The 141893-nt window shown below is 51.1% G+C and overlaps 2 protein-coding genes across 4 annotated transcripts; one reads left to right on the forward strand and one right to left on the reverse strand.

The window, feature by feature from the left end:
* The first annotated feature begins 9599 nt into the window (after positions 1-9599).
* On the forward strand, positions 9600-65198 carry NDRG1 (N-myc downstream regulated 1). 2 transcript variants are annotated; one of them, XM_005900742.3, is made up of 16 exons: positions 9600-9738; positions 21691-21771; positions 25659-25694; positions 38824-38929; positions 40634-40754; positions 44390-44452; positions 45195-45255; positions 46664-46750; positions 48991-49047; positions 51790-51893; positions 53908-53964; positions 54782-54833; positions 56176-56223; positions 57346-57381; positions 60071-60122; positions 63290-65198. In XM_005900742.3, exons 2-16 carry the CDS (start codon positions 21709-21711, stop codon positions 63529-63531), a joined length of 1185 nt encoding a protein of 394 aa, XP_005900804.2. In that variant the 5' UTR covers positions 9600-9738; positions 21691-21708; the 3' UTR covers positions 63532-65198. The 2 variants fall into 2 exon arrangements, with proteins under 2 accessions (XP_005900804.2, XP_070238854.1); XM_070382753.1 differs by lacking the exon at positions 25659-25694.
* A 7262-nt stretch (positions 65199-72460) lies between these two features.
* On the reverse strand, positions 72461-104898 carry CCN4 (cellular communication network factor 4). Of its 2 annotated transcripts, XM_070382754.1 has the most exons (5): positions 104566-104898; positions 85302-85581; positions 77944-78204; positions 76315-76508; positions 72461-75264 (listed from the first exon to the last, which is right to left on the reverse strand). In XM_070382754.1, exons 1-5 carry the CDS (start codon positions 104635-104637, stop codon positions 74965-74967), a joined length of 1107 nt encoding a protein of 368 aa, XP_070238855.1. In that variant the 5' UTR covers positions 104638-104898; the 3' UTR covers positions 72461-74964. The 2 variants fall into 2 exon arrangements, with proteins under 2 accessions (XP_070238855.1, XP_070238856.1); XM_070382755.1 differs by lacking the exon at positions 77944-78204 and having other exon boundaries at positions 72463-75264; positions 104566-104896.
* Positions 104899-141893: the final 36995 nt, after the last annotated feature.

The raw sequence follows: 141893 nt of genomic DNA on the forward strand, positions 1-141893 counted from the left end.
ATCAGTTCAGTTCAGTTTCTCAGTTGTGTCTGACTCTTTGCGACCCCATAGACTGCAGCACGCCAGGCTTCCCTATTCATCATTAACTCTTGGAGCTTACTCAAACTCAAGTCCATTGCGTCGGTGATGCCATCCAACCATCTTATCCTCTGTTGTTCCCTTCTCCCTATGATGATTTTAAAATGCTGTCATCAAAATATCTATTTGCAGTTAAATACTATCATACCAGGCTTCCCAGGTGGTGCTAGTAGTAAAGAGCCTGCCTGCCAATGCAAGAGACACAGGAGACGTGGGTCAATCCCTGGGTCGGGAAGATCCCCTGGAGGAGGGCATGGCAACCCACTCCAGTATTCCTGCCTGGAGAAGCCCATGGACAGAGGAGCCTGGTGGGATACAATCCATAGGGTTGCAAAGAGTCAGACATGACTGAAGTGACTCAGCATGCACACACATCATCATACACTTGTAAATATGTATTTACCCACACATACTCATAGTAAAATGGAAGGACACCCACTAAAATCTTAATAGGGATTGTTTCTGCATGGTGGTTTGCTTTCTTAAATTTTCTAAACTTATTTTGTTAGTTGCATGTATGTGTGTATGCATTTAGAGTTTCTTTGAATTTTCTAGTAGTTTTCCACGGGACATTTGTTTCTGAAACACCTTTTGCTTCTATGGGAGTAACATCCATTCTGTAGCTTCCCCAGGTTGTAACAGGCTCAGAATTAAGCCACGGTCCACTGCCGCTGGTGCTCAGGTGCCCGAGGTAGAGTCAGCATCTACCTGCACAAACACGCACTTGGACTTGATATAAACGAGGGCTCGTTTATCCGTTGTGGGCAGACTGAGCAACTCGAGCTCCACCCTTGCTACCACCCAACGCGGCTCTGGGGCTCTGTCCCTTGCTTCCCTGGGAGGCTGGAGGTACTTGGCAGCCACTTTTTCTCCTCTCCAGACACTTCCTGGCTGTCTTCCTCCTTGGACACAATCTATTCAGGTCACCAGCTCCCTGTCCAGCAATCATTCGGCCTGCAGGTCACCAGGGCCACTTTCCCAGGCCGGGGCCACAAGTTAGATGGCTTTGTGGTATCAGTCCGGAACTCAGCTTCCTCATCTGTGAAGTGGGGCTAAAAGCACCCACACTCCCCACAGAACAGGTGCTCTTCCCTCTGATAAGCCAGTGCTCTGGACTTGTAGAAAGAATGTGTGTGCTAAGTCCCTCAGTCATGTCTGACTCTTTATGACCTTATGGAGTACAGCCAGCCAGGCTCCTCTGTCCATGGGATTCTCCAGGCAAGAATACCGGAGTGGGTTGCCAGGCCCTCCCCCAGGGGATCTTCCTGCTCAGGGATGGAACCCGTGTCTCGTACGTCTCCTGCATCGGCAGGCGGGCTCTTTACCACTAGTGCTACCTGGGAAGCCCTGTAGAAAGAATACGAGGTACACACCTGTCCACCTGCTCAGGTTAGCCTGGCTGGGTTTTATTGAAGTAAAGGCTTGTGGGTTTTCCCACTATATCCCTTTGCCTTTTGCTTAGGAACGGGGCAGCTATGCCTTGTCTGCCCTGTACCGTGAAAATAACCTGACTCAGCCTACTCCAGCCCACTCTCCCTGGTACAAGCCTACACCTGTTCCCTGCAGCTCACAAGGGGAATGCCTACACCATATTCCTCCGGACCCACTGCAGAGCACCTTCCTCTTGCACATGATCCGGGTGGTGGTCAAAGGCACATGTTGCTTGAATGCTTGGGTGGAGGGCAAATTTCAGTCCCTGTCCAGAAAGAGTGAGGCACAATGCCTGAAGAATCAGGGCTGTGCTGAGCTGTGCTTTGAGAAGCTCCCAGCAAAGGAGTGAACCTAAAACTCCTTCAGGTTTTTCAGAAAGCATTGTGAGTGGTGAAAATAAAGCAGTAAACACTTGTTCCTAATGGCAATAACACTGGGCCAAACAGGATAATCTGCCACTAGGTCCAGCAATGGTGGGGGGCTGGCTGAGATTTAATTTAACACAAGGAATGCAAAGTCATGTGACATTTCTTCTCTAATCTATCTGGGAAGTAAATTGCATGGTTGCCGCCCCCCAAAAATCCTTTTGCATTTGTTGAACCTGGTCCCAGGTGGCGGTGGTTGGGGGGAGCGGTCAGCAAGGAGCCCCCAGGGGGCTCTGCAACACCTGCTGTAACTTCTCCACCAACTAAGACAATCCTAAGGATCACCCAGGATGCCAGCGAGCATCCTGCCAGTTGTTTGAAGCCTCAGAAGCAAGAAGAGCACATTAAAGTTTAGGAAATGTCAAAGAACCATCCTACCTCCTAAACCTGGATGATGAATGGCCATGTTACTGGACTGAGGTTTGGCTGCTCCTGGCTCAAGAACCCAATCCTGACAGATAAGTGTTGGGTAAAAAGAAAAGATAGCTTGACTGAGAAGCTGGCAATCCTGGGGAGAAGGTGGACGCATGTGCCCTCAAAATCAACTCCCCACTTTCCATATTTTGCTCAGAGATTATACAAGGAAAAGAAGGAAAGGGTTACGTGCCAAGGAGAGGGTTGTGGGTGTGTGATCAGCTCGTGGACATTCTTCTGATTGGTTGGTGGTGAGGTAACCGAGAGTCAACATCATCAACCTTCCAGTTCTGACCTGTCTGGGGTCTACGTGCTTGTGGTCACTTAATGTGTGCCTAGTCGCTCTTTGCAATCCCATGGACTGTAGCCCTCCAGGCTCCTTTGTCCATGGGGATTCTCCAGGCAAGAATACTGGAGTGGTTGCCAAGTCTTCCTCCAGGGCATCTTCCTGACCCAGGAATGCATTGCCTGTGGATTCTTTACCAGCTGAGCTACCAGGGAAGCCTTAGTATAATTAACTTATTCCACCTCATGGGAGTTTTAATATCTGTAAAACAGCTCAAAGAATATGGCTCAGAGTATTATCTATGGCCCTTGAGGAGGAACTAAAGGTCCTTGACTTTGTTTAATGGGTACACTGTTATTTGGTCTTGTTTGATCGCTTTCCTTTGCTTATGCGTTTTCTCACTTCTCTGATTAAATTTAGTCTTTGGTTAAAGTTTTTCTACAGTCAAGAGGCAGGTGGTCGACATGGATGGCGGGGGGTGGGTGTCTGTGCTGGGAAGGCCCATAGGGTCCAGCTCTGTTATAATAGTTTTAAGCCAACTGTCTGTACATAAGTGCAAATCATCTTCCTTCTTTCCTTTCCTTCCTCTTTTCTTCCATTCAATGAGCAAATATTATTTAAGATTTTCCTGTCCTGTGCAAGACAGTCTAGTCCCAACTCAGAGAAGTTGCTGCCCCTTTTTGTAGGAAGCTCTGTCCTCAGAGGTACAAGCAAAACCCAGAGGATAAAGGAGCTAGAATGGGCAGGGCAGACAGGCAGGTTAGGCTGGCAAGTGCAGCTGGAGGCGGTGGTGGAGACAGTCAAGCCAGGAACGTGGGTGGAGCATGAAGGGCCAGCGATTTCAGAATAAGTGATTGCCAAACATACATCGGGCTCCTCAAAGCTCCCATGACCTCTCAGAGAAAATGAGGGAAGTTTCCCAGGGCTCTGTCCTCTTCAGACTAGGAGTTCTCTAACTAAGTGACCTCAAACTAACTGACAGCCTTCGAACTAACACGGAAACAGCCCACCTGGGAACAAAGTCAGCATGGAGTAAACTGATCTGGAAGATACTAAGAGCTGGAGAGGCAGAGATCTGATAACATCAGGCCCTGGATCCAGCCATTCCTGAAGCTAACTCTCTGGATGTTACTGCTATGTGAGCCCGTAAGTACGCCCCACCCCTTTATTGCTTAAGCCATTTGAAATTATGTTTATGCTACATATACACTAAAGATTTCTAACTAATAACAAGAAAGGGAAACACACAAAGCTCTGGGGGCAGGAGGTGGTGACGGCATGCTTATCCATGCCTAGTCTTACGGGTGCCAGTTTCAAACATCCCTTTTCCAGGAGGGCTTTTCTAGAACCTCAAGAGTAGGTGAGATTTTGGGTCACATAGTCTTCTAAGACCCCGGGTCCTTAACAACACTTCTAATAACTCCAATAATATAGTCATGCCATTTTTATCCATTTATCGCTAGCATCTCACATAGTGCCTGATGGATTTTAAATGCTCAATAACTATGTACTGGATTCTTTAAAAAGATGAATCTGGTTGGAGAGGAGCATGAAAGGTTTACTGAAAGAGTTGACGTTTACCGTAGCCTTGCCGGAGGATGACCCAGTCAGGATGGACTGTGCTGGGCTGCAATGACAACCCCCTTCTGGATCCTATTGGTGCGTGGTAACAAGGTCTATTTTTTCCCCTTGTCATATGATGATTTTGGTCAGCTGGGTACTCTGCTCTGAGTTCCCTCCTTCTGGGTTCTGTTGGACGGACCCTCCACCATCTGGGATGGTCCGTGTGGCCGGAGTTGAGAGTGATGGGGATAGGAGATGAATCACCAGCGGGCTGTTAAAGTCCCCATCCGGAAGTGACACAAATCACTTCCCCTCCCGTTTATTGACAGGGCAAGTCATACCCAGGTGCCTGATTTCAGGGGCAGGACGTGGAAAAGCTGACTTGGAGGTGAACGACCTGGTGATATCTCAGCTCTCAGTATCTCCCAGTGCTCAGTTCTGCTCCACACTAGCTTTGTTCTCAGGCAGGTCCTTTCAAGATTAAATCCATGTTTTCCCCAGATGAGTGACAACTCCAGAGAAGGGAATGTGGGAGGGCTTTCTAGAAGGAGAAGACAGCTTGGCCAAAGGTTCAGAGGTGCCGACGTGAGGGTCTGCTCGAGAGGAAGTGGTGAGTAACCCAGTGGTCGAAGGAGGGAGAAAAATGCCTGGACATGCTAGCGGACATCTCTGTTGCCACACTGGGGAGGGGTGGTGAACTTGGCAGGCAGTAAGAGCAATAAAAGGTTTAATTAGGCAGGACCTATGATTTAGGTTATTCAAGATATCAGCCAAGCAAGGGATGACGGAAGTGGGCTGGCTGGTGGAAAGCCTGGCGAGAACTCTCTCCGGAGCATCTGAGAGCAGCTTCATCAGGGTGGCCCTGAGCAGGCCAGTAAGTAGGTCTCTCTGCAAATGCACGAAAAATATTTGGTAAACACATATTAACGAAACCCTGGGTTGAATCCTGTCATCACTCCTTCTCCAAATTAATTTCTAGCCCAGAACCTCAGAATGTGATCTCATTTGGAAATACAGATGCAGATGATTACATTTGCAGATATAATCAGTGAGGTTCAGAGGGGTCATACTGGATTAGGGTGGGCCCTTCAGCCCGTATGACTGGTGTTCCCATGAGGAGAGATACAGAGACAGAGAGAGATACAAGGAAAGAAGGCCCTGCGATGACGGAGGCATAAATCAGAGTGACGCAACCGCAGGCCAGGGAATACCAAGGCTTGCCTGCAAGCACCAGGAGCTGGGAGAGGAGGGCAAGGATTTCACCTTGGAGGCTTCAGAGGGAGGCTGACCCCACTGACTCCTTGATGGCAGATCTCCAGCCTCCAAAACTGAGATAAAATACATTACTGTATTTTAAGCCACTCTTTTGGTGGTAAGTTGTTATAGCACTCCTGACAAACCATTACAAACCAGGAGCAAAGAGAAACTGGTTATTATGGCCAAAAGTTATATAGACCTCTTCATTCCTATTAAAAATGGAAGATTTACTGTGTACCCTGAACCAAAGGCGAACATCCAACCGCCTGTGAAATTGTTTTCCTTTCGCAGATTTTCCCCATTGCTCACAGCTGGACATTACATGTCAAGGATGCTCTCAGAGGACTGGGAAAAGGTTCAGAGGTCCACAGATATGATCCTTCTACTTGGGCTCCCGAAGCAAGCAGAAAGATCCCTTCCTCTCCCCATGAAGTCCAAGCAGGGCTGCAGAAAGAAGGGAGAGTTCAGGAAGAAGCACTTGCCTTTGCTCACTTGTTCAACCACTGTTTACTGGCTTTCTGTATGAATCGGGTACCTTGAAAGATGCCAGGAGAGATGGGATGAGATGATGATGGTCGTGATCATGATGGCTAACATTCTATCAAGGACTTTGTACATGCCAGGCACTGTTCTAGGATGTTTCACAGGTCCTTATGTGACTTCCCTGATGGCTCAGATGGTAAAGCATCTGCCCACAATGCAGGAGACCTGAGTTCGATCCCTAGGTTAGGAAGATCCCCTGAAGAAGGAAATAGCAACCCACTCCAGTACTGTTGCCTTGAAAATCCCATGGATGGAGGAACCTGGTAGGCTACAGTCCATGGGGACATAAAGAGTTGAACACGACTGAGCAACTTCACTTTCTTTCTTTCTTTCTTTTCTTTACGTGTATTAACTGGTATTTCTTAAAATGACCCTAGAAGATAGCTCTGTTATTATGTACAACTTCCCAATGAGGAGGCCGAGGCAGCAAATTACAGAATGTGCCAGGGCCACAAAAGCTGGTGAGATCAGAGATGAGATACAAATGATCTGCAGAGATGAAAGTCCCAGCTTCCCAGGAGGAGGGGCGGGGGTGGGGTGAGGGAGATGGAGAGAGGAGGGGGGAGGGGGGAGAGGGAGAGGGGAGGGAGGAGGGAGGAGGGGAGGGGGGCGAGGAGGTGGTGTGTGGGTGCAAAGAAGACTTGTTTTCCTTAAAGAGCTTTGTAGATTTATTAAGCCAGGACTGACTCCTGAGGAACTTGGTAAATTAAACGCTAAAAGTTAAAGGAAGGGGAGATGAGGAAGTGGAGGATGTGGATGGGCATCTATTTAGAGAAGTTTGGGAGGAAGAGGCTACATAGTAACTGGAGGGGAACTTGGGGTAAGAGATGATTATTAGGATGGGTCATAGATTGTTGTGAATGTGTACTTGTAGATTAGACTGATTGACAAGAGAGGGAGATATGGAGGGGAGCCCAATACTAGAATGAAGGGATGCTAGCTTTTCAGGGACTCTTTTTCACATTAAAAAACATGGAACCGCATCAGGGGACTCACACACCGTGGCCAGAAGGTCCAGCGGCTCCTCTTACCCATCTTCTCCACTCTCATGATGAATGTCAAGACATGTAGGTTAACTGCCCGAGGGACCACAGCACCCATGTGGTGAAATCAAGCATTCTTCCCAAGTACTCTCTCTCAGCCCCAAGTTCCCATGAATCCAAGACAGAGCCTGGGAATGGATGATGCCTCTGGTCCTTCTAGTGAGAACAGTCTATGAAAAAAAAGGTGTCCGTGCTGCTAACTAGAAATTTCCAGGGACATTAGTCCTGAAAATCCAATCTGATTTGGTGATGGATCTGCATCACGTGTGCATTCACTAAGCAAATCTAATTCTGTTGCTGACCAGCGAGAAAGAGAAATAATTTAAACGGTTCAACACAGTTGCACCCACGTTTGGCTCAGAGCTTCTGCTGTCTCAGCTGACCTGGGCTGGGGGACCAGCGGTGCAGGAAGCTCTCAGTGCCCTGGGGCCACTTCACAGGGGGAGCACCTTCTACCCCGGTGCCCATCCAGGGTTGCCCCCGAGTCCTTCCTTCCTACAAGTGGATGCAGGAAAACGGCTTCATCTGGGCACTCAGCGCATTGCAGAAACAGCAAAGTATTGCAGCACTGAAGGAAAAACAGGCTGTATTGGACCCATGAGACGGAGTCTGTGATCCAAACGACACCTCCTTCAGAACTCTTCCGAGCTGCTTTGGACTCTGCAATGATCTCCTTTCACCCTGGTTGGAGAATGCCACAGAAAATGCTACCCACCCACCCCCACCCCATCCCCCACTCCGGAAGAATTCTTCTTTTCTCCTCTCTTTGTCTCTGGTATCTTGTCTCCCTGATCCACTCACATGTTCTCTGCTCATTGTTTTCCAGAAGGCTTGAGTTCCTAAGCACAAGACTCGTCTGCCATTGGACAGAGCCTGCTGCAGGTCTGGACCGCCCTGAGTGCTCCACCCCCCAAGTCGTCCTCAAAGGGGTGGAAGTGGCTTCTTCTGGCAAAGTGCCCTCTCCAGTCCACACGCCAGGGCTCCCATTTTTTATTGAGGAAGTAGTGGCCTACTCCACTTTTGAACTTGAGCCTCTATATCTTTTGCCAGGTAATAAACAGAGCAGCTCAGTAAATGTTGAGAATCGAAATAGGGGAGGTAAGGGGAAATGGATGTGTGTAAGTGGAGTAAAAGAAAGCTGGCCTAATTTTGTTCATTACCATGCCCCCAGTGTATACAACAGAGGCTGAGCAGGTGCTCAATCCAGTTACCCAAGAAATGAGCCCAGCTTAACCTTCTCTTTGGGTGAATGGGGAAACTGAATCTTGGCGCTCCTCAGCTTTTCAGTCCTTTTCCCCAGCAGCTGAATGCAGAACTTGGCTCAAAGCAGTGGCTCAATAAATATTTGTGGAATGACGTAATAGGTAAATACCAGGACTCCTGGAGGCCAGTGGGCTGCACAGAGGAGAACCAGGGCCCTGTCTTGAGCAAAACCTGGGCTGGTGGAGGGAAGAGGTTTACCACCATCAGGCAGAGGGCTGGAGGAGGAGCGCAGATGCAAGCAAACACAAGTCTGGGCAAGGGCCTGGGGACAACGGTAGGGTCTTCCTTCACCCATAAAATAATATTCTCCCGGTGCAGGTGCAGTGAGTCTCACCCGGGTTGCACATTAGAACCATCTGGGAAGCTCTTAAAAGACGCTTGGGCTGCACTCCCTGAGATTCTGATCAAACCGACCTGGGATGGAGCCCTGGCCCGTACCTTCTTAAAAAAAAGTTCCGCGGGGGATATTGATAAGCAGAGCGCGTTGGGAACACGGAGTCACAAACCAGACAGTAGACAAGGCGGCTAAACGCGGAAAGGGTGCTCAGTACAAGTTCTGGGAACCGGGCGAGGAAGGAGCGAGAGCCTTCCTTTCCTGCCAGGGTTCTGGGGGCGGGGAGAAGGACGCAGGGTGGGAAAGGGCAGGTGGGCTTCGAACTAGGGAACCGGGGTTGGGTGAGAGTGCCCAAGGACTGGCTGAGCAAGATGGACGCGATTAAGCGAGAGTCTGGGTTTCAACGTAAAGCTGATGCAACAAGGAAGGGTCATGGGGCGAGAATCGCAGGGAGCAGGTCTCCAATAAGTTAAGGAGGCAGCTTATTCGGGACTTGGGATCTAAGACCCGGAGTCGCTCCTAAGGGAAGTCCAGGCGTGGCGCAAGGGTACTCGGAAGAAGAAACTCTGAGATGGAGACGGGGGCCACTCGGTCACACGGAGACACACGGAAGTCCACACGCACACGCGCGAGCGCGCCCAAGCACACGCACCCGCGCCCAAATGGATCCCCAGTGCACACACGCCCGCTGCACACGTCCAGGCCCCTGCCTTCCGGACGAGGAAAGGGACAGCGCTGCGGAACGGCCGCCGGGACCCGGAGGGCCGCTCCCCGCCTCGCCTCCACGCGGGCTTGCGCAACAGGCGGCGGCTCGGGCTGGCACCCCCGCGCGCTGCCCCAGCAGGGCCAGGCTTGCCCAAGGGAGTGGGAGGAGCTCCCGGGAGGAGGGATCTGCGAGGGAGCCCCGAGGGGGGGGGGGCGAGGCGCGGGGGGCGGGGCCGCGGCGCCTATAAAATCGCCTTCCTCCCGGGCATAAACAAACCTCGCCTGGCTCCCAGCTCCGGCTGTGGAGCGCACTCCTCTCTTTGCCTCTCTCCTCGCTCCCTCTGGGCGCCTGCAGCCTAGCTCCGGGTCCTTTTCGCTTTTCTCCCTCGTCCTTAGGTAAGCCCCACGCCCTCTTCCCGCCAGGAGGGGTGGGATCGGTCGCCTATGGGTGCTCCTGCCTCTGCTGGACCGCCCTTTGTGGCCAGCCCTCCCCTACTCCCGGAGCTGCAAGTGCTCGGTCTCCCGGTGGCCCGTGGGTGAGCGCCAGGAGGGGCTTTGGGGGTGCGAGCACTACTGGAGTGGGGGTGTTTGATTCGGCCTCAAGAGGGAAAAAAAGGTCCGGATTCACCTTTCCCCTAGCTGAGGAAGTGGGATCCTGAGGATCGGGGTAGGGGGTGGAGAGCCCCCAATACCTTGATCGCTGCTTCCCAAGGCCCTCCGGGCTCACACGGGCGCCCCAGGCTGGAGGGCGCGCTGGACGTGGGAGGAGGCGAGACCAGGAGTGTGTGTGTGTTTGAGGGTGGAGGTGGGGTGTGTCCCTGGAGTGGGGTGTCTGGGGAAGGAAGGATTGAGTGCGCCTGTAGAAAGGAGATGGCTAGGGGTGAGCGGCGCTAGGGACGAGGCTCGAGAAGGGGACGTGGGTGTGTCTGCTTCCCAGACTCTGCCCCCAACCAGTGTGTGTCTGAGGGGCGGGGGCCCATTCAGCCTGGAAGTCGGGGTGGAGCACGCTTGTGTGTGTGTGCGCGCGCGCGCGTGTGTGTGTTGGGGAAGGGTCCTAGTGTTCCAGCCCGTGTGACACGCGCGGGAGCGAGGGTTGGCGAGCATTGCTGGGCAGGGTCGCCCCCCGAGGTGGCCCGGGGTGGGCGCTGTGGCGGCGCGTAAGCGGTGGCCTGGACCAGAGGGGTCGTGTGGCATCTGGCAGCTCTGCGCTGGCTGGGGCTTCGAGTGGCGTCATTTTCGCCTCCGCCCACTCTCCCCAGCTTCCCTTCTCTCTCCTGCCCTCCGAGGGGAGGATAACAGCTGGATTTGCTCGGCCCTTCCTGGGAGATCCGCCGCGGTCTCGGATTCAGCCGGGGTCAGGGCGTGTGCACCGTGGTGGGCTCCGGGGGAAACGCGCTGTCACCGCTTGCGTCGCATTAGTGGCTGAAGCTGGGATTTAGTGGCTATTTGCCTTGCTCCGCTCCACCGCCCCCACTCGCCCGCCTGTCGCCTCTGCTGTCAGACATCCCTCTAGGTCTGGGGCAGCACCGACTTGTGGCTTGTGTGGGGGAGGTGCCCGGCAGCTGGTAGGGGAGGCAAACCTAGTTGGGGAGGGCGCGATTGTCTTGTGCCCAGACCATCTCTTCTTCCCAAATGTCCTGGGCACTTGAGTTTGTTTGGTTCCTTTGAGTTACTGGGAAAGATGAAAGATTCAGAGAGAGTTCAGCCAGTGGCCAGGCAGGAGGGCTTTAGCCATCAGCCATACTTCACCTCCTAAAGAACAGAATATCTAAACACAGAGTGTGTTCTTGCCATGAAAAATGCAGTCCCAAGGCAGACCTTCCAGCCCAGCTTCCTCCTGGATAGAAATGCTGGAATCTTGACTGAGTTTCACAAAGGTGAACTGAAATAAGCAAGGTACAGAGAGTGCAACCCACTGCACCTGGCTTCAAGAGGTTCCCCAGCCAGGGCAGAAATGCAGACAAGGGTGCAGACCCCAGCCCTCTGTGGTGGTAACTGTTGGGGTGACTCAGGGTGGGGTCAGGGGAGGAGGGGACACAGGAGTGGTCAGGAAGTGATAGGATACCTTTAAAGGGACAGTGCTCTGGAGTCAGGAGCGAAGCCGGATATCCCCAGACCCGGGACTTGGTAGCTCTGTGGCACTTTGTCTCTCATCATTTTCACTCCTCTCAGAGCGAGAAGGAAGGCCTCGCCTGCTTCGCTTTGGCACCTGGCACCTGGCCCAGGGCCAGGCCTTTGGGAGGAGATCAAATACAGACACTGAATCAACTGAATGGCCCCATTCCTCTGTGATCCCACAGGCAGTTAAATTTTTGGTGATAGCATGTGACTGCGCTTTCCAAGGAGACCTTGGAGAATCTTTTGGGGTCTCTTTTCCTGAGAAGCAAATCCAGGCTTGCTATCTGTTGGTTTAATAATTTGGAGAAATTAAAAATTCACACAAGTTCCTGGTCCAACTTCTGCCCAGTTTACAGATGGAAACTGAGACCCAAAGGCAGGGAATGACTTGCCAAGGAGGAGCCAAGCCTGGAAGTCAGCCTGAGTTTCCCGGCTGTGATGGAAGGTGGTGAACGGGGAATCTCCGTCTTGAGAGATGTATTTTCTGCGGTCAGAAAATGATTTGGATCCTCACTGAGTTTCTGGTGGGGAAACTTTCCAGACAGAATGTGGGTGATTGATGGGTCAGTTGATTTTCAGTCTGAATCAGGAGTTCCTGAGACAGAAGCAGAATCAGCGTAGTGAGAAAGGGCTGCAGCCCTGCTGAGTGGTGGTGGTCCAGATTTGGGCTGCCCAGGCTGGACCCCAGATGTGAACAAAGCCCTCCCTGCCCTGCCCCCCAGACACACACATCCCCTGCCCTCAGCGCACTGAAATCTCCTGGCCTGAGCGGCCTCAGCACAGATGGGGAAGAAAGATCTCATTGTGTTTTTCTGATGGCCTGAAGCTGCAGTTCTTCCTTGGGATCCAGAGAATCCTATCCAAAGCGTGACTCAAAAGGCCCTGTGCTTCAGAAGGGAAGCCAGGATGATGACTCAGCATCTAAGATTCTAGCAGGGAGGGGCCCTGACTCAGGCAGAGGGGGCTGGGAAGGGACAGGACCTTTCTCTCTCTCTGAATCAGCAGCTATATCCCACAGCCCCTCTCATCCTCACGAGAGCTCTCCCTGTGCTGTCTTGGCTCCATTGAATGGATGGGAAAACCAAGGCCAGGAATGTTTAAGGGACTTGCTTGTGGGCTATGTGACTGGAAGTGGGAGGGGCAGGCTGAGAACCCAGAGCATCAGACCTGAAAGCCTTTGTTCTTTTTTCAAAATGACACGTTGGGATGACTGCAAAAAGGCTTGAGTGAGAAGAGCAGAGAGGCCAGCCAGAGCTCTGGCCTCAGTTTCCCCCTCTGAAAAATGAGAGTAACAGATACTGTCTCACCGGGACGTGTAAATATTAATTGAGTTAATCTACGGCAAGAGTTGAGGACAGTACTTGCCCATGAGGCCACGGTGAGGGAACTTGTGGTCAATCATTTCCACCAATGGCATTCTCAAGGCATTGCCTGGGGAAGGCCTGCAAATGCTGGATTCATGTTTTGCTTCTTGAAGTTTTTACAGAAAGCTAGGCTTATGCAGATTGCATAAAAATATAATGGAACTTTGTCTGAAATGCAGATTTCCAGGCCTGGTAGGTCTGGGATGGGCTAGGGATCTGCATTGTTTCAGTGCTTTCTGGGCTGGATTGGGCTAGAGTGTACTGCCAGAGAGGAGGATATTTGCTCCAGAATGATGGCTGGGGGAGAGCAAAAGAAAGAAGGGGGCCACATTCCTCATATCTCCAGGGTCTGGAGTAAATAGCTTTTATTTGGTTAAAGTGCCTTGTGATTTCAAGGCATCTCCTTGTTCCTTTGAGACAGGAGACATCCTTGCTATTTCTCAGATCAGAAGACTGAGGCTTGAGCAGGTCCCTTGCTGGTCCAGAATCAAGTGATGGGGCTCCGTTCCCGGTGGGCCACCGTGGACCATTCCCTGCAGCATTATCCTTTGAGGCTGCCCAGGCCCTCCTCTATCCATCTTTGGAACCTGGACTTGGTTTCTTGGCTTCATTTCAGGAAGCCCTTCCTGACTCCCTGATCTCAGTCTGGGCCCAGCCCTGCCCTTTCTTTCTCTTTAAGTTTGGAGACAGACACAGGCAGGTTGGCCGTCTCTGCTGCGGACCCGGCGGAGGTCAATTCCCTGGACGCTCGCTTGACCCCTGCTGCGCCAGTCCAGGCTTGTTGGAGCAGGGTGTGCGGAGGAGTGTGATCGCCAGTATGCGGACCCCACTGCTCCAGGGCAGACGCCCTGTGAGAAGAGACCTGGCAACCCTGGCAACCCTGGCACCCTGACTTGGCGCTGCCGAATAGACCTGATTACAGAGTGTGGATCCACACACAGGTTTCTCTTCCACCCAGTCCTGATCTTCATACCGTATATTTACCGAAGACCTGCCCACCTGGGCACCGTCTCCAGGCATTTCCAGTCCAGCAGAGGCATTCCTCCAACTGAGGGGCTAGGAAGTGGGACTCCTTAGCAGTCTGGGGGATTCATCTTTTGTTTTATAAATTTTTTTTTTTCCTCCTTAAACCTGTGGAAAGCTCTGTACCTATAAACGATATGCCCATGTACTGCTCTGCTTAAAGAGGTGGATGGGGACCTTTTTTAAGGAAGAACAGGGCTCCATTCTGTTCCCCCATCTCTACCCCCAACTCCACCTATTGGCTTTGAGAAGGTTCTGGGCAGCTCTCTCTGAATGTGAGTGTGAGAGTCATTCCGAAGAGGTAGATAATTCTGAGGACTCTCTTAGCTGGGAACCCTCCCCCTCCTCTGCTCTTCTTGTTAATCATTGAACTTGCCTGCTTTCTCCAGTGAGCCCTCCCTGACTTCCCCCTCCAGGCAGGCCAACTGGGTTGGGTGCCCTTCTTGGATCATTCTGGGTTGTGTCTGCTTAATTACCCTTTTGCCGTAGACCGGAGAGTGCACTTAGTAGGCAATCAGTTAATATTGGTTCAAGTAGTAGTAGCATAGTTGCTTCAGTCGTGTCCAACTCTTTGTGACCCCATAGACGGCAGTCCACCAGGCTCCCCTGTCCCTCGGATTCTCCAGGCAAGAATACTGGAGTGGGTGGCCGCTCCCTTCTCCGGGGAATCTTCCCGACCCAGAGATCGAACTCAGGTCTCCTGCATTGCAGGCAGATTCTATACTGTCTGAGCCACCAGGGAAGCAATGTTGGTCCAAAGGATACCTCCATTTACTAAGGAAATAACCGTGGGCCCTGTTGTGTAGGAAAGATCGGAAGGTCATCCAGAGGGTAAGAGCAGCAAGACCAATTCGGGGAAAGATTCTTTCAGTGTGGCAGTTGTCCCATCTCGGGGACAAAGGGTTGTGTAGGAGGAATCTGCCTCCACGTCCCATGCTAACGCTGGCTCCGTCTGTGTGCTTTCCACACATTATCTCACAGACCTTCCAGTGCTGCTCGTGTTTGTCTTGCAGATTCACAGAAAAAGCCTCTCACCCACCCAGCATCCTCCTTTAGACTTCCGTTATCCTGCGCGTCCCCGCAGACGGTCTGGTCTTCTCTCTGCCAGACAGGTGGCTGGGCTGCCAGACCTCCACGGAGAACCGACAGGAAGGTCCTGGGTCGTGCTGTGGAGCAGCGGGTGGGGTGAGGACCACGTGTGGGCCCCTCCCTCTTCCTGCTATTGTGTCCCAGACTTTCTTGCTAGTTCTGTGCTCTGGCCCAAAACAGAGAAGTTGCCTTTGGTCTCCAGCCTGGTACCCAGGGAATGGATGCAGCTGGGGGGTGCCTTCTCTTTAGTGATTTCTTTTTTAGTCTTTCAATATCAGACAGTCTGTTGGATGCTGCTGAGGTTCAGCCTCCAAGCAGAAGCACCCAGGGCCTCTTGAAGGAATTCTGATTGTCTGATCGTCTTTTTTCATTTTATAGACTTTTGAAAGCCCTGTTTTCTATCTCCCTTCCCCTCAACTGGGGAACTTTCTAGAAGGTCCAGTGAGTCCGGCCATTATTGTTTACTAGGTTGATTACATAAGAAAAACATTGAGAGGCCATCAGCTTCTTCACCCTCCTCGAAGGCTTGGGTTTCAGAAGGTCCAGAAAACATCACGAGAACCCGTGGACTGCCTGGTAGCTTGATTTCAGAATCTCTTTGGCAAAGAAAAGACCAAAGGACATGTCCATAGCAAGGTGCGGGGAGGCAGGGCGTACCCCAAGGCTGCCTTTCTGGAGGTTAATGCAGACGGGACACTGTTCTCTCAAACCTTCTGGAGTTGACTGTACTCGGAGAGGATGTTATGGCGAACATCAGCAGCGTCCATTGATCCCCTGCCCGCCTTTTAAATTTTGTTCTATAAAGAGCCCAGTGTGCTGGAAAAAAACATCGCTTTCACGTGGCTTGGAAACCAGGCGTGTTCTGGAGGGGACAAAATCTGGGCCAGTGGCTGACAGTAACAATCGATGCAAGCTTATCAACAGTTGTTCCTGGTTCCCCTCTCTCTCTGCTTCACTGGAGGACTCTGGGAGGCTGTGATCTGCCTGTCCCTGCCCTGCCCACCTGCACTCACTCCAAAGGATGGAGTCTAGGCCTTTAGGAAGTCACACAGGCCTTGGCGTTTGAGCCTCAGATTACCCACTCGTAAGCTGAGGTGATCCAATCCACATTCTCCCAGGGACCTCCTCCAGGAACAAACAGAATAATGCAATGAAGCTTTTTTCTGAAGTATTGAATATGGCGGATCCCTTCTATGTGTTGTGAAGGGAGAATGTCTAAGATGTGGACTTTGCTCGCAGCCTGGGCCTCTGGTGGTGACTCAAGGGGGCTGTGTATGGTGGAGAGAGAAACACGTGACTCCGCCAGCTGATCCACACAGGAGAAGTCTCTGGGTGTTTCTGTGCTTGACGCCCCCCGCCCCCGCCTCGGAGGGGCTTTAGGGCCCAGCAGAATTTGCCAAAGAGGAAGGGCAAATGCCCCCTCCAGGTGGCTTGTTGGAGGAATGCCAGAGCTGGTGGAGGACTCCAGTCTTAGGGACGAGGAGGAGGTCCCGGCTGGGAGAAGAGGGTCCTCCAGGTTCCCAGGACAGATGACCTGAGCGGAGCCATGCTGCAAGAGGCCCTCATAGCACCCCAGGGGGCACCTCCCTTTTGTCTGCATGTAGCACCTTCCTGCCTGGGCTCCCATCCGTCCTGAGTTTTGGGGACTATGTGATGTGCATAGAGGGCTTCTCAGGTGGCTGAGCAGTAAAGAATCCAGTTGGCAGGAGACACAGGTTCGATCCCTGGGTCAGGAAGATCCTCTGGGGAAGGAAATGGCAACCTGCTCCGGTATTCTTGTCTGGAGAATTCCATGGACAGAGGAGTCTGGCAGGTCACAAAGAGCTGGCATGACTTAGCGACTAAACAAGAACAACGGTGTCTGTAGAACACTTGCCACATATTTTGTAGATGGGAAGCCGAGGCCCAGGGAGGGGATGAATGGCTTGGGAACAGTCATGTGGCGGGAGGGGCAGGTTTCCCACGCGCCAGCTCCTAAACAGTGTTCCCGCTGCTCCATCAGGGCTTGTGAGAATCCCAGGCGCTGTCCGTCCCCTTGCTCTCAGGGTGACTGGCTAACAGCTCTCACGTGGCCTCACGGCCTGAGATGCCTTCGCTCACTGCCTTCCCAGTCCCCGAGGTCACCTTCTTCGCTCCTCTGAGCAAATCTCAGTCTTGGCTTTGCTGGAACCCATGGAGTTCAGCTCATTGCTGACTGGCTCCTGGGTCCGTTGAACTGGAAAGGTATTTGCCTGCGCCGCCCCCCGCCCCACCTGCCCCTGCCCCTTGGGCCTTTGTTACTCATTGACCCGAGTGGTGGCGCATTGGGTCTGATTGCTAGAAACCCATGTGACACCTGCTGGACCTTTTTTCTGTGTCCTCTCCTGGCTGGGCCACTCGGGGACTAAGAATGTTTAAAATACAGACCGTGTCCCCACAGATGGCCCTGGGTCTCTGAGGCAACCAGGGAAGTGCACTGATTAATGAGGCAGTTATTTGCCCGATTCTGTGTGCCATGGTTGCATTGAAGGCCTCCCACTACTCTCTGGGAGCAGGAGTTGTTATGCCCATTTTACAGATGAGCAGACTGAGGCTCAGAGGTTAGATCGCAGAGCCAATCAATGGTAATGTTCAGGTATGACCCTCAGATCTCCCCCCGCCTCCCCACTAACTCCTGGCTGCCTTTCACTTCTGCAATATTGATTTTCTCAGAATTCCTTCTGGGCAGGCAGGTGGGAAAGGAAGAAGTGGTATAAACCAGTCTGGCAGCTGGTGTTGTGACCGGGAGCTCTGCTGTGTGCACTGAGTGGGATTTTGGCAGGAGACCTCATTTCCTGTGTGGAGTGGCTTCCCTCTGTGCTGAGACAGAGCCCACCCTACAGGATGGCATAGGGGGCTGGAGTCAGACACCCAGGCTCCCACCACCCTGCCCGGTGCGGCCTGGCCCCCTTCAGAACTGCCACCTGCAACCCTCCGCCCCTGCAGGGTTGCCTGGGCCTCTGCAGCCCTACGTCCTGCTCTGGGACTTTGCAGGAGGCGGTGGAGAAGGGCAGGCTTGGCATCCGGCGCTTGGCCTCAAACCCAGGGAGAGAGCTTGTTGAGCCCAGTGGGGCTGCAGGTTGGCTGCGGGGGGTGACCCCAGGTGTGGGCACCCTCTCAGTGGAGCCTGAAGGGGACGGGGCAGGGCACCAGCCCTGGCACCCAAACCAGGTCACCTCCTGTCTATGCCTGACTTGTCACATAGTCGGGTCTCACCACAGAGCTGTGATAAGTCCTTTCTTGATCCACTCAGTGTCTGCACATACAACTGCTGTGCAGGAAAACCACCTCCGAGTAAACCTTCCTACTGCACATGTTTCCTGGAACTCAGAAGGGCTCTGAGGGCTGGTCTTGCCTCGTGGGGGGCAGACGATAGGGATGGGGAACACGAGGTGTCCCTGGCTTCATCTAAAACGTGTCAGCTTTCTTCTCAAAAACAGTTTTATATATTGAACTTCCTTATAAGATTTCCTTTAGACCCCCAGCTTCTGAGACAAAAGTTTGCAATGTTTATTGATGGATGCAACAGAGACGGGGTTAAGGGCTGGCCTCAAGGGGCCTAAGTCTGCCGAGATGGACTGAGAGCACCCTAGCTCAGAGAAGGGGGTAGGGGGTGTGGGGGCCCGGGGCTCAAGGTGCACCTTCTACAGCCCGTTTGTGTGGTCTTGGGAATCGCAGGCGGTGACCTGGCTGGAGGTCCTGGCTGAACTCACTTGTCGGGACGTGTCCAGTTACAGTTATGAGCTACAGGCTGCCCCGGGCCTGCGGGAACGGCACCTCCTACCCACCCCCACCCCCCCGGGAACGAGGAGAACCTGGAGTGTTCTCTGCTTTATCTGGTCTCCCTGCAGACTTCAGAGCCCTGGGGTTCTCACTGGCTGCTTGGTCTGGGCCCAGGGCATTTCAGCCGCTTCACTCCTGGGGCCAGATAATTCTGCTGTGGGGGTGCCCTGTGCCCCCGTGGGGTGGTCAGCAGCCTCCCTGGTCTACATCAGCTGGATGCTAGTAGCATCTCCCAGTCGTGCCGATCAAGAATGTCTCCGGACCTTGCCAGATGTGGGGGACAGAAGCACCCTCGTCTGGACAAACACTGTGATAGTCCTCTGTGAGCTCCTTTCTGAGTCTCCCCAGGGCCCTGAGCACATGAAGGGTGGGGCTCCCTGAGGCCTCCTCCAGCTTCCAAAAAAGGAGCAGTTCTCAAATACTGATGTTTAAGGGGGATTCACCAGTTTTCAAGCCACTGTCTCCTGGGGTCTGGGAAGCTGAGTTCTAGGAGGAAAAGAAGGTGTGGGGTAAAGGGATTTCTCCGGGAGCATGTTTGGAAAGCCAGGAAAGCTGGACCTGAACTCTTTCTGGTTCTGAGGGAGGGTGAGAGGGCAGGTGAAGGCTGATCCTCCAGTGGGATCACACTGGAGTCAAGCCAGCCAAGGAGACCTGACCACGCTGGGCTGAGCTGCAGCCTGAAATACACGTGGACCTGTTTTCGAGGCGTTTCACTCCTGTGGTTTACTAAGCCACGTAAGAGCGAATGTAGACAGAAACATGGGTCTCCCAGGTGGTGCAGTGGTAAAGCATCTGCCTGCCACCACGGGAGACGCACGAGATGTAGGTTCGATCTCTGGGTTGGGAAGATCCCCCTGGAGGAGGAAGGGGCAACCCGCTCCTATATTCTTGCCTGGAGAATTCCAGGGACAGGGGAACCTGGCAGGTGACAGTCCATGGGATTGCAGGAGTCGGACACGACTGAGTGATCAGTTGCTGTGAAGCTGCATAAAAGCTGTGCATCTGTCTGTTCATTCTGTCTGTTGTGATGCTAGGGGCTACAGGGAGGGAAGGGAATGAGCCAGGTAGGCTACCTACCTGTCCTGGAGAGCTGGCAGGTGGGGACGGAGGCCCAGGGATAGCCAGAGACCCTGACTTCACCCCTGGGTTCTGAAGGAGCCCCTGTGACAAGCTCTTAGCGTTGCCAGAGCCGTGAGCTTCTGGAATGCTCCCTGGCCTGTGTAGGCGAGGTGTCCCATGGCCAGGGTCTCGGGACCGTGAACACGCTGAGTTAGCAAGGCCGGCAGACCTTGGCTTTTCATGCCTCCTGCCTCCGAGCTGGCAGCCGCCCAGGAATCCTCGCAAATATAAAACCGACTTTGTTTTCGGAATGTTCTGGAGCCTAGACTCCAGAGGCTGCATAAAGGCATTCTTGTGGGGCTGGTTATCTACTGGGGCCCTAGACCAGAGCGTCCCAGGGGATCTGCCCACAGAGCACCACGTGCTGGCGTGGGGGGAACGTGTGGGGCGGCCCCGCTCTGTCGCCCGCTGACCCCTGAGAGGTGTTTTACAAAGAGGGTTCCTCTGGGTTCAGGGAGCTGGGCCCTCAGAGGAGCTGAAATTGAGACGTTCAGAGACCTGTGCTCTCTGTCTGGCTATTACATCTGTGGAGCCATGAAGAGTTTGGGGCGAGGTCCCCACTCTGGAAACCAGCATGTTTTCACCCAATTCCTGATTCAGAATGTCTGGGTCTGTGACCTGGTGGGGGTCCCTGGTCTCCTGTCACTTACTCCTTCACTCCCATCTCTTCAGCTCTGCCTGTAGCACCTACCCCTCCTTCTGAGCTCATTACACCTCACCCCAATACTGGGCATGGGGAGCTTCAGACTCTCAGCTTGACTCTTCACCCCTAAGAAGAAATACTGATGCTTCCAGGTCCCTGATTGAGCCCCCCAGGAGGGAGTGTGCTCAGGACCTGTCACCCCCCAAGCCTTGGTCCCCAGGGAGGTCAGTTACGGTGGCATTTCCACTGCTGGAACTCCACTCCGTCTTGCTCTTGTGGTTCTCCTGCAGCTGGCCCGGCATCAGACCCCGAAGGGCCCCTTCTGGCCCACCCCGATCTCTGCCCCCACCCCGGCCCCCCACCCCTGCTTTCCTGCCCCCGCTCTGGCTCATCAAGTGCTTTGTGCCTTGAAGATCTTTTTTCTTTCACAGTCTTCCCAAATGCTCCGTCCTGTCATCTTGGCTTGAGATAGTCCCTTCTCCTGCCCGCTCCCCCCACCCCACCCTAGCAGGGAGCAGAGTACCCTGCCCAGAGATGAACATGGGGCTGTCTCTGTGGCCGTCCCTCTGTTGGGGATATCTCACTGGTGTGGGGATGAAGAGGAGGGAGCTAATGCCATGCCTCCCCATGGCCGGCCTCCGGGACCTTCTGTCCCCTTTTGCTTGTCAAGCTGGGGCTGTCTGACTTCAGGATGTGGCAGCGACGTGGGTCTCCTTCTAAAGTGCAGAGAAAAACATCCGTCCTTGGTGTGGTGGGTGGGCCTGGCCTGGGTGTCAGGGCCTGGTTTTTGAGTGCCGTGGTGGTTAGGTGGCTAAGTTGTGTCTACCTCTCGTGACCCCATGGACTGTAGCCTTGTCAGGCTCTTCTATCCGTGGGATTCTCAGGCAAGAATACTGGAGTGGGTTGCCATTTCCTCCTCCAGGGGATCTTCCTGACCCAGGGATTGAACTTGAGTCTTCCACATTGCAGGCAAAGTCTTTACCGACTGAGCTGTCCAAAAGCCTCAGTTTCCTGTCCCAGGAAACAGACTTCCCTCCATCCCCAGGGGCAAGACTGGGTCGGGGTGGTGGGCGGGAGGTAGAAACTGCTGGTCTGGGGAGTGAAGGCTTCCTCCCTGGCCTCAGTTTTGCTTCTGTCTGGAAACACCTAGCAGCCGGAATTGCTGACCCCCTGGCCTCTGTCTCTGTGCAGGCACGTGACATCAAGGACATGTCTCGGGAGTTGCAGGACGTGGACCTCGCCGAGGTGAAGCCTTTGGTGGAGAAAGGGGAGGTAAGTGGAGAAGCCCTGGATACACCCCCTCCCATCCCCACTCGTATATGGACATATGTGTGTGCACAGTAGGAACACACATCCATGCACACATGTGTGCATACACATGCACACATACGCATATGTCCACTGCTTCCTGGTTTCCACAGGTCACCTTGTCCTGTTGCAAAAGGCCAGGAGGTTCTAGTTCAGGCCCCAGCTTGGCTGGCAAGGGCTAAGGTGCCTCGCCCACCTCTGGCCTTTCTGTCCTCACCAATCTCATTGGTAATGAGAGGGGCACTGGACCAGAGTTCCTCCAAGCACCTCCACCTTCAACATCCTGTGGTTCTAAACCTGCCCCTGAAGCCCGTTGCCCAGCGGCTCTGCCCCACCTCAGTGGGTGAGGGACCAGACTGCCTGGGTTCAGGTCCTGCCTGCGACACTCTGCTGCTCCGTGACCACTGGCGAATCCTTCAACCTCTTCATGCTCCAGGTCCCCAACTTTAAAAACCAGTGACCCTAGGACTAGTGTCATGGGGCCAGGGTGAGGATGGAGGGGGTTAATTCACGTGGAGCAGTTTGAAGGGGACCAGCTGTGCTTGTGTTCTCGTGTTGCTGCAATTATCACCTTCTTTTTTTGGCCAAACCTTTCAAGTCAACAAGACCTCCTTGTTGGAAGCAGACTCCCCTGCCGTATAGCCTAGCCTGGCATGATCCGTCCTGGACTGGCTGTGGATGGATGTGAGAAACCTTTTCGTTTTCATGGTCGACACTGTATTTTTAAACCATGTTCACATCCCAGTTCTCACTGAGTTTTGTGACTGCCTGTGCTGAGACACCTTTTGTAAAATGTAAAGCTTGGGTTCAAAAGTGGGGTTACTTTGAGGTCAACTAAATGCTTTCCAGAGTAATAATTAACATACACCAGCCCCGCCCTGCATGTGGGTTTCTGGACTAATCATACTTCATAGGTTATTTCCTGCTAAATTAAAGGATAAAGCTATGGCTGATCAGACACTAGGTTCTGTGATTGTTCCCATTTTACAGACGAGGAAGCTGAGTTTCCGGGAGGTTAATTTGTCCTTCTTTGTCGGTCACATGGTTACAAAGTGTGGGGCGTGGAGCCAAACTCAGGCCAACTACCACTGGCAAATGGACTTATTCATTTAATTCCTTTATGACTCTGCACGTGGCTGCTCTGTCTTAGGTCCATTATTTCGTGGACTTTTCTTTTTTTAGCTTTTTATTTTGTATTAGGGTATAGCTGATTAACAATGTTGTAATAGTTTCAGGCCAACAGCGAAGAAACTCAGTCACACATTTCCATGTATCCATTCTCCCCCAAACTGCCCTCCAATCCAGGCGGCCACATACCATTGAGCAGAGTTGTATTATACAGGCCTTGTTGGTTATCCATTTTAAATATAGCAGTGTGTGTATATCATGGACTTTTCTTAATGAAGGTGAGACGCATCTTTCTATTTTCCATTATATAGATAATGGAAACTCATTTTGATGGGAAGAGAATTTCCCAAGGTCGATTGGATAGGATTAGAAGCCAGACCAGGGGAAGCTGCAGAATCCTCGATATCATTCCCACATGAGGGGTCTGCAGACGTCTTCTGTAAAGGATGAGTTGGAAGGTGTCCTAGGCTTTGAAGACCCATGGTCTCTGTTGTAACTACTCAGTTTTACAGTTACAGCCTGGAAGCTGCCCTAGGCAGTATGGAAGCCAATGGGCTTACTGTGTTCTAATAAAACTTTATTTACAAAAAGAAGGTGGAGGAAGGTAGAGGCCCATAGTTGGCCAACTCCAATACTGTTCACTATGTATGTATGCTTCAAATCCATTTCCTCTTCTGACTGCATCTTTGACACAGTCTTGAAAAAAAAGAAAAAAAGAAACAGAAAAACTCCCAGGTGATGCAAATACATATTAGCATCTTTTGAAAATAATTTTGTTTATTTATTTGATTTATTTTTGGCTGTGCTAGTTCGCTGCTGCTGCCTGGGCTTTTCTCGAGTTGCGGTGCGGGCTTCTCACTGCGGTGGCTTCTCTCGTTGCAGAGCAGGGGCTCTCGGGCACATGGTTTCAGTAGCTGTGGCTCCCGGGCTCTAGAGCACAGGCTCAGTAGTTGGGGTGACGGGCTTAGCAGCTCTGAGGCGTGTGGGGCCCTCCAGGACCAGGGATCTAACCTGTATCACCTGCACGGGCAGATGGAGTCTTTACCACTGAGCCATCAGGGAAGCCCCATATTAACATATTCTTATCCCTCCCGCTTTGAAAAACCACATGCAATAGTATACCACATTTGCTTTGTTTGCTTAATCACCTATGTCGGAGACCTTTCCAACACCAGTCCATAGGGTACTTGCTTCTGTCTTTCCAGCGTCTCAGTCCTCCACCACGTTTGTTTGACCAGGGCCCTGTATGTGGACCCCTGGGGCCACGTTACTGTTCCCAGCAGAGCTGCAGGTATTCATAGACTCTTTGGATCCTGCATGTTCATCGTTTCATACACGTGCAGGTCTTAGATAAATTCCCCAAGTGGCATCGCTGAGTCCAGGGGTACATGCATGTTTACACACCGCGTTTATACGTTTTTAGGCGGCCTAGTGCTGCCCTTGGAAAATTTTATTTCTGAAATAAACATCTAGGAGGTTATTAACTCCAAGTTACATGTCAGTCTGTCTCTAAGTAGATACTGGCCTTTTCTTTCCAGGTTTAAATGGAAGTAAGCCCTTCATTTCCTTAGACTGACTGAGCAAAGTGTCTTTAATTAGGTTTGCTGATGTCCATCCTCAATCTGAATGACAGCTGCACTCTTGTTAACATTGTGAAGGTTAGGGTTGTACAAAGCAGCTTTTCTACTCTCTCCTGTCAATACACACGCACACATACGCACACATACACAAAGTATGTTGGCCGCCATTTGCTTCCACTTGAATTTATCACACTCCCTCTGTTCTTAACCCCAGCCCCAGGAGATTTGAAGCTATTTATATATATATATATATTTTTTTTTTTTTTTTTAATTGGAAGAAAATTGCTTTACAATGCTGTGTTGGTTTCTGCCATACAACAATGCAAATCAGTCATAATCATACATATATCATCTCCTTCTTGAGTCTCATGCCCACCCCCCCTTACTTTAATCTCCTTCAGCAGTTGGGTGTTACAATTTTAACTCCCAGCCCCTGGCTGTTCAAAGGGGTCCCCTTCCCCTTTCCAGCACCTCTCTTTCCTTTTGCTCTGCTGAGCTGTCTTCTTGCGTGGTGGGTGGTGGTGGATCCAGCTGGGCTCAGCTTTCAGGAGGTGTTTGAACTCCATCCTGAGCTGGGAGGAAAGGGTGCCAGCATTGGCCGAGGGCGATTCCAGCCCCAACTTTGACCTGTACTTTCACTGCCACCCGGGGGATGAGAGCCCTTTTCCCATCTTCCTGGGCCAGGCCTGCCACTAACTCTGGTGAAAGGTGGAATTTGAGCTGGACAGTCAGGATTGTTGGATGGCGGGGAATGCTCTGCTCTCCTCCCATGAGAGGTATTTTAATCCAGATGGTGGGCTGCCATGGAAGAGATGTAAAGACAGTGACACGATCAAGTTCGAGCTTTAAAAGTGTAGCACATGGGTGGAGACAGAGACCAGTTTATAGGCAGTTGTGGTTAGCTTAGACCTTCAGATCTTTTTTACCAAGGTGCTAGTCAAAGAGGAATCCATCTACTGTGTCTCCTTTTTAGTTGGACTGCTATTCTTTGAGATAAACAGTCTCTCTGGAAAGAAATAGGCTCCACAAAGGACCTAGGGTTGATATGATAGACTCAGGGCATGGGGAGGTCTGTGTGTTCGGACATTACTTCTCTGCCCTGGGAAAGTGATGAAACTGACCATCTCTCTTGTCTCTCCATAGACCATCACCGGCCTCCTGCAGGAGTTTGATGTTCAGGCAAGTAGAAGATGTGGCTTCCCTTCTCCCTCGCCTTTTCTGTCTTCTCCTTTCCCCTTTCTTCCATGGGTTAGATCCGTGTTCAGACGTTAGGGCTAAGGGGAGAGATGGAAGCCGATTCCCTGCACTCAGCTCCTTCTCCCCAGAGAGAAGTGGGTTTGAGTTCTGACCAAGGAAGCAGGAGCCAGTTAGCCTCTGTGAAAGCCGGACAGAGATCCAGCAGCCCCTTTGACCCTGCAGAACTGGGCAGAGCTGGGAGGCATGTGCCCAGGAAATGGCAAGACGTTGGGTGGGCTTGGGACCCTGTGATGCGAGGGGATAGGGGAAGCAAAGGTTTGATGTTCTTGGCTCCACATGGGAAAGTGAAACCAGCTTCTCTGTGGTCTTCCGGCTTCCTCTTTGCTCCAGTTTGGCATCGGAGCAAGATTGGGGGGGTGCCTCTGGAGGTTTGTCCAGGAACAGGCTTTCAGGAGAGGGGATTGACCTCTTTTGGCTGAGGGGTGGGTCAGAATCTCAGGGAATGTGAGTCTTGGACTCCTTATTCCAAAGCTGTGTGGGCCCCCACACTGTGCCGGGCCCTGGGGGTGGGGCCAGAAGCCTGAGCACATCCAGGTCACGTGGGCTTCCCGGAGAAGACAGGGCCTCATACAGGCCGGGCGTAGGCTGGCATGCTCACCTGGCCCTCTGCTTGCCCATCACATGGGTACCCCGGCTTCCGCCCCATCCTGAGTCCTGCAACTCCATCATACCGTTCACCTCCTTCCTCCCCACAAAGAGCAACTGGTCCTCCTGAATCTTGTATTTCAGTGATTGGCCTGCCATCCATCAGAGGCTGTGTATCTTGGCATTGTCTTTGGAAGGAAGGGGAAAGAGGGAGTGGGGTTGGAAACACTGGCTGGTGTGAAGTCAGGGAGGTGAATGCAAAGAGCACAGGCAAGGTGCATGGGCTTTAGTGTGTTTACAGGTCATCCTGGCTGTTCCTGAAGCCCACCCTGACCCCGGGCCCCGGGAAACCCTGGGGAATCCGAGGTGTTGGTTTCTGTTCAGCCATTTGTCCTCTGAGGTCAACACATCCCACTGTGTTATATTGCCCGTTCAGAACACACCAATTGCACTATCATTGTGCACCAGGCCCTGACACCCAGGCAGACGTGGCCCCTGATCTCCGCAGGCACACCCCACTGAACCCCAATAGCTTTAGACAGCCCGGGTCACTGTCTTCATTCTTCAAGTTTAGGAAGCTGAGGCTCAGAGGTTAGGTGTGCCTGGTCCGTGGTGGCACAGCTAGTACTGTGCTCTTTGCAGTTTGACCGTGAAACCTGCTTTCACAGCCTCCTGGTAGCATCTGTGTCAGGGCCGTGAGCAGGAGGCCTGAGCAACGGTTAGCAGCCACCATGTCCATTTACTTCAGAGGGGCACCGGCTTGGCTTGAAGGGGGCTCCGTGAGCTGGCAGGGAAGCTCCCTGCCCGAGGGAGGTCCTTGCAGCCTGGGGCCCTCGAGCCTCTCTCGCTGTCAACGGGTGTCTGGGGCAGGCCACAGGGACAGCTTGGGCCGGGACAGGTCGTTTCCACCCTAGGAGTTTGTGGTTAAAAGCAGCTGAGTCTAGAGACACCCTCGCATCCTTCAGGAGCGCCTCCCTGACTCGTCAGCCTGGGTTTACAGCATCGCTGCTGTCCCAGCCTCTCGGTACCCCTGCAGTGGATGCGCCCAGACCAGGGCTGGCATCTCCCCATGTTATAAATGAAGAAACTGAGCCACCCAGACAGTGAGACTCGCCACGGTCAGGCTGCAGCTGAGACATCGTGGCATCCTGAACGAAAGCATCTTTCCCCCTACCCTTTCTGAGTCAGGTCAACCGGATTTAATTCTAGCTGACATTTTCAAGGTATGTGCCTTTGAGCAAGTTACTCAGAACTTCTGAGCTTGTTACCCGCCATCTGTAACGCAACCGTAAGAATGGATGCTTTTGAGTACTAACTGTGTGCCAGGCAATGGCACCCCACTCCAGTACTCTTGCCTGGAAAATCCCATGGACCGAGGAGCCTGGTAGGCTGCAGTCCATGGGGTCACTAAGAGTCGGACACGACTGAGCGACTTCACTTTCACTTTTCACTTTGATGCATTGGAGAAGGAAATGGCAACCCACTCCAGTGTTCTTGCCTGGAGAATCCCAGGGACGGGGGAGCCTGGTGGGCTGCCGTCTGTGGAGTCGCACAGAGTCGGACACGACTGACGCGACTTAGCAGCAGCAGCAGCAGTGTGCCAGGCACTGTTCTAAGCACCCTGCCCTTATTTAATCAAATATGTTCACTTACTCTTCATAAGAGCCCTGGTCGGGGCAGGGGGGTTCTGCTATCGTCTTATTACAGATGAGCAGTGCCTTCAAGTCACACAGCCAAGGAGGCCCCCCGGATTTCATGTTCCCCTCTCTCCTGGATGTAACTCAGACTCCAGTGCTGTTCAGGGCTGTGTTTACTGCTCAGGAAGCAGAGGCCACGCTCTCTGCAAGAATGCAGGTTACAGGCACGGATGGATGTGTGGAGGTGATCATTAGACTCTGAAGTCTGGGGACCTCCTGAGCCACCAGCTCCCTCCAGCACAGGTCCCTGGGGAATAGGAGGAAACGTTATCAGACCTCCAGGCACACTTTCTCCTCTGGGGTCGTTGCAGGTGGGAACGTCAGCCGGGTGGTCTTGGCTGAATCTGCAGCCCCTCTAGAGCTGGAAGCCAGGCCACCTGGTGGGCTCAGCCCACCTTTTGTGCAGAGGAACAGAGAGTGGGCCCTGGGATGGGTGGGGCTGCTCCCTAGGGTCTGAGACTTGAGCCAGGAGTGGAGGCTGTGAGTAACTCAGGCCCTGGGACAAAGGCTAGTCACCCACCCCCACCATCACCCGCTGTGTCTGGTTCCTCTTCCCACTGTGACTCAGACTATCAGCTCCCTGCCCTTCTAGGCCATCAGAGGGTGGGGACCCTGAACCCCTCACTTCACTGGCTGCTTCAGCACCCAGTACACAGACCTTGGTCCTCAAGGAGCGGAGGGACATGGCCTCCTGTTATGCTCTTTATTGGGCTGGTTTAAGAAGAGAATCGGGGCTGGGAAGTCACTTGGCAGAGGTCCCCCTGCAGTGAGAGGGAGGTGGCCCCAGACCCCGGGCCTTCTCTCTCCCAGCTTTGAGAGCCTCCTGTTCTGCATCACCTGATGCCGCTGGCTTAGCGATGCTTCCTGTGAGCCGGGCCCTCTGCTAAGGGCTCCCCAGCCAGTATCTCACTTAACACCTCCACACTAGCATAAGCAGAAGTGCCATTATCCCCATCACTCAGATGGGGAAACTGAGGCTGGAGGGTGGGACTGGGCATCACTCCCAAATCTGTCTAAGCAGAGAGGGAGCTTGTGCTCTTACTGTGTGGTCCACAGGCCGAGGTCTCTGTCTGTCCCATCCCCAGGCCAGAGCTCCGTCCACTGGTCTCTGTCTCAGGACACTGGGCATGTGGGGGCACCGGGGACAGTGGGAGGTAGATAGACTGCCTCCAGGCGTCCCGGGTTTAGCTCATCCAGACCCTCCTTCTACAGCGGGAGAAACTGAAGGACAGAGAGAGGGGAATCGCTTGTGCAGTGCTGTGCGGTGGGGGAGCTAACAGGGATGACATCGGATCCTTGTCTGGCCATTTCCCACCATTGTGAAGATAGGGTCCCAGGGTGGAAGGACTGGAAAGACGCAACAGCTACGGCAGCTGTGGCCCTGGTTATCTGGTGGGCTCCAAGGGCCGTGGGGCTGGAGCGGCAGTCCCAGGATCTGGCTGATCATTCCGGGCTGGGCTGGGCGGGGCCCTGGGCAGGGAGACGAGTCTACTTTCTCTGTCACTGAAATGTCAGCCCTTGTCCCTGTCCCCGTCTTCCGCAGGAAGCAGCCATCAGGTCTGTGGTTTTGCCTTCCTGCAGCAGCCTTGTAATGTCCGTCTCCCCCAGGGTTGAGGCCACAGAGTCACCCAGACTCAGCGTATTCAAGAGCCAGGTTTGCCCGTTCCTGGCTGCCTGGCCCAGAGCAAGATGCTTCACCTCCCTTAGGCCTCAGTTTCCCCATCTGCCACATGGGGACCTCCAGCTTGTATAGAGGAACCTGGCGTGATGTTTCCCAGTCAGTGTTGGCCCAATAACACACCCGGTTTTTCCAACTGTTTTTTGTGTTGAAATACATATGTAACGTAGGGGTTCTCTGATGGCTTAGCTGCAAAGACTCCTCCTATAATACAGGAGATGCAGGAGACACGTGGTCGGGACAATCCCCTGGAGGAGGAAATGGCAACCCATCCAGTATTCTTGCCTGGAAAATCCCATGGACTTTGGCTATGCTGGGTCTTAGTTGCAGCATGCAAACTCCTAGTTGTGACACGGGGTCTAGTTCCCCGATCAGGTATCAAGCCCAGGCCCCCTGTATTGGGAGCGTGGAGTGTGGAGTCTTAGCCCCTGAACCACCAGGGAAGTCCCCAGAACTCTTTCCATCTCGCAAAACTGTAACTCTGTCCCCATGAAATACTAATTCCCCATTCCCCTCCCTGCATCCTCTGACAGCCAGCATTCTGCTTCCTGTTTCTAGGAGTTTAACTGCTCTCAGTACCTCACATAAGTGGCATCATGCAGGATTAGCTTGTTTCACTTAACGTAACATCCTCATGTTTCGTCTGCACTGTAGCCAGTGTCAGCACACCATCCCTTTTTAAGCCTGAGTACTACTGCTCTGTTTTATGTCCAGGCTGCATCTTGCTTATCCTTTTATCCACCAGTGGACATTTGGGCTGCTTCCATCCTTTGGGTGTCGTGATTAGTGCTGCTGGGAACACAGATGTCCAGCATCCATTCGTGACTCTGCTTTCAGTTTTGCATACATACCCAAAAGTGAAATTATTGGGTCCTCTGGTCATTGTGTTTGCTGTTCAGTCGCTAAGTGGTGTCTGACTCATTGCGACCCCATGGAGTGCAGCACGCCAGGCTTCCCTGTCCTTCACTATCTCCTGGAGTTTGCTCAAACGCAGGTCCATTGAGTCAGTGATGTCATCCAACCATCTCATCCTCTGTCGACACCTTCCCCTCCTGCCCTCAGTCTTTCCCAGCATCGGGGTCTTTTCCAGTGAGTCGGCTCTTTGCATCAGATGGTCAAAATATTGGAGCTTCAGTTTCAGCATCAGTCTTTTCAATGAATATTTAGGGTTGATTTCCTTTAGGAGGGACTGGTTTGATCTCTTTGCGGGCCATAGATTTCTAAAATTTTGGTCATGGGAGGAACCTCGAAGACGTAGTTTGTCTGTTCCCCATGAAGATAATTCGTTGCTTTTGTGTCACTTGTGACCGTTTACAGAGCTCTGCCACTTGCTTCTGCCCCTGGCACAGGTGGGAGGCACAGCAGAGAACAAGGGTGGGGCCCACCCGTCTGCACCGGTGGACCTGAGGGTGGCTAGGGAAGGGTGTGGGGGGTTCTACATCCTCTGGACATCAGCAGAGTGAGGACCTGAATACCGCAGAGGACGAAAGCCTGGGCAAGGGGCCGGGGAGGCAGGATGAGGGTCATCAGCCTGGGCCGAGCCCTCCCACTGGATCCCAGAGCTCTCCTGGGAGCTGGAGGCATTTTTCCGACTGTGCTTGCCTTTGTCCCTTTCACAAACGCCTGCTTTGTGCCTGGCATCGTCTTCGGTGCTGGGGATACAGGGGCGAGTGTGACAGGCAGTGACCCCATTTCCAGGGAAGTCAGTTCTAAAGGAGTATATTGCTCAGCACCGTTCTGAGTGAGCTGCCCGTTTGGCGTTCCTGCTGCTCACCACGAATCCTGTCTGCCTCTGACAGATGGACAGCCTGAGTGCACAGAGATTCAGTCACTTGCCTGAGGTCACGGTGTAGGGGGATTGGGGATAAAGCTGGGATTGCAGCCATTCCTCCTGAGTCCTTAGAAGCCGAGGTGGGGTGGAGTGGGGCACCTGTGATCCATTGAGCAAGATGACAAATTGGGCTACCGTCGGGGCTTGGAGGACAATGGCGCAGGCTGCCGTGATGGGGTGAGGACTTTGGCTGAGGGGTCGGGAAGGGCTTTTGGAGCAGGTGACACTGGACTGAGACCTGAGGGAAATGTGGACTCCATGACAGAAGAGTAGGGACCGATCACCTATTCAAAGGTGACAGCACATGCAGAGGGCCCCCTGGCTCGGATTCTGAGTCTTCTTGCTGTAAGCTGCTGATAGACTCCACCTTACCGATTTGTTGTTTAGTCGCTGAGTTGTGTCCGACTCTGCGACTCCATGGACTGAAGCCCACCAAGTCCCTCCGTCCATGGGATTCTCCAGGCAAGAATGCTGGAGTGAGTTGCCATTTCCTTCTCCAGGGGATCTTCCCGACCCGGGGACTGAACCTGTGTCTCCTGCATTGGCAGGCAGATTCTTTACCACTGGGCCACCAGGGAAGCCCACCTTACCAATGAACCACAATATTTGAGCTAAATCTGAGTACCAAGTGACGCTTTGTCAAGGTTGCTTCCGAAAAGATCTTTGGATAAAACTATATTCATTTGGATTTGGCTCCTGGATCCGGTTGACTCACAATGTTTATGAAGGTTTCCCACAGATTTCCAGCAGTCTCTAAAACCGTGGGTGTGAGTCACTTCTGAAGGGCATCCTTTAGAAGATTCATCATACTGTAAAGGCTGATGTTCTCTGGGTCCTGACGGGTTACGGCTCACAGCGCCAGGAGCAGAGACTGACAGCATCTTGCTCAAGGGTAGCTGATGGGCGTCCCAGCCTGGGGACTCGCCTGCACACCCTGACCTCAGATTCACATGGGCGCTCCTGCCTACGGTGGGCTTCAGCTTCTCTGATGAGCCAGGCCAGGCCCAGGCCTTCCCAGGTTCTTTTGTTGGAGTCTTTTGAGACTTGCACCCTCATGCCTGCCTGACAGATGAGGAAACCGAGGCTTTCCCATGGCCAAGAGCTGTGAAGGGGCCCCACTGAACCCAGCTCTGCCCCAGATCGACTCTGTCAACCAGGACATATACTGCAGGACTAACCCCCAGAATGGCCAATCTACGTTTTATGGACTAGGTTCCAGTTTACCTTTGCAATTTTTTTATCAGAAAAGATCTGGCCAGGTAGCTAATCCAAACAGTGCTCCTGTGGGTTTATGTTTAAACCCTGGACAGGGACCTGATGTAAGGGCTGGAGCATCGATGTGCCTTAACGGCAGTCCACTTTTACATGTTCATTTAGTTGGTCCTTAAGGCTCATGGAATAGAGTCCCTTCTGGGCAGTTCTTGGCGGTTGAGTTGAAGGAGGCTGCTCTTCTTCACTGTGAGTGTCCCAAAGCAGCCAGTGTTATTTTTCGAGGAATATTTGGTGCTTCAGCATTTTAGCCAAATGGGGGCCGACTCGTTTCCTTTCCCAAAGTGGTCAAGAACTTTGTGTGTGTGTGTGTGTGTGCACAAATCAAAATACATACAGTTAGCCCAAAGGTCCTCAGTAAGAAATAGCCTCATGGCTGCTGTCTCAGGAGACGGCTTAGCCTCCAGAGCTGATGGCATCTGGGCCTTATCTCATCCTGGCTGATGTCACCTGAAATGGGCAGTTTGTTCTGGCCTGGGTACTGTTTTAGGGCAGGTCGATGGGTGCCCGGCCAGGCATGTGATATTCTGCCAGCAGTTCTTGAGATCCTGCTCTGTCCTTCACTTGGAGGGGCTTTGATGCCCTCAGAGCGTGGAGCTGGGTGGGCTGCTGGCCTGGGGTGCTGGGGCTGCAGGAAGGAAGTGGTTTGATCTGGCTCTGCAGAGATGGGTCTGGCATCAGCCTAAGCAGTAGTGTTTGCAAATTTGATGAGTGGGGAAAGTGGAAGTACTTTGAGTTCTGGTTTATTTTCTTTGGCTAGAATTCTAGAATCCGGGACTATCGGAGCTGGCAGATGCTTACTGATCCAGCCCTGCCCCTTCTGCTGCAGGTGGGGAGGCTTTGTGGAAAGCCCCTGAGGCGGGGTATTGTGTCCATCCATTGTCTCAGGGCTTTCTTGCTAAGGTGGGAAGTGACCTTTGCTTTGCAGGTAAGAGACCAGAGTGGAGATGTTAAGAAACTGGTCAGAGGGTACTACTGCGATAGTCTTAAAGGTGGTCCCTCTGTCTATTTGGGCGCTATAAGAGCTGATGTCTTGAGCACTAGCTGTATGTCACACACTGTGCTGACCTCTTTTCCTGCATCATCTCACTTAACCCTCAAAACAATCCTTTACAAGAGGTATTGTTGGCATCCTTGTTGAAGGGACAAGGTCAGAGAGGGTGTAAGGGATTTGCCTAGGGTCACACAATGATAAGCTAGACGGCAAAGCCTGACTCAGTCCCTCGAGCTGGTGGGGGCGGCAGATCTCAGCTCACTGCTCGTAGCTCCCCCCGCCCAGGGGCTGGGTCACTTCCTTTGGCCCCTCTTGGTGGATTTGCTCTTTCTAATTCCTTCCACCTGGATCTTTAGTTATTTGGATGGTTTGATTTGATGTGGTTTCCATGGGAATCTGTGTTTGTGTGCTCACCAGGGATCTCCGGGCAATGAGCTGATGTTACCCGCAGGGCCTGGGGGTGGAGGGGATGGAGGGGGCTGGGCAGGAGGGGTGGGGGCTGGAGGGTCTCCTGGGGTCCCTCTCCTGCTCTGGAGCTCCCAGTCTGGTGGAGCTGGGCCTGCCGGGGTGGGGAGGGGGTCTGATTCCCGCCTGTAGAGGAGTTGATTTCCGCCCCCCCATCTCTTGAAAGCAGATCAACTCACAGGGAAAATGGAAACGGTGACCTTTTACGAATGTCTTTCTTTGCACACAATTGCTTCTTGTTTTCCTGCCCCCTGACTGAAGGTGGGCAGAACTCAGAGGCTTGGAAATCCTCAACCCACCGTTTTCCGTCCCCGCCTGCCCCCAGCCTCACTTCCGAGGAAGCCGCTGAGACAGAGCGTGACAGATGGCAGTGGCACGCATCTGGGTCAGCGCCAAGTGAGGCTTAACCCCTCTGCCCTCCTCCCAGGTTTCCTGGGAACACTGTCCTGGTGGAGGGGTCAGGAACGCCTCGCCTGCAGCAGCCTCGTGGTGGGGCTCCTATCGGCTCGCCAGGTCTGTCCAGTCCAGGCCATCAGACTGACCTCGTGTACACGCCCATCTCCTGGTCCTGAGGAATAAATAGGTGTCCTGGACAGAGCGGGTGCGGGGCAGCTCTGCCTCTGCTAGCCCTGTATCTTCAGCCCATCGCCTGACCTCCTAGGGGCTCAGTCTTCTAATCTGTAACAATGGGGGCAGAAGCACTGTCCCCGAGGTGTCATGACTGTCGCACTCTGTCACTGCTTCAGACTCAGCATGCATGCCTCCTATTTTTTTTTTAAAGATGTATTAGGATCTTTTTTTTTTTTTTTAGTGACTACATAAGCTATATTTTTTTATTAATTTGTTTCTAACTTCTGCATATTGGGGAGAGTAGGAGAGCAACAGAGCAATAAATCAGTTTTAAAAAATCTGCTGTGATGCTGTTAACGGAACACAGGTTAGGCACCCTGTGTTCGGCTGCTTGCCATTCAAAAGCCAATCCTTGAGATACAAGGGTTGGTTGAAAAGGAAAGGTTGCTTTATTCAGGAGTCCAGCAATCTGGAGAGAAGGCACACTCATGTCCAAGAACCAACTCCAAGGATTCTGTTTGAATATAAACGTTTTTGAAAAGAGATGTATTAGAATCTTTTTTGTTTTATGTATCATTGGCTGGATGGCATCACCAATTCGATGGACGTGAGTTTGAGCACATTCCAGGAGTTGGTGATGGACAGGGAAGCCTGGCGTGCTGCAGTCCATGGGGTAGCAAAGATTCGGACACGACTGAGTGGCTGAACTGAACTGATCCTATGTTTTTGGTTGCACTAGGTCTTCATTGCTGCACGCAGGCTTTCTCCAGTTGAGGCAGGCAGGGGCTGCTCTTCCTTGTAGGCTTCTGTAGTTTTGGCACACGGGCTTCTCTGCCCCCTGGCATGTGGGATCCTCTGAGACTAAGGGTCAAATGCTCGTCCCTTGCTTTGGCAGGCAGATTCTTATCCACTGGACCATCAGGGAAGTCCCTCGGGCCTCCCTGTGCTCCATGGATGGCCCTCCTTCCCCTCTTCCTCTTTCTGTAATCCAAGAGAGGCTGTCCTCCTTGGAGACTTGGACTGAATTCCCAGGCCGTCGCCCTTTCACCCACTGCAGATCATTTCCTGACTGTAACTTCTTGACTGTTTCTCGATGTGATGACAACATTGAGGAAAGCTGAGTAATGGAGGGAGCATGACCTCTGTGAGATCTCCTCTTCTAGATGTCCCAGTGGGCCAGAAATCAAGACTTAGAGGCCCAGGGGTCTGTCCAGAATCTTCACTCAATGACCTGCAGCTGTGTACCTTTGGGTGCCAGGCTTCAGCCCCTGGGACTGGCATTTGTCCTCTGTGAAATGGCTGTCCTAGGAGCACAGGGTCCAGACCTGGCTTTTTAGAGCTTTCCCAGAAGCAGATGGTGTCCTTCTGTGCAAAAACGATTGTGTCTTCTACAACGCACCCCTCCTGTCAGTCTTCATAACTCACGTGCTCCTTACCCAATGGGCAGGGCGAGATCAGTGGCTCAGCCAGGCCCACCCTTCCCCACTGTGCGCCCAGGCAGGGGACTGGGAAGATGGGGGAAGGGTACCTTATTTCACAAAAAGATGATGGTGGGGCCAGCCCTTGGCATTTTCTCCTGAGCCTCTGTTCTCATGATCTGGCTTTCTCACCTCAACAAGCCTTGACTTAATGCTGCACCATATGAGCCCCAAACCAGCTTTCTTTGCCTGTTGTTCCCAAGGGTGCCCTCCATCTGCAGGCCGTGCCTTGATGGAGGCTTGCTAGACTGAGGGGAGGGGCAGCCCAGTGCGCCAGCTGACTTGGAGCCTGGGTAAGTGTGTCATCCTCTTAGAGTCCAGCGTGCTCAGCGTCTCCCCAGCGCCTGCTGAGCAGGCGGATTATGGAGGGAGGTGGCAGCAGCAGAACTCAGAGCTCTCCTAGATCATTCAGCCAGTTGACTTAAACCCTGGGAGCTGGTCTTTGTAGCTTGACAGTAATTGTCTCTGGAGAGGCAACTGGAACAGCTAGCCTGCAGAGAGACATTGCAATGTCCAGTCCCTACCACGGTTTTAGTCTTAGGAGCATCTCCATAAGCAGATGGGTTTGTTCTTGACTTTGGTTTACGGCTGAGGGAAGGAATTCTCAGAGAAGTCTGGTAACTTGGCCAGGGTCGCAGGGTGAGTGTAGCATTGGAATTAGTATCATCGAACACACAGTACCCTAAAGAGGGTAAAGTTTGACATTTGTGCCGACCCAGAAGGACTAGTACAGCAGACCATAAATGTCACCCGTCTCAGACTTCTTCCAGCTTCCTGCTCTGTCATCCTGAGCATGGAGCTTTTGTCCTTATGCTCATAAGATCACTGCTGAATCCCCAAGCATCACATCTGTGTTCCAAGTAGTAGGCAGGTAGATGGGTGAAAGGAGAAACTCAAAAGGCCAAGTCTCTTTAAAAAAAATTTCTCCTCAAAGCTCCAGAAACTTCTGCTGACATTTCAGCCAGAACTGAATCTTCTGACCACCTTTGGCTACAGTTCAGTTCAGTTTAGTCGCTCAGTCATGCCCAACTCTTTGGGACCCCATGGACTACAGCACATCAGGCTTCCCTGTCCTTCACTAGCTCCTGGAGTTTGCTCAAACCCATGTCCATTGAGTCGGTGATTCCATCTAACCATCTCATCCTCTGTCTCCCTCTTCTCCTCCTGCCCTTTCCAAGCATCAGTCTTTCCCAGCATCAGGGTCTTTTCCAGTGAGTCAACTGTTCGCATCAGGTGGTCAAAGTATTGGAACTTCAGATTCAGCATCAGTCCTTCCAATGAATACTCAGGGTTGATTTCCTTTAGAATTGACTGGGTTGACCTCCTTTGCATAAATCTCTAAGCACCTTCTCCAGGCCAGACCCTGTGGAGGGCAGAGTCACCCTTTCTCCCTGGAAGTCTGCAGGCCGTTTGGGGAGGTGGCTAAGAAGCAGATACATGCCACTGGAAAAGATGCGACAAGGAAGAGGACATTAACTCCTCTGCCCTGAGTCCTGTCCAGGACAGCCCTCTCTCACCTGGCTCTGTTTCCCTGTCCAAGGTTATCTCCTCTGCTGAGGAACCCAGGGTGGGTGGCTGCCTCCTGTCTTACAGATGGATCTCCAGTGTCTCAGAGGGCTTGGGAAAAGGCCGAGCTTGGGTTTGAACCCTGATGCCCCAAGCCAGTGGGGACACTGCCCGGCCTGGCCTATTTTTAGAGGGCGCCATGTGGGTCAGCTGAAGAGACAATGGAGAATGCAGCCCCCACAATGAACCATTGTTCCCATGGTGGCTTTAGAGCCAGGGCTGGGCCCGGCAGATGACCTGTGGCCCCCACTGGGGGCCGGACCATACTGCATCCTCTGTGGATTTTTCCAGCGCTTGTAATGCAGGCACTTAGAGGAAGAGAGGGCTGGGGAAATGAGGGACTCATTTTTGGGGGGGCATAAGGCTGGGACCCCTGTGCTGAGGGCAGGCCTGGGTACTAGGAGGGAGCCTGGTACACCCAGTACCATCCCCTGTAAAGCACTCACCCTCCCCAGGAGGCTCTATTATACTTCCCATTTCATGGAAGCAAGGTACAGCCCAGGAGATGCTTCAGGTGTCTTCAAAGAGGAAGCCTTGTGAGACCTTGCATCACTCAGACAGAGATGGATGGAGAAGGGAGAGAGTTTTTGTTAAAAGCACAGATAATGAGCTTTTCTGCTGTCAAGGTGGAACCTGAGAATTGGGGTGTATTTCTTTATTTTTGAGTCAAGGTCTTCAGATTGGCAACCACTGACCGCAAGGGATGGGATGGGTGGGTTTCCGTGGTCACCCCCAGTCCATCTCTGCTTCTGTGAGTGATTTCTGTAGCCAGAGAGACCTGCCACTCAAAGCCCAGGACCAAATGAGAAGCTTCTGCAAACCGCAGTGGCACGCGCTGGGTGTCTGCAGGCAGTAATTACAGCCACACCATGGCTTCACGTCCCACGTGACAGGCCCGTCTGTCTATTCTCTCCCCAGGAGCAGGACATTGAGACTTTGCATGGCTCCATTCACGTCACGCTGTGTGGGACCCCCAAGGGGAACCGGCCCGTCATCCTGACCTACCACGACATTGGGATGAACCGTAAGTTCTGAGGAGTTCTGGGTGAGCCAGTTCCCCCCAGGGCTGGGGGACACAGTCAGCTAGGAAGGGCGGCTGCGGGGGCGTCCAGATCTTTCTCTTTTGCTGGGACTTCCTGGAGCTGTTCTGGGAAGAACTCTCACTATGGGTGGTGCTAGTGACAAAGAACCCACCTGCCAACGCAGGAGACCAAGGAGATGCAGGTTCCATCCGTGGGTTGGGAAGATTCCCTGGAGCAGGAAATAGCAACCCTCTCCAGTATTCTTGCCTGGAGAATCTCACGGACAGAGGAGCCTGACGGACTATAGTCCACGGGGTCGCACAGAGTTGGACACGACTGAAGCAACTTAACATGCAGGGGACTTCCTGGAGATGTTCTGGGAAGAATTCTTGCTACAGACTGGACAAGCCTGGAGTGCACTGCCCAGGGCCTGGAGAGGCTGGGAGCTCAGGAGCCCTCTGCCATCAGCATGTGTGACAGGGACTGCTTTTAATGAAAGCATGCTGTAGATTTTCGTATTTTCACAGGATTGTGTAACCACCAACACAATCCGTTTTAGAGCAGTTTTGAAAAGTGAAGTGAAAGCGTTAGTTGCTCAGTCATGTCTGACTCTTTGCGACCTCCTGGACTATCCCCTCTGTCCATGGAATTCTTCAAGCGAGGATCCTGGAGTGGGTAGCCATTCTCTTCTCCAGGGGATCTTCCCGACTCAGGGATTGAACTCGGGACTCCTGCATTGCAAGTTCTTACCGTCTGAGCCCCCAGGGAAGCCTGTCCTTTTACCTGTCACCCAATCTCCCATGCCCTCCAACCCCTGGCCTCCACTTAGTCTGCCTTCTGTCCCTAAGATCTGCCTACTTTGGACGTTTTTTTATCAGTGGAATCACACAAAATGTGGGCTTCCTGTCTGGCTTTTTCTGATTCGTCCACACTGTACCATGTATTAGTACTCTGTTCTCTGAATGAGACCCCGAGGTGTGGACCCAGCACAGATGACTTATCTGTTCCCAGCTGTTGGACATTTGCCCTGCTCCCTCGTTTGGACTATTGTGCATATGCTGCTGCTGTGAATGTTTAGACTGTGGATTCTTATGATTACCAGGAAGTGTTACCAAAGGTGGGCTTTTTACTGATGGAGGGGGCCCGAAATAAGATCAACTTAACATTACAGTTTCAGAAAGCAGAAATGGTACTGTGATGATTAGGAAGGAACTTATAGGCCTTCCTAGTCTAGTGTGTGTTGCAGGCTGGGTGTTTGCTCAATTCTTGATCAGCAGACTGCCTGACTGACATTTTTTTTGCCACAGCTTCTTAAGACCCTGAGGCTAGGAGTGATGTCAGTCACGGAAAACTGATTTTGTCCTTCACTCTCATTCCTTTTATCAATCTCATCTTTTCCGACATGTCTTCCCATAGCCATAACCATCTGTACCAGATCCCATGCTAGGTCCCTTTTTTAAAATTGTATTTATTGGCTCCACTGGGTCTTCATTGCTCTGTGCAGGCTTTCTCTAGTTGCAGAGAGCGGGGCTACTCTTCACTGTGGTGCGGGCTTCTAGCCTTTTATCAGCAGAGGACAGTGCGAAATAAAAGGTGACCATTCTTGAACGTTCCTTCTGTCTGCCGTGTAGGCGTGAAACAGAATGGACGCAGACTTCATTCCCTCCTAACTTCTTCCTCTGCTCTCTCGCCTGCCTCTTCTCCAGACAAAACCTGCTACAACCCTCTCTTCAACTCCGAGGACATGCAGGAGATCACCCAGCACTTTGCCGTCTGCCACGTGGATGCCCCCGGCCAGCAGGACGGCGCTGCGTCCTTCCCCACGGGGTAAGAGCAGGGAGCCTTGGGCCCCGGAAGAGGGGCAGGAAAGCCGTGCAGGGTGGAAACAGGCAGTGGGGGGAGGCCTTGGCTGGGTTTTAACTTTTTTCTTTTTTATTGTAATAAAATGTATATAACTTACATTTACCATGTTTAGCCATTTTTCAGTGTGTTAAGTACATTGACACTGTGGTGCAGCCATCACCACCATCATCTCCAGGACTTTTTTATGAGCCTAAACTGAAGCCCCACAAGCGTCATACACTAACTCCCCATCCCCTACCCCTCTGGACACCCTGTCCCTGGCCTCACAGCAGCCCGTTTAGGCTGACTTTTTAATAGGTGTTTGTGATCTAGACAGGACTGAAGTGAGAGAGGTTCTTGACAAGATGAAATGGTTAGCAGAAAGATCTAGAAAGTTGGGCAGAAAAAGAGCGTTGTTGGAAGTAATATTGATGAAATACGTCCTGTGACCAGGCTTAATCATCTTTATTTGCAAATGTTATTTGCATTTAATCCTTATATAACCAGTGCTGGTAGCGCCATTCTCTAGATGGAGAAACTGAGGTATGGAGAGGTTGACTGCCTTGCTCAAGGCTGTGCGACTAGTTTAACCGGAGGAGGGGGGTGATCGGGTTTGAGCCCAGTCTGCTGAATCTAAGGCTCATCCCCTCTTGGGAACATCAGGCTACCTTGTTCGTGGTTGTCTACACTTCCTGCTCCCCCGTGGTGTGCGACTGGCATGGCCTTTCAGTTCTGGCTGTGAGACTGAGGCCAGGCTTAATGAATGTACTGGACAGTCAGGGTCACACAGGAGAGGCAGAATCCTGCCATGGTGTGATCAAACCAACGTGGGAGCAGGTTCTTGGGTTTAAAGTCTCCCAGAAGAGGCCTTCTTGGTCTCCACAAAGAGATCTCCTTTTTTGGTTACTATTCTGAATTATCCTTTTTTTTCTTTCCTTTTTTTTTTTTACTGAAACAATTTGTTGGAGTATAGTTGATTTGCAGGACTTCCCAGGTGGCACAGTGTTAAAGAATCCGCCTGCCAATGCAAGAGATGCTAGAGACGCAGGTTGGATCCCTGGTTCGGCAAGATCCCCTGGAGAAGGAAGTGGCAGCCCACTCCAGTATTCTTGCCTGGGAAATCCCATGGATGTAGAAGCCTGGTGGGCTATAGTCCATGGGGTCTCAAAGCGTCAGAAACGAGTGAGCACCTAAGCATAGACGATTTACGGTATTGTGTTGGGGCTTCCCTGGTAGCTTAGATGGTAAAGATTCTGTCTGTATTGCAGGAGACCCGAGTTCGATTCCTGGGTTGGAAAGATCCCCTGGAGAAGGGAATGGCTACCCACTCCAGTATTCTCGCCTGGAGAATCCCATGGCCAGAGGAGCCTGGTGGGCTACAGTCCATGTGGCCGCAGAGAGTCGGACACGACTGAGCGACTTAGTGTACAGCACAGTGATTCAGTTATACATCTGCATATGTTCATAGTATTTCAGATTATTCTATTTTATTGTAAACTATGTATTTTGTATCGAGGTATAGCCGATCAACAATGTCGTGATAGTTTCAGGTGGACAGTGAAGAGACTTGGCCATACATATACACGTATCCACCGATTTATCCTAAATCATTAATCTTTCTCAGAGAGGAAGGGAAGGGACACCCAGAGATACAACATACAGGTTATAAACTTCTTAATACAGCCGCAGATGAAGACAGAGGTCTGTCAGCATATCTTTCCTTAGCCAGATTAAAAGAGTTAGGGTGACCCGGTGGGTCTTAGCTCCCGATAGGGACATTTTAAAAATATTCTGAAACCTTGACTCCACTCCCAGGAATTTTTATTCAGTTGACCTAGAGGTTAAGGTGCTGGGTCTTTGTTCCCCAAAGTCACCATGCAATTCCAGCCTTTGGCTTGGTGGGGGGCGGGGTGGGTCTGGCTTCCGTCTGCCTCCTGTGGTTGGGGGTCTCCTCGGCCCTCCAGAGTGCATGCCCTTCATCCCGAAGCTGAGTTGGCAAAGCAGGGATGCCGGGGAAGCCCTGGCTGGTCCTCCTGCCTCTGGAGTCAGCTTCCTGCATGTGGGGGCCTCCTGAGTAAGTGTGGGCATGCAGCTCTCGGGAGGCAGAACCAGCCTAGAAATGGGAGATAATCGGAAGGAGAACCTGGGTTCAGCGTGACGTGGTGGGCAAGGTTGCTGCTGTTCAAGAGGAAGGAGCCAGGCAAGGAAGCAGCTCCATGTGGGACCGGGGGTTGGACCACTCATGTCCCCGTTGGAAAGGTGGGCACAGTGAGAGCAAGAGACCCCTTCCAGGCCCTGCTAAGGAGCTGGTGATGGGAGCCTCTGTTGCTTCCTGCATCTAGCAAGGGGGACGGCCTCGCCCTGAAGTCAGACCCAGGCAGCTGGCAGACTCCCTGCTATTGTTGTTGCTCAGTCCTAACTCTTTGGGACCCCGAGGACTGCAGCACGCCAGGCTTCCCTGTCCTCCACTGTCTCCCGGAGTTTGCGCAAACTCGTGTCCATCGAGTCGGTGATGCTGTCCAACCATCTCGTCTTCTGTCGCCCCCTTCTCCTCCTGCCCTCAGTTTTTCCCAGCATCAGGGTCTTTTCCAGTGAGTCGGCTCTTTGTGTCAGGTGGAGCAGGCTCCCTAACCTCCCCAGTGTGAGCCCTTACACCGTCGCGCTCTAGCATACCTGCTGTCATGGGCCAGTCTGGAACAGAAGGGAGCTCCTCCAGCCCTCTGTTAGCAAAATTTGTGGTCCCAGAGGATGTGTGAATCGAGGCATCTCTGTGCCTTAAACTCCCCCAGGTCTCCTTTCTTGAAGCTGAATTAGGCCACTGTGTCCACCCCAGCAGGGTGGTGTGTGTTCTCCACCTTGTGTCCCAGGCATGTCTTGGGGAGAGAAGTTAAGAGGGGGTTTCCATAAGATCAGGAACCCTTCCTGGCAGGGCTGCCAGGGGACCTCCTTTGAAATCCTCAGAGCTCAAAGTCCCTGTTCATCTATAAAACCAAGTCACTTTTCTCTTAGCCTCAGTGATATTTATAATCTTTATATGAGGGAAATCATAGCAACCTTAGAGATTTGTTGTAAAAATTAAATGAGCTTATGTGCTGTGCTCAGCCATTCAGTCCTGTCTGACTCTTTGCGACCCCATTGACTGTAGCCCACCAGGCTCCTCTGCCCATGGAATTTTCTAGGCAAGAATACTGGAGCAGGTTGCCCTTTTCCTACTCCAGGGGTCTTCCTGACTCAGGGATCAAACCTGCATCTCTTACGTCTCCTGCATTGGCAGGCGGAATTCTTTAGCACTGAGCCACCTGGGAAGCCCAAATGAGTTTATAATGCTCATCTAATGCTCGGTGTGGGGCCTGGGACATAGAAAGCAGTTTGTAAAGGGCCACTTTACAAAGTCAAGGGTGTGGGGGGATTAGGATGGAGAGCATCCTTGCTCAGAGGAACAGGCTGATACACTGTGGGGGTGCCTGGAATAAGGGCCACGGAGGGACTAGACCGAGGAGTCCGGGGCACGAGGCAGGTTGTCACACCGTCCCTGCCCTTCAAACGTGTTCCAGTTTGCACTGTTTATTTCTGCCGGGGTCCGAGCTCTCGCTAACCGCCTCTGTGTGCCCTCTCCCAAGGTACATGTATCCCTCCATGGACCAGTTGGCTGAAATGCTCCCCGGAGTCCTGCAGCAGTTTGGGTAAGAGCTTGCAGAGAAAGGTGACCTCTAGCTTCTGTCTCTCCTGGCGCCTTGGTCTGGCCCCACCCCTGAAATCTAGGTGAATGTTTAAAGATAGGGAAGAAATCAGCTTGTCACACTCTGCAGACAGTGTATTTCTCAGTCTCTTTACTCCGGTGTGCTGCTTGCAAGTCGAGCTGTTCTTGAGTGGATCCACCCCATGATGGCAGCCACTCAACCCACCCTTTCCCCACCTCTCTTCTCTTATTGCCTTTTCTTTCCCATGGGATGTTCTGGAACGGGCTACCTGAGCCCTCCATGTCTCCCTCCAGGCCCTTATTTCTTCAGTGCTCATTTCCTTCTTCCTTGAGCCTTTCATGTAATGATAACACCTCAGAGTTGTTGCCCAGTTCAACTTGCCTTCCAAATTTTAGAATCCAAAATACAGCTGAAGGGCGGGAAGAGGAAGTTCAGGGACTAGGCCTTCCCATAAGTGGCCATCGGGCGCTGTCCGAGCCTGGCCGCCGTCAGGAGCAGAGTGAGGGGAGAGGAGTCTTCCCGAGGTCGTGGTCTTCTGTGAGGGCACAGAGCGCGTGGCATCGCAGTTCCTCCAGGGCATGTAAGGCAGCATGCTGCCAGCCACCCCCAGGGATGCCCAGGACAGACGCTGGGGGAGACGGGGCTCCTCAGGGCAGGGGGCGAGGGCTGCAGGGCCTCGCAAGGCTCCCCCGCCTGGGATATGAATTTTTATTTCTGCTTCCAGGCTGAAGAGCATCATTGGAATGGGAACTGGAGCAGGTGCCTACATACTCACTCGCTTTGCTGTGAGTCTTTTTGTTTTTTGTTTTAACTTTTTATTTTGTATTGGAATATAGTGTGTTAGTTGCTCGGTCATGCGTGACTCTTTGCAATATCATGGACTATAGCCCTGCCAGGCTCCTCTGTCCAGGGATTTTCCGGGCAAGAATATTGCAGTGGGTAGCCATCCCCTTCTCCAGGGGAACTTCCCATATTGCAGGCAGATTCTTTACCATCTGAGCCACTCGGGAAGTCCCTATTGGAGTATAGCCGATTAACAATGCTGTAATAGTTTCAGATGAACAGCGAAGGGACTCAGCCATACATACGCATGTATCCATTCTCCCCCAAACTCCCCTCCCGTCCAGGCTGCCATATAATGTTGAGCAGAGTTCCATATGCTGTGCAGTAGGTCCTTGTTGGTTAAAAAGAAACATTTTTTAAAAATATGTTTTAAATCAAATTAATTCAAGATTAAGGCAGAAAATTGGAAAAACCACAAATAAAAAAATCACAAAAGGGAAAAAGAAATGAACCATAATTGCATTTCCCAAGGGAGAACCACAGTTCACATGGGGCTATGTGGTCCAGAGTTCTGTATGCCCGGGGCACGTGAGGGCTGTGCCCCCAGGCACACAGCAGTGGCCCTTTCCCCTTCATTGAAATGCCGCACTAGACAGATGCTTTTATCGTCGTCCTGATCATGACCAGGGCCTCACATCACTGAGTGTTCTGTTGTGGCCCTTCTTTGTGATAGCTGCACAGTTTTTGTAGTCAGGAAAGTCTTGGACCCTGACTGATGCTTAACTAATCAGAGATGCGCGTGTTAGCCTGATGAATGTCACTGACATTACTCGGGGTCCATCTCAGGGGCTCTCAGGTCCTTTGTATCCTGACCAGACATTGTATTCAACCATATGTAATCTGACGGCCTATTATTTGCCGGACTTTCTAGAGGTTAGGAATGCTAGCATGAATACAAAATGGTTTGGCTGTCTAGGCTCTGAGCCCACAAAATATAGTCTCAACTCTATCTTAGATTTCTGTCTCTGAGAAGTAAGAGGATTCTTACTGATTCCTGGAGAGCCGATTACCTTGTCTGATTTATGATGTCCGTGGTATGATGTACCCATTTCACAGCTGGGGAAGCTGAGGGGCAGCGGGGTGAAGTGACTTGTCCCAGGCAGGTCTGCCAAGTGTGTGTGCTTCTGCTCTTCCTATGGTTTCCTCTTTGTACTCTCTCAGAAGTCCCACGTAGTGTCTACTATGCTGGAACCTCAGTTTTGGAAGTTGGGGGGCATATCCAGAGCATCAGCCTGCTCTGGGGGTCCACACGGACCCTCTCGGACTTTTCTCTGTCTTCAGTTTGACTTTAAAGTTCACAGTCTCTCCTGTGGCCGGGTTGTCTCTCTCACCTCGTGCCTTGAATTGCAGCTCAACAACCCCGAGATGGTGGAGGGCCTTGTGCTCATCAACGTGAACCCGTGTGCGGAAGGCTGGATGGACTGGGCCGCCTCCAAGGTGAGCCTGGGGGCCTGGGTCAGCCGGGGCTATCCCAATCTGCAGAGGGGCAGGCGTGCCCGACTCTGCCTGGAGGGCAGACTGCAAGGAACCTCTCCTTGCACCCCCTTCCACTATCCCCAGCAAAGAAGGCTGCTTTCCTCTGCTTGGCTTTGAATAGTGAACATGATCTCAGCCATGCGCCATTCGGATTTCAACAAGTCACTACTGTCCAAGTCAGTGATACCAGTGGGATGTGGGTCTCCAGCCAGCTTTGATAAGGAGAGCCTGGGTTAAGATGTAGCTACTGAGGACGTAGCATATGTTGGGTTTATATCAAGATGCTGAGACTAAAAAGACGAACAAGACAAAAGACAAATGCCTGTCACCCCAGTCCCCTACATAGGATTAATTAAAAAATATATATGTTTGGTACTGATTTTATGCCACTTAGTTTTATGCCGATAATAATTAGCTAACATGTGTTGAGTATTTATCAGGTTCTCTTTCTACGCTCCGTGGCTATGTCTGCATGACCTCATTCAATCCTCCGTTAGCCCAGGAGTGGGGATTGTTATGACCATCTTATGGAGGAGGAAACTGAGGGTCGCAGGGTTAGAATGTTGTCCAGGGTTGCACAGAGCCGGGCAGTGAGAGATCTGGGGCTGAACAGGACCCCTTGGACTCTGGGGTCCTTGGATCACCCCCGAGCTGGGCTCACCGCGGGCTCCACCTCCATCAGCAGGTGCCAGGTGCCCGCCTGGACCCAAGCTCCACAGGGCAGGAAACGCAAAGAGAACAGGGCACATCCCTGCCCGGGGAAGGGCCCTCGCTGTCTCGGGAAGCTTGGCTCTGGCTGGGTTCCTTGTTTATCTTTAAAAAATTATTATTGTTTTTTTTCATAAAGGCCCCCAGTATTTGCCAAGGAGAAAGGGAAACTGTTCCAATGGAAACAGGACAAAGCCTTTCAAGCCGGGGTTATCCTGGCTTCTCATTTGGAAAGTGTGTTTTTGCCAAGGTTGGGGTGGCTGTCGGGGGCAGGGAGTGTGAAGGGGTCGTGCCCCTCCGCACACCTCCCACCCCACCCTGGCCACTCTGATATTTCATTTCTTCTGGAACATTCTGCCAGGACACGGGAGCCCTTTCCTCCCGCCGGCATGATATTCAGGAGCGGAACACACTCCCTGTTTTTTATTTTGTTTTCCAGCAAAGGGAGTGACATTGCAGTGGGCTGGTTTGGCTTCTTGGTAGCTGTCCTGTGCCAGATGTGGGGCTGGGCCGCTGACCATTGGCTGATGTGGGCCTGAGCGCTTTTTGTGGGTTTTACTGTTTGCACTGTCTCTTTCCTTCTCAGCTGCAGCCCTGGTGGAAGACCTGTCTCTCGGGGGTCTAGTGTGTGTCAGACACTAGCAGTTGCCTTGTGTAGCCCTCGCCTTGGCCTTATGACTCTGAGCTTCCCGGCACCCTGGTTATGATCAGAGATCTGAGGTCCAGCGGCTCTGTGACACGCCCCCAAACCCAGGGTCACGCAGCTAGGAGAACACCCAGGTCTAGAGCTTCTCTCCCCTTCCGGTCCCTGCCTGACACTGAAGTTGGTCAACACACATTTATGGAGCTCCTACTGTATACTTAGCATTTATACCTAGCTGTATATACAGCTCCATAAATGCTGTATACCCAGCATTTATGGAGCACCTACTGTATGCCTAGCACTTACGGAGTTCTTGTTATGTGCCTAGCATTTATGGAACTCCAGCTTTGTCAGTGGGAGCAGGTAGAGAAGAGAAGGTCACAGTATTCAGAGAGAGGAAACTAGCTTGAGAGGGAAAAATCTGGGGGATGACATAGAAAGGATAGTTGGGCATAAACAGATCCTGTTATATAGACTAGCAACTCAATGTGTGTTTGGAAGCAACAGACAACACCCTACCCCACACCCCCCGCCACCCCTTGCCGAGGACTTGGTGAGCTGTGGCCTGGTGAAAGCTGGGAAAATGTGAGATCTTTGTTCAGACACATTTCTGCCCATCTCCTGTGCCCCGGGCTCTGAGAATAAGGAACGGATGGAGGGCCAGGCCACGTCTGCCAGGGCTCCAGGCCCCGTAGGTAACTGGAGACACCTTCCATCATGGGGTGACTCCAGACTTGGATGCGGGGGAGCCCATGCCACTGCTCCGCCCCAGGGCAGTGGGGTTTGCTGACCCTGTCTGTCTGCTGCACAAATGCCTGCGATCTAATCCCGCCTGCTTCTGTCCTCCCAGATCTCCGGATGGACCCAAGCCCTTCCAGACATGGTGGTGTCGCACCTCTTCGGGAAGGTGAGCGTGTGACCTGGCGTTCTGTTGTTCATTCGTGTGCTGCCCCGACAGAGGGCACGGAGCGAGGGGGCGACCCCCCGACCCTCCCCAAACAGCGAGTCGTGACTCATTCACAATCGTCAAGTCATTCCTTCTCTCTCACTCTCCCTTCAACAGAAGTCTTTTTAAACAGCTTTATTGAAGTACAGCACATATTGAAAGTATAAAATGTGAGATTTTGGCATTCGTATACACCGGTAAGAACCATCACTGAAGCCCAGGTGACTAATGACACAGCTTTCCCCCAGGACTTCCCCGGGGCAGCCTGGCCCTCCTTCTCTCGGTCCTCCTCTAACCCTCTTTGGGTCGCTGCAGATTCGCCGCAGTTCCCTAGAGTTTTATGTAAACAGCATCACACAGTATGGGCTTCTTAATTTTCCAATCTGGCTCCTTTCAGTCCACATAATTATTTTGCGATCCATCTGTGTTGATGGGCATATTGAGAGTTCATCCCTTTGTCGTGCTGAGTGGTGTTCCGTGGTGTGGATAGACCAGAGGTTGCTTCTCCATTCACCGATTGAGGGACTTTGGGTTCTTTTCAGTTCTGGGCTATGACAAAGCTAACAGCATGCACATCTATGGACTGTGTCAGCCTCAGTCCTAAGGGCCTCTGTGATTCCTGTGAGAAAGACTTTTTATTCCCAGTTATGTATGTATACATATTACCTGCCCCCCTCCCCCACCCGTGGTGGATGAGGAAAATGAGACCAGAGAGGTTGAGTGACCTGTGTGAGGTCTCACAGCCAGCGAGAGGGGCTGAGATTGGAGCCCATGAGTCTGGGCCCAGTGTGGGTTCCTGTAACTAATGCAGGACGCTGGCCACCTGTGCCTCCGCTGGTACCTGGCACTCAGATGGGCTGCTGTGTAGGTGCCCCCACTGAGGCTGGTCTGAGCCAAGCCCCTGGTGACACGGGAGTGGTGCGTGGTTCTGCCCTGTCCCCCGGCCAGCGTGGTCCCTGACTCTGGCTTTGTTCCTCCTGCTGAGGGAGAGGGCCGGATGTGGGTCTGAAGTGCCCCTCGATGCCCGTCCAGCCTGGTGATGTGTTCTGTTCCCTGTGTGTGGCCTACACACCACTGCCTGCTCCGAGGCTGGAGAGTGTGACCTTAGACACCCGGGGAGGCAGATGCTTGCTGAGTTGCTGCAGTGTGCGTCGTATTGCTCCTCGTGTTCGTTGGTGTGGCTGCTGTAGCAAAGCACCACAAGCTGGGTATCTTAAAACAACAGACATACATTCTCTCTCACTTCTGAGGCCAGGAGTCTGAAATCAAGTGTCAGCCGGGCCACAGTCCTCCAATGGGACTAGGGGAAGGTCCTTCCTGCTTCTTCCGGCTTCCGGTGGCTTCAGCATCAATTGGCCGGTGGTCCCTCACACTCCAGTCTCTGCCTCCATCTTTGCATGGCTTTCTCTGTATCTGTTTCAAATCTCCCTTTCTCTTACAAGGACACTGGTTCTAAATCTCTGGATTTAGAACCTACCAGGATAATGCAAGATGACCTCATCTCTGGATCCTTAACTTAATTACATTTGCAAAGACCTTCATTTCCAAATAAGTTAACTTCACAAGGTCCCGGAATGTGATGTGAACACATCACTGGGACAACCTTTCAAGCCGCCAAAGTCCTCTTTTTTTATGTTTCAGTTTCCATTACATTTTCTCCACCCTGAGTGTATAACGTGCACCTCGTAGGAATACAGGAAAGATCAGAGCCACTGTCTGTATTTTCTTGGAAGGGGGGTGTCAAGTATAGAGTGAGAACTTTGCCTAACTGTACCTGAAATTACTTGGGGTGTCTGTGCCCCCAACCCACTGCAGTTGTTTTGATCTGTAACCCCAGCACAATTCCTCAGACTGTGACTTTCTTTTTTCTGGGAGAACAGCTGGTTGGTCCCTGTTGCTTCAGTAATCGTGGACTGTCTTGACACAGCTCTGGGCTGACACTGGCCCCTCTTTGCTCCCTCCCACTCTTGATCTGGTTGTCGTCAATTACATCGGGCCCTTTCATGAAATTGCAGCATCCTCTGTTGTACAGATGAGAAACAGAACAGGCTCATAACTTGTTTGCCTCAAATCACATTCAGAAAGGAACCAGGGAGAGAGAAGGCTGAGGCCGGCCTTCTGCAAAGGTCGGTTGGCCCTCCTGGGAATCAAGATTGAGCTTCTTTCTGGCAATTTCCCATTGCATGGGTTAGTTTTGTTTTGCAAACATGAAAAACTTCTTTTCATCTCTTCCATTAAAAAGAAAATAATGGTAATTGCTAAAGTCGCGTCGGTGTTTACAATGGGCTTCCTAGACTGCCCAGCCTTTATTAAATCCTACAATTTGATGAAGTAGGTGATGTCACTCCCACTTTTTTTTTTTTTTTTTTTTTTTAAAGGAAACTGAGGCTCAGAGAGGTAAAACACTTGTACAAGTTCAGACCCAGGAGGACTGAGTTCAGATCAGAACTCCCAAAATCTGAGCCCAGAAAGGCATGCTTGCCCCTCCAGCTTTGTGATCGCTCTCCTTGCAGTTGATATTCAGACATCAGTCTGCTTCTGGGTACAGCTTCTACTTTCCCAAAGCTTCCCTCCGGCCCATAGCAGGCCTATGGATTAGGCTTTACCGTCTTCACTTTGTACCTGAATAAGAGGAAGAATGGCGAGGGTAGTGACCAGCCAGTGCCATAGTTCCCACAATGACATTGTCCTCTCTCTACGCAGGAGGAAATGCAGAATAACGTGGAGGTGGTCCACGCCTACCGACACCACGTCATGAACGACATGAACCCTGGCAACTTGCAGCTGTTCATCAACGCCTACAACAGGTACCTGTGCTGTTCAGCCACACGATGGCCGCTTTCGCAGGTCCGGAACTAAGATGGGGCAGGGAGGGGAGAACATAAAGGTAATTTAAGATGCAGCCCTGGAGCAAATAAATGAACAGAACAAGGGTGCCCAGGAAGGGCCCTGGGAAGTCAGGTGCCTCCCGGAGTTTTGAGTATTGATCCTTTGCAAGGGGGCTTCCCAGGTGGCACACTGGTAAAGAATCCATCTTGCCCATGCAGGAGACACAGAAGACACAGGTTCGATCCCTAGGTTGGGACAATCCCCTGGAGTAGGAAATAGCAGCCCACTCCAGTATTCTTGCCTGGAGAATCCCATGAATAAAGGAGCCCGGCCTGCTACAGTCCATGGGGTTGCAAAGAGCAGACACGACTGAGTGAGCACACATGTACTTTGCAAGGAGCTTAACTCCACTCCAGATCACCAGGGGTGCAAGCTCGAGTGGGAACAGTCACATGGCAAATGGTCTGCACATGGATTTACGTATGTGCCTGTGCCGAGGCTGACCCTAAGAAGGACCAGAGGTGGGGAGAGCTGAGAGGGACGTGGAGAGGAATCCAGAAAGGCTACTGGGAGGTAAGGGACTCATTCCAAGGGTAGGGAGCAGCTGAGCCTGGCTTTTAGCAAGGGTGCAGCCCTCTCAAGCATACCTGGCTGACAGTCTGGGGCTCAGCTAGGGAAGGGGACAGCTCGGGGCCACTGATGTCGGCCAGGGGTTCTAGAATCCCCAAGGAACTCAGTCTGCCATTCCACAGAGGGGTCAAGGATGACCTGGGCTCTGTGTCTCCTCACATGTTAAGAACTCAACTTCTCGAAGGGCATTCATGTCCCTTCCCGCCTACCTTCCTCCCAGCCTCTTAGTGATGGAGGGACAGGTAATACTCGCAGTGAGTAGCTGAAGACACGGAGGCTGAGCACCCATTCATTCAGCAAACACTAGCGAGGACTGGAGTGGGCAGACTTTTGACTGGGCGGTGGGCACTGAGGAGACCAGCAGTAGCTCCTGCAACCCCACACGCTTCAGGAAAGAACTGATGCCTCCTAAACTCCATGATGAGGGTGCCCTCACCATCATTTCCTGCTGGGGAAGCGAAGGCACAGAGAGGTTCAGCACCCTGCCCAAGGTCACACAACTGGCAAGCAGAGGAGCCTGATTTGAGTCCAGAACTGGCTCCAAGCTGACTGCTGGGAAAGGGTGTCTCATGCTGGGAGGTGCCAGGCAGGGAGAGGCTGGTGGCCATACGTACAGTGAGAAACCATGCTGCTGCTGCTAAGTCACTTCAGTCGTGTCCGACTCTGTGCGATCCCATAGACAGCAGCCCATCAGGCTCCCCTGTCCCTGGTATTCTTCAGGCAAGAACACTGGAGTGGGTTGCCATTTCCTTCTCCAATGCATAAAAGTGAGAAGTGAAAGTAAAGTCACTCAGTCGTGTCCGACTCTTCTCGACCCCATGGACTGCAGCCTACCAGGCTCCTCTGTCCATGGGATTTTCCAGGCAAGAGTACTGGAGTGGGGTGCCATTGCCTTCTCTGTGAGAAACCATAGGAGGGTTTAAAAGGAGGGAGTGAAAGGATCAGGTCTGAGTTCTGAAGAGATGGTTTGGTTACTATGTAGAGGACTCCGAGTTAGGTGTGAGAGTAAGACTCAGACTAAAAGAAGAGCCTGGACAGCATTTGGGAGGTGAAGGCTGTGGCTTGGGGGACAGGTGGGAATGAGGAAGCCTCCACAGAAGGATGTGATTTGTGCATAAAAGGAAAAAAACAAAACAGAGGACAATAAGGTGGAGTCCACAGGAAATGTATGAGTCCTGCTGTCCCTGAAGCCACTTCGGTGGACCCAGAGGGGCTGGGGTGGGACCCCACACAGCTTGGGATGTGGGTGGCTGTTTGCCAGAGTGGCCAGCGCAGGACTGCGGGGTTGCCTGGGCGGAAGGGGGCTTCCTCCCACGGAGGGCATGCTGTTATATGGTGCGTGTGTTTGTTGTTTGTCTGCAGCCGGCGGGACCTGGAGATCGAGCGGCCGATGCCTGGAGCCCACACGGTCACCCTGCAGTGAGTTGCCCTCCCCCCTGCGCTGTCTCTTCAGCTTTGCTGGCCAGTGCCGGCAGCATCTTAGCCCTGAGCTTGGCAGGACAGCCTGCCTGCTGCTAGGACAGCCCAGTGGGCAAGACCTGGGTGGATTCTAGCCATGGATTGGGCATGACCCAGTCTCACTCATCTCTCTTTGCAAGAGTTTGGTTTGTAGGGTGTCCCGAGATCTAGGGTTGGGGGGACCTCAGATCTCAAACAAGGCATGCTAATAACCACACCCGACAGAATTTATGAAACACCTACTCTATGCCCAACTGTTTGAGGCTTTGCTTCACAGAGCCTGGAGACAAATAAGGCAAAGGACCCACCTTGAAGTGCTTTATAAAACTAGAAGGAAAAGACAGTCGTGGGTATAACCAACTGGATTCTACCTTTAATGACTATGTCTTATTATAGTTCCTTACATGAACCATATGATTTGACACCTGAATTTGGCACATGTAATTTCCTTAATTAGGTGTGTCCTTTTTGTCTCTGTTTTTGATGACTGGCAAAGTCCTACTCATCCTTCCTTGAGGAGTACTTGAAAATAAAATATCAGGGCATAGAAGGTCTCTGGCTGAAATTCATACTAGGGTGTAAATGACTACTTACCCGTTTTTCCTAAGAATAAAGCAGAGGGTGGAGAAAGAAGATAGTAAAAGAGCGAAGAGTACAGGGGAAAACAACATAATTTTTTTTTTTTTTTTAAGGATTCTGGTCCCAGCCTGGCAGGTCTGGGAGCATGAGAACCTTTAAATGAACCTTGTGTTAACTCCCCGTCTCTCCCTGCCCCCAGGTGTCCTGCTCTGTTGGTGGTTGGGGACAGTTCTCCTGCTGTGGACGCTGTGGTATGTAGAAATCACCAGTAGCTTCTGTGCTTAAAATCGATGGTCCAGATCTGGTTGACTTTGTATGAAGTCTCCCTGCCCACCCTCTGCCCCTCCTCTGCTCCCATCAGAGCAAGTGACGTCTTCTAGATGCCGTACTGGACTTTGGGCAGAGGGCCCAGCCACCAGCCTCCTTCCCTGGTGACTGCCAGCCCTAGTTCCTTGGCAGTGGGCCTTCTAACTCGTCTCCCAGGCCCCCTCACCTGCCGAGCTGCCTCCCACTGGCTTGTTTCTATGGGCATGTTGCCACTTGAATTCCTGGCCAGGAGACTCTGCCCATTTGGGAGTCAGGTGGCACTTTCAGACCTGGTTGGAGCCTTATCATCTGACAGGGCAGAGAGGGACCTGGGAGCAGAGCTTAGGAAAGGCTTAGGAAAGGCTCAGTTCACCCCTTAATTCCCACCTGTGATGTTGTAAGGGTAAAACAAGGATTCTGTCTTTCCAACATCACTATAGCTGGGGACATGGGAGGCTTAGGGGCTATTGGGAAAAGTCTAGAATTGTGATGTGCTTTGAGAGGTGAGCTAGTGCAGGGTCTGCACATGTTCATTTAGTAAAGACCTGGGGTATCCAAATGAACCATGCAATCTAGTCCACTGGAAATGGCAGCCCACTCCAGTATTCTTGCCCGGAGAACTCCATGAACAGAGGGGCCTGGAGGGCTATAGTCCATGGGGTTGCAAAGAATCAGACACGACGAGCAACTAACACTTAACCTTAAGTCCACTGGACATAATCGTAGGATGTATCAATAAAGATACATAGGTTACATTAAGAGAGGTGATAATTCTACTTTAGGCACTCTGGACATCCCAAGTGAGGATTTTTCCCACTTCTGGATGCACTTGTAAGAGGGTCACTGAGAAATTGAAGAAAGAAACCAGTTTGGTGGATGTGGTTTCATGCGAAGAATAGTTGTCAGGACTGGGGATGTTGAATCTGAAGAGTCATTGGCAGCAGCTGGTTAAAGAAGCCCGTTCATTTAGTGACTGTTTCTGTAGCACCTTCTACAGTTTAGCTAATCTTCATCACAACCCTTCGAAAAAGATACTATCTTTATTTTATTGATGAGGAAACTGAGGCTCAGAGAGGTTAAGTAACTTGTCCAAGAGCACACAGCTCATGGTAGCAGGGCTAGAATTTAAAGCCATCTATTTAATGCCACAGCTTGTGTTTTTTCTTCCATGCCAGTAGGAATATTGGAATTTCTGATGATGGTAGCAGAGTGGCAGGGAGGGGGTAAAGTTTATGACTTTGGCTCCAGGTAGGAAATTAGAAATGTCTTCTCCCTCTTCCCATCCAGGTGGAGTGCAACTCAAAACTGGACCCAACGAAGACCACTCTCCTCAAGGTACAGGGAAAACGATGGGGGGTTGCATTTATTCTTTCTTAGAAACACCAAAAATTTTGTGCAGATTTGAGTTGTGCCTGATTATAGTATAACTGGTGGTCAGAAACCACAGAAATGATGACTGTCTGTTCACAAACACCTACTGAGTGCTGGCTGGCAACCCAAGACTGCAAAGATGAAGGGATCTATGTATGGGACTCCAGGAGCTTATGGGCTGCTGGCCATTGTGCTCTGGAGAGGGATGGACAGGAATTGTGTGGGCAGGGCCTGATTCTAGAAAGACTCTGCCCACTGTACCACTGTACCACCCAGGAGCCCATCATGGGCCCCTGGAGCTCAATTCCCTTGTCTTGTCACTACATCCTCATTAGGCTGAGGGCCTCCCTGGGTTAGCTGACCTTGACCTTGAGCCTGGACTGTAGGCTGGCCACAGCCTCACTCACTCTCACTGGAAGAGACCTTCCAGCTCTGTTTCCCTATCCTCATCCCATCCGCATTTCCCTCCCCAAGTGCTCCAGAGCCCTAGGCTTTGGATAAATCTTCACGTGTGCCTGAAATGGCCTTAAGCAGCGATGGCTTTGGATGTGGCTTTTTAATAGGACCTTCAGAAGCGACAACATTTACCGAGGATGGCCAACCAGGAGCCTCATCAGACCTGAAGGCTTGAATGTTGCATTTTCATTCCGAGGGATCTTTAAAGAAATCATGTGTATGGGGCCTTGTGCAGTGAATGCTTTCTGGTCAGACAGACCCGACTTGGGACTTTACAAGTTCTTCCAATTCCCTCTGGCCCAGTTTCTGCCTCTAAAGTGGGACAGCCATCCCTTCCAGGGTTCTTGAGGGGCAGAGCGAAATCACCTACAGGGCCTAGCACAGCGCCTGGCCTGTCAGGAGCTGCCAGTAATGGTGCGAGAAGGCAGAGTTCAATGCCGACATGGTTAATAATCAAAGCAGCCTAGCCGAGTGACGTGGGGGTTTCCCCACCCATAACCTGCCCGGGTCCCCTCACAGGGCGGGACCCGGGTAGGGCAGCAGGCAGAGTGGATGCCCACTTGCAGCCAGGCCCGAGTCGGCATGCCCTCCACCGAGGCCTTGCACTAACCGGTTTCCCTGTCTCCCCAGATGGCAGATTGCGGTGGCCTCCCGCAGATCTCTCAGGTGAGTCACACCTGTCTCCACTCTCCACGTGGAGGGCAGGGGTCTCTGGGACCTGTTACCCCTCGCTGCCTGCTCCCCCCTGCCCCCACACCGTGACGTCTGAGGACATGTTGTAGACCTGTTACCGTTTGTAAAAGTGCTTGCGCGTCAGGACGTGTCAGATCCTCCTGCAGGAGCCTCTGTGGAGTGGATGACACTGGGTTCAAGGCAGGAAGGGATTTGCTGAGTGGACATAGCTTGGCAGTCATGAACCAGAATCTAGGTGTGCCTGACCCCGAAGACCAAAGGCCATAGCCATGGGCTCCCAGAGCCCAAGGGCAGAGCAGGGAGCACAGAGAGGAGATGGGCCAAAGTGTGTGTGTGTGCCTATGTGTGTGTGCACATGTGTATGTGTGTGTGTGTTCATCCACACGTGTATATGTATGTGTGTGTCTATGTGCACCCACATGTATATATGTATGTGTCTCTGTGCATGCATGTGTCCATATGTATGTGTGTACACACACATGTGTATGTGTGTGCATGCATGTGCGTATATGTATGTGCCTGTGGGTGCATGCATATGTGTATGTGTGTGCGTGCACATGTGTATATGTATGTGTGCACACACGTGTATAAGTGTGTGTGTGTGTGTGTGCATGTGTGTGTGCATGTATGTGTGCATGTGTGTGTCTCTGTGTGCACGCAGCAGTAATCAGGCACAAATGGCCTCGGTGGCTCTCTTAGCCTCCATCTCCAGTGTCCCTCTCTGTTTCTACTGGCAAAGAACAAAGTATTTTCACATTCATATCTGCTGTTGAGTTTTGCCTGTTTAATAGCTGGGAGTAGCCAGAGAAGGATGGGATGGTTCAGTTTCAGCAGGAACAGATGGGTGCCCAGCCAAGCCTGCTTAGATGTAAATAAGAGTTAATAGTTGCACACTATTTTATGATGGGCTGTTTATCCACACTGCCTGCTCAACACCCTGCTGAGACAGTGCAACTTAAATTGGCTGAAGAGAAGGGGCACCATTATTCTTTCCTCTCCCCCTCCTTTATTCCTTTCTCTATTTGAAATGAGAAGACTCTAACCCTAGCCGTAATTAAAGCATGTTTTATTTTATTTTGGTGTGAGATCATGGTTCCCCAACCAGGGATCAAACTGTGGCCCCTTCAGTGGAAGAGCAGAGTCCTAACCACTGGGCCGCCAGGGAGGTCCCAAACACATTTGAAATGTCATGGCAGGAGCTAAACTAGCCCAGCCCCGCAAGAGGGCAGCCCAACAAGAACCAATGGCTCTTTAATCCTGCCTTCTCCTGCCCTTGCAAGTTGGGTGTGTTTACAAAGGGCATTCCCATCCTTCATTCCATTCAATCCCTGCAATAAGCTTTAGAGAGAGGAAGAATGTGCCTTCTACCGCAGCCACAGAAGGGGAATTGAAGCTATCAGATGGCAGAGATTGCCTATGGGCATGCAGGGGAGCTGAGTTTGGGCCGAGATCTCATTTCCAAGCCCGTCATCTTGTTTTGTTTGCCATGTTGAACACAGGTGCCCTTGGCTTTCCGCAGCTCCAGCTTGCAACTCTCGTTCTTATCTTATTGTCCCGTGACTCCTAGAGGGCACTTTTAGCACAGACTCTTCTTTAAATATCATCTGGCTCTTTGAGAACAGTGGCAGGAGTTGGTGGAGGTGGACAAGGCCACTCTGATGATGGCTCACCAGTGAAGTGAAAGGGTGTGAGAATAGACATTACATTTGAGAGATGGAATTAATTAGCCTTCAGATATGACCTTTACCCAAACATTCACCTCCTGGTTTAGATTAAACTTTGAGAGTAATTGGTCAAACTGGGTATGTTTGCAGCATTCCCAGCTCATTTTATTTAAAGTAGCCCAGTTGATAAGAGATGTGTCTGTTCATCCATCTATCCATCCATCCATCCTCTCATCCTATCCATCTTTCTTTCCATTTTCCTTTCCTTTCATCCTTGCATCCTTCCTTCTTTAAGACCATCCATCCTTCTTTTATTCATCTATCCATCTTCCTTCCTTCTTTCTATCCACCTTTTTTCATTTTCATCTATCCATGTATCCACCATCCTTTCATCCAGCCAGCCACCAGTCTGCCTGCTACTGGGGTGAGAGTAAGCTGCTACGGGATTTGGAAAACCCTGGGTTAATGTGCAGGCCCACTAATTAACCAGAAGACCTTGGATGGATTGTTACCTTTCCAAATCTGTTCAGCTATGAAATGTATATGAAGACGGTACTAACCTCGAAAAGTCATTGTTGGGAGAAGATGAGAGAGTGCTGCAAAGCCCTTAGCACAGTGAGTGGCCGTTACATTCTAGACGCTGAGCTGGGCGCATCAATTTATCCAGTGATATATTCTTCACAGAAATCCTCAGTTGCAGGTGTAGCACTCTGCCCATATTATATAGGTGAGAAAGCTGGCTCAGACCGGTCATGTAACTTGACTAAATTTCTCCAGCTGTGTAGTGAACGTGAACGTTCTTCCTGGTCAAAGCTAAGTTGGTTCTCCATAATCATCCCGTTCTTTGCTTTCCTCTTGTATTTTTGTCCTGTCAACACGTGGTGTTTCTGTCTTTTGCCAAGCTCTTTAATGAAGGGGACCACAGGCCTGGCTCCCAGCGGCCCTGAGTGATCCGGACCTCCGGTGACTGACTGCACTTTCGCTCTTTTCTCTTGCAGCCGGCCAAGCTAGCCGAGGCCTTCAAGTACTTCGTGCAGGGCATGGGATACAGTGAGTATGGCTTTTCCCAGCAGGGGGTGGGCCGAGGGGCAGTGGTGGGAACTGGAAACGGATTGGGCCGAGGATTCTGTGTCACCGTGGGCAGCTTTAGCTTTTCGCATGCCAGGCATGTCAGGGAAGAAGTACTTAGGTGTGTGGAGGGTGGGCCGCAGTACAGAGCTTCCAGTGTCTCCTCATACCCTAGTGGCTCATTCTCCCCCCGTTGTTGAACAGAAGCTGTTTCACACCAGGGAATGTTTTAAGGTGTGGGTGAGGACTAGCCCTCTGAGAACCAAGAAGACAACAGCCCATGAAACCATGAAAATCTTTTTAATTTTGATTACATGTTTCCCTAAGAGACTTGTCGTGAGGATGGTAATGCTGGTCATGGTGGTGGTGGTGCTGGTGACGTGAGGATGGATGAAAGTGAAGTCGCTCAGTCGTGTCCGACTCTTTGTGACCCCATAGACTGTACCCTAACAGGCTCCTCTGTCCATGGGATTTTCCAGGCAATAGTACTAGAGTGGATTGCCATTTCCTTCTCCAGGGGATCTTCCCAACCCAGGGCTCGAACCCAGGTCTCCCGCATTGTAGACAGACGCTTTACCAGCTGAGCCACAAGGGAAGCCTGAGGATGGACGGTGGCAATAATAATGATGGTGGTGGTGGTGATGGTGCTGGAAGCGATGATGATGGTGGTGGCATGAGGATGGTGCTGGGTGAGATAGTGGTGGTGGTGGTGATGGTGGTGGTGGTGATGAAAAATCATTAAGTCCTTTTTTTTTCTCATTTAATGATCACAATAATCCTAGGAGATACTCTTATCCTCATTTTACAAATGATGAAACTGAGGCTTTGAGAAATTAAGCAAGAAGCAGATTGGGGATCTGTGAAAGTTCTTCAAAAACTGCAAATCTCCGAGCAAATGGGTGATAAAGTCACTTATATTCAAGGCAGAGCATGTCTGCTAAATCGTTAGATTTGAGAATTGAAGGATAAATAGCAGCACAACTAAAGAACCTGCAGCCTCTTTGCAGTATGGCTCCAGTTTGCTCACAGACACACACAGCCCCTTTTCAGCAACGCAGTCCCGAGGCCGGGACAGCCAGCCCTAAGTCCAGCCACACTCCGGGCAGCAGCCAGCGTCGGCAGATGTTGGCATGTCAGCCACAGCTTCAGCCCTCATGTGGCTGGTTTTGCTCTCTCTCGCTCTGCTGCCTGGATTTCTAATTCGAGTGCCCATCTTAATTAAGAAGTCTGAATGTCTAGTCACTTCCTTTTTTTTTTTCTTTATTTTCCTGAGGCTTAAACTGTTTGCTCATTTAAAATAGTAATGTTATGTTTGGTCTACTGACCGCAGTCTTCAGATTGGCCTCAGCCACATTTAGTTTCTAGCACAGCTGAGAGCAGCAAGCCTGATTTTCATGCTCCATGCAGGAGTCGTGTCCCAAAGAACCCTCTTCCAACAGAAAACATCTGTCTGTGGGTCTCTGCCCCTCTGGGAAAGTGTGCAGCAAAGGCAGTAACTTGAGAAGGGCTTTGTTTACCTTGCAGGCGTGAATTGTAACTCTTCGTCTTGAACCTGCCATGGGTTTGGATTTCTGCTTTGAAAGTGCATTCTGGAGAGAAAGGAAGTGGGAGGCCGGCCTTGTTTGCCCCCACCCACTATGTTGGCTTCTATTTCCAGAAAGCAGCCTGCAGATCATAGGGAAAGACAACAGAAAGAGCTAGAGGCGTCCTCCAAAGATGAGGAAAGGAATCGTTTATTTCCCGAGTGCCTGCTCACAGCCCTGGGCCAGTGTGACAAGCCCTTAGCATCCATGACTCCATGCTAGGGTTACCAGAGCCCTGCAGGGTCAGTAAGACTGCACATGTGGGATCAAGGAACAGGGGGGCTCAGAGAAAGTATGTGAGCAACAGGTGTGGGATTGACCTGATTTTTTCCTGGATTCAGGAGCTAGCTCTTTAAGAAGATTCAGTATGCAAGGATGAATTCTGTTTGTCAGTATCTGTGGTGGAAAGCCAACACATATGCCCACTGAGCCAATAACATAACCCCTCCATGCATTTGTACTTATCACTGCCTCAGTGTGTGGCGTCTTTTATTCAATGTGATCTTGACAAAGAGGCTTCAATCGGCTGATGGAGTAGCTTCCTAGGGTGGCCATAACAAATCTCCACACACTGCATGGCTTAAAACAACGAAATTTATTCTCTCACAGTACTACAGTTTTAGAGGCTAGAAGTCCAAAACCGAGATGTAGGCAGGGTCACGCTCCCTGTATGGATTCTCAGAAGAATTCTTCTTTCCCTCGTTCCAGCTTCTGGTGCTTGCCAGCAGCCCTTGGCTTGTGGCTGCATCACTCTGACCTCTGCCCTGTCTTTACACGGCTGCTCCCTGAGTGTGCATCTGTCTCCTTTTAGGAGGAAACCAGCCATTGCATTAGCGCTCACTCTAACCAAGGATGAACTCATCTAGATAGATCTGTGAAGACCCTATTTCCAAATAAGGTTATAGTCAGAGATTCTGGTGCTCGTGAACTTGGGAGGGTGCTCTTCAACCCAGTACAGGTGGAGTTCTTCATCCCACCGTCTCAGCCACCTGCCATGTTTAAGGGCATTTTAAGTCCTTCGGAATGGACGGTGCCATTAAGAGTTCCTGGGAGCTCACAGGTTGCCCGCAAGAAGAGGTGACAGCTGACCACTCTGTGTGGCCTCGGTTTCCAGCCTGTGGCGTGCAGGGATTAGCTGGGCCGACTATGAACATCCTCCTGACTCTAGAAACTGTTGACATCACAGGGTGGTGGGCATGCATTCAGGTGCTGATAGCCAGGGGTCCATGGTAGTATTCTGATTTTACACGTGGGGCAGGGGTTTCAGAGAGGGACGCTCCTCGAGTCCCACAGCTGGTAAGCGAGTAGCAGACAGCTGCGATCGAGACTCAGCTGGTGGGTTCATGCCAGGGTGGGACCCATCAGTCCTCACCCAGCCTGAGCCTGGCTCTTCACCTCTTCGAGTGGGCACAGAAATGACGGGGAGCCCAGTGTCTGGATGGCCTTGAAGACGAACAGGAGCAAAGGTTCCACGGGCAGGCAGGGCACACGGCAGGCTGCGTTGCCGAGGTGCGAGTGTCTCCAGCCTTTGCCCACTCCCTCACCGGCTCTCTCCTCTCTCTCCAGTGCCCTCCGCCAGCATGACCCGCTTGATGAGGTCTCGCACAGCGTCAGGCTCCAGCGTCACGTCCCTGGAGGGTGCCCGCAGCCGCTCGCACACCAGCGAGGGCACTCGCAGCCGCTCGCACACCAGCGAGGGCACTCGCAGCCGCTCGCACACCAGCGAGGGCACGCGGCTGGACATCATCCCCAACTCTGGCGGCCCCGGGAGCAGCGCCGGGCCCAACTCCACGGAGGTGTCCTGCTAGGCGGCCTCGGGGCCGGCCGGCCGCCCCTGGACTCTGGGACCGATCGCTGTAGCTGCCCCTCCTCCGGCCCCCCTCCCCACCCCTGCCTGCCAACCGCACGTTAACTCGTAACTCGGTATTAATCCAAAGCTTATTTTGTACAAGTGAGCTCTGGTGACGACACGGTGAGATTGGGTGTTTGTGGGGTCGCCCTTTCTGGTGAGGGTAGGGTGGGGTGGACCGGAGGGAAAGGTGCACCTCAGTGCCCCCCTCCTCCCCCCGAACGAGGGGCTGGGAGGCCACCTTCCTACCCTCCTTTGGAGACGCCAAACTGCCAGAAACCAGCACAGAGTAAACACTCGATCTATCCAAGGCTAGCCTGGCCGGAGCATCCTGGCGCAAAGGGACACCTTGTTGGAAGCCCGGCCCGCCTACTTCCTGTTTCCTCTCCAACTAAAGAAAAAACAGACCCAGATTCTGGAAACCAAGCCCTTTCTGATTGGGGAGGGGGAGGGCAGGGAGTGGTGGGGAGCTATTTAAAAAAAAAAAAAAGCCAAACGGGAAGCAGGGAGAGAGGTGGAATTGACGTGGAGGCTCCGAAGTATTTGGAAAAAGCAAATCTCCATAGTTAACTTGAAGTAATAGGTTTTTTTTTTTTTAACGTTTGTGCATATATACACTTTTTATGATTGACGCCCAGAAGCCTGTTTTCCTGGCATTTTTTAATGGACAAGAGTAAGGGACAAAATCTTCCAGTTTTTCAAAGAAACGGTCTTGGCAGGCATTTGGTATTTGTGTGTTTAAAGCTTTGAATCAGCTGCCTGCCTCCCCCTCCATCGCCCCTACTTCCCACCCCTAATACATGAACGAGTGGTTATTTCATTCATGGGGAAGAGTGTGTAGATTTGTAGTTGTTTTCTCTGAAGTGGAGAGAAAGATTGCAAACAGCTGGGGCTGGCTGTGCTGTGTCTCCAGGCAGCAGCACTGGGGCAGGGGCGTTGGGGTGGGGTGGTATTTTTGGTGATTAGACGTAAGGAATTCCTTGTGGTTGTGATGGAATCCAGTGCAGTTGTGATTTCAGTCGATCCCATCTGGTTCCCAGGAATCGTGTGTGATAAATCCTGCTTCCAATCTTTGACAATGTGGGGGTGAATCTGAACTTGACTGCCAAAGGTTTCTGACCTGGTGACCTTCCAGAATCTTCAGCTAGGGGGTGGGATTCACATGGGGAGTGGTGGCCCAGAAGATGTACAGAGTCTGAAACATGTATTCCATGGGATTTCCTTCTCTCTCCTGCCTTCCCCTCTTCGCTGCCCCTCTAACTTCTCCCTGAGCAGGGTGGCACCACTGACATTTCTGGGCAATGTCAACGTAGCTGTTGAGTTCCTGTACTACTTACTGCCTTTCAGTCTCATTTTGGCTAACCATGGATCTTCGTATAGCAAGTTTTGATCAGAATGAATGGAAGAAAGTGCATCAACCACCGGGGCCTAGTGGTTACTGGGAGGAAGTAGTCAAGCCTTCTAGGTAGCTTGGGGGATTATGACTCAGTTTACCTGTCACCTACCACCTGGGAGGCAGAAATGGCTGAATCAGAACAAGAAGCTGTTATGTACAAGTCTTTCCAGAAGAGTTTCTTAATGAGATATTTGTATTTATTTCCAGACCAATAAATTTGTAACTTTGCAGTGGCTTGTGTCTTTTTCCCCCACCTGAGAGATCATGCATTGAGATGGGCCTTTCCTTACCTGGGGCTTCCTGCCCACATGCCTCTCACCTTTGGAATTCTTCAGAGCATCACTGTCCAATAAAAATACAATGCGAACCACTGATGTAACTTCAAATCTTCAAGTAGTCACATTAAAAAAGGTAGAAAGAGACAAGTGAAATGAATTTTAATAATACATGAAAGCCAGCATATCCAAAATATTAACATTTTAACATAGAATCAATATAACAGTTATCGAGGTGCCTTGCATTCTTTTCTTCCTACTGAGAAATCCAGGGTGTATTTTCACATCACATTCATTCATGTCTGTGCTCAGTTGTGTTCAACTCTTTGAGACCCCATGGACTGTAGCCCACCAGGTTCCTCTGTCCATGGGATTTCCCAGGCAATACTGGAGTGGGTTGCTATTTCCTCTTCCAGGGGATTTTCCGCACCCAGGGATCAAACCCATGTCTCCTGCAGCTCCTGCTTTGTATCTCTGAGCCCCTGGGAAACTCATTTTACATCACAGTACATCTCAATTCAGACCAGCCCCATTTCAGGCACTTTAGTGGCCAGATAACACAGTGACAAAGGAATCAAGCTTTTCAACCTATAATTAAGAAGGAAACTTTTTTTTTTTTTTTAATAGGAAAGTGTGTGAAAAGACCACCCAGTGATAAGCCTGTAATGCTTCTTGCACTTGTATTTAAAAATGTTAACAGGTTTCACTACAATCTTCTATTTTTATTTAAGATTAGTTTAAAATTTATACCACAAAGGATTTCCCTGGCGGTCCAGTGGTCAATGCTCTGCACTTTCCAAGGCAGGGGGCATGAGTTCAATCCCTGATCAGGGAACTAAGATCCCACAAGCTGTGCAGTGTGGCCAGAAAGTAAAAAGTTTTAAACAATTAGCAAACAGTTGCAAAGATAGTACAGAGTTTCCATATATTCCACCCCTAGGTCCCCCTATTATTAACATCACTTGTCACTACGATTCATTGGTCACCACTAACAAATCAACACTGATCTATTACTATTAACTAAACTCCATACTTTCTTGGGATTTCACCATTTTCCCCCATTGTCTGTTTTCATCCTGCCTCCTTTGTTCCCTCTGGTCTGTACGAATTTCTCAGACTTTCCTTGTTTTTGATGACCTTGGCAGTTTTGAGAAGCCCTGGTGGAGCATTTTGCACAACGACGCTCGATTGAGGTTTGTGTGCATGGTGTTCTCACGGTTCATTTGGGGTTCTGAGTTTTGGAAATGAAGAATGCAGACACTCGGTGGCATCCTCATCGCCTTGTGCTGTCAGTCAACGTGATTTAACAGGGATGAGGTTGACCTTGGTCACCTGGCCAAGGTCATGTTTGCTAGGTGTCTCCTATATCAAATCACTTTTTCTGCTTTTCCATACTTGTTCTTTGGAAGCAAGTTACTAAATGCAGCCCACACTTAACACCCTCCTCTTAAATAGCTAGCATGCTGTTTATCTATACTGGCTTTTCTTCATATCCTTGAAGAGTTTCTCAGCATTTGTAATAAGCTGTCAACACTTTTGCAGTCTGCGTCATCATGCAGCAAGTGAGTGGGCAGAGAAGGCGGGGAGGGTGACCGTGTGTGCTGCACATGTCAGAGAGGGAGGCAGGAAGAGCTTTAATGCATACAATAAATCCAGCAAATGACATTGCAGGAGACACTGCTTACACTTCGAAGTGTAATTCTCCAAATGTTCTAACTGTGACAACATCATGCGTTTCTTTATTGATAAGTGAAATAGCCATGTGGAGGTAGGTCTCAATATAATTTCAAGGTAGACTGAAGCGATTTAGCAGCAACAGCAGCAGCAGCAATGAACATAAAACATCTTAAGAAAATGGCCACAATTGCGATAAGAAAAATACATGTGATTTCAACTGCAGTGTTAAGGTTTATGGACCACATTTAAGTAGGAAGAAATGCTAAATTGCAATTAGAGATGAGATGGTTAGATAGCATCGCCGACTCAATGGACATGAACTTGAGCAAACCCCAGGAGAGAGTGAAGGACAGGGAAGCCTGGCGTGCTGCAGTCACTGGAGTTGCAGAGAGCTGGACACAACTGAATGACTGAACAATGACAATGACAAAAGCAAAGATCCATTTCTTCCTCATCCAAGCACACGACCCCTGAATGTAATCCACGGATCCTTGGTCCAAGGACCTCTAGCTTAAGGGCCCTGCTTTAGACACAGGAGGAGAAGCACACAGGCTCATTCTTTTTCTGCATTCACAGTAAATGCCTTTTCTGTGTCGGGTCCTGTGTGAGAGACAGGAACAAAGGAAATTCAGGCAAGAAGAGTCAGCAGGAAATCACCATCTCAGTGGGCGCATACGCCGCACAGGGCCCCCTAGACCTCCCACGATCAGCTCCTGGGAGCTCAGGCTTCCGTCGTCAAGAGAAGTGAATGCTTGCAGGTGTTTGCATGTATCGGATGCTATTTAGAGATGGTTTGCCAGCTGGGGACCTATTTCTGTTCTAGCTGCTTGTTTTGGTTTTGATTCCCGGACCCTTGGGTTTCAGCAGCAGCTGGAAGACCAAGTGTACACCAAGACCAACCACATGCAGGCTCTGTATGGGATAACACAGGCCTCCATCTGCCCCTTCCTCCTTCCCCTTCTTTGATACAACCTTACTACTGGTCATTGGCTGGGTCCCTGCCATACTGTGCTCAGTCGTGTCCAACTCTGCGACCCCATGGACTGTAGTCCACCAGGCTCCTCTATCCATAAGATTCTCCAGGTCAGAATACCAGAGTGGGTTGCCATTTCCTCCTCCAGGGCATCTCCCCAACCCAGGGATGGAACCCATGTCTCTTGCATCTCCTTCGTTGGCAGGTGGATTCTTTACTATTAGTGCCACTTGGGAGGCCCTAGATGTAGCCTAAATCCATGTTGGGCTTCTCAGGCTGCATGAAAACTCAACTGTGTCCCACATGGAATCCAAGGGCAGAAGGGGGAAGTTTGGCTTTCTGAGTTGAAGATGGGATTGGTGAGGAGATAAGCCTCCTGCTTTCTAAGATCAGATTTCCCTGTGTCTCTAAAGCATAAAACCATGGTCCTAACCCAAAGGCTACTTGACCTTCTGGTTCTGGGACCCAGAACTAATCAGGTCTTTGTGTCTTTTAACGAGAAGAATGGGATCAGCCTGATTCAGATGTCTATTTGCTGTCCAATCAACTATGGACATAATAGCATCTCGAGATAATTGCCACTACTGTGATAAGAAAAATACAGATGATTTCAACTGGAGAGGTTAGGGTCTGTGGACCACTTTTGCTATGCTATGCTCAGTTGTGTCCGACTCTTTATGATCCCAAGGACTATAGCCACCCAGGCTCCTCTGTCCATGGGATTCCCCAGGCAAGAATACTGGAGTGGGTTGCCATTTCCTTCTCCAGGGGATCTTCCACACCCAGGGATTGAACCTGTGTTTCTTGTGTCTCCTGCATTCACTGGTGGATTCTTTACCACTAGCACCAACTGGGAGGCCCACCTTTGGGTCAGAGGAAATACTATGTTCACACACAGCTGCTGACACAACCTCACTACTGGTCATTGGCTGGGTCCCTGCTGCACTGTGCTCAGTCGTGTCCAACTCTGCAACCCATGGACTGTAGTCCATCAGGCTCCTCTGTCCATAAGATTCTCCAGGCCAGAATACGGGACTGGGTTGCCATTTCCTCCTCCAGGGCATCTTCCTAGCCCAGGGATCGAACTGGGTCACTGCTCTGTGCGGTTAGAGGTTAGTTCATGATACTCCAGCCCCTACCCAACGTACACACGTAGGGATTCCTAGTAATGGACGTGGTTGTAGCAGGTGAATTGCTATGTCTTTTGAAATTAAATCCATCGACAGGCAAACTCACTGTTGAAGAAAAGGCCCTTCCTCATTCCTGCTCTGAAAAATTTCCTGAATGCCCCGCCCTCTGCAGAAAGCACCGACCATGTGAGTTCATGATACGGACAGCCTGCAGAGATGGTATCACTAATAACAGTCATATTTAGCATATTTTATGGTTTCTTTTCCCCTTTTTATCTTTATCTGTGAGGTTGAGTTATCCTTACTTCACAGATAAAAAGCTCACAGAGATGAAATGGCTTCTGCAGCCATTTCTAAAATGGACTATATCACTCTCACCTTTGAAAACAGTTGGCTGAGCACATAACTCACACAACCACCTGTTGGCATCCTCAGATTATAGAACATGGATTAGTTCCTGGGGCTAACAACGTGGAGGACCTTATCGCTTTTATTGCCTGTGGGGACTTTTGTGCACCCGTTAATTAATCCCATCCAGGCAGTGAACTGCTTCTACCGTTTTATCTGGTTCTTAATTCTGTCTCCTTTGCTGGCAGGGTGATATGGTTCTCATTGCTATCAATAAGCCAGCCTTTAGCAGCTTCCTCTTCCTCTTTATGCAAACTTCCTTACACTTCATTTCACTCCCCTGGTTCCCAAGGCACCCGGCAATAGATCTCTAGAAAAGTTGTGTCCGACTCTTTGTGACAGTCCCATGGACTATAGCCTACCAGGCTCCTCCGTCCATGAAATTTTCCAGGCAAGAGTACTGGAGTGTGTTGCCATTTCCTTCTCCAGGGGATCTTCCCGAACCAGGGATCGAATCCGTGTGTCCCGCATTGCAGGCAAATGCTTTACCATCTGAGCCACCAGGGAAGCCCAGTAGATCTCTATCCATCCATCAACCCATGCTCCCCAATCCCTGATATGTGCTAGGCTTAGAAGATGCAGTCATGGTCCCAGACCTCCAGGTACCCACAGGATGCGTGCATGCTAAGTGGCTTCAGTCGTGTCCGACTCTTTGGCACCCCATGGACTGTAGCTCCTCTGTCCGTGGGATTCTTCAGGCAAGAATACTAAAGTGGGTTGCCATTCCCTTCTCCAGGGGATATTCCAGACCCAGGATATTCCAAATCCGAGTTTCCTGTAGTTTCCTACAGGTCCTGCATTGTAGGCAGACTGTTTACCACTGAGTCACGGGGAAGCCCACCCACAGGGTACTTGGGAATATAAAAAGACATTGAATAAATGAGTAAGTGAATGAATGCCAAATGTTCATTTTATATTTACATGAGATGTTTTCCAGTCTCAACACATTTGCCCCCCTGGTCTTTTCTGTATACCAGAATTCCCATTTCTCAGTGCATTTTCAAACTTTAAGCCATTTTTATTGTCATGTATAAAATATCTGGGACCCTAATGTCCACCATCTGCACATTTACTGGGAGTGTTCAATGTTCCATCATTGCCTCATAATAACTGAAAATACAGGAAAACTCACCCAGTCCACTAAGTCACTTTGGTGATGATTTATTGCTTCAAGGCAAAAAGCTACAAACAGGGAATTTGAGCAATGAAAACTCTTCCTCTTCATATTGGATAAACATGTTCCGTGCGACACAAATCATGAGAAAAATGAGGAATGCTGAAAAACATGACAGATTGCCCAAGTGCTGTTTTCCCTCTATGGGGAAATTCTAAGACATTTCTTCATATGTATTTTTCAGTCACTTACAAAAATGGCAGTGTGTGTGTGTGTGTGTGTGTGTGTTTAGTCATTCAGTTGTGTCTGATTCTTTGTGACCCCATGGATTGTAGCCCACCAGGCTCCTCTGTCCGTGGGATTCTCCAGACAAGAATACTGGAGTAGGTTGCCATTCCCTTCTTCGGGAGATCTTCCTGACCCAGGGATCAAAACAGGGTTTTCTGCATTGCAGGCAGATTCTTTAATGTCTGAGCCACCAGGAAAGCCTGAAAATGGCAGTCGAAATACTTAAATATTAAGTCATAGTTTGAAAACAGATATACATACACGCACACACACACACATATGTATACAATGCAGAAATACACAGCAGGCCATTCTGACCATTCAGGACTCCCAGCTGGGCAGAGTTATTACTTCAGTTACTTTGGGTCAAGATAAGTCTTTAAAAATCAGTGACCTAATTTAATGTAATAGTCACAGATTGCATTACTTCCCCGCAATTTGTAGGGATACACAGTATTTAAATGTTAATGAGAGCCTAGATAATCATATCGTTTGAATCTACTTTCTTTGATCACTCTCTGAATCATTTTCAAAGTTAATGTTGCAGCTGTTGTCAGTAAGCCGTTGTCTTGTGCCTTTTGGTTTGCAGGGGTGGGTGGGGGCAGGCTAATTGGGCTTAGCATCAGGAGAGATGGCCCAGGAGTGAGACTAACCTTGGTCGGCAGGTCATTAGCTGTGAAGACACTGAGCAAATACTATCTAAGGGCCTCAGCTCTATCTCTAAAATGGGAAATGATGATACTGCCACAGCTCATAGGCTTGCTCTGAGGATTAAATTAGGTATGCAGTAAAGCACCTAGCCTAAAGCCTGGGAAGTGCTTACCAAATGCTTATGCTAAGGGTTAGCATGCATTAGTGACATGGTAAATTCAGGTCTCCTTTTTCTCACTCATCTTTGCATGCAAGAGATATTCACTCTAAGCACTTATGTGAATTTCTCCACCAAAGTTTGACTATTCTTTTGTTTACCTTTCCTTGATCCCAGGACATGGGGTTACAAGGGTCTGGAGAAGTGGACACTCCAACAGGCCTCATTCAGGCTCTGCCTGGAGGCCTCCCCAAAATCAAGTTGTTGTTGCTGTCCAGTCGCTCAGTCTTGTCTGACTCTTTGCATCTCTGACCCCATGGACTGCAGCACGCCAGGCTTCCCTGTCCTTCACCATCTCCCAGAGCAAGGCAGAGCGGAATAAGCAGAGATCTGGGTTTCAACTTTTGAGGGCTGATTCCCCAGACTCTTTGAGTCCCAGACTTTCCATTTATAAAATGAGAAAGAGATGCTTGCTCAAAATTGCTGCCATGATTAGTTAGATAATTCAAAAGTTAGCAGAGGGCTTGGCACCAATTAAGCATTCAATAAAGAAATGTTTTTTTCATCTGGTAACTTTTATTGGAACAGGTTGCACCATGGCTCTGTCTCCTTGCCCATGACTTCAAAACACGAAACTGAGACTTCCTCTTTGGGGCCTGCACAGGACAGATTCATTTCTCAAACCAGGGCATTCTGGCCACCCCATCCCACCCATCCCGGGGATGAAAGCCCCAAGTCCCTCATCCAGGCCTTCTATGATCTTGGAAGCCAAGTTCACGTTCCTGAATTGGGAAGCAAATTCAGTAAGAATCTAGTTCTTGGGTGTCTGCTAAATTTCAAAAGGGGTGAGCCCTCACCTGCCCTTGGAAGCTGTGGGTGGCAGGTGATTTCACTCTACAAAAATCCAACATGATCCATGTGGACTTACAGGAAAGATTATTCGTGGAGTAAATTCTCTTCCCTGGTGGTTCAGTGGTAAAGAATCTGCCTGCCAATGCAGGAACCGTGGGTTCGATCCCTGGGTTGGGAAGATCCCCTGGAGAAGGAAATGGCAATCCACTCCAGTATTCTTGCATGGAAAATCCCATGGACAGAGGAGCCTGGTGGGCTACAGTCCATGGGGGCTGAAAAAGAGTCAGACACGAATGAACACCCGAACAACAAAATTCTCTTCACAAAAGAACTCTCGGGCTTTTTTTTCTTTCAATGAACACGTGCCTTTCTTTTGATATTAAATGTCTCTTTTTCTATGGCATTTCAGATTTGGCTGATAAAAATTAGATTGTCATGTACCTTTGGAAGAAAGAGATCTTCTGAACACATGTAGGGACACGTACACAATTTCTTTTATTCATCAAATACACATTGAGCACCACTGTATGCCTTGCACCAGGCATTCAGGAGGTCACAGTAAAGAGGACACATTTTCAATCCCTTTCCCCTGTCTAGGAATCCCTCTGCTCACTATTCAGAATTCCCTCATGAAAAAGGCACCGTCCTTCAGTCTGCAGCATCAGGTAACGAAATCATCTTCAAATACACAGTGAGAGCTGGTTCTGATTTGAAGGAGGGAATGATCTAGAGGGGAGTCGTGGATTTCGGTTTATCCTAGATTTTGTCTGATGCTCAGACATCTAAATAATCTGAAAGTAAGATACACTCTTCTCTTGGGAAAGAAGCTGGAGAGACAGTAATAAGAACCAAAAATGACAGGGAGAAGTCGCTTATCCTGACGTGTTTTCCTGCTCTGATGCCCTTGGAAGCTCTAAAAGTTGAGGGAAAATACGGGTTACAGAGTCAATCCAGCTTGGATTTGCATCCTGACTACCCCACTGACCCGCTGGGTGACTTCGGTCAAGCTCCCTTACCTCACTGAGCTTCCATTTCACATTTGTAAGAACAGAAATAATCACGGGCACTTCTCAACACGACCTCCCAGTTTCCATGAGCTAGTGTAACGGTGCACATAAAGCGCTGAGAACAATGTCTGACATGTAGAAGGTACTAAATAAAAGAAATGTAGCAGTAAATATTTATACTTTACTAATTAAATAAATAATAGCCTCATTTCCATTAATAACAACTTTCTCTTCCTTTTAGCATCAAACCCTTTTGGCTTTTCATCCCTGTTAAATATACTTCTGTTTTGAAACAACTGGTAAACTTCTGTCTTTGTACCAGAACTGAGCTTTATGGATCAGTAGACCCACAGTCTGCGAAATGGGTCCCTGAGGCAGAAAGACACATGCCCTGGGCCCAGGGACTCTTGCCACCCCAGGGTGACACAGACTGGACCCACTTCTTGGTTTGTGAATCCACTTCTTGTTTTGACTCACACTCAACCTGGACCCAAGGTTCCCTCAGAGCAGAAGGCTATCACAGGACACCACTCTGAGGAGTCAGAGATGTCATCCGAGGGGACCCACCAAGTCCTACAAGCCCCCAGCATGCAGATGGTCAGGTGTGAGGAGGAGGCTGGCTGACTGCCCAGTGCCCTGTCCTGTCCGGGAGCAGCAGATTCAGTGCAGGGCTCAATCGCTCCTTCTGAAAATAAACTGACCATGCTCTAACCTTGGTGACCAGGGACTTCTCCCAGGAACAAGAGGAAGTTTATCAGCTTGCATTTCTCACTGGGATGAACCCAATGTACACCCTTCAAAGTGCAGGGGTGAAGAGAAACTTAACTGAAATGGGTGAACAGAAACTTAACTGCAACAATGCCTGGATTCATGGACACAACTGTCCATCCAAAAACCGAAACCAAACAACCATTCACCTCATTTAGCAAATATTCGGTGACCGTGGTAGGCACAGGTCTTTAGAATGAGAGAGAGCTTTGGTATGCAGTGGTCAAAACTGCTAATTAGGGTCCTTCTTGGCAGGGCCCGAAGAATGGACCAGTCCACTGTCCTAAATCCCCTCTATCCTTCTGAATGGGCCCAGAGAGTCTGGTGGTTTGGTATCTAAAGAAGGAATTAGTGATACCGAAGATCTAGCTGATTCTGTTCCTTGGGACTTGGATCCAGCAGGACTTCCAGTGACTCAGACAGGCCGGATTGGGCTCGGGTATTGTCCAGAGCCGGGCACTTTCTTTGGAGTGTATGTGGGCCACTGCCAAGGAGAAGACCCACTGTCTGGGCCTGAGTGTGCCATGATGGGTGCTTTTGATGGGCAGAGACAGGACAAGGGGTCATGGGCCTGGGCCTGGATCTGGGTCATTGGAAACGAGTGGGAAGTGGACAAAAGAAGGCTCAGTTGGGGCCTCAGAAGGCTGGCTGCTTTACAAGCACTGGGTCAGCCTCGAGCCCAGGTTCTGTGGCTGCTTAATTGGCAATCTCTGAGAAGTCAGGGTAGGAGTCCAAGTCGGCAAAAATATCGTTGGGATTCCGACAGCTCAGATTGCAGAAGCAAGCGTTAATCCACAGGGCCTGGCGGGAGAAGCCGGGCCCATCGGGACACTGGAAGGAGATGCTGATGGTCTTGGACTTGTAGGGGATACAGCACCGGCTGTCGGTGCACACCCCGCAGTACTTGGGCCGGTAGGTGCGTGCACTGGTGCAGCCGGCCAGCGTGAAGTTCACGGGCGCTTCTGGCTGGTACACGGCCAGACACTTCTTCCCTTCCTGCGGGAAAGGAGGTTTCAGTTGAGATGCTCAGAGGATCAACAGTTTCAGCTCCAAGCCCTCAATTCTTCCCTTTTCACTCGCCATGCACCCCATCTTACTTTCGGATCTGCAGCATCTTCAAACTAGGAAGGATCACCCCAAAGACAAACAGACCCAGCTGTATTATGCAAGAGGAAACCGAGGGCACAAAGGGACTGCCTTGCCACGGGGCAGCTCTCTCAACCTGCAATTTCCCTTCTTTCCTGCCTCTGCCTTGCCAATGCCCAGGTCAGTTTCTCCAACACAGGATGACTTTGTGGGCTCCTTCAGCCTGCCGAGCGCCCCCTGCTGGTTAGGGGTAGAGCCATCATGGCCTTCAAGACTGGACTCATTTAACCCTAAACTCCTCCTCCTCCGCCTCCCATAGACTCTCACACATACTTTTCATGCAACTTATTCAATTGGACTGGCATTATTTAAAGGGAGCTCTGTGGGGATATGGGCCACTCAAGGGCGAGGCTCTTTCTGCATCCCTACAGTCTAGTTTTCTGCCTGGTACATGGCTCTTGTTTAGTTGCTAAGTTGATTCTGATTCTTTTGAGACCCCCATGGACTGTAGCCCGCCGGACTCCTCTGCCCATGCAATTTCTCAAGCAAGAATACTGCAGTGGGTCTCCATTTCCTTCTCCAGGAGATCTTTCCGACCAAGGGATCGAACCCATGTCTCCTGCATTGGCGGGTGGGTTCTTTACCACTGAGCCACCAGGGAAGCCCCAGTAGGCATGTACTAAACTCGTTGAATGAATGGCTGTTCTGGTCAACTATGTACCAGCACCCTGCCTGAAATGAGGGTAGAACAGATCCAGGCAATGTTTGGGCCTGAAGCTTATACAGTCTGATAGCTATCTGCAGTGAAAGTCACTCAGTCATGTCCAACTCTTTTCGACCTCATGGGCTATACAGTCCATGGGATTCTCCAGGCCAGAATACTGGAGTGGGTAACCTATCCCTTCTCCAGGGGATCTTCCTGACCCTAGACGCCTGCCCCTCCCTGGGAGGCGGACCCACCTTGATGTGTGGCTGGAGGTCCACGTCACACGGCCGCAGGTTGCAGAGGCGGCTCTCCTGCTCAGGCCAGCAGTGGGTGTTGACATTGGAGATTCGGGTGGAGACCCCCAGGCCGCAGCTGGTGGAACAGGGGCTCCAGGGGCTGGTGTACGCAATGCAGTTCTTGTGCCACGGCTCTATCTCATCCGTGTTCCCTGCGGATGGGGACCAGGTACCTGGTGATTTCCCAGTCTCCATCAGCCCCCCAATCCCTGCCGTCACAACCCTAAGGGCTGGGGTCCCTGAACCTCGGCGAGTGGGCAGTCCCTCTGCTTGGAGGTCAAGTTGGCTTCTAACTAGCACGGGTCCCCAGTGAGAAGAGAACTTGTCATGAGTTCCTCATACTTCTCCAGAGTGAGGACCATCTTTAGAGAGAGGTGACCTGAGTCCAATCCCTGCTCGACCACCTACAGGCTGTGTGATTCTAGACAACTTACTCTGGGCCTCAGGCTCTTCTCTGGAACAATAACATCTGCCCTGCGGGGCTGGTATGGCAATAAAAGGGTCCAGATATTGACCAAGTACGCATCAGGCATCTGCAAGGTGCTGGGAATAAAAGGGTAAAAGACACCGGTCCTGCCCCTGCAGAGATGACATTATCTGGGGAAGGTCAAGGGAAGTGCCTGCCCCAGTACTAGAACTTCATCTGCGTGATGCTCAGGGCATCGTGGCTAAGGGGACACGCAGGCTTCAGGGGCAAATTGTCTGAGTTCAGCTCTTAGCGCCGCCCCTTAGCATCTGGATAGCTTCCAATAAACTGGCTCCCACCTCCAAGTCCCAGGCTCCCCACCTGTAAGTGGGGTTGACAACAGCACCTCCCTGCCTCCTGTCCCTGGTTATGGATAGAAAATACAGGTTCAGGCACGTGACAGGGCTCAAAAGCTGTCCCCGTCCTTAGTAAGCCCTCGGGAAGTGGGAACTGAACCCCAACCCTTGGCTGGTTCTTTCAATGGATGTATCCTGGCAAGCAGAACACGGCGAGTGCTCCTAAGTGTCTAAGAAATGGAGTGAGCTGAGAAAGGGAGTGAGCTGAGAGGTGGAGACAGGTGAAGAGCCAGGGAGACCAAGGAGCCATCTCACAGAGGGATGGAGCAAGATACACAAGAAAAGGACTTGTGTATTTTTATCAGGAAGCCGGTCCTTCCTGATAACACACAAGCCCAGAAGCCAGAGAGGGGAGCCTGCACGGAGAGACAGCAGGTGCGCCGGGGAGATGGATTTACGAATGCAGGGATGAATGAGTGAGAGAAGAGGATGCTGGGAGACAGGAGACAGCAGAGGCCTTTGAGGACGGACGGACTGAAGAGAGGAGGCGGGATGGGAGGGAGGCGGCGGTGGGGAAGGATTTGCCGAGGAGGATAAAAGGCTTTGGTTTCTAGGTCACCCACTCGGCAGGCGCTCTGCTTGTGCTCGGTCAGGCGGCGGTCACTGGGCCACACACACTGACGCGGTGGGCAGGCCGCCGCCGCCCCCGGCCCGACCCGGTGGCTCTGTTCTAGGAGGCCCGCTGGGGACCGACTGAGCTCGCCATCCCCTCCTCCGCGGGCTGGAGCGGCCCTCCCCGCGCCCCGCGCCCGTGCCCGCACCCACCGGAGGTGCCCGTGTGGCGCGGCGCCGTCTTGCGGGGCCTCCTGGCGTCGTCTTCGCACACCCACTGCTCGCAGCAGCGCCCGGGCAAGCTCACCCGCTGGGGCCGGCGGCACCAGAGGCGCGGGGGCCGCGCGCGGAGGCACAGCGGCGTGCAGCCCACCGCGCCGCCCACGCACGTGCAGTTGTACTTGCAGTTGGGCTGGAAGGACTGGCCGTTGTTGTAGCGCACGCCGTCCAACACGCAGCCCACGCCAACCACCTCTGCGGACACAGGCGCAGAGGGTCAGGCCGGCCGAGGGGCTGGGCGGACCCGCAGGGCAGCCCCCTGCCGCTGCATCACGCGCCCCCGCACCCCACCCCGCACCCCACCCCCCGGGGTCCCCATCGTGGAGAAGGGCCTGGCCCGCTGCTCTGGCCAGTTTGGTGGGACCTGAGCGGAGGGTGTGGCAGCCCATTTAACCTGCGCAGAAACACCCGGTGCTGTCTGGAGGGCTGGACAGAGGGTGGGAGGCTACAGCCTGGCCAGGACTGGGACCCCAGGCAGATAGCCCGGTGTCCTGTCCCAGCAAGTGGCACAAAGCCTGGTCCTGACAGTTATCCACCTCGAGGGTCACAGTTTGTGAGAGGAGGCCGAGGCGATGGGAAACCCGTCACAACACTTTGGAAGAGACTGGGTTCATTCAATGCCTGTTTGTGGAGTGTGGTAGGTGGTGGGGATTTAGTAGTGAAGGAAGGAGACAAAAGCCTCGCCCTCAATGAACTTGTGCTTGTGTGCTTAGTCACTCAGTCGGATCCGACTCTTTGGGACCCTATAGACTGCAGCCCGCCAGGCTCCTCTGTCCATGGGGATTCTCCAGGCAAGAATACTGGAGTGGATTGCCATGCCCTCCTCCAGGGAATCATCCCAATCCAGGAACTGAACCCAGGTCTCCCGCATTAATGGCAACCCACTCCAGTATTCCTGCCTGGAAAATCCCATGGACAAAGGAGCCTGGTCGGCTACAGTCCATGGGGTCGCAAAGAGTCCACACTGAGCGACTTCACTTTCACTTTTCACTTTCATGCATTAGAGAAGGAAATGGCAACCCACTCCAGTGTTCTTGCCTGGAGAATCCCAGGGACGGGCGAGCCTGGTGGGCTGCTGTCTATGGGGTCGCACAGAGTCGGACACGACTGAAGCGACTTAGCAGCAGCAGCAGCAGCAGAGCGTTGATGGGGACATGAAAGCAGGGAGTTGGGAGAGGGAGGGGCAAGGTTGCAGATTTAAACAAGGTGGGTAGCCAGGGCCTCAGAGAGGTGATAATGTTTCAGCAAAGATAGAAAGGAGGCAGGGAGCTGAGCTGCCCAGGTGTTGGGAGAGAAGCCTTCTAGGCAGCCGGGAAGGCCTGGGGTGGGAAAGGGGAGGGAAGGGAGGGACAAGGGCCGGAGGCAGGAGAGAGAGGGCTTCCCCGGAGGCTCAGAGGAAAACGCAAAGCTCTTAGAGCCTGGAACTCCGGTTGATACACAGTATGTGCTCAGTGAGTAATGATGAATCAGTGATATGAATTATGCTTCACAAAAACCTTGATGGTGCTGAGTTGAGGACAGACCGACGGGGTTTGGAAAGAGTCAGAAGGTCATGCTGGGGAGTCCAGATAGGAGGCGGTGGTGCTTGGACCAGAGATGGGCAGCCAGGAGGAGAAGGGCCCGCTTCTGGGTCTATTTGGAGGGACTCGCTGACAGGTGGGATGTGAGGATGAGAGGAGAATCAGGAAGGACTCCTAGTTCTATGTCCCAAGCCCTGGAAGGAGGGGGATGCTCTGTCCTCAGAAGAGCAAGGTTGGGGTGGGTGGCCTCAAGCTCTTCCCTAGACTCGAGATGCCTGGTTGACTTCAGAGTGGAGCCAGTTCTGCAAGCTTGGAGCTCCAAGAAAGATGTGGGGATACTGGGCTCTGACCAGCATCCCAGCCTTCCATGTCAGTCCCATTCTGAGGACGGTGTCTAGAAGTGCAGACAGAGATGCCAGGGCAGCCAGGGTGCTCACCCCAGGAGGGCTGGTCTGCCAGTAGTTCCAGTGTATCTCCTGGATTCACCTGAAGCTGAACCATCACCACCATCATCATGGTGTATCTCACAGGAGGGAAGGTTCTTGGTCACCCGACCCGCTTTGTGTTAGGCTTCCTTGCATTGCTGACTTCATCCCAGAAGGAAAAGGGACCATGTCATCACCTGCAATTTCACCTGCTGCACACCTGCGTCTCAGTGAGGTTGAGTCACACACCTGAAGAGACAGCGCTCGGCTCAGCGGAGCGGAGGGGACAGGATCACAGCCTGTGGGGATGCTGGGGTGACTGCTGGCTTTCCTGGGAGGTGATTGATCTGGGGGAGGAGGGACGGGCAGGAAGGGCGCTAACACTGCCCGTCCCATCTGGAGCCAGGCACCATCTGATAAGTAACCTCACGCAGTCTCACGGTGACTGTCCTAGAAGAGCTTTGTTTTCTTTCTTTGGCAGAGGGGGAGCTGGGTGGGTGAGGGGAACAGTGATTCGTCTGCTCAAGGCCCCCCAGCTGGTGTCTGATGAGGCTGCACCCCCCCAAGCTCTGACTCCACTGTCCATTTCCTTCCATCGGATACCAGTAAAGGAGGGGAAATAGGAAAGCAAAACAGTGAGTGAATCACCTAGTGAATCACTCGTCTTTTGTTCTGAGTCAGCCTGGCCTCGCCCTCTCACTCCAGGGACAGAGTGCACTCGTGTGTGTTGGTGGATGGGAGATGGAGTGCTGAAGGCAGTCTCTGCCCCTGGGTGTGGGAACTTTGGGTGGCAAGGGCACTGCTGGGTGCTGGGAGCCTTTGCACAGTGGTTCTCATTGCCAGCAGCACAATGGCACTACCCAGGGGGGCTCTTTAAAATCATGATGCCCACACCACACCCCAGTACCTGGGGGTGGACCTGGGCTTCGGTATTTTTACTTTTTTATTTTTTGGCCTTGGTAGCTCCGCAGGTGAATCCAGTTTGCAGCCAAGATTGGGACCATTTGCCTCCGGAAGTTGTTCACAGTCTCCTGGGAGGTTTGGGAGGTGGGGGCAAAGATGGATGGTGGATGGCAGCGATGGCCCTACCAGCGGACTCTGGCACCCCTTCCTATTCGGTTTCTTTACAGCTGATTGAAGGACCAGCTTCTGATCAGGTGGGGAAGCTGGCTGAGCCTCCTTCACCATTCAGACTTTCGGGTCCATTCAGGCATGACCTGGTGGGCTTTCCTCTTATTGAGGGACTTCTGGGAATTCAAGTCGCCTTGCTGTGCCACCCAGACCTTTACTCTTCTCGCTCCACCCCTGGTCAGCTTCCTGGGAGCAAGGACAGTGGGCCATGCCTTGTTGTAACCCCATTGATGTACCGTCACTAACCTGTGTTCATTATGGGTGAATGAATCAGTGGGTAGAGGGATGGAAATCAGGTGGGGTTAGCCCTACTCTGTATTGGGCTTCTCCCATGCATCAAGTACTTGACATCCAAACCACCCAAAGAGGTAGGCATTATTCATTGCATTTTCCTTGATGAGGAAACTGACATTTAAAAAGGTTAAGCAGTTTCCCTAAACCCATTGTGTTGGTTGATTATGTTGCTGAGGTTTGAACTTAGGTTGTCTAGCTTCAAACACCATGTGTGGATTTTCTGTTCCTTTACTCATCAGAGGAGGGAGTCAGAGCTTGAAACGAGCCCTGCCCCCCCAAACTCTGAGGATAACCCTAGACAAAGCTAAGGGGACGTTTACAAAGGAAATTTGAAGCAATATTCAAGAGCAACTGATCACATTTTAGGCTCCTGTGAAATTCTTTGTTTAGCCTCAGCCATCATACAGAGTTGATTCGATCAAGCTCCTTAAGTGACGTGCCCATGATCACGTAGCCAGCAAGTGGCAGAGCCAGGATTCAAAACCCCAAGCCTGTCTGCCTGTACATGTCATGATCGTTCCAGCAAACCACACTGCCCTCAATCCTGACCCAGTTGCACTGAATGCAGACTCATATTTGCACAACCAAAATAGCCAAACAGTTTAATTCGGAGGTCACTCTCTGCCCACAGATGTATTTAGCTTGGCTCATGGAGTGTGTTTTAAAAATGTTTTGAATGCGTTGCCAGAATTACAAATCATACATGAACCTGGATTTTGTTTTCTGGATTCTCTTGAAAGGTGAGTAGGCTAGACCAGATCAGGCTCCCTTTTCTGCCTGACCTCAGTGGCTAAAGGTTACGTGCATTAGTCTGCCGTAGTCCCCACCATGCCCTCTTTGAGTCGTTTACGGCACTCTTGCAATTTGGTTTTTACTGCCTTGTCCTGGCCTAATTACAAGCACATCGCTAAGGACAGATTTAGCCTGTCCTGGGGAATGTCCATTGGTTGTTGGCCATCTGCTAACAGATTTTTCTATGTAAATAACCTCTTCTTTCTTTTTCCCCTCTGGCCCCCAAATATCTCCTTCTCTATAGCTCTCAGACCCTGGACTATTTTCTTTACTGCATTAGGGTTCCATGAATTTAGACACTATGGCAGTATTTCTGAGAAGATGTTCCATAGAACATGGGGGAATCGTATGTGTGTGTGTCTGTGTGTATATGGTGTGCAGGTGGGTGATTGGGTAAAAATCTGCCTGGAAAAAAGTATTCACTGTGCAAACAAGTTTAAAAAGTCTTCCTATGATAGCTCTGTTTTTGGAATTTCACAATGGATGTGGACATTTGACACCTCTGAAAAAGTCTGTCCCCTTGTTGAACCTTATTTATTCCAAGGTCTGTAGACCTCTGTGACTGGAGAACCCTTGGCCCGTGCCATATTTATTACAGTATCCTGAAATCCACCGTCTGCTTTCCAAATGCAAGGAAAGAAGCTACACGGAGACTCATGATGAGGGGAACCGAGAGGCTATGTTGAGTGAAGAGGTGACATATAAGGAGGTAGGGGAGTGGAGTAGAGCGAGGTGATTTTCCTGGTCCTGGGTGGTAGAGACAGGCAGGAGAGGCACTTGTGGGTCTGCAGAGTCTATGGGTCCATGAGAGAATGTCTATAAAATTGTGGTGCCTGGCATGTGGTGAGGTGTCAGTGCAACTTTAGAGACTCATATAGTCACAATGAGTTGCCTTGAAGGACAGCTGTAAAGACGGAAAGAAAGGAAACAGTCCCGTAGAAGTGGAGGGGACTCTGGTGCAAGAGGGCTCAGCCTGGTCTCCTCACCTGGGTACAGGGAGAGAGTATGTGAGCGACTGTACACTGTGGCCGTCAGTCTCAGAGCCGAGTATGAGCGTCACCCAGGGAGCTTGTTGAAGGTTGTCGATTCCCACCCCCACTGCCAAAGAACTGGAGTGAGTGGGGTGGGGCTCAGAAAAACATTTTTAACCAACATGTCAGATGATTCTATGCAGATGGAATCTGCAAGCTCTCTTTGAACACGCTAGTTTGTGGGGCTAATAAGTCTCTGTAAAAGGGGGCAACATGGAAAGATGGGAGAATCAGTGATGGTTACTTGGAACGCAAGATGACTTGATATGAAGGTTGAAGCAGGAATTAATGTCAAAAGAGCAGAAGGAGCTCATAGATTAACCATAAATCCATAAGTATCTTGACTTGAAATTATATGTATAATCCTCATCAATGACACTTCAGGAAATATAATGAGTTAGCTGAAGATACGGAGAAGGCAATGGCACCCCACTCCAGTACTCTTGTCTGGAAAATCCCATGGATGGAGGAGCCTGGTAGGCTTCAGTCCACGGGATCGCTAAAAGTCGGACACAACTGAGCGGCTTCACTTTCACTTTTCACTTTCATCCATTGGAGAAGGAAATGGCAACCCACTCCAGTGTTCTTGCCTGGAGAATCCCATGGACGGAGAAGCCTAGTGGGCTGCAGTCCATGGGGTCGCACAGAGTCCGACACAACTGAAGCAACTTAGCAGCAGCAGCAGCAGCAGTAGCTGAAGATAAGACAGTCTGCTGTGTGTGAACACGCAGAGTCATGGGCATGAGGAAAGCTTGATTCAGCCTTAAGGGAAGGAGTTCTTGAGTTTATGAGGCTTTGTGTAAATTTTCAGAAGTTAAGCTGCTGCCATGATGCCTATTTGGGCTTCCCTGGTGGCTCAGACAGTAAAGAATCTGCCTGAATGCAGGAGACCGGGTCCAATCCCTGGGTTGGGAAGATCCCCTGGAGAAGGGAATGGCTACCCACTCCAGTATTCTGGTATGGAGAATTCCGTGGAGTGTATAGTCCATGGGGTCTCAAAGAGCTGGACATGATTGAGCGACGTTCACATCACTTCCTGATGCCAGTTTACCTCTTTTCATCATACTGATCATGTATATTGAATAAACGCTCATATGATTCAAGATCATATGACTCAAGGCCAGCCCAGATAGAAGCAGGAGACCAGAAAGCCTCAGAAAGGGGGTCTCTGGGAACAACAAAGGAAATGATATTACCCTTTGAGGAGCAAACAAATAACAAAAAGCAATAGCCTCTCCCCCAGCATGGGGCTATTATAAAGACCAAGAGCAAGTAGAAACTCCAGGAAAAACAAAAAACTTCATAATAAAGGAAATCCAATCAAGTTTACTACCTCATGCTTCAGCAAAAACCATTTACATCGTCCTAATATTGTACATAGTGGTCAAATAGTGGTTTATAATAAAAAATGTGACAATGATATTGGAAGCTGCGGGAGGCGGTGTCAGGCAGTATTAAGGAGCTAAGTCATCAGCTATCATATAGGATCATGCACAGTTATAGATTGTGCACAGTTGGTATTTTAAGCTGATCAAGATATAACGGAAGAGATGCATTGAATAGTTGCAATTACCAGAAGAAAGGGCCAAAAAGTTAAAAGTGACTGTAGTGAACTAAAGGAACGTGGGTGGGTGGTAGGAAGAGATGGTTTCAGGCTGCTGCTTTTTGTTCTTTCAAGGTTACTGAATGTTTTAATACCAGATTATGTTCATTGACAATGTTACTAAAATATCTGGAACCCCGCAGGGTCCTGGTGCCTCTGGGAGGTCACGGGAGGCCTGCAAAGAGTTCTACCACGAGGAGAACAGAACCAGGCTTAGGTCTCTCCTGGTGGATCCTTCTTCCCTGGACTCGTCCATGGATGGAGGCCAGAGAAGACAAGGTCCAGATGCAAGAGGAATGCTGCGTCCCTCCCTGCTCAGCCTCTGGCCCATCATCATGGACTGGGGTCGGGGGGAGTGGGTTTGGGTACCTCCTGCAGAACCAAGCCTGGCCAGAGGAAGGGCTATGGATGGCGGGGGTGCTGCGGGCCAGAGCTGGGGGCTGGGGCTGGCCGATGGTGGGCGGGGCTGGCCGATGGTGGGCGGGGTCTCACTTACGTGCACACACGCCTACTGCGTACCTCGGGTGGTCCCCGCTGTAGTCGCAGTAGAGGCCGCGGTGGGGGTCGCAGACCGCAGCCTCTGTGCAGTTGTCCCCCAGCTGCTGGGCACACATCTTGCAGCACTCGCAGCCATCCGTGATGAGGCTGACGCCCAGCGGGCAGCGTGGCGGGGCCGCTGGGCACTCGCACGGCCACTTGCAGAACTGGGGGCGTGAGGAGGTGTCCTCCAGCGGGGCCGGGGTGGGGCCCATGGCTGTGGGAGCTGGAGGGAGGGCCTGCGGGGGAGAGAAGATGTAAAGGAGGCTGCCCGGAAGAGGGGTCCCAGGCCAAAGGCTGGCGGTCGCCTCCCCATCTTCACGGGGTTCCAAAGGTTTACGTCACATTCCATTTCTCTGCCGTGCTTTGGGTGGCCAGACACCTCCTGTCTCCTCACTAGCATGGAGGAGCTGGCATTAGCACACGTGAAGCCAGCTGCCCGAATTCCCCTGCTTGGGCGTGCTGGGTCAGGCTCCGTGTCAGCTCTCTGAGCCCATGGGTGTCTCCTTCCCCTCTGATCATCCCGCTACCTGGGAGGTCAGTGAGTCGGCCTCCTTTGCAGATGAGAGAGCTGCGGCTTTGAGAAAATGCCTTCTGATGAGTCACGCTGTGGGTGCAGCCCCAAAACCCGACTCTCTCTCCACCCCATTGCCCTTTTCTTTATGTCCTAAGGATCCACCCTCTCTGTGCTAAGGGTCCTTAAGAGCTGACTCATATATTTTTTTTAAATTGAAGTATAGTTGATTTACACTGTTGGATTAGTTTCACGTATATTCAGTTACATATATTAACCATATTCATTATACAAATGTGTGTACTGTGTACACAGTTACACACAGTGATTCACATTAGGAGGTTGGTTGGTTGGTTGGTTGATCAGAGGCTAAGTCATGTCTGACTCTTTGCCACCACTTGGACTGTAGCCCGCCAGGCTCCTCTGTCCACAGGATTTCCCAGGCAAGAATACTGGAGTGGGTTGTCTTTTTCCTTCTCCAGGGGATCTTCCTGACCCAAGATCGAACCTTTGTCTTCTCCATTGGCAGGCAGAGTCTTCACTGCTGAACCTGCAGGAAAGCCCTTTATACATAGTCTGTATGTGTTAATCCCAAACTCCTAATTTATCCCTCCCTCTTTCCCTTTGGTAACGGTGAATTTGTTTTCTATGCCTGTGGGTCTATTTGTTTTGTTAATAAGTTCATTTGTATCTTATTTACAGCTTCCACATACAGACGACATGCATATGTACAGCCAGGATTCGGCCAGCCGACCTGTCATCCTATTATTATCATTATTAATTCCTTTCCCCTCTGAGCACCGGGAAGGGGCTGCAGGGGGCGGCGGTGGCAGCGGGTGTCCAGCCTCGTGGTTCCTGCTGCTGGCCCGCTGTGCCCCCGTGGGGAGAGGACTGATCCTGTGTCCAGTGCCAGCCCTGTAGAGAGGGGTCTGATTTTGTGCTCAGTGTGGTGGACACCCACTCCACTTCTCTCCACCCATGCTCCTTCCCAGAGCCCCATTCCCATCCACGGGCAATATATTCATCTATATCCTGGCAGATATGATGGACAAGACAACAAGCGCATGGGGAATGGGAGATAAGCCCCAAAGAGCATTTCTGTACTGCAGATGAGGCTGATGGAAAGGGAGGCGGCTCTGGGGCCATTATTACCAGCTTCAAACTGCCTGTATCTCAGAGATCCAGTCACCTGCCCAGCCCCTCCATCCTGGCCCCTCACTCTTTACCCTGGAGGAAACCTTGGCCCAGAGAGGAGGAGAATTGCCTGAGGATGGAGAGTGAGGACTGTAGGCACCTCCCAGCCATTTCCCCACCCCCAGGCTGGTGGTCCCTGCTGGAGAGGCTCCTGTCTGGGGCTTCTCAGCAGTGACTCCTGAATTCTGAGGTTAGCAGAGGTGGGGGGCCCCACAGACCGTCCCCTCCATCCTGAACCAGAGGAACCCTGCTCTGTGGGTTTAAAGATCTGCATTTTCATTCTTTGAACAAAACAGATGCTGAGCTATTTAGACAGCTTCTTTTCTCTCTTCCTGGAGAGGAAAAGAAAGAAAAAGAAAGTGAAGTCGCTCAGTCGTGTCTGACTCTTTGCGACCCCATGGATTGTAGCCTGCCAGGATTCTCCATCCTTGGGATTTTTCAGGCAAGAGCACTGGAGTGGGTTGCCATTTCCTTCTCCTGGAGAGGAAACCGAGACCCAAAGAGGCAGAGGGTGTCCAAGATGACATGCCCACGTCATGGCTTAGATACCAGTGACTCTCCCAGCTCTCATCTCTGCACCCTTGACCTCTGCCCACTCTTTCAGTCACTCAGTGAACATTTGCTGAGCTAGTTCACCGTCTTGCTTCTGTTTTAAGCATTTGAAGATGAACTTAAGCATCTCCTGTGGTACGGGACCATGGCTTATGGGAGAGATAGACGATAGAGGTGATTTATTACAACATGAGGCTGCATGGAGAGTGGGGGCACCAGGGCAGTCCCAGGAGCCCTCCAACCACCAGCGCAGGAAGCTCTCTGCTGAGGTGAGTGGTCCACATCCCTGCGCCCTTGGCTGTAAGAACCAGAGGCCAGAAGAGGTGGTGCAGATTGAAGGGCTGGATTAGTTGGGCTCTGGGTTCTAAGTTTGGCACCAGACAAGTGCGGTAAATGTCGATTTGAAAAAGGGCCTTTGAAAGTCAAAAACGTAAACCTTGATTTGAGGTTTTTGTCACCTCTATGCTTGGATTCAAGTGCTGGCAGGGGACAGATTGCTCTGGGGTTGGCAGTGCTGGTCTGTTTTCATCTGGAAGTCATTTGGTTTGCTTACACTTGTTTGCTTTTCCTCAAAAAACACATGGCAGAGCAAAACATCACACCCGTAAATCAATGAACCCACACACACAGGCACGCACTCACACCCTCCTCTTTCTGGCTCCATGGAGAGAGACTTGTCCTAGTCAGATTGTGACACCGGAGGCCTGGAGATTTATGAGAACCGCCCCCCGCCCATCCCCCGCCTCCGGGCCATCTCTGACAGCTCCTAGACCCTAGAGACCTATTCTTGGCACAGCAAACAAAAAAAAGCCCTCTCCTCCAGAAGGCTTGCGTGCCTTTTCCAGGTTGCTTTAGAAGTAGTGCTTCCTTCACCGGAATGTAAGCTTGTAAAGGGCAGTATCTGCGCCTTACTTCTATCTGTGGGCCTGAAACACGGTGCATGACCCATAGCAGGGCGGTGGAAGTGTCACCTGGTGGGATGGGGGATTGTTGACTCCAAAGGACTTTGGTACCAGTTCCTTGACTTTTCAGGACCTACCATCTTGGAGCCTTTTCTTTTCCAAGTTCGAGTGTCAAGAAGACAGCATGGGATCCAAAACAGTCAGAAGAGGGTTCCCTCTGTGTAGTTTTGACCTTCCTATAGTTCCTGACCTTCCTGAGCCTCGACATCCTTGTCTGTGAAATGGCCACAATAATGCCCACTTGGGGGAATTGTCGGGAGGGTGGGGGCATTGTGTACACAGAAGCACTGTGTGTGCAGATACTCAAAAGCAAGACTTTTGCACTTGCACTGCCATGCTTGTGCACACCTCCCTCACCCACAAGGCCCATCGCAGGGCCTGGGGGTCTGCACCCTTTGAGCTGAACTGGGATGGGTCCACAGGGTCACCACCCATCCTGCTGTTTCCATACCAAGTTACAGCTCCCCAGAAGGAAGCCTGCTTTTCAGTTGTGGCCGGGAGCCCCAAGGCACAGAGCTTCTCAAGGGAAGCCCCAGTGGAAACCCCTCTTTGGAGGAGTGAAGCAGGTGAGGGCGGCCTTGGGACGCTGGAGGGAAAGGGGCGGGATCCTCTGAGCCAAGCCCTTGCAGTTGGCGCCATCTAGTGGTAGGAAAGCTCCCAGCCCTAGGAGGTCCTTGATGAGAGCTGTGGGTGGGAGGGCTTTTAAAGGCAAGGCCTGAGGTCTCCTGGGATAGGTGCATGACCCTCTGAATCCTGACCGCCTTGTCTAGCACCCACATCCCAGGGAAGGTGAGTGCACACACACACACACACACACACACACACGCACGCACGCACATCAGCCATCTTGAGTGCCCAAGAGGTAATTGCACGTCCACCTGCCCTTGGCCTTGGCACAGGGACCATTGTAAGCTCACTGCTGTGTGCGGCCTACGTCATTTTTTTCTAACAGCAGAAGCTAAGGGTGAAAAAAGGGAAGGATAACAACCAGACAGCGAGGAGAGTATCTATCGTCCGGGGAGGCCGGAGAGAGTCAAGAACAGCCTTGGCTACTTCCAAACCGCAGCTGTTCACATGCAAGTCTCTTTTACGACGTGCTTCTGGAGGCAGACTCCCTGAGGATGCCACTGTGTTTATGGGGAAGACGGGGTGGGGCTGTGCCCTGATGCTGCCCAGGCCAGGCACCCAGGGCTCAGGCCCCTGCCTGGTTCTGTCCGCTCAGCCGCCGCCTCCATCAGCAGTGACCTCAGGGCAGCGCCTCTAACAGTCACTTCCTGGGGTGGCTCCCAAGCATTGCCACCTGTCAGAACCATCCAGGAGCTTTAATAAACACTGGTGCCTGGCCACCATCCCCAGGCAGCCAGACTGAGGCAGGATCCCGGGCAGGATCCTGGACCTTGAATATGGCCAAGGGTGAGAACCGCTGACCTCAGGACCTTGTAAGATACAGGTGCCTGGAGTCCACTTGGAATCCTCAGCTTCAACTCTTCTCTGCTGGGCCCGGAATCCGTAATTCATCCTGCGTCCCTGGTGATTCTTGTGGGAATGGGAACCGTGTCTTAGAGAACTGGGCCAGGGGAGTGTAAGGCGGGGGGAGGTTCTAGGCCATTTTCCTTTCCTAATGCGTGGCTTTTCTAGAACTGCACTTACATGCCTACCCTGCTGGCTGCTTGATCAGCCTGGACACAAAACAGCCCAGGCCGGCCCGCAGAACACATGCCATTCTGTGGTTTCATGGGGTGGCACCGGGCTCCGTGAGCGGGCCTCGTGTAGTTAACTGAGAATGGTTTACTTTGCTTTTCATGCTTTGTGAGAAGGACTGAAAAGCAACAACAACAACAAAAATAAAATTTTAAAAATGACTAGCTCCCCATGGTAAGCTAAATATCTGCTGAGGACTGAATGTTATGCTGCCCACAGATCCGTATGTTGGCATTCTAACCGCTCTAAAGGTGGTCTTAGCGTGTGTACGTGTGCGCTCAGTCATGTCCAGCTCTTTGCAACCCTATGGACTGTAGGCAACCAGATTCTTCAGTCCATGGGTTTCTCCAGGCAAGAATACTGGAGTGGGTTGCCATTTCCTCCTCCAGAGAATCTTCCTGACCCAGGGGCTGACCCTGCATCTTCTGCATTGGCAGCTGGGTTCTTTACCATTTGAGCCACAAGGTGGAGCCTCTGGGGGTGATTGGATCATGTGGGTGGACCCCCTCATGGATTAGTGCCCTTTTGAAAGGGACCCCAGAGAGCTCCCTCATCCCTTCCACCACGTGAGGACACAGCAAAAAGATGCCAGCTATGAAAAGGGGCCTCATTAGAATGTGACCATGCCGGCCTTGACTGTGGATTTCGAGCCTCCAGAGCTGTGGGCAGCAAGACTGGAAGCCGCCCAGCGTGTGTGGTGTTTTCCTCCAGCAGCCCAGGTGGACCGAGACCGTGCCCGATACTGCACCCTCTGGACAAGGAGGGCACTCAGTGGGCAGGTTCAAAGCAATCCATTCAATCATAGTTACTGGACAAACTTAAGCAGATTAAATTTAAGAAGGGAAAAACTAGAAGAATGTTCAATCAAAGACCCCATAGGAAACCCTGTGTGTATAATTTGGGGGTGATGTTTAGAAGTGGGCAGTGACTGAATTTTCTGATGTTCTCCAACTCCCTAAAAATAGATTCAGGAACATGTAAATCTATCCTTTGACTTTTACCAACAGTTTCACTTCATTTTTACAAAAGTGGGTGGTGATGGGAATGGTAGCAGCGAGTAGGAGGCTGGTGGTGGTGGGGTGCCGCCCAGGAGACCTTAATCATCCCGATAGATGAGGGAGCTGAACCCCACCGTCCTTGGAAGGTGTGTGCAGTTCATCGATGAGTGGGGCCCTGGGACCAGGAGGTAAGGGAGGGGCGTCTGCAGTGAGTGAACCCATTTCCCGAGGCTGTGTGACCTGGGTCTGGGCTCGCCCTCTCTGAGCGTCTGTGTACACGTGTGTAAAGCAGTGATGATAACAACATCCTCCAGCGGCCCTAACGAGCAGTTATAGCCTTTCCCCTATTTCACAGAGGAGGAAACTGAGGCCCATGGTGTTGAAGTAACTTGCTCAGGGTTTTGAAGCTGGGAAAGTGTCCCCAGAATATCCCTCCAGGTGACTTGTCACCAGGCTGCCCTACTCCCTCATTCATTCACATTTGTATTCAGTCATTCATTCCTCCACCCTCCCATCACACGCTATGCACTAAGCACCTCCTGCATGGCTGGGCTGGTATTCAGATGGACGCATGGTGGTCCTTACCCCATGGCAATCACAGTACAGACACATTTATAAGATTGCAACATAGGGTGGTGAGAGCTGCAATGCACTTGAGCCCAGGTTGCCAGGGATCCCCTAAAAAATATATGGGAGACTCTTGTGGAGTTTTCAGGGACAGGATGCCGTTTCTTAATGCCTGAGTGCCCAGCACTGCTCCTGGCACACCCCGGGCAAGCACTCCATGAACAGAATAGTCCAGAGCTTAGCTTGCCCACTTGTGGGCAGCCACACCCAGATACTCCACCAGGGGGCAGGGTTGAGATAGGAATGGCCTGAGCCGGCCCCAGCTGGGCCCTGGGGGCTTTAAGGAAAGGGTTCCCTATTTGGAAGCAGTTTCTGCTCATTCCTTCACTGATAAGAGAGGTCTGGGGGCAGTGGGAGGACGTGGACACAGGCCTGGGCCCAGAGCTGGGGGCACGCTGTGGTCTGCCCTTCCTGACGCTCTTATATCTTTGATGTAAGTAACAGGCAGCTACCACATGGGTTGGTGGACACATTTTCTGAGCTCCTCCTCCTCTGAGTGTACCCCTCGGCATCTGTACCCGGGGCCTGGGTGGGGATGCCCTGCAGGGGAGCCTCTGTCTTGAGCAGCTCTTAGCTCAGCCCCTGCAGGACACCTGGCCTGAATGTTCAGAGGACCCAGCCCTGCTGAGTCTTCCATGCTCACGCCCACACCGTCGGCAGGATCTCCAGGGACCTGGAGACCCAGGCACTGACTCAGCGCTGGCCAGGCTGCCCGTCGTGGCTGATGGAAGGTTTGTTGAGATTTTCTGCTAATTGGTTTTATCAACATGCAGTCTTGTGAGCTTCTGGTTGGGAAAGTAGCCTTTATATGGAGAAGATAGAAGCGGCAAGAAGCCAGAGTTCTTTCCAAACGATAAACCCTCAGGCATTCTTTCATTTATCAAATATATGTAAAGCATCTCCGGAGTTCTCAGTACAAAGTCCAGGGGAGCAGCCAGCCTCCCGAGGAGCCAGGAGCATGAACAAGGCAACTGCCTTACAAAGCAAAGGACCAGACACCAGCCCCCTGGGACAGCCCCCCCACAGCATTTTTGCAACCGAGTAGAATGGATTCTACACTTTTAAAAAGTTGTAAAAAACAAAAAGGAATATTCCACGGACAGCCTATAGTCCACAAAGCTTAGAATTTTTACTATCTGGTCTTTTTAAGGAATGATCACTTCCCCGGTGGTCCAGTGGTTGAGAATCTGCTTGCCAATACACGGGACACTGGTTCAATTCCTGGTCCGGGAAGATCCCACATGCTGTGGAGCAACTAAACCCGTGCGTCACAACTACTGAAGCCCACGTGCCCTGGGGCCTGTGCTCTGCAACAAGAGAAGCCAACACAGTGAGGAGCCCACGTACGGCCGCAGAGAGTAGCCCCTGCTCACCCCAACTAGAGAAAGCCAGCACGCAGCAACAAAGACCCCGCACAACCAATAAACTGATAAATAAAAAAGGAAACGGTCACTAACTTCTGCTATGTAGTGACAGAGCTATAAGTAAGCTAAAACCCTGACAGAGTGCATAGCAAGTGACGGGCATCTCTATCAGGGTTGCATATAATCAAAGTGTTCATTCTGTCAGAGGTGTGTTCAAACATTTACACATTTGGGAGAATAATAGAATGAATCTCACATACCTACCTCTGCTTCAATAATTATCAACCCTCCGTAATCTTGTTTCCTGTTACTCCTACCTACACACATACTTTCTCATTCTTGAGGATTTCAAGGCAAGTCTCAGACCTCATGATTTTACCCGAAATTCCTCAGAGAGTGTCTCTAAAATATGGAGAGTTTAAAAAAAATACCAGTTTTCATACCAATACAGTTGGTCACAATTTCATAATTTTCTCTGTAGTGAATACTTAGTCCACAATCAAACTTCACTATCTCAAAGCTTCAAAAAACAATCAGATGGTTTCTTTGAATCAAGAGCAAAATGGTCTACACGGTCTGCATTTTGCCTTTTGTGCCTCTTCTAATGAGTTTCTGCTCTAAGTCATCTAATCCTCGTGCCAGCCCTGAGTCATCTCCCCCAGTTTACAGATGAGTAAACTGAGCCACAGAAAGGTCAGATCATTTGCCCAAGGCCACACACAAACGGCAGAGTTGGGATTTGAGCCCAGTATCAGTCTCTTAAGGCATCACACTCAGGAGCCCCACTGTGGGTTTTCTCAGCAGAGTCTAGCAGGGGCTGCAAGAGCTGGATGAGGAGGGAAGGGGTGGGGCTGTGGAAGCAGGGAGGACTTCCTGGAGGAGGAACCATTTGCTCTGCATCTTTAAAGGATGAGTGAGAATAGACCGGAAAGGCAGAGAGAGGGTCCAAGCGGAGGAATGGCAAGAGCAGGGAGCGAGCAGGAGCTGCAGCATGGCATGGTGCAGGAGTGACCAGAGGTCACCGTTGCCAGGGCTTAGGGTCCAAGGACACAGAGAAGGCAGACAAGGGCCACAGCAAGATGACCTGAGGGCCATGCTGGGGTGTGTGAACCTGCTGGGGGAAGATGGGGACTTTTCCTGAGTCAGTCAATCCATCCCCAATGCCAGGCGATGACCGGAACAACCGTGCGAGGGCTGCTGGTGGTCCCTGTTTGAGAGACGGGGAAACTGATGTCCACCAAGCTTAGAGACACAGCCAGAAAATAACACACTTAGCTCTGACTGTGGGCCTCGTCCTCCTCCTATGAACTCCAAGGGACCCTTTCTAGCCCAATTTCCAGTTCATTCGATTCACTGGGAGGACCGGAGAGCGGTCATCCCAGGCTTGGCTGTGATGGTAGCCATGGGCCGGCCAGGGAAGGGACCAGCCCTGGAGCAACAGCCAGGACAGACACGGGCGGGAGAAGTTGCCTGCATTGAATTCAGGCCTGTTCCGCTTAATATAAGGGAGGAGGCACCAGTTGTCCGGTAGAACAGAGGTGACCATCTTCAGCTCCTGCGGCCAGACCTGCAGTGGGGGTCCCTGGGTTCCAGTCCCCAGATCTGCAGTGGGGGTCCCTGGGTTCCAGCCCCCAGATCTGCAGTGGGGGTCCCTGGGTTCCAGCCCCCAGATCTGCAGTGGGGGTCCCTGGGTTCCAGTCCCAAGATCTGCAGTGGGGGTCCCTGGGTTCCAGCCCCCAGATCTGCAGTGGGGGTCCCTGGGTTCCAGCCCCCAGATCTGCAGTGGGGGTCCCTGGGTTCCAGCCCCAGATCTGCAGTGGGGGTCCCTGGGTTCCAGCCCCCAGATCCGGAGTAGGGGTTCCTGGGTTCCAGCCCCCAGATCTGCAGTGGGGGTCCCTGGGTTCCAGCCCCCAGATCTGGAGTGGGGGTCTCTGGGTTCCAGCCCCCAGATCTGCAGTGGGGGTCCCTGGGTTCCAGTCCCCAGATCTGGAGTGGGGGTCTCTGGGTTCCAGCCCCCATGCTTAGACTGGCTCCAGGTGAGCCGCTTGCTCCCCGACAAGGCAGGCTGGGGTGAGGCAACCTCTCTGGCGCCATCCAGCTCTGATGTTGCCGGCTCGCTAAGCTGGCCTCAGATAAGGTCTCCCCTCCCTCCACGGCTGGAGCCCAAGCCCTCCCTCTTCCTCCTCCTGGATGGGGCCCTGACTCAGGCAGGGAGCACAGGACATGAGCAAGGGGCTGGCCCACAGGACCCCCTGGGGAGGGGTGACACCCCCCCACACACCCGGCCCTGCGTGGGGAGCTCAGGTGTGTTCTTGAAGCCTGGATTGCAGGGAGGTAATTAAACTGTGCCTCAGTTTCCAGCTCAGTAAAGTGGGGATGATACAGGATCCTGCCAGTGACTCCGATGCCTGTGGTCCTCAGCGCACCATGAGGGCCCCACGAGGGCTGGCGCTTTGATCCTTTCAGAGCTGAAGTTCGCATGTGTCAGGACACGGCTACTTGGAGTATGGGGCCAGAAACAGGTGGTGCGTGCATGTGTGTGTGTGCGTGTGTGTGTGTGTGTCTGTGTTGGGGGAGGCAGATTTGAACACCAAAGGCAGCAGTAGGAAGGACAGATAGACAGATAGACAGCTACCCCCCAACCCCCCACCATCCACGCAGCACCCACCCACAAGCTTCTGCGGTCCAGGAGCTCAGAAAAGCTGAGAAGGCCACATTTGCAACCCTAAGTACCCCCATAGTCACTCTCTCATCGCGACCCCCAAGCTCCTTTCCGACGCACGCTCAGCACCCGGCCTGCGGTCTGCATCTGTCACTAGGGCTCCGCAAGTGGGACTCTCAGGTCCCTTGAGTGGATGAGAAGCTGAGGCCTGGCAGGGAGCGGGGAGCTGGCCTTTAGCCCCCCTGGCTGTGCGCTGCCACCGTCCCTGGGCCCCCACTGCATCCTGCTGAGGGCGCGGGCAGAGCGGCTTTCTTGACTCCACTTTCAGAGAAAGAGATCGAGGCTCAGAGACCAAACCCCGAGCCTGGACTAGAGCGGAGTCTTCTGACTCCTCGTTCTGGGCTCAGGCAGCAAGCCTGTGGTTGCAGCTCACTCGGTCAGTCCTCTCAGCAACCAGCTCCAGGCTTCTTTGTCAGAGTCCCTCCTTCCCCCTCCTAAGCCTCCACTTAGAAAGGCCGGTGCGGCTCCGCTCTCCCCTCCACCCTACCCAGCCACCCAGGTTGGCTTCTGGTTCTGTTTATTAATTCATCCATGCATTGGGCACCTATACCGAGTGTTACAGTGACAGCAAGCTGGGTAGAGACAGTGCCAGGTCCCCAAGTGCCAGCACAGCTGGGGGCAGGCACAGCACGTGCCAAGGCCCTGGGGTTTGTCTTGCAGGAGGACAGGGTGTCAGGAAGGCAGCTCACAGGAGAGGCAGGGCCGGCTGAGAGTGCCAGCTGAGTGGTGTGTTTCTTCCCCCCTGAGTGAGAACAAGGACTGTGAGGGCCCACGGTGGGATGCCAGCTGCTCTAGCTGGCGGGGGAGGCCAAAGGAAGCTTCTCAGAGGGGTACGGTTACAAAGACATTGTTCCACGATTCGAGAAGGTGGGGAAGGCATTTCAGGCAGAAGGGACAGCAAGGGCAAGTACACAGAGGTGGAACACTCGAGTGTTTGGGAGGATGGCCCTCGAAGTTGGAAAGAAGGTGAAGGAGGGCGGTCCCAGAGGGTGAGGCTGGAAACCACAGTTAGGCTCGTCTCAGAGGAGGCAGTACAGCGACGTTCATGGAGCGCCGTCTGCTCCAGGCTCTGTACTCAGCATGACCCATTAAGAGGTGGATGTCCTGGGGTCATGGATGAGGAAACTGAGGCTCAGAAAGCTCGAGGTGATCTGTCTGAATTCAAACTCTGTGGTTGACTCCACCTCATTCCAAGAGCAAAATCCATTCTCTTACCGCCAAGCTTCGTGTGTGGACTTGCACTTGTGGTCCAGTGGGAATCCTGTGAGGTGTTGGGACAGAGGGCTCAGCCAAACCAGGGTCCAGCTCCTCCTGGCAGCAGGGAGGAGTGGGGAGCTGGAGGTACTGGGTGGGGAGGTTAGGGTGGAAAACGGCCCCAGGTTTCTGATGGTAGGGGTGCAGATGGAGGCATTACTCATGGAGATGGGGACGCAGGTGGGACCAGGCTCTTCAATGGTATTTACAAGGATGCTTCTCAAGCTTGCAAGACCTCAAGGATCGAGTGTGGTGAAAAATGTTAATACTCCGGAGTTCTGGGCACCTGCACAGCCCGCTTGGCAGTGCCAGGGGAGCTGGCACTGGTCTTTGCTGTAGCATCTGGGGATCCTAAGGACCAGGCCTGACCAGGTACCACTGAGATGGTGGGACCCTGGGAGATTCAGCTGGTGGTACGTTTTCCAGTTTTATGAAACCAGGGGGTACACTCTGAGGGTCAAAAGAGGAGACTTGGGCCAAAGGGAGAATATCTGGGGACACCTTGAAGGGAGGACACACATGTAGAGGGACATCCCGGAACCTCGACTTTTGGGGTGCCAGGCCAGCAATGCTCCTAATGGAGGGGCAGTGGCAGGAGTCCCCCCTAAGAATCACAGCAATGAGCCCCGCTTCTGGCCCCCCGTGAATGAGTGTGGCCCTAGGACGGGGTCGTGGCTCCAGCTGGAAGCAAGTTTGGGGTCAAGTCCAACCTCCTCATTTTCAGTATTAGCAAATGAGCACCACGAGGGTGAGTGGCTTGTCTAAAGTGACAGAGATGACTAGATGACCGACTCCTGGACAAGTCCATCCTTCTTCAAGAGCAGGATCCAAATTCCAGTGCTCTCAGGATGCTCCCTTCCCCCTCAGACCAGCTCCTCCCTTCTCCCACCCAGCTCTGGGCAAGATCAGGGCACATGGCCTTTCTCTGCACCCTGAGACTCAACACAGGTTCTGGGATGGGGAGAGGGAGGGAGGGCCCCTCCCTTCCTGTCCTTCGGGCCCGGAATCTCTTTCCTTCTCTCCCACTCTCATCCCCACCAAGGCTGAGCAGAGTCATGGTCCGTGCCCCAAGCCTGGACTTGCCTCCTGATTAGGGGGACAGGGTGAGCAGATTTTATCACCTCCCCTGGAATGCCCATCACTCACATCCGAGAGGCCCTGTTCCTTCTCTGCTTCTGTCTCTCTTCCCCGACCCTTGCCCCCCAGGTTGGAAGAAGGAGGAGGAGAGCTGGCAGATTATCAGGAAGTCAAGGCTGGAGGAGAGACCAGAGTCTCTCAATTCAATGGTTTTAGAAACGATGTGTGCATAAGAATTATCAAGGTGTCAATTCATGTACGCTGGTGAGGGTGGGGAGGTCTCCTCAGGGATTCAGGCTCTGGGGCCCCAGAACTGATTTTTTCTCTCTCTCTTTCTTACTCTGAGCTAAAAGTCTGTCTCCAACACATGAGCCATCCTTGATGGTGGGGACTGAGCTGACAGAGTCTGATCACTTCTCTAGACACAGGATGGGGCTGGGCACAGAGCAGGCCTGTTAGCATCCATGGAACAAGTGAATGGACGAGCTAAGGAAATCTCAGTCATTGTCAACCTGACTCAGGGTTGGAAGATGCAAATCTCAAACCATCATCATCCTAATCACTGCCATCGTGTTACCATCGCCATCAGCAGCAGCACCATCAGCATCACCATCATCATTATCACCATCAGCAGCACCATCAGCACCATCAGCATCATCATTACCGCCACCAGCAGCAGCACCATCACTGTCATCATTACTACCACCAGGAGCATCAGCAGCACCATCAGCATCATCATTACCACCACCAGCAGCACCATCGGCATCACTGTCATCATTACCACCACCATCAGCACCATCAGCACCATCAGCATCATCATTACCACCACCAGCAGCAGCACCATCACCGTCATCATTACCGCCACCAGCAGCACCATCGGCATCACCATCATTACCACCGCCATCAGCACCATCGGCATCATCACCATCATCATTACCACCACCAGCAGCACCATCAGCATCATCACCATCATCATTACCACCACCAGCAGCACCATCAGGACCATCAGCATCATCACTGTCATTATTACCACCATCACCAGCAGCATCACCATCATCATTACCACCACCATCAGCACCATCAGCAGCATCACCATTATCATTACCGTCACCAGCAGCACCAGCAGCACCATCGGCATCATCACCGTCGTCATCATATTTTCTTCTCCTATCTGATAACCCAGAAGTCTTCCTTGACTCCCTATACATGTACTGAGAAGCTGGCCAGGACTTGGAACCCTCGCGATCTTCCAAAGATCAGCTCAGCAGTGAACCCAGCACTGTCCACCAATTGCTCTGCCCCTCTTCTTGCCCACCTGGTACTGAGCCTGGGGTCTTGATAAACCTCTGATCACTCGTTCGGATTGGCGCGCTTGTCTGCAGCCAGTGCTTCCACTCAAGATGGGATGCCCCTCCCCTGCTGTTTGGAAGGAGGGTCACTTCCTACTCCCCCGTGGCTGTGGTGGGTCTTCGTGTGCTTTACCTCTCTTTCACTCTTTAATCATGCCAAGAGGGTTAGTACCCAAGAAGCAAGTACTAATGTTATGCCTTTTTTATAGATGAGGAAACTAGCTCAGAGAGGCTAGGTTACTCATCTGAGGATGCACAGCTTGGAAGGAGGGGAGCTCAGTATTTCCCCCTCCCCACTATAACCTTTCTATGTACTCTTGTGCCTTTTCAGGCCAACTCAGTCTAGTCAAACATAATGTGAGTTCCAGATGGAACTGTATATTTTCCAGCAGTCATACCAAAAAGCAAAGGTGAAATTTATTTTAATAATATACTTCATTTGGCCCAATATATTAACAGTATTATCATTATTATCAACATCATTATCAGTATTATCAACATGGTATCAATAGAAAAAATCATCATGAGAATTTTGCAGTCTTATATTCACACTGTGGATTTTACTCTTACAGCTCAGTTGGGGCCAGCCACATTTCAGGGGCTCAAGGACCTCATGTGGAAGTGGCTACTGGCTGGACGATGTAATGAGCCTGATCTAGACTGTCATGAGCCCGCCTTGTAGCTGTGTGGTTTTCAAGTGAGTTGATGTATGTAGATGCTTGGGATTGGGTGCCTAGAACACAGTGAGTGCTGGGTCAGTGTAAGCTCTCGTCATCATTCATGTTTCTGAGACATGGGAGGTGTTGAATGACTGACCGACGCACTGAAGCCCTGCCCCAAACATCCGCAGTTGCAGGGTTCTCTTGAGAGCATTCTTAGCCTGCTTTACTTCCCGGGTTGCGGTTGGCATCCTTCCCGTCTCCTCCCCGGATCCCACCCTGGGCCATGGCTGGCTCACCTCCCCGCCCCCACATGTAACCTACGGGGTGTGTAGCAGCCCCTCCCCACGTTCAGAGAGATGGCAAAGGTTCCTGAGAGGAATTCCAGGGTTTCTGTTTGTACAGACAGCCTCCTGGCGTTTGGCTGCTTTGCTGGCATGGGGCAGGGGCCTTTCCTGAAACCTGGGGAAGGGAGGGGAGGGGAGTCCGCAGATGGCCTGGGGGTGCTGCTCAGCCTGAGGTCAGGATCTGGTCTCCCACGGAGCCCTGTTCTCATGCCCAGTCCAGAGAGCGAGCCCTGGCCAAGGGCCGTGCCCAGGTGGAAAGTGTCTGTCCCAGCCATGCTCTTGCCAGCATCCTGGGCCAGCGTCCAGCAGGAGGGGCTCAGAGCCGGGAGCAGAGCGTCCAAATTGCCGGAAGGGGCTCTGGGCAGGGAGCTGGTGGGTGTGGGGCCTGGGGTGGGGTTTGAAATGCTAGCTCAGGTCCCTGCTATAGACAGGGGATATAAAGAAGGCATCTCGCTGATGCTCCTGTAATCTTTTAGAAGGGAATGTGCCACTTATCCGGAGCCACATTATCCTGTAGTCGATTCCAGAGGCTGAGAGTGGGTTTGTGTTTCACACCCAGCTCAAGCATCCTCACGCCATGGGGATCTATACCTTCAGACAAGCCACAGTCACTTACACACATGCACACACACACACACACACACACATGCACTTGTACCCCTGTGCACACCCACACACATTTCTATGGGAGAAGAGACATGAGTCTCAGCCTTACACAGACTATCAGAGACCTCACATGTGCCCCAGAATTTATTAGCACAGCATTTGTGTTCAATCCCTGGGTCGGGAAGATCTCCTGGAGAAGGAAATGGCAACCCACTCCAGTCTTCTTGCCTGGAAAATCCCATGGACGGAGGAACCTGGTAGGCTATAGGTTCCATGGGGTCGCAGAGTCAGACATGACTGAGCAACTTCACTTTCTTTGTGTACTGGTCATGTGCCACTGATACACTTTCCTCGATCAGCTCTGTGTTCACTCCTCGGCCCCAGGGAGCTTGTGAGGGGCTTGGGTTGTCAGCCCCGATTAACAAGAGAAGACGCGGAGGTCCAAGTGGTTAAGGGACCAGCCAGTGGAGGACCTGTACCCAGCCTCGCTCTCCTGGACGGCATCACCCCTGTTGCCTCTCGTTCCCATGGAGAGGCTGTTCCTTGCCTCTCCAGCCTAATAGGCTCGGTAGGGGTGGGGACCCTGTGCTTCTCACGTCTGCACAAGGACACAGGCCAGGGAGGCAGGAGGCTGCCCTGCTGAGAGCTGACCTAGGTTCAAATGTCAGTCCCACTGATTGCTAGCTGTGTGACCTTGGGCAAGTTACTGAACCTCTCTGAGCTTGAGTTTTTAATCTACAAAGAAGGATGATTATATCTGCTTAACAGTGTTGCTATGAGAATTTAGGAGATGCTTAATAAAGACTCATAAGAGAGTAGACTGGAAACATATAACTACCATACAAAACAGATAGCCAGTGGGGATTTGCTGTATGACTCAGGGAACTCAAACTGGGGCTCTATGACAACCTAGAGGGGTGGGATGGGGTGGGAGGTGGGAGGGAGGTTCAAGAGGGAGGGGAGATGTGTATACCAATGGCTGATTCATGTTGATGTACAGCAGAAACCAACACAATATTGTAAAGCAATTATCCTCAAATTAAAGATAATTAAATTTTTAAAAATATCATTTGGATGAACTGAGGAAGGTCTTATGTATATAAATAGATAGCATTTGATGCAGGAACGCCCCCCACCCCCAACAATGTAAGCCGTTTCTCTTAGCACATGGGAAGTCCTCGATACATGTAGAAGGGGGAATAAAAAAAGCAAAGAGATGGAGAAACAAGGCCTGCCTGTGGATCACCTTTATCATATGTTACATTCCCGAACATACTTGGCTGTGTTTCTGAGCTCTCCGCCCTGTCCAGCTCCTGGATTTATCTCTTCCTGTGCTGGCTTCTTCCTCCTTCAATTACAGAACTTTGATAATGTTTTACTCTCTGATGTGAAGCTTCCTTGGCAGTTCTCACTGACTTTTTTTCTTCCATATAAACATTTATCATCATTTTTTTTTTTAAACACCCCCAGGACCCTGAGTGGACTCACAGTGCCCTTATATGTGAGCTTGGGGAAGATGAGCATGGCTGGAACCTGGCTCTAAAGCAAAGTGCAGGTTGACAGTATGCGTCTCCCAGCCCTCTCTGGGGGCATTAAGGCTCTGTCTGGGGAGCTCCTGAATCACACAGCAGTGTTAGGGGATTACCGTGGGTCCCCAGAGAAGGTCCCGGTCAGGAGGAGAGGAGAGGTACCCCGTCTCCTCTCGGAAGCCTTCCCTCAATCCTGCTGTTGGATTCCCAGCTCCTGTGCTGCACGTCCCCTCAGCTGAGCCTGTGGACCTGTAGCCCCTCTTTCCCAGGGGAGAAAGTACCTCCCTTCTGAGGAGGTGCTCGGTGTTCCCATGTACTTGGACACCCCTCCCCACAACATCTCTCTCTCCTCCTCCTCACTCAGACCTCGCTACCATACCCCTCTCACCTCTTCTCCATCCACCCCCTGTCCTCCCAGACACAGCAGCTCTGAAATAAAGGCTGCTCACCTCCTGGTTGCTCGGGTCTGCAGGAAAGAGTGGCATTTGGCAAAAAAAATCTAAGTTTGAATGCTTCCACTTACTGATGGTAAGACCCTGGGCAAGTCCCCGGCTTGCACTTGTCTCTATTTCTTTCATTCATAAAATGGAATTAATATCCTTTTTATTTGGTTCAGCACCAATTAGTAGGCGAGAGCCACACAAGGCAGGGAGGATTCAACAGCGAGTCACCAGCTCTACCTGCCCACATCATGCACTCTACCGTGCTTGGAGGAACACCCATCTCCCAGCAACTGGCCCATGGTCAGCTCTGAGCCTCAGATCTGGTTGAATCAGAACCTGTGTCTTTGAGCCCACGGGCAAGTAGCTTACCCCCTCCAGCCTCAGTTTCCTCATCTGGAAATGGGGCACATCAAATCCCAAGAAAGCTGTCTGTGGGAGTGGGTAATGAACTCCCTCCCGCCGTCCTCCACCAGCCTCTTGGCCTCACTCCTGGCAGCAGGCCCTGGCCCGGGCCGTGGGCTCTTGGATTCAGAAGCTCTTTGCAGCTGCCCACCTCCTGCCCGCCCTGTGCCTGCTCCCGCCCGAGCCCGCTGCCTGGCTCCGTGCTGCCACGTGTCTCGCTCCCTGGCTTCTCGGAGGTGCAGACCTTCCTCCCTTCCCCTCGGTGTGCCCCAGGATGGAGGTGGGAGACACAGAACGCTCCAGGTCCCCCTGAACCAGCGGGTATCTTCTATAGGACCCAAACGTGCATGCTTCATAAACTGTAGAGAGCTGTGCAAGCCCAAGGCGGTTGTGGTTGGAGAATCCTCACGAGTCCTGTGGCACAAGTGAGCGCTTTTGTTGAAAGCTGGCCTTTTCCTTCCAACTTTCCTTGGTCTTTTCCACCCCCTCTTGTAGTATCTCCAACACTTGGAGACTCATTTTCCAAACCCAAAGGCTAGAAGTCTAACAACAATCTTCCTCACTTTACGCTGCTCAGAGAGAGTGAGTGACTAGCCCGAGGTCACACAGCGAGTCTGGGCAGACCTCTGCTTGGAGTCCAGGCCCCCTGACTACCATTTCCTCCGAGTACCCCCTTTCTACTGCATTTCAGGTGGGAAATAAAGGGCATAGAAGTCCTGTTTGGTTTGATTCCCGAGGTACTGGCCGTGATCCCCGTCCTGCCAGGACCAGCTGTCCCCAGCAGCCCAACTCCTCACCCTGGGGCTCACCCTGGCTCCTCAGCGGACACTTCCCTGCCCGCCCCCCAACATTGCAGCCCTTCTCATCCCGCCCACCCGCACAGCAGGGCCGGTGGGGACAGTGCCCCTCGGGGCAGGACTCACCGTGGCCAAGGTGCTGCCCGCTGCTGCTGCTGCTGCCACTGCCACCAGCGTCCAGGGCAGTAACCACCTCATGCCTGGAGGTCGGTGGCCAAGGCATCTACGGAGTAGCCCAGAGGATCCCGCCACTTCTCGGGGGAGTTGGACCGAGACTGACCTGGCCCATCAGAAGTGCCAGATACGCCTCTTCCCGCAGCCCTCGGGGGGTTTTATTAAAGCAAGATCTGACGTCAGGGTTAAGGACAAACCCTGCATTTTCCTCTGAAAAACTTTTCCTGTCTCTTTCTTTTTTTTTTTCTTTCTTCCCTCTGTCCCCACCTCCAACCCAAGCTTGGCCAGCCTCCCCGGCTCTGACAGCTCTTAAAGGGAAAGTTACAGGGCTGTGATTTCACACCGGGGGTGGTAAAACCTCACAGAAGGAACCGGGGTCATCCTCCCTGGGCATTTCTCAAAGGTGGGGAGGGGGAGCCAGTGGAGGGTACCAGGTGGAGGCGGAGATCCAGTTTCAGGGCCTGGCTCTGGCAGGGGCTTTGAAAGCACTCCCAGTGGAGAAAATCAACTCCCTCCCATTCCCTCCGGCTGCTCCTACTTCTGGTTTGCATTTGTCATCTTTCACTCCTCTCTCTCTCTGGCTGCAAGAAAAGAGGATGGCTTTAGTCCACTGAGCTCGAAATGGTAGGAATTCACAAATGAGCTCAGAACTGGAGCCCATGATACCATCATTACCCCCTCTACAAATTAAAGCCCTGGTTTCAATTTGTGGGCATTCCCTCCCCTACTCTTAGCCTGAAGTCTTGGGTACTGGCGGGCTACAGTTCATGGGGTCGCAAAGGGTCAGACATGACTGAGCGACTAACACACACACACCCTTGGGTACTGGGGCTGTCTCCTGCATCTGGGTGCTTGTTGTCCCTGGTGGGTTGGGGGTGCCTGGCCGTTATGCTCTGCAGCACACTTGCCACACCGGTAAGGGGGTCTCCTTTGGAGCCTGGTCTGCCCTCGTCCAGCCCCCTCACCCGCACGGGGACCTTAGCCACAGATTCCTGTTGGTTGGTTACTGACCACCCTTCTCAGAGCCACCAGAGCGAACCTTGGCGAACAGAACTAAGGCGATGGCATTCTCCCGGTCCCAGCCTCCCTAAGCCTGCCCATTGACTTAGCATGGAATTCCCAGTCCTGGCATGGCCTCTGGGCCAGCTGCCTCCCTGACCTCTTTTTTTCTCTTGCCTCTCCCACCTCTGCACTGCACTCAGCCTCGGTGGACCCCGTGCTGCTCGTCTCATTCCCCAGCAAACTCCCATCCCTGCACCTCAGTGGAAGCCCTCTCCCCTGCGGTTTTCATAACACTCATGCCATGTCTTCCCTTTCCCTGTAACTTAAACAAGGGGATGCTGAACCACGTGTGGCTGCTTGGAAGCGGTAGCAGGTTTGTGTCTGTGGAGGGAGTTTATGACCATGTCTATGGTCATAAGGTAAGAGGTGGCTCTGATGATTTCTCCATTCACTGACCTAAGGGTGGGCCTCTTTATCCGATTCCGGCCAATGAAACAGAAAGAGAAAGTTGTGGGGTACTCCTAGAAAGGATTTCATTCCTCAGGAGGTGGAACAAACTTCTCTACCCATTGTTTTTTCCCAAGTTCAAAGGTGATGGCTGGAGTTGCAGCAACCATTTTGTGCATACAAGGCACAAGCTGGAGGATGAAAAGATAACGTGCTGAGGACAGTAGGAGAGAAAGAGGGAGAGAGCCTGGGTCCTTGGAACCAAAGCTGGACCTTCAACTTCCCATGTATGGATTAGAGATTAAGAGTAATTTGTTCCTTGAGCCAGATGCATCCTAACTAACATATGGGATTCATGGAAATCATGTATATAACGTGGCAGTGAAGATATCTGTCACATAGAAACTATCCAATAAGTGTCAGTTCTCATTTTGTTCTCATGAACATACCTGATGCTCTTAGAAATGAATTCTCTGAGGCAAGCACTGCACAAAATTGTGATTAAAGGAGTCACCACAAGGTGGATGGTATTACCGTTCTATGCTATGAGGAAGGGGAAATGGGAACTCAGAGACGCCAGGCCCTAAATTAGTGGCAGGCGGGAGGTTGGAGCCAAAGTCTTTGAACCCTGACAACAACCGAACACTTCCAAGCGGGCTTGACCTGCCAAAATCCCTCAGTGTTCTGTACTTAGATGAAGCTGAACCCAGAGAACGCCAGAGTGGCCTTCAGGAAATCCGATTGCAACAAGCATTTGTAACAGATAGACCGACTCATAAGGCTTCCCTGGCTGCTCAGATGGTAAAGTGTCCACCTGCAATGAAGGAGACTCGGGTTCGATCCCTGGGTTGGGAACATCCCCTGGAGAAGGAAATGACAACCCACTCCAGTATTCTTGCCTGGAGAATCCCACAGACAGTCCATGGGGTTTCAAAAAGTCGAACACAACTGAGCGACTAATACTTTCACCCCAAATCGTGATCGAAATACTGGCCCCTTGTGCCTGCTGGTGAAGCCAGGACAGTTCAGCTGGCCCCACTGGCGGCTGCCATTCTTCAATGCCAAGGAAACCTGGAGTGAGGTGACATGGTGTCCCGGGCAGGGCAGCAGGTTAGGAGGAGAAACACCTGGGGCACCACCACAGCTCTGCGGCTCGCTGGTGAGCCTTGGACAGCCAGCAGTCCCTCTGTGCTTCAGTTTGCCTGCTTGAAGGAATAGGATCATATTAGTGCCTACCCAAGTGATCACTAGGAGGTCAGAAGCAGACAACTCAGTGCATCCCAGCATTTGTGGATGGAGGAGCCGGGATGGGACACAGCCCAGGCTGGTCTGATTGAGCGGTGGCCTTATGTCCATTCTGTGTCAGGGGTTAGGCGTCTTGGCAGACCTCATGATGCAGCCCAGGGTCAGGGTGTGTGGGGTCGGTCAGCCTTGGTGAGTGGGGGTCCAGGGTCAGGCATTTCCTGCTTGTGAGTTTGGAAATCTCTAAGTGACTAGCCGGTGGTGCCAGAAATAGTAGCTGCATTTATGGAGCATCTATCGTGTTCCTGCAGACCTTTGCCATCCATCGAATCCTTGTCTCAGGATTCTTATGCCCATATTACAGATGAGAAAATGGAGGCATAGAAAGACAAGATTACTTCCTCCAGTCATCAGGCTTCTGCATGGCAAAATTGTCATCAGAACTTAGACCTCTGTGCTGTGCTTAGTTGCTCAGTCGTGTCTGACTCTTTGTGACCCCATGGGCTGTCTGCCAGGCTCCTCTGTCCATGGGGATTCTCCAGGCAAGAATACTGGAGTGGGTTGCCATGCCCTCCTTCAGGGGATCTTCCCAACCCAGGGATCGAACCTAGGTCTCCCACATTACAGGCAGATTCTTTACTGTCTGAGCTACCAAGGAAGCCCAGACCTGTGTGGCCCCAAACAATTTTACTTTCAATAGACCAAGTTGCTTCATGGCGGGAACAAATAAGTGAATAAATGCAGGAAGCATGCAGTAGATGGATAGATGAATGGGCAGGTGGGTGAATGACTGAATGTGTGGGAAGATGATTCTACTATTTGGAATAGTGTATTTACCAGGTCTCCCCAGAATGGGCTCCACATCTGTAGTCTTCCACAGCTCCCTTCTCTGCCCACTCCACCTGACTCCAGCTTCATCCCCCACCGGCTTCCTCCACTGCCCTGGCCCAGGCTTGTTTGTTTAGCTACTGACTGTCTCCCTCCTGGACAGTGAGGTCCACAGGTGAGGCCAGGTCCTTGTCTGTCTGCTTCTCTGGGCCGCAGCCCGGCAACCCGCAGAACTCAGCCCGTGTTAGAGGCAGACTTCAAGTGAAGGGTCAGAGCAGTGAAGGACACAGATGGATGAAGTGGTGACAGGATGGCTAGATTGAGGAAAGAAGGGAGGAAGGAAGGAAGGAAGACAAGCCTGGAGGGAAAGACCAATATATTCACTTGACTTTTGGTCACCTGATGCGAAGAAGTGACTCATTTGAAAAGACCCTGATGCTGGGCAAGATTGAAGGGGGAGGAGAAGGGGATGACAGAGGATCAGATGGTTGGATGGCATCACTAACTCGATGGACATGAGTTTGAGCAAGCTCCAGGAGTTGGTGTTGGACAAGGAAGCCTGGCTTGCTGCAGTCCATGGGGTTGCAAAGAGTCAGACACAACTGAGCAACTGAACTGACTGCTTGGCTGACTGACCGACTCAGGCTAAAGTCTGTTCCTTAAGTCCCTGGAGGAAAGTGTAGCCCATGGTAGGTCTTCAGAACCCATTTGTGGAAAGAGGAAGCTCAGGAGTGAAGGGGAGACAGGGCTGAGCTGTGTCTGGCGGGCCCTAGTTGACAGCAGGAATGTGTTGGTGGGGCTGGATGAGGAACTGCACCTCCCAGGCGGAGGGCCCAGGGCCACCGCACGGGGTTATTTACCTCCACTGTCTGTAATTCCTTTCCTCCTGCATGGCACAGGGTTCATGGCCCACTGCCAAGGCCGCACAGGGCCCCTCTGAACCAGCATTTCCCTGCTCGCTCCCCTCATCCCTACATCTCACCCCTCTCCCCACCTCCTAACAGCAGGATCCCTGAGCAACGTGTATGTGCTGTGCTTAGTCCCTCAGTCGTGTCCAACTCTTGCAACCCCATAGACTGTAGCCTGCCAGGTTCCTCTGTCCATGGGATTCTCCAGGCAAGAAAACTGGAGTAGGCTGCCACTACCTTCTCCGGGGGATCTTTCCCTACCTAGGAATCAAACCCAGGTCTCCTGCATTGCAGGCAGACTCTACCTACTGAGCTACGAGGGAGGCCCCAGTGTGTATGTAAGGATCCCTATAAAGTGTGGAGTGGCGGTCAACTTAATTATCGCATGTTGAGCACTAAGGATGGGCTAAGCTCTTTTCTGAGAACCTCACAGGTCTGTGCTCATCTCTTTCCCTCTACATGGAGGAAATCAAAGAGCTACAGGGCCAGCCGGAGATGACCCAGCCGGTAAGCAGCAGAGAGCAGATTCACGGCGGACAGTGGACCCGGGTGAGTTTGCCCCACAGGTAAAGGGCAGGATGCCCCAGGCCCATCCTCTCTCCATTCCCCGGGTCCGTTCCAGTTCTCCAACCTCTCCAGCTCCCTTTCCAGAGTGTGCTTTCCACCTGCTGCCCTGGTTTCCCCAGCACTCAGCCTTCGGGTCCTGCCTCATCCCACCCTCCCAGCGAGGGGCCGTCTTGAGACCCTGACTCTCCACCTTCCAGGCCTGGTGGGGCCTTCTCCGGGACTCAGGCCTCACACAAGCTGGTACCATCACCGTGTGGTTCAGTACCGCCGGCACAGGCCTGGGTCGGTCTCCTGTCCCTGTCACACATCTGTTGTGCGACCTTGGAGAAGCCCCTTCACCTTTCTGTGTGCTGACTTCCTCCTCCTTAAAACAGGGATGAAGGAAGTACTGATCCCTGTGAATTGCTCCCAGCACAGAGTAAGTGTTGTGGAAGGATGTATTAGACACGCTTAGCGCACAGTAGATGCTCAGTAAAACCCCTCGTCCATGATGACAAGGAGTAAATTCTTCCTTGGTCTTTGGACTGGGAGTGCTCGGGGCAGGGTCTGGACAGGGGCATTTCTGGACCCTTATCCTGACCCGATACATGGCAGGCACTCAGGCCATGTGCGGAGGAGGATGGGGGACCTCAGGAGGGGAGGACGGAGGACCACAGAGGGGGAGAGGGGGAGACTCCATCCCTGAGGAGGCCCTGCCTCCACGCCCGCCCCTCCCGGCCCAAGGTCCCTGCACCCAGCTGTCTGTGAGTTCTCCTTCAGTCTGAGCACAGCTTCTCAGTGGTTCCTCCAACAGACCTCCCAGAGCCGCTGTAAATAAATTCCAAAGACGGGCTGGTGGAGGGGGCTTAAAAACAGAGGCCTGCTGAGAGCATTCTGACGCCAGACAGTAAGGCCTCCTTGACCAGAGCCAGATGCCCAGAGCATTCCAGCGACTCCCGGGCCAGGCACCCAGAGGCCCTGGACCTGCTCACAGCTTATTTGTCTGTCATTTGTTTGTCCCTCGAATGTGCACGGCGCCCACCCAGAACGGGGGCACTGTGCCAGTTCCCGGGGCTATTCAGACGCACACCACACCTCCCACTCCCCGGCGGGGTGGCAGAGGTCTTGTGCTGAACCAAACCAGCTGCTTCAGAAAGCAAAGGCGGGGAGGGTGACTGGTCAGCTCTGCCCCCTGGTCCCTGTGATGCTGGCTGGCTGGCGCATGTGGGGTTCTGCCTTTCTCCCGGGGCCCCGATGAAGGGTGACCCTGGGCTCCAGGTCTGCTTAGAGGCCAACACAGCAAGGTAACTGTCCCTCCTGCCCCAGCCTAAATAGCTAGGTTGGCTCTGGGCAGTCCCCAGCCAGCTCCCCTGAGGTTTCTCATTTCTGGAACCGTGGCTGACTTGGGCAGAAACTCACCTCTAGTGCCAGCCGTGGTTGCAGGTGGGGGCCCCTTGGGAAGGTGGACAAGGGCTTTGGGATCAGGCAGGCCCATGTCAAACACTCACTCTGTTACACATCAGTTGGGAGATCTTGGGGAAGCCACTTCACCTCTACAAGCGTCAGTTTTCCTATCTGGAAAATGGGGTGATGATAATAGCTATCCCCTACGGCTTTGATAGAGATGAAATTGGTTCTCAGAGTGTGGTAGATGAGGAATAAATTCTTAATATTCATCACAGACGCTCTTCCCACGTCCCCTGCCCGGGTCACCTGGGTCCCTCCCCTCCAGCTGTGAGTCTCCTGTCCCGAGGAGGTCTGAGGCTGAGACACAGCATCCTCTCTTCTTCTTTGTCCTGCCTCCTCCAGTAAACTCTCCCAGTCGTCCCAGTTTTTAGGGTGAGTGTTTCTGCTGGTCTCTTTGATGAAACTGATTGGGGGTGTGTGCAGAGGAGGAAAGAGAAATAAAACCAGCACCGCCTTGGCCTCCCTGGCTCCCTCCCTCCCTGGCCTGAAGCCCCTGAAGCACCCCGGGGCTTCTTCCCTAAAGGGGAGGCAAGGTTAGGCCCTGGAGACCCCTTCGGGCTAGATGCAAACGTGTCCTGAACTCTTCCTCCTGGAGACCCCCTCCAGCCCCAGTCCTGCAAAACCTCTGGACGTCTCCAGGCTTCCGGCCTGCCCCATGGCTGTGCCTCAGATAGACAGGTGGTTATGCCCAGTTTTCCTTGAAAGCAACTTATTAAAGTATAACATACAGGAAACCCCACAAGTCTTTTTAAACATTTTTTTTAATTTATTCACTTATTTTTGGCTGTGCTGGGCCTTTGTTGCAGTGAGGGCTTTTCCCTCTAGTTGCGGCAAGCAGGGACTACTCTTCAGTACAAGGCAAGGGTCTTCACTGCAGTGTTTTCTCTGGCTGGGGAACACAGGCTCTAGGCCGCATGGACTGGGCGGTTGCAGCTCCCAGCCTCTAAAGCACAGGCTCAGTAGTTGTGGCACATGGGCCTAGCTGCTCCCTGGCACGTGGGATCTTCTTGGGCCAGGGGTCGAACCTGTGTCTCCTGCACTGACAGGCATATTCTTACCCTCTGAGCCAGCAGGGGAGTCCCCCTGCTCCCAAGTCTTGAGTGTGCAGACTGATCAGTTTGACACACAAGTTAGGCCCACACCCATGTACCCCGATCGGAGAAGGAAGGCTGCCTCCCGGCCCCTCTCCACTGATGCCACCTTTGTGAAGTCACGGTTATGGCTTCTAGCACCCTAGACTCATGTCTGTTCTGGAAGCCCCATGTGGAAGCATCCATGTCCTGCTCTTTTGCCTCTGGACTCTGGCACAGCACCTCATCTGGGAGTCATCATGGGATCCCTGCAGCAGGGGTTGCTTGGATCTGCAGGGTCGTGGGTTCTATCGTGGTGCTGCTGTCCAGCGGTGGGGTGAGGGGGCGAGGCCACAGACCCAGGCCTTGGGACCCGCCCTGTCCTCTGCCATGGGGGACCCAGCAGGGACTCTGCCTCTACGTTCTGTTTTCACTCCTGGAGCTGGGCTCCAACTACAAGAATTCCTGGGCAGAAGCAAGGCTGTGGGCAATAGAGGGGCCACGGGGCCACAGGACACCCTTGTCAACTCCACCCCTGCTGGGAGACGGCCCTGTGTCAAGCATGCAGCAATCACTCAAGAGATGTTAGCTACAAAAATAAAGCTTCCTTACAACAGGACAATGCCATCCATGGCGTGGGATCTTTGTGAGCACTAAATCAAAGAGAGTGCCTCTTTGTGCCTCCAGTTCCCAGGACAGGAGCTGACATGGGTGGCTCATACGTGCTGGGTTCTTGCCCAAGCCCTCCCCATGTTTGTTTGTTTGCTTTAAAAGACTTTAGTTTTTAGAAAGTTTTAGGGTTAAAATAAAACTGAGAGGAAGGTACAGAAATTTCCTATATACCTACTGTACTTACACATGCATAGCCTCCATTTTAAAGATCACTTACCAGAATGGTATTTGTTTTCTTTTTAAACCAAGAATGAACCAACATTCATGCATCATTATCACCCAGAGCCCGTAGTTAGGGTCACTCTTGGAGTGGTGCTCTCAATGGTTTTGAATAAACATATAATGGTATGCACTGACCATCACAGTGTCGTGCAGAGTAGTTTTACTTCCCCCAAATCCTCTGAGCTCTGTTATTCACCCCCCATCCTCCCTAGCCTCTGGAAACCCCTGACCTTTTTACTGTCTTCATAGTTTTTTTCTCTGAGAGTGCAACGTCATACAGTTACACTCTTACAGCGTATAGACTTTTCAGATTGACTTTTTTCACTTAGCCATATACACTTAAGTGTCTTCCTTGCTTTTAATGTCTTTTTATTAAAGTCCTTTCTTTTTTAGTGCTGAATAGTATTCCATTGGGAGGTTCATTTCCTTTTAGTGCTGAGTAACATTCCATAGGCTGGCTTCCCAGCTGGCACAGTGGTAAAGAATCTGCCTGCCAGTGCAGGAGATGCAAGAGACACAGGTTCAATCCCTGGGTCGGGAAGATCCCCTGGAGTAAGAAATGGCAACCAACTCTAGTATTCTTGCCTGGGAAATTCCATGAACACAGGAGTCTTCCGGGCTACGGTCCATGGGGCTGCAAATGGTCTGACCCGACTGAATGACTGAGCACACAGCATTCCACTGTCTGGATGCACCAGCTTATTTATCCACTCACCTACCAAAGGGCATCGTGGTTGCTTCCAAGTGTAGACAATTATGAATAAAGCTGCAATACACATCCAACTCAATGGACATGAGTTTGAGCAAACTCCAGGAGAAGATAGTAGAGGACAGGGAAGCCTGGAGTGCTGCAGTCCGTGGGGTCACGAAGCGTCAGACACGACTGAGCGACTGAACAACAACACATCTGTGGGCAGATTTCTGGGCGGCTATAAATTTGGGTGAATACCAAGCAGCACAATTGCTGGTTGCACATAAGACCATGTGCAGTGTTGTGAGAAACTGCCAAACCGTCTTCTGAAGTGTCCGCACCTTTTGCATCCTTACCGGCAGCGCCTGGGAGTTCCTGTTGCTCCACACTCTCATCAGCATTTAGTGCTGCCAGTGTCCTGGACTGGGGCCGTTTCAGGAGGTGTGGACTAGCATCTCGTTGTTTTGATTCATCACTCAGAACCACTGGACAGGCAGGCGCTAACATCCTTCCCATTTGACTGAGGCAGAAACCTGTGTTCACAGAAGTAATGACCCAAAGACACATGGGCTTCCCTGGTGGCTCAGACGGTAAAGAATCTGCCTGCAATGCAGGAGACTTGGGTTCAATCCCTGGGTCCAGAATATCGCCTGGAGGCGGGCATGGCAACCCCCTCCAGTATTCTCTCCTGGAGAATCCCAATGAACAGAGGAGCCTAGTGGGCTACAGTCCATGAGGTCACAAGGAGTCAGACACTGAGCGACTAAGCACGAGCACAAGCATACGGGGTGGAGCCATGGCTTGGACCCTGGGATGTCAGTGCCCCTGTCCAGGTTTATGACTCTCTGAGCGGGGAGGGGCTCTCAGGGCTCTTGAGCGCTCAGAGGAGGAAGAGCGTGGCCTGGAGGCCTGGGTGGGTTTGCTGGAAAAGCTGTGTTCCACTGGGTTGTGGAGGCTGCCCTGAGTTTGTGTTGGCAGCGGGTGGGAAGGAAGCCGGATTCCAGGCTGGGAAGCAGCGAGTGGCTTTGTTGTGGAAAGGAGCTTCATGTTACGCTTGTCCTTGGCTCTGAGGCTTTCCAGAGCACTCGTGGAAAGAACGTTGGAGAAGCAGGTTTCAAGCCAGCCTGTGCCAGGAGACACCCCAGCCTCTGGGCCACGCTGGGGGAGCCGGTATGTCTTCATTCTTGAGGTCCTGGGGGTCTGACAAGCCTCAGATGCAGTCTAGTGTTGACCAGGAATTCTCAAAAGTACTTGTGCATGGGATTCACCTGGAAGTGTTTAAAATGTACAGATTCCCAAGACTGCAACCCAGAGGCTGTGAGTCAGTGTGTCTGAGAAGGGCTGCAAATTTGCTTTTAAACAAACACTTCCTGGAGAGTCTGAAGGAGGGCTTCCTTGGAGCCTGATTTGAAAAACAGAGCAGAGTAAATAAGCCTGAGCTATGATGCAAGCTGGTCTGGACCTGATCCAAGCTCCTGCCCCACCAGAGGCTCTCAAGGATGCTAAAGTTTCCCTCATCGATTCATGTCCCAAAGGCCTGGAGAAGGAGTAGCCTCTGGCCCCTCCCAAGGAAAATAACTCAAGATGAGCAAACTATTAAAAAAAAAAAACAACCATTCCAGCAACCCAACATTCTTAAATCCATCATGGAAGACTAAGGAAATTCTGGCATTTCAACTGGCATGACCACCTTTAGGTCCAATCTCAGGGAATTGGCCAAATAAACTGTTAGAACTACACACAGCTGCTTAAACTGGCATGTTGAACCCATAATCTCTAGCTAGTTAGATCATATCAACAAATAAAATCTAATTTAATACCATGTTCCTTTCACCTTGATCCAACATTCTATGAGTCACTCCTACACGTATGACCCAAGTGCCTGTTGATATAAAGTAGCAAAATTTTACAGATGCTAGAGTGTATCCCCTAGTGATGTGTCTGGGTGTAAATCTAGGAGCAATGTGAGCTGGGGTAGGTAGACCTGGGGGACAAGTGACACCCCCACATGCAGACCCCTCGAGACATTGCTTCATAACTTCTACAGACAAGGGAAGAGTATCCTCCCAGATGGGGAAGAAGGGTTGTTTCTACTTGAACAGGAGGCTTATAGAATCAGGGCATCTATAATCCCCCCTAATCCTGGGATTCACTGGGATCTTCCCCTATGTCCTCATTCTGATACTGACGGCGCCATTCACCCAATTCCCCATGCCTTGCAGGGCTGTGAATTCCATTTATTATAATTCAGCAGCCTTAGGATTTGGCTTTCAGAAATTTCAACTTTCTTTCTACAGAAGACAAGGATTTCTTTGAAGACCACAGTAGAAACGCGCACACACACACATCCCTCCAGCTAGGTCACATCCTTGTTCTGGGAGGAGAACCATTCTAGACCCTGACATGCAACTCTTTTCTCTGGTTGGGGAATCAGGGGTCTGCCATAAAGGGTCCTGTCTGTCACTGTTGGAAGCTTGGGACCAAGGTCTGGAGCCACTGTCTCCTTAAAGCCACATCTGCCCCCTCCCCCTGCTCCCTGGAGATGATCCGCTGAAGATGAAGCTTGCATGATCAAGCTCCCCTCCCCGTGTGGGCTGGGGCAGCCACGCTAGACAGCAATCTGGCACTGCTTAATAAGATCAGTAAAATAAAACAGGCATGTGTCCTACGGCCTGGCAGCCCCACTCCTGTGTATGTGCCCCAGAGACTTTTTCCAAAGACTATAAAGGAATACCTGGGAAGATGCTAATCTGGGTTTTGCTTGTAGTGGTGAGAATCTGGAGGGAGCCTGGCGTCATCTGGGGAACATGAGGAGGTAAACTGTTAGTGATGCAAATCATGGAGAAACAACCTCACAGGTGCCCAGAGCAAAGGAGAGAACTTCCAACCCAGAGATGAAGGGAAGACTTAAACAGGAAGGAGGCCTCCAGCCCGTACTGCTGTTGTGAGTTGAAGTCAGATGCAAACAGTTGCAAGTTTTTACAAATAATTGTACATATTCAAGGGCACACCTAGAAATGCCTCCTGTGGCTGTGGAAGAACAGAGTGGAACCAGGAGGAAGAGGTACCAAAGGAACTTAGAGGAGTTCTGAAAACATTGATGGAAGGAGCCAAAGGCCGGAAAATATGGTTAACCTCACCTATCTGCACCCCAGTGCCACATGGCAGAGAGACTGAAAAAAAAATAAGGAGGAAGGGAAAGAGAAGAGGAAAAGGATGACAAGAACAAAGGAAGGAGGAGGCAGAATGAGAAAAAAAGAGAGGAGAGAGCAGGAAGGAAAACGTATGTTTGCACAAAAAGCTGTGCGGGACAGCTCCCAGCTGCTGTATCTGTGAAGAGCCCCAAACTGAAAACAACCAAAATGCCTTTCAAAAGGTTATTTAAACCAACTGTGCTCAGCCACATTGTGGAATTCTATTCAACAATAAAAAGAACACACTAGAAGCTGGTCACAGAGAGGAAACAAATTGGGGGGCGCATGTTCCATGTTCCAGATACTTTTAAGTTCACAACTCTCTTTCTTTTTCACCCAAACCTAGGACAGCAGGTATAGTGGGGCCCACCTCACAGCCAGGGAAACTGAGGCTCCTAGAGATCACACAGTGTGTGGTCTGCCGAGGGCTGCCGAAAATTGGACCACAGGCTGCGTGGCTTAAATAACAGAAAACAGGTTTATTTCCTCCCATTTCTAAAGGCTGAAAGCCCAATACCAGGATGCCAGCAGGCTTGGTGTCTTTGAGACCTCTGTCCTTGGACATAGATGGCTGTCTTCTCCCTGCATCTTTGCATGGTTTTCCCTCTGTGGGTGTCTCTGTGGTAATCTCCTTTTAGAATGACACCATCACACTGGATTAGAGCCACCCTAATCTCATTTTAGTTATCTCATTTTAACTTAATCACACCTTTGAAGACTATCTCCAACACAATCACACTCTGAGGTCTGGGGGTTAGAATTTCACCATATCAATTTTCAGTCAGTTCAGTCGCTCAGTTGTGTCCGACTCTTTGCGACCCCATGAATCGCAGCACGCCAGGCCTCCCTGTCCATCACCAACTCCCAGAGTTCACTCAGACTCAAGTCCATTGAGTTGGTGATGCCATCCAGCCATCTCATCCTCTGTCGTCCCCTTCTCCTCCTGCCCCCAATCCCTCCCAGCATCAGAGTCTTTTCCAATGAGTCAACTCTTCGCATGAGGTCGCCAAAGTACTGGAGTTTCAGCCTCAACATCATTCCTTCCAAAGAAATCCCAGGGCTGATCTCCTGAATGGACTGGTTGGATCTCCTTGCAGTCCAAGGGACTCTCAAGAGTCTTCTCCAACACCACAGTTCAAAAGCATCAATTCTTCGGCACTCAGCCTTCTTCACAGTCCAACTCTCACATCCATACATGACCACAGGAAAAACCATAGCCTTGACTAGATGGACCTTAGTTGGCAAAGTAATGTCTCTGCTTTTCAATATGCTATCTAGGTTGGTCATAACTTTCCTTCCAAGGAGTAAGCGTCTTTTAATTTCATGGCTGCAGCCACCATCGTCAGTGATAGGGAGGTGTAAAACTCAGCCCATAACTGATGGTGAAGCTCCAATACTTTGGCCACCTGATGCGAAGAGCCGACATATTAGAGAAGACCCTGATGCTGGGAAATATTGAGGGCAGGAGAAGGGGGTGACAGATGATATGGTTGGATGGCATCACTGACTCAACGGACCTGAGTTTGAGTAAACTCCAAGAGACAGTGAAGGACAGGGAACCCTGGAGTGACGCAGTCCATGGGGTCACAAAGAATCAGACACAACTTAGTGACTGAATGATATAACAAATGGTGGGTAACTGACAGAGGTGCACTTGAACCCGGACCTGGGGGGTGGTTCAGTCTTTGGCCCACCCACAGATGACCCAGGTCCGATGCACACACAGCCTGGTGTTCTGCTCGCCTTTATGTCCTCATGAGCCTGGTTGTTTTGACCCTGTCTGAGCGACTGGCTGGGCCCCAGCTCTCTGCACGAGCCCTTGCCAAATTCCCTTGAATCAGTCATCAGAGCAAATTCTCCGGGGACAGGCACGTGGACGTGGTGAGTGGCGCAGCCTAGCAGAGTGTGGGCTGGGGTTTTTGGAAGCCAGGCGGCTACTGGGTTTGTGCTGTCTCTGCAGAGCTGCTGAGCTTGTTCTGGGTGGGGAAGGGCAGTCTGCAGCAGGGCTGGAAGGATCTCTCTCCCCTGGGCTCAGCATTCAATTTGCTTCAACACAGAGGCCAGTCTGCTGGAGTCTCACAGGATTCCCTGGAGCTCTGAATGCGTGGGAGGTCCCAGGAGTCAGACAGCCTCCCTGGTTTGGCGTCTTTTCTGGGACTTTTGTAGACAGCTGTGATTTTTTTTCCCGGTGCTTCTGGGCAGTGATGCTGTTTCTCTGGGCATCACTGTTCTTGAGTGCCAGGTGTCTCATGCCCACCCCCAGTTCTGCATCCAGCATCCATGACACAGATGGAGACAGAGATGTCAGTGGGGTCCAACTGAGAGGTCCTACCTCTTGAATCTCTCACAAGAGTCTGGGTAGAGTGGGTTAGTTTAACTCAACAGTGTCTGCAGACTCAACTGTGAGCCAAGCTGCCCTTACAAATGTAACCCCCAAGGTGATCAAGGGGACAAGCCAAGGTCCTGCAGGCCTGGGAGACCACGGCAGGTCCACATGCAGCTTCCCCACACTGCAGATGGGGGTCATCCGTGCCATGGATCAAGGAGAGCAAACCTGGGAAGGCCGTGGGCAGGACATAAAAGGCATGGAAGGATGAATAAGAGTTCGGTCGCCAGATAGGGTATGGAGACGGAGTCCGAGTCCAGGTGAAGGAAAGACTGTGCAGATTCGCCATGCAGTCCTGTGTTTGCTGAGCTCCTTATTGGTACCAGGTGCCTTTTAAGGTACTTAGCATATATTCATTCAATAATCTTCACCTCCAAACAAAACAAAACACAGCCATCCTTTGATTTCCATTTTATATTTGCAGATAAATTAAACTACATACCTCAAATTTTGTGGTAGAGATGGGATTAGAACCCAGAGAGCATAGCCCCAGGTCTTATCTCCGTAACACGATCCCAGTCTAGTTCTCTACAGGCCTGATGAGAGCAGTGTTCTCTGAGCACCTGCTGTTTGCCAGACGCTGGAAGGAGCTGGGGTTAGGGTGGCCATTTACAGTCTGACCCCAAAGACACTGCTAGAGAAGGAAATTTTGTTTAGTCACTAGGTTGAGTCCGACTTTTTTGTGACCCCATGGACTGTACCCACCAGGTTCCTCTGTCTGTGAGATTTTTCCAGGCAAGAATACTCGAGTGGGTTGCCATTTCCTCCTCCAAGGGCATCTTTCCAACCCAGGGATCGAACTTGAGTCTCCTACATTGGCAGGCACAGTCTTTACTACTGAACCACCTGGGAAGCCCATATAAGGAAGTAGTCAAGTCCAATACTATGCAGCAAACTTGCAGTTGAGGCAAACTCAGGGAGTTATGGGGATACACTCAGCCTGGGGGTGGTGTGGGATGTGGGATCAGAGGCGGATGAGATTCTGCAGGTAGAGGAAGTAGAGACACAGAAGGCAGCACTCAGGAAGGTAGAGCTAGGGAACACGGTTTCCAGGCAGAAGGAAGATCAGGGGCCCAGGGGCAGAGAGGGGAAAGCTCTGCAGATCCCTGGGCCGGGAAGAGTCCAGCCTGGCAGCGGAGGGTACTCTGAGAGGCGAGTGCTTGGGAAAGCTGCAAAGGATCTGAATCTTGAAAACCCCTGTGGTTCTGCTAAGGAGTGTGGGGTCACTCTGGGGGTTATGGGAGCTGCAGAAAAGGTGTCGACAGAGCAGTGCTGTGGTCAGATCTTCTAGAATGTTCCTTGTGGCTGCCATCAGGAATAGGTATGGTGGGGAGTGTTGGAGGTGGGGGCTTCAGTTGGAAGCCAGTTAGGGAACAGTGGTGGGAGTGGCTGGGCTCAGGGGACATGAGGGATGTAGTAGAAGCAGAGGCTCGATGGGGAAAGGAGAGCGTGTCAGGAGAGAGGTGACTTCAGCCTGCACGTGATGGCAGCTCCTGGGGCTTCTGAGCAGGAAGTGACATGATGAGAGATGGATGGATGGATGGATGGATGGATGGATGGGTGGGTGGGTGGATGCATAGACATATGAATGAGTAGATGGTGACTAAATGGGTGAGCAAATGAATGAAGAAACAGGAATGTGGGAGAACTGAAGATCAATTTTAGAGTTCTTGCAAACCATTGGGATGGCAGGGCGAGCCCCACAGTCTATAGTCTGGTGGTCTCAGAGAATGACAGGGTCATTTGTCCGGCTGTTGGACGACTTGAGCCTAAAGACCTGGCTCCTGGCTCTGAATTCACAGTTGTTTGTATTCATCAATCTGTGTGTACAAAGACAGTAGGGAGGACTTCAGTGATCCCTCCTTAGACGGACTTGAAGTAAGTTGTTTAATCCCTCAGATTTCAGTCTCCCTTCCTGTTAAATGGGCTTCCCTTGCAGCTCAGCTGGTAAAGAATCTGCCTGCAATGCGGGAGACCTGGGTTCGATCCCTGGGTTGGGAAGATTCCCCTAGAGAAGGGAAAGGCTACCCACTCCAGTATTCTGGCCTGGAGAATTCCAAGGACTGTATAGTCAACGGGGTCGCAAAGAGTCGAACACGATAGAGTGACTTTCACTTTCTGGTCAAATGGGAATACAGTGCTTATCACACGGACGTGTGGCTTCCAGGCAGCAATGAACTTGTGTGCTTTGCCCACAGCTGTTCTCCTTTGAGTCTGGAGCATGGGGCGTTAGCTTCTGCAGTGCACTCGGGCACCATGGCACTATGAGTCAGTGGGCTGCTCCTTCCCCTCTCTGTGCCTCAGTTTCCTGTTCTGTAAGGTGAAGGGTTGGGCTGATCATCTGAACTTCCCCTTGGACTCTCCCTGACTTGCCTGATGAACCTCAGCTCTTTCCTTGGGTGTGGAGGGAATCAGGACAGCCCCTTGCCTGGTCGGCCAGCGCCCCAGCTGGGATGGGGTCTGATCTGTTTGCCTTGTGGACTCCAGGGCAACTTTGGCTCTGCGTGGGAGCCCTGTCCCCGCTGTCCCCGGTCTGCACGCCTTGCCTGGACACAATGCTGCCTGTCTTTTTCTCTCTTCCAGATCTGGGTTAATTTGTATACTTCCTGCCCCCCTCAGCCCCCAAACCACCCCCCACCCCCAGGTTCTATGAGATTCAGCAAATTCTGCCCTGGAGAAAGCTGCCCGGTCAGTGGGAACCTAGCATTTGTCAACAAACTGCACTCAGTGTCATCCTCTGTGGCAAACAGCCCAGACTGGTTTCCAAAACAACTCACCCCAGTGTCTGCCCTCGGGAGATGCAGCAGATCCCTGGGTGGGGCAGGAGGACCCTGGGAGGGTGCTGAGGCTCACGGCTGGGCACTCCAGGCCCAGAGGGAGAGGCCACAGGTGTGAAATCTCATTTCTTGTCACTTACTGAGTATCTTTAACAATTTATCCATCTGTAAATGAGAATTACTAATTTGACCCCATGGACTATACAGTTTATGGAATTCCCCAGGCCAGAATACTGGAGTGGGTAGCCTTTCCCTTCTCCAGGGGATCTTTCCAACCCAGGGATCAAACCCAGGTCTCCTGCATTATCGGCAGATTCTTTACCAGATGAGCCACAGGGGAAGCCAATAATTGACCAGAAAGGGCTTTTGTGAGAATTAAAATAGAACACTTATAAAGAGTCTGGCCAAATATCTGATACATGGAGAAATGCTGGCTATTTTTAATACTAATCATTCATATAATTTATATTTTTGAAAATAATATTTGCTTATCAAATTTCTTTTTGAAGATGAAAATCTAAAGATACTCAAAGATACACTTCCAGAGATAAGCAGTGTTCCCATTTTGAGTGACATTCAGTCATTTTTCTCTGTGTGTATATTACATGTTTACTTAGTAACTGAAGTCTTGCTACTTTTATTTATTTACTCTTTACTTGATATTTTAAGTTAAACATTCTGTGCCTTCAATTTCCCAGGAGAGCCTATAGTGAATTAGCTACAGGTGGCTCTCTGGTAAAGACTCTGCCTGCCAAGCAGGGGATACAGCTTCAATCCCTAGGTCGGGAAGATCCCCTGGAGAAGGAAATGGCAACCCACTCCAGTATTCTTGTCTGGGAAATCCCACGGACAGAGAAGCCTGGTGGGGCTACAGTCTACAGAGTCACACAAGAGTCAGTCACAACTTAGCACCTACACAACAAACCCCATGTATGGACCCACTGTGGCTTAGGGGAACAATCCCCTGTCGGTGGACACTCAGCTTGGTTCCAGCTTCCTATCACCATAGCAGCGCAGTCAGGATGTGAGCCCAGGTCTGTCTGGGACCAGCGCCCTGGGCAATGACATTACCCACAAGACCCTCCTATAGGGCTGAGGCTTCAGTATTTGCCAGCCTCTCTGAGCTCCTCGAACTCCATCTCTGCCTGACTTGTATTCCCCACTGCTCCTCCCTGAGCCTCTCTGTCTAGGACCCCAGGAGCCTGGTCGCCACCCACGTCTCACTAAGGAGCTACAGATGCCCCCTCCTTAGAACCTGCCCCCCCACCAACATGGCCTGCCCGGGGGGAAGGGTAGAAGATTAAGGGAGAAGTGGAGCGAGGGGAGATGCCTTCATATAAACATGGTTAACAAGCATGGTATTTGCTGACAATCTTTTTTCCCCCCTATCCTTCAGGGCTTGGCCCAGAGCTTTGAAGCACAAGTTCAGAAGTTTTGGTTTTTGGTTGTTTTTGTAAATCTGTTTTTGTTTTCCTAAGTGTGAGAAGCTCAGGACATGTGTTTCTGGTTCTGTTTACTTCACATGAAAGAAAACCTTGCTTAGGGGGTGGGAAGGACGCAAGGGCTAGCTAGTGGCGGGCACTGCCTAGATGGAGATGAAGCCCCCGCTTCCTGCTGCACATGGACGTCTTCCTACAGCCAATCTCGGGGCATCCCAGCTGTCGCTTCGCAGCAAGCTCTTCTCTGGTCTCTCTGCTGCCCTCCTCTCCTGGCTGCCGCAGCGACTGGCCTACAAGAGAAACCTGGCCGTTACAGTCCCTTTCTTAAAATCTACACAAGTTTCCTTTTGCTCTCAGGGTGAGATCAGCTCCTAAAGCCTGGGACCTCTCTGGGGTGCAGCCTCTCTAGACCCCCAGCATCTTTCAGATTCTTCATCTCTATTCTTCTGCACCCCACACATTTGTTGTCTTGGCCAGGAAAACGCATCGCTGACCTTACCGTTTTCAGAAACCCCTTCACCCAGCCACCTCCTAAGAGTGTGGCTAAACAAGGTGAGTGCTGGGTCAGGCAGCCATAAAAAAGAATGAAATTTTGTCATTTGCAGGAACATGGATGGACTTGGAGGGTATTAGGCTGAATGAAATAAGTCAGACAGAGAAAGACAAGTACTGTATGATATTACTTATATGTGGAATCTAAAAAATAGAAAAATCTGGTGAGTAAAACAAACAAAAAGAAGAAGCAGACTCACAGATAGAGTAAACTAGTAGTTACCAGTTGCAGGATGGAAGTGGGGAGGGACAATAGGGATCGTTGTGGGTAAAGGATTGTTATGGGATTATATGAAATCATGCATGTGAAATGAAAATTTGTAAAGCATTACAGAATGTAAAGGATTAATTCAATAAAAAGTTAAGTTAAATTAAATTAAAAAAGAAAAGAAATCAGAGTCATTGTTATTGTTTCAAAGCTCAGTCAGACTCTCTGTGACCCCGTGGACTGTAGCACTCCAGTCTCCTCTGCCCATGGGATTCTCCAGGCAAGAATACTGGAGTGGGTTGCCATTTCTTTCTCCAGGGGATCTTCCTAACCCAGGGATCGAACCAGTGTCTCCTGCATTTGAAGCCAGTTTCTTTACTACTGAGCCACCCTGGAAGCCCCAGGTGTCCACAGACTGGGTTCAGAATGAGCCAGATCTGGTGTGGGTAAGACCCCACCCCTGCCTAATTCCCTCCCCACTACTGCTCCATCCCATGATAAGATCCCCTTTTCTCCTTCTCTCCTGCTTTCTTCCTTGTTCTCGGCCTGACCATGGCCAGAGTTGAGGTTTGGCTGATAAAACTTCAGAGCTAACGTTTTCCAGGCATTTACAAACCCCTGGTCTCAGGCCATTCCACAGATCTGGAAGGGGGTTGTCTCACGGCAGGACTGTGTGCTGGGCCAATCCGAGCTGACACTGTGGTCCCCACACTGCTTGCCCACCATGAGCTCACTCAAAAGCCATGCAAGTGGCCATGAGTGTTGGGCAAGATATGCCTTTCATGGGCTTGGGGCAGATCTGTGCTTCACCAGAGGTGCCCAAAGCCAGCATTTAACCTCAGACTTAAATCCCCTGAACCTCACAGACATGAGCTGTGGGTTTTGTCTGCCTGCCGCACATAGCTCTGGAAGAACAACTAGACACTCCAGGAATGGAGTGAGAACCGGCCTCCCGCCCAGCCGTGGGCCGCAGCGGGAGCTGAGAGGCAGGGGAATGTCTAGACCGTTGGCTTGTTTCACGGACAGGAAGATGGAGACCGAGAGAAGCTGACAGCGAACTGAGGAGGACAGCTGGCCTGAGTGCTCACAGGCCAAAGGTAAACTCAGGGGACGGGAAGGGGCCTGAGCACTGCCGGCCATGTGGATGGTGTGGTTCCGGCTCCACCAGAACCTATTGCCGTGTGACTTCCGGCCACTCTGTGAGCTGCTCTGAGAGTCAGTCTTCTCATCTGTAAAGTGCAAAAGAAGCACTCACTCCAGAGCAGCCACTGGAAAAACTAAATGAGAGAACAGGCAATGGTCAAAAACAGGTAAGCTTTTCAGCTCCAGTGACCTTTGCATCCTCACTTCCTTGAAGGAAGGGCTTTTTTAAAAAACAAACAAACAAACATTTATTATCTCCTGGCTTATTCAGGGAGGTTAAGCTATCCTGGAATGTGAAGTCAAGTGGGCATTAGAAAGCATCAACTACGAACAAAGCTAGTGGAGGTGATGGAATTCCAGTTGAACTATTTCAAATCCTGAAAGATGATGCTGTGAAAGTGCTGTACTCAATATGCCAGCTAATTTGGAAAACTCAGCAGTGGCCACAGGACTAGAAAAGGTCAGTTTTCATTCCAATCCCAAAGAAAGGCAATGCCAAAGAATGCTCAAACTACCGCACAATTGCACTCATCTCACACACTAGTAAAGTAATGCTCAAAATTCTCCAAGCCAGGCTTCAGCAATACATGAACTGTGAACTTCCAGATGTTCAAGCTTGTTTTAGAAAAGGCAGAGGACCCAGAGATCTAATTGCCAACATCATGGAAAAAGCAAGAGAGTTCCAGAAAAACATCTATTTCTGCTTTATTGACTATACCAAAGCCTTTGACTGTGTGGATCGCAATAAACTGTGGAAAATTCTGAAACAGATGGGAATACCAGACCACCTGACCTGCCTCTTGAGAAACCTATATGCAGGTCAGGAAGCAACAGTTAGAACTGGACATGGAACAACAGACTGGTTCCAAATAGGAAAAGGAGTCCGTCAAGGCTGTATATTGTCACCCTGCTTATTTAACTTACATGCAGAGTACATCATGAGAAATGCTGGGCTGGAGGAAGCACAAGCTGGAATCAAGATTGCTGGGAGAAATATCAATAACCTCAGATATGCAGATGACACCACCCTTATGGCAGAAAGTGAAGAGGAACTAAAAAGCCTCTTGATGAAAGTGAAAGAGAAGAGTGAAAAAGTTGGCTGAAAGATCAACATTCAGAAAACGAAGATCGTGGCATCTGGTCCCATCACTTCATGGGAAATAGATGGGGAAACAGATGAAACAGTGTCAGACTTTATTTTTGGGGGCTCCAAAATCACTGCAGATGGTGATTGCAGCCGTGAAATTAAAAGACACTAAAGAAATGATGCTTTTGAACTGTGGTGTTGGAGAAGACTCTTGAGAGTCCCTTGGACTGCAAGGAGATCCAACCAGTCCATTCTAAAGGAGATCAGCCCTGGGTGTTCATTGGAAGGACTGATGCTAAAGCTGAAACTCCAGTACTTTGGCCACCTCATGCGAAGAGTTGACTCATTGGAAAAGACTCTGATGCTGGGAGGGATTGGGGGCAGGAGGAGAAGGGGACGACAGAGGATGAGATGGCTGGATGGCATTACCCACTCTATGGACGTGGGTTTGGGTGAACTCCGGGAGTTGGTGATGGACAGGGAAGCCTGTCATGCTATGATTCATGGGGTCACAAAGAGTCAGACATGACTGAATGACTGAACTGAACTGAAGTAGGCTAGGCTTCCTTGGTGGATCAGATGGTAAGGAATCTGCCTGCAGGGCAAGAGATCTGAGTTTGATCCCTGGGTCAGGAAGATGTCCTGGAAAAGGGAATGGCAACACACTCGAGTATTCTTGCCTGGAAAATTCTATGGACAGAGGACCCTGGCAGGCTACAATCCATGGAGTGGCAGAGTCAGACACAACTGAGTGACAAACACTTTTATACTTTCTAACCCTTTAAAGAGGCTGGACAAACTGCAGAGCTCATTGAACTAAAATCTGAAATTTATTCATGGAATAACATACTATCCTTCCTAGAACAAGGAGAGTGGTTATTACATATTAGCTCTCATCTTACTATTACTGACCGATCAACAGAGACTTTGAAGCTTCCCTGGTGTCTCAAACAGTAAATAATCTTCCTGCAATGCAGGAGACCTGGGTTTAATCCCTGGATTGGGAGGATCCCCTGGAAAAGGAAATGGCAACCCACTCCAGTATTCTTGCCTGGGGAATTCCACATTCAGAGGAGTCTGATGGGCTATAGCCCATGGGATCACAAAGAGTTGGACATGACTGAGCAGCTAACACAACACTGCTACTGCTGCTAAGTCGCTTCAGTTGTGTCCGACTCTGTGCGACCCCATAGATGGAAGCCCACCAGGCTTCCCCTTCCCTGGGATTCTCCAGGCAAGAAGTGGGTTGCCATTTCCTTCTCCAATGCATGAAAAGTGAAAGTGAAGTCGCTCAGTCATGTCCAACTCTTAGTGACCCCATGGACTGCAGCCTGTCAGGCTCCTCCATCCATGGGATTTTCCAGGCAAGAGTACTGGAGTGGGGTGCCATTGCCTTCTCCGAACACAACGCTAATGGAGACTTATTAAGCACCAAATGTGTGCCAGACACTCCTCCTTGCTCGGAGGATACAGAAGTGTCAAAGACAGGGTCCCTAGCTTCTGAGAAGACAGTCAGATAATAAATATCTACCTAAATAAACAAGAGAATGTCAGGTACCAGTAAGTGCTGTGATGGAGAAAAGAAAATAAGAAACTGTGGTAGAGAGTGACCCAGAGGCAGCAAATTCTTTTGCAAGTTCACAGCACGTGACACTTGAGTTGTGACCTGAATGATTAGAAAGAGGCAGAAATGGGATGATCTGAGGGTCGGGTGGTCCAGGCAGAGGGAATAGAGAATGCCAAGTCCAGAAGCAAGATGAGGGTAAGATGGTTGAGGACAAAAGAGAGGTGGTCATGGAGAAGCACAGTTAAAGGAAGAAGCATGGAAGGAGATGAGAGCTGAGAATTAGGCAGGAGCTGAACCACAGTGCTGGCCAGAGAGTTCAGGTTCAGTTCTAGGCACAATAAAGGCCCCCTGCATGGGGATGGCATGGTCATCTTACTCCTTAGCCAGAAGATTAGCTGTTGTGTGGAGGATGGACTGTGCAAAGAGGTGCTAAGTCGCTTCAGTCATGTCTGACTCTGTGACCCATGGACTGTAGCCCACCAGGCTCCTCTGTCCATGGGATTTCCCAGGCAAGAATACTGGAGTGGTTGCCGTGACTTCCTCCAGGGGATCTTCCCAGACCCAGGGATCGAACCTGCATCTCTTATGTCTCCTGCACTGGCAGGAGAGTTCTTTACCACTAGAGCCACCTGGGAAGCCCCTGTGCAAGGAGAAGGACAGTGAAAGCCCCAGCCATGCTCTACCTGAGAAAGATGCTCATACCCCTTCTTCCATCTGCGGTGACCTCTACCTGCCCGACACCAGAGCCGTACTTATTCTGTGTCTACCCTTCCTGATCTCCTCTAGCACCTGTTCATCCTGGAACTGAGGCTTCTTCAAAACCAAATCCCACAGACCTGGCCTCTCTTCCTTTATAGAGATTTGTGACTAATACTAACTAAAGTCGTAGTATATGAAAAAGAAGGCAAAATCTTTCAAGTCCCTAGAACCCTTCCAGAACTCTAAGGCCAAAGTCTCATTGTCTCTCAGGGCAGAGGTGGGGTGGAAGGAAGGAGGGGGAGCAGGAGGATGTGGGGCGGGGAAACATGGTCTCCAAGCCGGCTTTGCACCGTGTGGACCAGCCAAGGACCAGGGCAGAACATCAGTCTGGCAGCCAAAGACAATTAACGGGACCAAGCTCCTCGGAGAAAATCCTTCCAAATCCTTTATTTCAAAGATACTCAAGAAGCTGGGTATTTTCTTTGGAAAGAGCTGAGTTGGTTTTGGGACTCTTTAAGGGTCTCCTCTCTGCTTCACCTGTGACCTTGCACATTCCAGTGCTTTGAAATACCAGCTGTGTGCCAGTGGCTCCCGGATGGACGATTCCAGACAAGTCTTCTCCTGGGAACCTGAGATCGTATGTCCAATGGATCTGTCATAGACATTCCAAGGACAACATGTTCAAAACTGAGCTCTTGGCAGAACTTCCAAACTGGCCCTCCCACAGTCTCGCCATGTTAATAAAGCCACAGCCATCCGCTCACTTGTTAATGCCAGGAAAATGGGGGTGTTTATTCATTTCCTTATCTAACATCTTAACAAATCCTCTTGACTTTACCTCTTAAACAGGGCTTGAATCTGGTGATTTCTTCCCTTCTTCTTATTATTCTGATCTCGGTTTCCTCCCTGGATGGCAGCAGCAGCCTGATAATTGATCCGTCAGAGAGAGGGAATGGCATCAGATGGATACTGGAGAATCTGCTAAAATAAGGGATAAGGGATATAAATCTTTTTTGAAGTTTCTTCTGACTTGGGATATGCTTGCACAGATGGGATTTCTACATTCTTTGATTCCAAAATAGTCTGTGAATATAGATAGCTTGAATGATGAACTTTGCAGTTTCAGAATATTTGGGAAATAGAATATTCTAGTCATCTGAAGATGCGGGTTAATTAAGAGGTATGACATTTATCACCTCTTAGAAGATTTCTCTCACTCATCTTAGTTTTTTATTACTTCTGATTCATCAAATTTGCACAAGGCCAATTCATTTTCTAGGAGGGCTTCCCTAGTGGCTCAGATGGTAAAGAATCTACCTGCAATGCAGGAGACCTGGGTTCAACCCCTAGGTCAGGGAGATTCCCTGGAGAAGGGAATGGCAACCCACTCCAGTATTCTTGCTTGGAGAAACCCATGGACAGAGGAGACTTGCAGGCTATAGTCCAGGGGTCGAAAAGAGTCAGGCACTATTGAGAGACTAACACTGTCACTGTCATTGTTGAGGATGAGGAGATCAGGGCCCTTAAACCCCCTTCATATTCCTCACTCTTCCTGCCTATCTTTCCTCCATCTTCTCGAAACTTCTATAGGCCTCTTCATCGCCAACAGCAGGAGGAAAACTTCCGGGATTGTAATCACACTCCCGCCTTCATGTCTCCAGCATCCATTCTCCCAGCACTCTGGGATGTGTCTTTCCAAGCCAGGAGCACACCGCACACCTTCCAGATCTGGATCTTTGCATCCACTCTGCCCTTTGCCAGGACCACCCTTTCCCTGCGTCACTGAAAGTTCAAGTCCCACTCATTAGTCTTTTCACTATAGTTATTACTTTCATTTCACTCAGCAACATGCAGTGTCCTTCCATTAAGTCCGTAGGTTGTTCACCTAATGGAATCTTGTATTTGTCCTGAACTTTAATGCATGTAGGCACATACCCATAAGCTGTACATGTTTTTGGTCTTGTGATCTGTGTTTTCTTTCTTTTCCCTTTTTGCTTCTTTCGCTCCCTTCCCTTTGCAGGGTGAGCCCTCCCCACTCCCAACACTGCCCTGAGCAATCAGTGTCACCAACTTGATGTGCGCACGCCCTGTCCACTCTGCTCACAGAGGCGTCCGTGTGTGTGTGCAGGGTTTTCTCATCACTGTTCGCTTTATCAGAATGGCATGATGTAATACAAAGATGTCTCTTTGCATCTCACTTTTGTCAGTTAGCCTATTCCTATTAATCAAACTGATATCATTTAAATATGGTTTTTAAATGATCTCATAATGTTCCCTGATCCAATGTAACTTTACAGTTGACCCTTGAACAATGCAGGAGTTGGGGCATGGCATCCCCGCAGAGTCAAAAATCCATGAATAACTTTTTGCTCCCTCCAAGTTTAACTACTCATAGCCTGTTGTTTCACCGAAGTCTCTCCAATAGCGTAAATGATCATAAAACACATATTTGGTATGCTCTATGTATTATATACTATATTTTTATAATAAAGCAAGCTAAAGAAATGAAAATGTTGATAAGAAAATCATAAGGAAGAGAAAATACATTTACAGGACTACATTATGTTTATCAATACTGTATGCTGTCTGTTGAGCAAGATGAATTTTCTATCAGTATCTACATCAATATTTTCTTATATAATGTAAAACACTGTAGGTATTTACTAACAATAGACCTCAAAAGTAGAAAGATAATCTGAAAAAAATTCATATTTATGCATTCATATTTAAGCATTCATATTTAAGGATTCACATGCTGATAACAAAGAACAGTGATGTGATCTTTGGTAGGAGAGGGTAGGTGACCTGATTGCTTCATGGTAGCCTGGCCTGTACACTACTGAATGCATTGTCATCAAGTTTTTATGCCATGCCCTATTACAGTCATATTCATAATACAGTATTGGAAACATTATTACTTTATAAAGAAAACACTCAATCATAGGCTAATAGGCAGTTTTTCCAATTATCAGAAAGGCAGACTGTACAGTAATGATATTCTTTAAAAATAAAGTTATAAAACAGTAAGAAAATGAACATATTATTAATGTTATATTAAAACTTCAATTCACTTTCTGCCTATTATGTAGTACCTGCATATATTTTAGGCATTCATGACATTTCTAATTTTTTCTTAATTTTTAGATATTTTTAGGCTGCATGTATATTTTGTATTTTTTTCAAATTATCTCAAATCTCCAAAACAATCTCCAATGTCTTTATTGAAAAAAAATCTGTGTGTAAATGGATCTATGCCATCCAAACCCATGTTGTTCAAGGTTCAACTGTATTTATTTAAACATTCACCTAAAAGTATGTTCACACATGTGAAAACAGAGTCAGAGAGATTGATTTACTCCCCAAGGTCACAGGAAGGGCAGAAATTTGAACCTGTCTGGTTCTAAAACCTGGTTTTTCCAATGTTCTCCACTGGCTCCTACGCACATCTGAGACTCACAGCCACCCTGAAGATTGGGAGGCAGGCTCCATCATTCCCTTTCCTGGACTCAGAAGGGTTGAGTGATTTAACTTTGTCACAAGTGGAAGTGAACTGCAAATCTCTGCTTTTACCGTCAAATCTAGAAGTGTTTCAACTCTGGTACCTGCCTCTCCTTTTCTCTGGAGCTGGGATAACAGGGTGGAACGGCTGGGGGCAGCTGCTGGGTGAGCCTGTGTCTCTCTGTGGGTTGTCTGCTATCCAGATGAGCAGAGGCATCCCCTGCTTTGCCTAAATTACAGGAACCTCCACTCTTCAGTAGATCTTTCCTTTGGGGGCTCAAGTGGGTGGGAGAGAAGGGGGAGACATGCATTGAGTGAGAGACCCTGAATTCCCCAGGACCAAAATAACCTCATTTTCCCCCACCTCCACTCCCACCCTCCATCCAAGGGAAAGAGAGCAGCAAAGTTTCAGAAACTGAAATGACTAGAAACAAAAGATAATTATTCAGTTGCCCAATATTTACATAAGAAGCTGCTTACATTTTCCTTTCCTATTTTTAGCTTATGAGTTTGCCCAGAGTCATGGACACCCACCCACGTGTACACAAGGATGTGTGTCCTGATTCACGTGTCTCACACACAGGCTCCATGTGCGTAGGGACCCCACCTCAACCCCTGACTACAGACATAGTAGGGCCTCTGAGATGATCTGTGTTCCTCCCCAAGCTGTGAGTCTTTGTTCATCATGCTGTTGACTGAATAAAAATGCACAGCCTAGAAGTTGAAAATTAATATTTTACTTGGCAGACTTACTGAGCACTGTAGCCCAGGATACAGCCTGTTAGAGGGGCTGCTCTGAAGAGGTAAGGGAGAAGCCAGGATATATAGGAGTTTCTTCCAAAAGAGGAAAAAAAAAAAACAAAACACAGGTGGTCAAACTTCAAAGATAGTAATCTAATTAAAAAACAGGCATCTTGAGTTAATGAACTGATGCTCTTCTATGTATGAGAAGATGCAAGAGTCTGGACTGAATGAAATGATTCTTTTAACATGTACCTTGACTATCCGGCACCAGCATCCTGGTTTTCTCCACCCTGAATCCCCTCAGGGTACACCCCTGAAGGATGGGGTGGGGTGGCTGCAGTGGCTGATGACCTTATGGCTTCAACATTCTTTGTTGACTGAAAGGACAGGTTACTTTCTTTGTCCACAATACGAACGGGTCTACATTTGAGTTTCTTCAGAAGAAGCTCCTGAGATGAGAATTCAAGGGCAAGTGAAGTATTGGGAGGTGATTTGGGGAATCTGGCTCAGAACTATCTCATCCTCGGAGGGAGGAGGCTGGAACGTCTATCGGTCAAGTCTCTTTCTGTCGCGGTTGAGGGCTGGGGTAGAAAGAGAGGTCAGAGGCAGTCTGATGGCCAGGTGCAGGACACAGCCGGCCCAAGAGGGCTGCCCACCGCATCCCCCAGAAAAAGGCTTCGATCCAAGCTCCTTTCCATCCTCATCCGATACCTGGGATCATTCTTTTCTTCTCTCTGAGCTTCCACTTCCCACAGATGTAAACTGGGGAGAAGATGAGGGGTGAGGCTGTGATAAACTAATGCACATCAGGCATCGGCAATTTGCATGACTCAGTTTGCTTGAGAGTCAAGTCAGACTCTTCAAGAGACTTGTTTCCCATTTCACCACCACAGCTTTCTTAGCTCCTTTTCAACTTCTTGTTAATGGCCCTGGGCTCAGTTCTCTGGAGTCTTTCTTCTCTATGACACACCTCCCAGGTGATCTCATGTAACCTGAAAGCTTTGAACATCTTCTGGACTAACTCCCAGGCATCCGCTCTTCTGTGCTCTCTGCCTCCTCCAAAGTGGATCTGGACTCTGACCGCTCTCACCTTGCCTTCTATCACCTAGGTCTACACCCCTCCATTGGATCATGGCCATAGCTTCTTAATGCTTAAAAAAAAAATGCTTATAACTGGAATATAGTTGATTTACAATATCATGTTAGTTTCAGGTATACAGCATAATGATTCACTTATATATAACTGCATATATATATATATATATATTTATATTTCTTTTTCAGATTCTTTTCCCTTATAATGTATGTGTTAGTTACTCAGTGTGTCCAACTCTTTGTGTCCAATTCCCTCTGCATCTCTCTTTCTACCTCATGGACAGTAACCCACAGGTCTGTCCGTGGGATTCTCCAGGCAAGAATACTGGAGTGGTTAGCCATTCCCTTCTCCAGGTATCTTCCTGACCCAGAGATCGAACCCACGTCTCCCGCATTGCAGGCAGATTCTTTACTGCCTGAGTCACCTAAGCCCACTTTTTCTTTTGCAGATTATTTTCCCTTACAGGTTAATGCAAAATGTTGAGTATAGTTTTAACTCTTCTCTTTTTAATCCCTGTCCCCTTGTCAGTCTTTTCTCCACACAAAAGCCAAAGGAATTCTTTTATAATACAAGCTGGATCGTGTCCCTCTATTCAGAGACTTCTCATGCCTTCCCATCTCTTCTAAAGGAAAAGCCAGCATCTTAACACTGGTTAAGAGCGATTTGACCCCATGACTCAAATCTCAAGTCTTATCTCCTCCCACGCTCACTCCTGCTGACCATTCAAGTACCTTTGGCCTCGGGCACTTTGCATGTGCTTCTCTCTCTGGGGGACATTCTTCCCCAGATGTCCTCCTTCACCTCCTTCAAGACTTTGCTCAAATACACTGTCTCGGTGAGGTCTGCCCGAAGCGCCGTTTCAGGCGGTGATGTTCTTCCTCCTCACCTCCTCTTCCTTCCCTGTTATTCTTCACAGCACTCATAACCATTTATTTTACTGTATGATGTTTGTATTTCTTTAACTCATCATCTATTTTTAACCCACTGACCTCCAATAGAAAGTAACCCAAGAGGGCATTTCTTTTCACCTGTTCTGATCATTGAGGTATTCTAGAGCAATGCCTGGCAAAAGAAGTACTCATCATTTGTAGAGTGAATGAATGAATGGTGTGGTGTGGGATCATAGACATCAATTCAGTCTTATGTTCACAACTTACAATCTATTACCTTGTACACATTACTCACCTGTCTAAATCTTAGTTTCCTGATCTGTAAAATAGGACAAAAATTAGTGCCTCCCATCTATGGCTGCTGTGAAGAGAGATAATATAAGATATATCAAACACAGCACCAAGACATAATATGCTAAAAAGATTTTTTTTTTAATTTAAGTTTTTCTTTCATTTTGTTCTTTGATGTCTTCACAGATATCTTAGTGGGAAATTCAAAGCACTCATGGTATAACAGTAGATATAAGAAAACAAAGAAACAGAAAGCAAAAAGGGATGCAAAGTGTATGCAAAAAGCTAGCATAATTATGTAAATCTACACATACCCACACACAGAGACAAAAGGTCTGAAGAAAATATGTCAAAATATTTACCATGATTGTTTCTGGCATTTCTGAGGGGATTGTGGGTGACTTTAAAGTTTCTATTCACATAATTTTTACATTTGTAAAACTTCCCATGGCAAATTTGTGTGACTTTTACAATTTAAAAAACCAATGAACATCTTAAAAGAAAAAACAAAATAGAGACTTTCTACGAAATGTGTCTCTCTTTCCTTAGGAAGAATTTTTTATTCATCAAAACATTAGAAATTCTGTGAATGTCCAACACAGAATATGACATAGAACTAGAAATAGAATCTTAAGATAGACTATTACACAACCCTGAAAATGAAATTGTACAGCATTCGTATGTAAGTATATCCTAAATGCAACTGTACTGAAATTGACTTTTTAACGCCAAGTTGTCATACCAGTCAAGAGTGAGTTCAGGTCACATTTGAATTCTTATGCGTCACTCATTCACATTTTGATTTACAAATCCACGTCTGTCTTCTCCAAAGCCCGTATTTCTACTACATATCAAGTAGTAGCTTCTATATACTGAGGCCAGATAGTCTCAAATGTAGAATAACTAAAAAACAAATATGCAACTTCTAATCGATTGATTGATTGCATGTTTCATTTCTTGTAACAAGAACGGCAGGTGGGGGCCAGAGGGCTGAGTTGCCCAGATTTGCCTCTCTCACCTGGAGCGAAGACTGCCCCACCTCTGCTTTCCTGAGATTTTGGCTCCCAAAGACCAAACTCTGGAAGAGAACCTTTACACCCTGTGGGCATTATTAGGTGCTTCCCAGGTGGCTGAGCGGTAAAGAATCTGCTGGCCAACGCAGGAGATGGAGGTTCAATCCCTGGGAAGACCCTCTGGAGGAGGAAATGGCAACCCACTCCAGGATTCTTGCCTGAAAAATCCCATGGACAGAGGAGCCTGGTGGGCTTCAGTCCAAGGGTCGCAAAGAGTCAGATACAACTTAGTGACTGAGCATGCACACACAGGCATCATTAGGGGACAGCTGAGGACATGGACCAGACATCCAGTCCCCATCAATGTCCAGAGAGCCAGGATTCAGGCAGCACCTGGTGGGAGAGGAGGCTGGGGAATGTCTGGTCCTGCCTGTTCACCCCAAAGAGCCGCCACAGGTAGTGGCAGGGATTCAATTTGTCAAGAAATGACTGCATTGTGTCATTTTCTGTTATCTGACAAAAAATGGGGCTTCAAAATAAGCTTTAAATTGAATTTTTTGATGTCTTTTGGAGAGAGTAAAATTCAAGACCCACTGTCATGATAATCAGAACGTTCCTCAGGCAGTAACAAGGTTCCTGTCTGAGGGTTTTTCAAGCAATGATAATACAGCCTGTAAGCAGAGCAATTATGCTCCCAGGGTCCAGCTTTGTGTCCCTGAGGCAGCGTCCTCCTGAGCTGTGTGGAGGTCCATGCTGGTTTGCCTGGTCATTTCAGAGAGCATCCGGAAACCCGGAGCAGCAGCTGAGGCTTTCTGTAGAAATCAGGAACAGACACGGGAGGGAGGGATTAGATTGTGGAGAAACAGGGGAGCTAGGAGAGGATTTGGGAAGACAAGGCTGTGTGACATTTCCATTTGGCTCTGTTCACCGTCTATTAATACCAGGAAGAAAGAGGGGACTAGAGGCAGAAGTAGACACCGTAGTTCAGTCAGAGGAAACTGCTAGCCTGGGAGGGTTTTGGGGTGTCTTAATGACCGCCAGGCTCCAAATGCATGAGCAATCGTAGGGAGTGGTGGACAGGTGGTGGGGAGAAGGGACTCCCCACCTCGCCCCGCCACTTCCCCAAGGGAAAATATTCAATGACAGCAGGGCCAGTGAATCAGCCATTCGGCATGCTAGATCACCAGCATGGTGGTTCTGACCCACTCCAGCCAAATATCAGAACAGGTTCTCCCCGGAGCAGCAGAAGGTACACCTGTGAAATTACAGGGTGGTCTCTGCTCAGGACGACACCCTGCATTGGGGTGCAGCTCCCAGCACACAGGGTGGCCCCACCCTGGGGCCCTTTGATGTGGCCACTGGGAGCTGCCTTTCGCTGCATCAGGATGTCCGGGTCTGACTGGCCACCTGCTCTGCTGTGCTCTCAAACATCCCCCAGCCTCGCCCCAGGTCCCCAGCCACCGGGGACTCTCACCGCAGGGTGGGGGCAAGGATCAGGAGCAGGGGAGGGGTCTTGGATAGGGTGATGGTCTGGTATGAAAATGTGGGTGTTTCTGTGGTTTCTCTGCTGGACGCAGTCTCAGCGCCCCGTCTCAGCAGAGGTGATGCTGTGCCCTGCCGACGTGGCCACCAGGACCTTTGGGGCTTCAGTGACACTCCAGGCCCTCCTGGGAAGGCTCTGGTTGGGGCATTTTGAACACAGAAGGCAGAGGTGGCAGAGGGAGCTGTGTTCTGGGGAAGGGAGCTGGGCCGAGGGAGGGAGTCTGGTGATGGAGGTAGTAAAGGGTTTTCACGGCCCTCCGAACCTTGGGGAGGGAACCTGGGTCCTCAGGGGCACCACCTGGAGGCAGGGGTGAGCTGGCCGGAGGGCAGGGCTCCCAGCCGCCAGCGGCGGGCCTGCGGGCTTTCAGAATGAGTCAGGGCCTGGCCGCTGACACTGGTATTTTCCATCTCAGGCCATATGGGCTGATTCTGAGTTTCAGAGGAAACCACTTGGCAAGAGGCAGCCTGGGAAATCTCAAATCATATACAAATGTCTCCCGGCCCTCCCCTGACCTCCATCTCAGGCGAACGTGAGCACACACGCACCACCTCCAGCCCAGAACACAGACGGTCATGTGAGCACACACTCACCACTTCCAGGACTAGCACGAGGGAGCACGTGCATGCACACAGCCTCCAGCCCTATCACACGTGCCCACACGTGCACCCCCACCACACACACAACACGCACTCACATGACTTCCACCCCACCCTATGTATCCACTCTCCCCACTAAACACATAAAGAAACAGCATTTGCTCACTCATCCCCACTGTGCCAGTGTGAAAGGAAAAAGCTTGCAGAACCCATGACCAATAGGCACCTCCACTGGACCCGGGGCCCTGCCTGAGCGGCTGGGGGCAGGTGGCCGGGAAGGGGCAGGGTGGCAACCCCTCGAAGGGGGTGCCGAGGGACTCCTGCAAAGCCTCTGAACTGTTCTGATGAACAAGTGCTACAGGTGGAAAAGATGGAAGGGGGACTTCCCTGGCGGTCCAGTGGTTAAGACTCTGCGCTTCCACTGCAGGAGGTGCGGGTTCCACCCCTGGTTGGGGAACTAAGATCCTGTATACTGTGGTATAGCCAAATGAAAGAAAAAAGGAAGAAAAGACAGAAGGGATGACGTAGCTGACGATGCTGGGTGACACTTTGGTTTAGAAAAAAGGCCATCGAGGGCCTTTTGGATCAGGACAAGCACAGACCTCTCCCCACCCCACCCCCTGCCCCAGGACGTGGACGCAGAGTGGATATAGATGAGTCACCTGATACCGTAACAGGAATTCCAGATCTTTTCTGATGGGCAGGGAGAGAGAGGCCAGAGTCAGGAAAGAGGAGAAGGGGAAGATATCGCAAGAGTTCCACGGGTGAGCAAGTGAGCGGTAAGCCTGGGGAGAGGCTAGGAAAAGAGGGCCCAGGGTGTGATGGCCGAGAAGCCCAAAGGTCTAGGGTCCTGTATCCAGTTGTTCCTGATCTGTGTGGGTGGTGTTCGTGACCCCAACCTTTAGTACGAGTCTGTCATGCAAGCAGGTGGGGTTCTCACATGAATAGGGTGGGGAGATGCCAAGGAGAGGAGGGCATTATGGGAAGGAGGTGCAGAAAAGCAGGCTGAGTGAGGGGCAGGGGTTCAGAGGACCACACTTGGGAGGGAGAGCGAGCGTGAGCATGTGTGTGTACATGTGCGTGCCCATATGTGTATGCATATGAGTGTTTCTGTTGCAGCAGGGGGAGCCTCCAGGCTCTACATGTTGGGCCACTGTTAGGGAATCATTGGAGTTGGGGATGAAGGCCGCAAGGTCATGGACATGGGATTGGTTTTCTTGCCACAGAGAAACCTCTGAGTCTGGGTTGGCAAGAGGAGAAGCCACAGGAGCCCAAGCCTCCTATCACCCCACAGAGGCCAGGGCCAAGGCGGCAGGGTGGCTCTGGATCCCAAGGAGGTGGCCGTGTCTCTTGGTGAGAAAGCACCCTTGTCGGAGGGGGATTGCACAGTTTATAGGTGTGAACAGTTTACAGCTGTTGTCTAGGCAACCAGCTGCCCAGGGTTTGGAGAGTTCGAGGACCATGGGAATCTGGTTGCCCAGACAATAGCTGCTGTGACCAGAAGACCAAGTCTAGAATGTAACCCAGCTTGGGTGTGGTCCCTCCGACTAGGAGGATGAGGACCCCAGGTCTAGGTGGCTCATTGTCCAGATAATTGGGAGTGAGTCCCTAGGCCACTTTCAGACACGTTGTTCGTGGGAGGGCAGTAGGCTTCCTGAAATCTGAGGGTTGGAAGCTTGAGCCATTGATTCCCATTAAAGAAAAAACACACAAAAAATGGGAACTTTGAGGACATGAGGTCACTGACAAAGGCTTTCAAGCTACAGAAATCATTAAGACACATTTCCAGCCTTTGAGCCGCTCACCACCTAGAGATGAAGGCAGGCAAGTTACTGACTGCAAGTCAGCATTTTCCGTGCTGACGGGACAGTGAGTAAAATTCGGTGGAAGGTAAAGGAGAGAGTTCCTGAGGGCCCAGAGGGGCTGAGGCTGGCTTCTCAGGAAAGGAGACAGGAAGGAGGGAGAAGAGCTCCCCAGGAAGAAGAGCAGAGAGCTTTCTGGAAAGGGCAAGGGTGGAGGTGACACCGCCTGACCCGGGGCTTGGGCTGACCACAGGAGGGAGTGGTTCTGCAGCTCTGTTCTTTCTCGACTTCCCCCGAGCTCATTGCCTGCAACAGAAAAGACTGACATCTCAGGCAGAAAGTTCTAGCTTTGGATGTTCAGCAACCTGATGGACCCACCATTTTCTCCCGTTTTCCCAGCAGGATCGAGGAGGGGGTGGCCTGGCTAGAAGAAATTCTGCATCTTTAAAAAGCTTGAACAACAAACTGGGGAGGGAGAAGATGACTCTTAACAAGTACGTGTCCAGCCAGGGCAATAGAGATCTGCAGTCATCAGCAGAGAACTCGGTTGAGCGATGCAAACAAGCCTTTGTATCTGGCGAGGGGAGTCTCATTCTGCACAGCAGCATCGGCTTAGCCCCCACCAGGCAGAGAGCAGTGGCTGAAATCCATCTCTTGTCTGTTACCAGGCTGTGAACCGACAGGGGCCTCCCCCGAGTGGAGCACCTTGTCCTAAGTAACATAAGTGCTCTATATGGATGAGTTGGACGAGTTGGCACCCAGAACATGGCCCTGGAACTAGGAGCCCTGTGTTCTAATCCCACTGTGGGACCCAGAAGGTACTGCCCTAACTACTTCCAGAGAAGTGGTTCTACTTCTCCATCATCTTATGAAACACAGCATGACCCAGTGGGTGAGAGGAAGTGTGCCAAAATGCCCTGGAGTTGGTATCAGATGAGTCCCAAGGAAACCCCAGGGACCAGCTCTGTGATGGTGGACAAGTCACCCAACCCTTCCGAGCCCGAGTGCCCTACCTGTAAAAGGGCAGATGAGCACTGCTCTCCATACTTGCCTGAGCTGCTGTGGCGATCAGACAAGTTAATCAATACCCATAGCCTGTGGACACTCCCAAGACAGTCGTGTTTATATAAAAGAATCCAGGAGTGGGAGTCTGGTGACCCCACCCATCCACTCAAGGACCATGCGAGAAGCTACTGCTGAGGCCAGGTGACATCCTCTCCGATGTTCCCCCCAGCTTCACTTGAGGACCCTGAGAGCATGTGGCCCAGCCGCTGCTGACCTGCTGGGGGGCCCCTTCCTCTCCCCCAGCTTCAGTTCCAACTAGAAAATGGCAGAGGGGGATGAGATGATTCCAGATGCCCCATCAAGCACTGACCTTCTGTGCAGCTATGGTGCTGTACATCACGATCTCTGTGGTGCGACTGTTCCAACACTCAGATCTCCTTGGTAAAAGAGGAGATAAAACGAGGTTGCTCAGTCACTCAGTCGTGTCTGACTCTTTGCGACCTCATGAACTGTAGCCTGCCAGTCTCCACTGTCCATGGGATACCCCAGGCAAGGAGACTGAGTGGGTTGCCATTTCCTACTTCAAACTGAGGCTGAGGAAGGTCCAAAATGGTGAAACTGCACCATGTTTGCATTTAACTTGCGGGTAGTCAGC

The sequence above is a fragment of the Bos mutus genome, chromosome 14 (genome assembly GCF_027580195.1).
Source record: "Bos mutus isolate GX-2022 chromosome 14, NWIPB_WYAK_1.1, whole genome shotgun sequence".
Classification (NCBI taxonomy): domain Eukaryota; kingdom Metazoa; phylum Chordata; class Mammalia; order Artiodactyla; family Bovidae; genus Bos; species Bos mutus.

Coding starts and splice junctions, on each gene's coding strand:
- NDRG1 (XM_005900742.3), top strand. CDS start 21,709: ATGTCTCGGGAGTTGCAGGACGTGGACCTCGCCGAGGTGAAGCCTTTG. Junction 40,755..44,389: donor GCTGCGTCCTTCCCCACGGG/GTAAGAGCAGGG, acceptor CCCTCTCCCAAG/GTACATGTATCCCTCCATGG. Junction 56,224..57,345: donor CGAAGACCACTCTCCTCAAG/GTACAGGGAAAA, acceptor CTGTCTCCCCAG/ATGGCAGATTGCGGTGGCCT.
- CCN4 (XM_070382754.1), bottom strand. CDS start 104,637: ATGAGGTGGTTACTGCCCTGGACGCTGGTGGCAGTGGCAGCAGCAGCA. Junction 78,205..85,301: donor CGCAGTAGGCGTGTGTGCAC/GTAAGTGAGACC, acceptor CTGTGTCCGCAG/AGGTGGTTGGCGTGGGCTGC. Junction 75,265..76,314: donor ACCTCCAGCCACACATCAAG/GTGGGTCCGCCT, acceptor CCTTTCCCGCAG/GAAGGGAAGAAGTGTCTGGC.